Source organism: Oryctolagus cuniculus, chromosome 12, assembly GCF_964237555.1.
Source record: "Oryctolagus cuniculus chromosome 12, mOryCun1.1, whole genome shotgun sequence".
NCBI lineage: Eukaryota > Metazoa > Chordata > Mammalia > Lagomorpha > Leporidae > Oryctolagus > Oryctolagus cuniculus.
The window spans coordinates 2,530,458-2,669,066 of NC_091443.1; the positions used below are offsets into that span (position 1 = coordinate 2,530,458).

General features: G+C 58.0%; 2 long non-coding RNA genes across 5 annotated transcripts; one reads left to right on the forward strand and one right to left on the reverse strand.

The window, feature by feature from the left end:
- Positions 1 to 9,264: 9,264 nt before the first annotated feature.
- Positions 9,265 to 29,287, forward strand: LOC127487968 (uncharacterized). Of its 4 annotated transcripts, none has more exons than XR_011380402.1 (3): positions 9,265 to 9,339; positions 10,470 to 21,009; positions 26,565 to 27,191. It is a non-coding gene; the product is annotated as an uncharacterized lncRNA (long non-coding RNA). The 4 variants fall into 4 exon arrangements; XR_011380401.1 differs by lacking the exon at positions 9,265 to 9,339 and adding an exon at positions 27,663 to 29,287 and having other exon boundaries at positions 9,346 to 21,009; positions 26,565 to 26,799; XR_011380403.1 differs by lacking the exon at positions 9,265 to 9,339 and having other exon boundaries at positions 9,346 to 14,269; positions 15,055 to 21,009.
- A 6,325-nt stretch (positions 29,288 to 35,612) lies between these two features.
- Positions 35,613 to 43,776, reverse strand: LOC138844513 (uncharacterized). Its single transcript, XR_011380405.1, has 4 exons — positions 39,661 to 43,776; positions 38,035 to 38,664; positions 37,677 to 37,755; positions 35,613 to 36,913 (listed from the first exon to the last, which is right to left on the reverse strand). It is a non-coding gene; the product is annotated as an uncharacterized lncRNA (long non-coding RNA).
- Positions 43,777 to 138,609: the final 94,833 nt, after the last annotated feature.

Below are 138,609 nucleotides of genomic sequence, written 5' to 3' on the forward strand. Positions count from 1 at the left end.
TGGTCGCCACGGCAACAAACGTGGACTTTTCAGCTCCACCCCCATTGTTCTGGAGGGGGAGAGAGGATGGAGACCGAGTTAACAAGAAGCAAGCACGACCTCCAGGAAACCTGGCCTGGGAGACTGGGGGAGCTCTCAGGGTGCCTGCAGACCCTGCCAGTGGTGGGTGGGGCAGCACCCCCCGGTCACGGGGCAGAGGCTCCTGGGTCCACTCCCCCCAGTCACGGGGCAGAGGCTCCTGGGTCCACTCCCCCAGTCACGGGGACACAGGCTCCTGGGTCCACTCCCCCAGTCACGGGCACACCGGCTCCTGGGTCCACTCCCCCGGTCACGGGCACAGAGGCTCCTGGGTCCACTCCCCCGGTCACGGGCACACCGGCTCCTGGGTCCACTCCCCCGGTCACGGGCACACAGGCTCCTGGGTCCACTCCCCCGGTCACGGGGACAGAGGCTCTTGGGTCCACTCCCCCGGTCACGGGGACACAGGCTCCTGGGTCCACTCCCCCAGCCACGGGACAGAAGCTCCTGGGTCCACTCCCCCAGTCACGGGCACACAGGCTCCTGGGTCCACTCCCCCGGTCATGGGCACACAGGCTCCTGGGTCCACTCCCCCGGTCATGGGGACACAGGCTCCTGGGTCCACTCCCCCAGTCACGGGACACAGGCTCCTGGGTCCACTCCCCCGGTCACGGGGACACAGGCTCCTGGGTCCACTCCCCCAGTCACGGGGCACACAGGCTCCTGGGTCCACTCGCCCGGTCACGGGCACAGAGGCTCCTGGGTCCAGGACCCACCCAGACCTCACCCTCTGCACCTCTTGCTCCGGCTGCACACTTGTAGCCTCTGAAACACGCTTTGTAAGAAGTTGGTAATAACAAGGAAGCTGCCATCCTGTGTCCCAGGAGCTGCGCCAGCAAATTATCCAACCAGAGAAGGGGCTACGGGAACCTCTGGTTGGTGGCCTTGTGGGACAGAGGACGTGGTGACCTGGGGACCCACTACTCGAGGATGGTGTCTGAAGGGAGGAGGCCCGCAACCTGTGGGCTCTGCGCTGGCTCGGGTGAGTTAACTGAAGTGCATGACTCCCAGCCATACTGGAATATTGGCCAGTGTTGGGGGGGGGACAAAAAAAAAAAAAAAAGGCTGCACCTCTGTTCACAGAATCTATTTTTTCCTGTATCACAGTCGGGTTGTTTAAACATTTGAAAATCAATTAATATGATTTATTATAACTGAACAAAAAAGAAAACCTTGGAATTATTCCAATAGATATTGAACACCTACTTTATAAAATTCAAAATCTGTCCATGATTTTTAAAAGGTGAAAAAAAAAAAGTAGTTTGAATTAAACACTCTCTATGCCGAACCTGGTGAAGAGCATGCCATCTTTGAGTGGATGTGTGTGGATTGATCGGTGATCTGTGTTCAAAGGGTTAACCTTGACCCCCACCCGGGATCATACAGAAATCATTCTCCTGAGATGGAGCACAGACTGTGACCTAAACCGACACTTCAGACATCAGCAGAGAACATCTTCACGATATTGAGACAGGCACAGTCTTTTAAAACAGGGTACAAGACACACTCATCATAAAAAGAAAACATTGATGAGCTAGACCACATTAAAACGGATTAAAAGACATAATTAATGGAGTGTAACAGTGAGTCCTTAGAGAAGATATTTATGATACATAAGTCTGAGACAGGACCTAAGGTCAGAATATTTTTAAATTTTGACTTATTTATTTTTATGTACTTGAAATTTGAATTGATTTTTATTTCAACAGCCCACGTTCAACATGGACAGATCAACCTGACAGCAAATCAGCAAGGAAACAACAGAGTTAATTGACTCCACAGACCAAATGGATCTAACGGATTCTACAGAACATTTCATCCTACAATTGCAGAATACACATTCTTCTCACCAGGGCATGGGACTTTTCCTAGGATAGACCACACACGAGGCCATAAAGCAAGTCTCAGCATACTAAAAAAAAATCAAAATCATAGCATGCGTCTCCTCTGACCACAGTGGGATGAAGCTGGAAATAACAATTCAAGAATCTCTAGAACGCATGCAAACATATGCTCCTGAACGCACAGTGGGTCACTGAAGAAATCAAAAGAGAAATCAAAAATTTCTGGAAATGAATGAAAATGACAGCATAAAATCAAAACTTATGAGATACAGCAAAAGCAGTGTTAAGCGGAAAGCTTATAACAATTGGTGCCTACATCAAGAAATTGGAGAAGCAACAAATAAATGAGTTATCAATGCATCTCAAGGACCTAGAAATATCTACTGTTTACAGAAGAACTAACTCCAATTCTTCTCAAACTCTTCAGAACAATTGAAAGGGAGGAATCCTACTAAACTCCTTCTACGAAGCCAGTGTCACCTTAATTACTATACCTGAAAAAGACACACCAGAGATAGAGAACCAAAGACAAATTTCCATGTTGAACATGGACACAAAAATCCTCATCAAAATACTAGCCAATTGAATCCAAAAACACATCAGAAAAATCATTCACCTGGACCAAGTGGGATTTATCCCTGGTGTGCAGGGATCATTCAACATTCACAAATCAATCGATGTGATCCATCACATTAACAAACTGAAGAACAAAAAATATTATCTCAACAGATGCAGAGAAAGTATTGATAAAATTCAACACCCTTTCATGATGAAAACTCTAAGGAAATTGGGTATAGAAGGAATATTCCTCAACACAATCAAGGCAATTTATGACAAACCCACAGGCAGTGTCTTATTGAGTGAGGAAAAGTTGGAAGCATTCTCCCTGAGATCCGGAACCAGACAAGGATGCCAACTCTCACCATTGCTATTCAATATGGAAGTTTTAGCCATAGCCATTAGGCAAGAAAAAGAAATCAAAGGGATACAAATTGGGAAGGAGGAGGTCAAACTATCCCAATTTGCAGATGACATAGTTCTGTATATAGAGGATCCAAAAGACTCCACTACTCCACTAAAAGATTATTGGAACTCATAGAAGTGTTGGTAAAGTGGCAGGCTATAAGATCAACACGCAAAAATCAATTGCCTTTGTATACACAACCAATGCCACAGCTGAGAAAGAACTTCCAAGATAAATTACACTCAAATAATTAAAAAAAAAAAAACCAAATACCGTGGAATAAATTTAACCAAGGATGTCAAAGGTTTCTACAATGAGAATTACAAAACCTTAAAGAACAAAATAGAAGAAGACGCAAAAAAATGGAAAAATCTCCCATGTTCATGGATTGGAAGAACCAATATCATCAAAAATGTCCATACTACCAAAAGCAATTTATAGATTCAATGTGAAACCAATCAAAATACCAAAGACATTCTTCTCAGATCTAGAAAAAAAATGATGCTGAAATTCATATGGAAACCCAAGAGACCCCAAATATCTAAAGCAATCTTCTACGACAAAAACAAAGCTGGAGGCATCACAGTACTAGATTTCAAGACATACTTCAGGGCAGTTGTAATGAAAACAGCCCGGTACTAGCACAAAAACAAATGGATAGACTAATGAAACACAATAAACTCCAAAATCAACCCACACATCTACAACCAGCTTATCTTTGATAAAGAAGCTAAAATCGATCTTGGAGGAAGGATACTCTTTAACAAATGCTGCTGGGAAGACTGGACCTCCACAGGCAGAAGTATGAAGCAAGACCCCTACCTTACACCTTACACAAAAATTCACTCGAAATAAATTAAAGACCTAAATCTATGATCTGTTACCATCAAATTATTAGGGGAACCCTGCAGGACATTGGCATAGGCAAAGAGTTCTTGGAAAAGACCTCAGAGGCACAGGCAATCAAAGCCAAAATTGACAAACGGGATTACTTCACATTGAGAAACTTCTGCACTGCAAAAAATACACTCAGCAAAGTGAAGAGAAAACTGACAGAATGGGAGAAGTTATTTGCAAACTATGCAAATGATAAAGGATTAATAACCAAAATACATAAAGAGATTAGGAAACTCAACAACAACAAAACCAACAACCCAGTTAAGAACTTAAACAGGCATTTTTCAAAAGAGGAAATCCAAATGGCCAACAGACACAAGAAAAAATGCTCAGGATCACTAGTCATCAGGGAAATGCACATCAAAACCACAATGAGGTATCACCTCACTCCAGTTAGAATGGCTCTCACACAGAAATCAACAAACAACAAATGCTGGCAAGGATCTGGGGGGAAAGAGTACCCTAATCCACTGTAGGTGGGAATGTAAACTGGTAAAGCCACTATCGAAGACAGTATGGAGATACCTCAGAAATCTGAACATAGACCTACCATGTGACCCAGCCACCCCACTCCTGGGAATTCACCCAAGGGAGACGGAATCAGAATATGAAAGAGTTATCTATACCCCAGTGTTCATTGCAGCTTAATCCAGAATAGCTAAGATATGGAATAAGCCCAAATGTCTATCAACTGAGGACTGGATAAATTATGGGATATGTACTCTATGGAACTACACAACAGTAAAAAAAAATGTAATCCTGTCATTTGCAACAAAATGAATGAAACTGGAAAACATCATACTTAGTGAAATAAGCCAATCCCAGAAGAACAAATACCAAATTTTCTCCCTGATCTGTGATAACTAATAGAGCACCTAAAAGGCAATCTATAGACGTGAAATTGACACTTTGAGATGCAATGACTTTGAACAGCCCTTGTCTCAACTGTTGAGTAACAGATTTTTTTCATACTATTTTTTGAACTCTTTACTTAGTAGAGAGTTAGTGATATGTGTATAATGTTAATTGAAAAATAGATCTTAGTAAAAAAATAATAGTGGGAATAGGAGAAGGAGGAGGAAGAGGGGTGGGAGGGTGAACACAGTAGGAAGAATCACTATGTTCCTAAAGTTGTACAGAGGAAAGTTTCATGAAGCTGTGATGGAACAAGGGTGTAAGCCTCAGCCATCCTTCATTGCCCAGAGGAGGTAACACTGGACCGTATTCCTCGCCCTTGAAACTCAGTGGGTCTCACACCCCATTGCCTTCATACCACACCCTGAATTATTTTCCAGGTTCCCAAGCCTCGCCCAGTTCCTTGAATTCCCCTCCCTGCTGCCCCCATCCCACCCCTAGCCCTAGCCCTCCTTAAAAAGGCCGGGGCCCTGGGGGTCTGGGTCTCTGCCACATGCTCTATCGTGTACACGCAGGCAGCTGGTCACCCACCTCTGCGGATTTATTTTCTCTGAATAAATTTGGAATGCTGTAAATTTGTGCACTGCCTCCTCTCCATTCTGTGTCTCTCTTCCTAACATTTCGGTGCCCCGTGTGAGGAGGCATCAGTCTGCAACTCTTTTCCTAACAATTTGTATTTCTTAAATAAAAGGTTTCTGGGGAAAAAATGAACAGACCAGGTTTCTTCATAGTTGCCTCAAAATGGAAACAACTCAACTATCCATCAGAACTATAATGGAGAAATAAGTTGTGTTATGATTATACAATTATACGGTGCAATAAGAAAACCTACCGATACAGTGACATGGCTGAATCTCACAGACTCATGTCCAGTAAAACAAGTCAGAGACAGAGATCCTGTTACCAGAGAGGCAAAGGGTCCTTGTCTTTGTGCAAGAATTCAGGCATGAGACAGAGCAGTGAAAAGCAGGACAGCAAGGTTTATCAGGACAGGGACATCTGTAAGAACGGACAAGCACCTCTCCAGACAGGACCTGAGGGAGAGTGCGCAGTGCACATTTAGGCTGGGGTTTTTAAGGGGATGGGTCTTGTCTTCCTGCCTTTTCTCTCCCCCTCTCCTTCCTCTCCTCCCAAAGAACTTGTTGGGTGTAAATACAAAAAATTCCTTTCTGAGTTTTTCCCACTGAAGTTATCAGACAGGGGAAGCCTGGCTAGCGTCGCCCCAGCTTACAGGAAAGATGTTTATCAGGCCAGGTGGAAGGGGCAGGACCCCCTGGAAGGTCATCAGGGTCTGAGCAGCACTTTGAAGTGCAAGATGCTGGGCTTCTGGAGCTTCCGCAGTGGGTGCTGGTCTTCAGGCCTCACTCACACACACATGGGCTCGATTTCTGACTTCCTACCTAAAAATCCCAGAGTATGAGTCCACTGATGAATCTCAAATACAGCTAAAACTATGGTGATGGAGTCTGGCTTCATCATTGCCTTGGGATCAGGACAAGGAGTGGCGCAATGTGCAAGAGAGTTTCTACTTCCTTGACAGTGACATGAGTACACATTATGTTTCAAAATTCATCAAATTCTGCCTTTAGTATTTGTAACCTTTAGTGTACATTTTATCTGCAAACATTCCTGAAGCTCAATTTTGAAAATTATTTTCAAACAGACAGAGATTCGCCTTGATTAGCTGCACAGGGCTTAGCCCAGGGGCAGCTGTACCAGAGCACTGTGCATTCCCCCGTGTTCGGTGCCAGCAAAGCTGTGAGGAGGACAGAAATGCCTTATAGCTGGTTGCCCCTCGCTGTTACTTTTGTTGAAGCAACGAGGCAGTGACAGCAAGCTCTCAACGCAGGCGGTCTGGCTCTGGGAATTGTGGAGCCAGGCATGGCCCTAAGATGGTTTCCCAAACCACTAGGGCTACTACAGTGTATTATTTGCAATTGTTTGAATAATGATTGCTTTGGATCATTCCTGGTAAAAATGATGTAAAAATGATGATTTAGTACGATCACTTCTTTGAATTTGTTTGTTTCGGTTTTTTAGAAAATCATACGTTAATGGACTCGCTTCCTGTATTAGTAAAAATGGTGACTTTGAACTGTGAGTCCTGGTCTGATATTTGCAATTCTGCCACTGTTAGTGCAAGCAGACGTCTCTGGGTTATAAACTATTCAGGCTACACTGCTTCAGAAAAGTCTGTTTTCTCTGAAAAGCAGAATTCTCCCTCTCCACCCCCCCCCACTGCAATATATTCAAGAGTCTTCCCCTAAACTGAAAGCAGAAACAGCAAAAATCTCAACTTCCGAACAGTGTTTTCACGCTACTCCGCAACACCAAAGGCCCCATCCTGATGTGCTCAGGGCACCCTCCTTCTGACAGGGTCTCTCCTGCAGGAGGTTCTGGGTCGCTGGGACCCTGGGGACCTGGAGGGGCAGCTGCTCCACTGCTGCCGCCTTTCCTCTGCCCCCCCCCCCCGCCCCACGAAGGCGGTGCTCAGTGAGCTGCTCCAGTTTCCTGTTTTTAGGGATCTGCAGCTGTGCCGACTCAGGGATCCCCTCTTCCCGTGACCCTCCACACCGCCCTCTGAATGCTGGGGCTCGGCCATGGGGGCGAGGTTGAACGACCCACTCCATGTCTGCCTTAACCTTCTTCTCTCTGTAACATTCTGTGTAGGTGTTTCTTCTTCACTTTGAGGTCGGTGGACTGAGGCTGGGAGGCACTGATGGGCTTTCCTTGCACCACCGAGAAGCAGAGCCTGGCCTGTAACATGAGCATTTAGAACTGTCTGGGTGGGCAATTGGGAGAATTTGGCATAGACATAGACCAAGAAAAATCCATGCCTCTTATTTTTAATCATCTCAACTTCCCCAGTTTGATCACACTTCACAGCAGCGCTAAGTTAAGGCCCTTCTGTGTCTGTGTGTTTAGTACGCAGGATGTCCTCTGGTGTGGCTTCTTTTGATCCACCAGGCTTTCTCCCTTTGCATGCTTCTGCTTCGGACCCTCTCTGCTGTTTTGAGAAGCAGATGGGCTTTGCCAGTTGACTCACATCAGACCTTTGCGTTTTCCCCATGAGCAAAGCTATGCTCCAGTGATTTTCCTCTCTAGGCCAGGATAATAGACTTGCGTCTCCTCTCCTTGCTTGCAAATGATGTGTCAGACAGCTGCTTGAGCAGAAATGATACACAGAGAGCTAATTATTACATTACGACACACAAGACACAGGGTCCACTGAAGTTAGATCTGCCTCATGGTGACACTTTTTTCAAATTAAGAGGGTTAGCTGCTTTGTCCACGCTGCTTTTTCATTCACCTGATCATGTTTGGACAAGGTTGGGGAAATTGGATTTCTGGGTTGCTTGGGTTTTGGCCTGCAGCCAGCAGTTACTTCAGCAGCCATTTGATGGACATCTGCTCTGCCGGGTTCAGGAGGCAAAGTTAATGGCAGGCAGTTTTCCTATGGACTCAACAGGAGACGAGACTTGTGAATGGGTGCCTGAAGAAATATACTTGATTTAAAAATGTAGATGTGAATGGATAAGGTTTTATGAGATGTAAAAGACTTTAATTCTCCCCAGGGAAGACTTCCTGGTCTTCCCCAAGTCAGAGATGACAGGAAGACGTTGTGGGGGCTGGTGGCCTGTGTGAAAGTCAGCTGGAGTCATCCACATGGCCAAAGAAAGACAAGTCGTCAGGAAAGGAGGTGCCCAAGCAAAGATGGCTAAATCCTCGGTCAGCTGAGATCCTCTTCTCCAGGCCAAATGACCAATCTCTTGAGAACAGAAATACAGGAAGAGTCACCTATACTAAACAGTCATATTTTTATTTCACTAAGATCAAGTATTTAGTGGCTGGCTTCAGAGAATCCGGATCGTCCTTTGGGAAAAGGGCAAAGTGCCAACGGGGAAGAGAAGCAGGTGGGGGCGGCAGGGTCGGTGAGCTTGACCCCAGGTCAGCATCGCACACAACGCCCCCACAGCCGGTGGAGAGCCGCGGCCGGGTCGGTCCCGCCAGCCCGAGCTCCGGGGAAGCCTCCTCCACCTTCCTCCTGGGTGGGCAGGGCGGCGGCCACGCTGGCTGTCCGACACCGCCCGGCCAGGGCCCCTCGCAGCCGGGAGCCTGCGCGGCCCGCCCCAGCCCGGCTGCAGTGCTGGGCAGCCGCTGGCCTTGGCCCTGTGACAGCCGCTGTCCGCGGGCTCCAGCGGCGATGTCCGCGGGCTCCAGCGGCCCTGCCCCGGGCTCCAGCGGCTCTGGCCCGGGCTCTTCCGGGCTTGGCCCTTTGGTGCGCTGTGGCCACCCCGCCGAGCTGCCCATCGAGGAGCCGCATGGCGGGGGCGCCTCTGGCGGGAGGCGCTGCGGGGCCGCGTCGGGCTCTGCTCCGGTCCAGGCCGCACAGACGCCGATGACCACGACGACCACGGGGCTCCGTGTGCGGCGGCTTCACGCGCAGTCGCGATTCCGCTCCGTCCTTCCACACAAGTCGCACAGGGCACACGCTCGCGCAGGTCCGCGCCGTGAGGAGACCGAGGCGCGCATGCGCCTGGCTCTGCGTTCCCGCGCGAGGCAGCATCCGGGCACTGTGCGCGTGCGCAGATGAGACGGCGCGGACCGAGAGCCGCCCTGAGGGCCTGCGTCACCCGTGAGGTAAACTGCCGGCCCAGGCGACGCCGACCGCAGCCCTTCGGCTCCCTGGAAGGCGCCGGGAAGCCCGCGTGCAGCGGGACTCGGTCATGAGGGGGACGCCCGGCGGGAAGAGGGTTTTACCGGGTAGGAGGGCGCGGGCGGGTTTTACCGGGTAGGGGGGCGCGGGCGGGTTTTACCGGGTAGGGGTCATGGCGCTGCCCCTCGGCACACGACACTCAGGCCTGCTCCCAGTTCGGGTGCTGCACGGGCGCTGTCGTGTGTGCACATCGCACGCTCAAAATGGCGGTGTTGCTCTCTACCAAGGTCACAGGGGGATCGCGGTGGGCTGTTCTGGCCGCTCCTTGTTCCGGAGTGGCTGACGGGACTCAGGTCGCGGGGTTTGGTTTAGGAGCCCGCCTCTCTTGTCGCACAGGGAGGGGCGGGAGGAGCCGCAGGAAGCGAGCTGCCGCCTGGGGAGGGGGCGCGGAAGGGGCGGAGGGTGTGGCGGAACTGGGAGGAGACAGCAGGGCGTGGGTGGTGGCTCCGAGAGGGGGAAGCAAGTGGAAGGGCCAGGGGCTCCCTGGCACCTGGCTCCCATGCCAGCCTGGAAACACAGGCTGCGGTGAGGCCCTAACTGTTAGCCACAGCACTGCAGTCCGAGGGGCTCGTTTGATCTGAAAATTTGCTGGGCACTGAGGATTGGTTTCCCCGTGGGGGCACCTGTGCCCGGGGTGGGGGAGGGGATGCCACATGCTCACAGTGACAGGTGGTGCAGGTCACATCCTGAAGATGTTGCAGGGGAGGGGGTGGCGTGAGAGTACGGCTGGCCATGGTGGCGCCTGGGGCACCTCTGTGTCCAGTTCTATCCACAGCACTCTTACGGGAACGTCTTCTCTTTCTCCTCATGAGTGGTCAGCACCACGTGCCGTTTAACTCAAGATTTCAGAGCACTTTGCAAGTCTGCTTGCTCCCCGAGTCTCATTAAGCTGGGTGCCCTTCACCAACGTCCTTGTGACTCATGTGGCTGCTATTAGCGAACTTTGATGCCTATCTGTACTCCCATAAATATTTCTCATCCGCGCAGGATGACACACTCAATCATGCCCATTATTTATTTCAGTGTTCATAGTAACACTCATTCCCCTACCCAGATGAGGCTTGGAAGAATGGCGTGACTTCCTGCAGTCGGGTGCTGGTGAGAATGAGGGCCAGGGCGCTCCCTCAGTCAGTCTGGTGCCACCATCCACATGCTTTTGACTCTGCCACAGAAGACGCAGGGAAAGGTAGTATGGTCCTGCCCGTTCCTTGGGTCATTTCCCGGATTTCTTGGGGAAGAGCTGACGCTGTTTTACAAGGTCCAGGATGGTTTTGTTGCCATCAAAACAAGTGATAGACGCAAGGAGTGCTAACATTGGCAATTTGCTTGCTAAGTGTTAGATGTCCTCTTGAACCTCCTCACCGCCTGCGAGCTTTGGAAAGTTGTTCCCATCTTACAGGTACGGACTGAAGCCAAGGAGGCAAATTGTTTGCTAAAAGTCACGGGTAATGTGAGTTGGCTTCTGACTGTGAGCAGTGCACCCCAGAGCCTTGCCCGGTATGTAACCCTGTTCTTGCACCCTGAGGGTTGGGCTCAGGTAGAGCCAGCGGGAAGCCCAGGCCACTGCTCATTCAGGCAAATGCCTTTAGCTGGTTGTGTTTTCCAAAGACAGTGACAATCATATTTCACACCTGATGCAACTTTACGATTGGCCTTGGCATGTCTCCTGTGCTAGCCCCGTCCTGTGCGGGAGCCATACAGGCCTCAGAGTGGCCCTGGTCCTGGATGAGCTATCAGTCAATGGCAGGCATTTGCTGTCCAGCCACATGGGGGCACCTTCTGGACAGTGCATTTTACAGCTAAGGCTCCCCAGCCACCTGACAGCCATGTGTGGAGTAGAGACTGCTGCTCCTGCCCAGCCTGCTCAAACAGCAAGTCGTGAGAAGAGTGAATGGGTGCTGTTGTCTTCGGTCCTCACACGCTCACAGGATGTGTTTTGCAGCCACATCCTCTTCCTGTTACATTCGGTACCTGGTGGTGGCGGTAGTATTAGAAGGGATCCCACAAAGGGTTAACATTTGTGTGGCAGGCACCACACCACACTCTGCCTCACAACCTCTCTGGTCTGTTTCTCAAGTTAATTCTGTGGGGAAAGTTCTGTTATTCCAAGAAAGGCCAGAGAGGCTAGTGCCTCACTCATGGCTGCAGCAGGCGTGTGGTAGGACTGGCACTGAGCTAAAGTCCTCTCAGTGTACACAGTGTCATGTTACCAACATGTTCTTTTCTGTTGGATCCTGGGACCCTCAGAGATGGAAGCTAGAAGCAATGCACTGGAGGAGCCCGGGACTGGAGAGGCTGACGGCGAGCCTGAGCGTTCCTGCATGCGGAGAGCAGGGTGCTCCCCTGTGACAGCGTGGGTGATGATGATTGGTCATACAGACTGCGCAAATATTTAAGATGGAAATTGTAAATGTTTTTCAAAAAAGATGAGCCACATTGTGTGTCAGGCGTGTCACCCGTGTGATTTTATCAACCGCACTGTGCTACAAATGTGTTTTAGCCCATTTCTGGATGAGGACACTAAGACACAGGCCAGGTAATTTCCTGAAAGTCAATAGCATTAATTTAGCCTGACCATAAGGTCCTGGCTTGCAACTGTCTCAGTGACAGCGCTAAGGAGGATGCACCTACAACCCCAGAAACCACATGTGCGTTGATGGGAAGGACCAGCCCATCCGTGGTGAGATGTTGGGTGGGACACCAGCAAGGGCAGTGGGTGACTGCCCCCAGGGCATCTCAGAAGGCCACGAGCTGCACCGTGGAGCTGATGGGCATAGCTGTGACTCAGCGTTCCCACCTGCTGGGGCCCACGTATCATCAGAACTGCAGAGAGCCTCTCTTAGCTCTCTAACACATGGAAAAGCCTCTTCAGGCTTGCGTGGTCCTGAGAAGAGCACATGGCATGAAGAGGCATGTTTAGTTCTGCTTAGACGAGCACTCTTTGCTTCTGCTGGCTCTTACTAGAATGTCCCAAGATGCTTTGCTGTCAACCACGGGCATCTCTGTCCTGCCTGGAGACGCATTAAAAGGAGGTCAAGTGGCCTCAAAAGACTTCTCCACCCCAAAGGAAGTGACCAGCAAGTGGACAGCCTGAAGCCCAGAGCACTAGGACTGTCAGCCCTGCTGGGACTGGCCCCAAGGGATCCAGCGGGGATGGTTCCAGGATACCCAAACCCCTGATGCTCAACTCCTTTGTATAACTTGGTGTAGTGTTTACACATATACAGGTACAACTCCCACATAGTTTACATCATCTGCAGGTGCCCTGCAACGCCCCCTACAGTAAATTATGTAGTCGTTATACGGTGTTGGTTAGGCAATGATGACAAGAAAAGTCTGGATGTGCTCAGTTGGTACATTTTTTTCCTGAATATTTTTGAGCTGCATTTTCTTGAATCTGTGCAAGTGGAACCACTGATAGAGAAAGCCAGCCGCATTTCAGGATAAAATTGAAGGCAAGGGGAAGGCAGCCTGTGGAGAAAATTTCTCCTATCTTGATGGTACAAGACCATTTGTGAGGAAAGCATGTTTTAAAAATAGAGGCACCTGTTTCCACCGCTTATTCCAGTTCTGAAGTCAAGGGTATCTGCTTGGATTTTTAAAAAGGAGGGAACTGGAAAAACCTTTGGTTGCCATAGGAATGATGATGTCTCTTCCAATCAGAGCAGTATGAACTCAAGTGAAAAATTGGAATCTGGAGAAGATGAGGTATTCCAGAGGAAAAAACATCCATTGTCCTCCAAAAAAAAAAAAAAAAAATCTACAGCCAGTCAGGAGAAATAAATGCTCAAGGGTATGTGAAGGACAGACTTGTGAGTTTGTGCAGACGTCGTCACTTGAGTGTTAAATAAGCACTGGGGATTTTTGGCTGGTCTGGTTTAAAGGTTAACTTCCATATTAACTTGGAGACTGTATTAGAGTTGATTTCCATCCTTGCCACTCAGTTGCAGAGAAGACGGGGTCCTGACAGATCCTCAGGGCTTCAGGAATGATCCGTAGGTCTGGAGAGAATGTGGGGGTGCCCTCTGGGTTCCCTGTCCTTTGAAACAGTTGCTAACCAGGTGCTGAGGTTGCGATTTAGGCCAGACAAGCTCATGGTTGGTTCCTGGTCCCACACTTGGTGTGGGAATTAACCCCTGGGTCTGCTTTGGCTTCTCTGAGTACACAAGGACGTATCTGCTTCGCAGACTCAACTACCTCCAGTGTTCAAAGCTGAACACGATGCCCGGGCCACAGCTCCACAGGGGCTGTTGGAGTTCTCTGTCCTGGGTCCAACTGACTTCACTCCTCCGTTTTCCAGTTCAGTTCACACCGTGTGTTCAAGGATCCAGTCTCTGGATTCGGATGCATTGGGACAAGATCACTGGTGTGTGACAGACACCCGACACAATCATTTGAAACAAGATCAATTTTACATTTCCTCTTGTCTACACTAAGTCCAATGACACAGAGCACAGGTGGGTGCTGGCATCGGGGGCCTGGGCTTGTGCAGTGGGAGGACCTGCTGGGAATAGGCAGGGGGTGCCACAGGCGTCAAGTCCAGGCCTGAGCTGAGTTCTCTTGCTGCTTCCACCTTGGCCCTGTGGGTGGCACTCACATGAAGGGTCTCCTGGTGGAGGAAAGGGAGTGGCTCTCAGGTAGATCAGGCCAATGTGTATTCCAACAAAAAGGCATAGAATGTATGGCATTGCAGCAAATGCATTAAGTGCTGACGTGGACGACCCTATCTGTATTTAAGCAGTCAGCTCACCAGGGTTTCCTGTTCCTGTTTGCAGCTCTGCCTCTTCACAGAAGGGAGAGGGATGGGGGCTACTCCAGCAGGTTGTTTGAAGCAACAGCATCGTCTGCACCCAGGTAGCTAAGCAGCCCACAAAATGCCTCGGTAGCCCTCTGTCCTCTTGCCTGTTAGTCTGTGAGCTTGGTCACTCCACTTAGCAAGTCCTTGGGAAACATGCAGGAGCTAAAGATCACAGGAGGGGGCTCCCTCAGCCACCAGTCTCCCGAGTCTCTGTAGCAGACACGACAGGGCACCGGGGAGACACACTGAGTTCATAGGACTGGTGTGCACAGCAAGAACAGACGCCAGGTCTACCCGGTGAGCTGGCTGCTGTCAGCTGTCCCCACCTCCACGGGGAGGACATGAGGTCAGCATGTCCCATAAGGTCCCCGTAGTCACACCCTGGGAAGTGGGGGCATCACTATTTGCACCTCATTGTGTTTGCCCCCAGGCCTGTGCTGGCTACCTAAGCAATTGGTAAAGAAACAGTAAAACATGTTTATGGAATAAATTCAAAGAACAAGCACTAGGAAGAGGCAGAATATGGTATTTCATTTATAATCTAGACCAAACTTATGTGAAACATGCGGGAGGAAGGAAATAAAGAGGCGGTGGTCAGAATATTTACGCCACGGGATTCAGCAAAGATTAGAACCCAGGACCCCAGCACCATCCTGAAATGCTTCCCCCTGCACAGCAGTGCCTGCTTCTGCCTCCCGTGCTTTGGGGTGTTGTTTTTGTATCCATTCTTCCATATAACGGCTTGTATTAGCTTGTCACAAGTAAGAAAAGGCACAGAGAGTTAATGGGTGAAATGAAACCCAACAGATTAAAAATGAAACTAAACTATGTTTGCTTGCAGTAAACCTGTAGAGGGTTTGGATGCAGCCTTCCTTGCCCTTGGCACTGTGGTCTGAACGGCTGTGCCCCCACCAGATTTGTGCATTGGGATCTTTACCCATGAGGAGATGGCATTAGAAGGAGTGGTCTTTGGAACTGGAGCCCTTAGAAGGAGACCTGACAGCACTCCCACCCCCGGCTGCCCTTTCCAGCGAACAGGCACTCACGGGCCACCAAGTCTGCCAGGGCCTTGATCTTGGCCCTCCTAGCTCTCGGCCTGTGAGACATAGATGTTTGCTGTTGATCAGCCGCCCAGCCTGCGGTCTGATGCAGCAGCCCGACTGGCTCAGCCCTCAGAGCTGGCTGTGGGTTCACAAGGAGAGATGGAGCCTGTGTGTGCTCTCCTGGCCCAACCCTGAGCTGGTCTGTCTGCAGCTGGACCAAGCACAGCAGCTGTGCCTGCTGGGCCAAGTCCCACAGCACAGTTTCCCAGACAGGTCTTTTTGTAAGCTGCTTTCGCTTGGTCTCGGGGTGGTCTTTCAGAACTTTGTTTGGCTTGGGGTTTCTTTTTGCTTTGTTTCACTTGTTAATTCCAAGGAGGAACAATGCTTAATGGAATAGGGTCTGTAAGACAAGTCCACAACTCCTCAGGGTGCATGTGGAAGACACCCACAGACAAGAAGCCCAGCCCCTCTGCCTGCGCACCCAACAGGTATAAAAAGGCTTCCCTCCCCCAACCTGCACATCCCTGGCTGTGTGTGGCAGGCGTGTGGAAAGGCAGAGGCACCCAGTGAGTGCTCTACCCTCCCACAATTTCACCATCCCTACTGCTGTGTGCACCTGGCCAGCCTGGTGTGGGGAGGCCAGGCTGTAACAGGCCTCCCAGTGCCCTTTGCAGTAACACAGTGAGGGAGCCAGATAAAACCGGAGGCTTTCAGTCAAAGACCTGAGGGCACACAGAGAATTTTCAGCCTCTTGCTTGCTTGGACTGCTGATTCATAGCCCTGACTTCTGTTGTTGAAGAAGGGAGCTTGGATCAAATTATCCTGCACCCGAAGAGGCCAAACAGCCCACGTGTCCTGGCAGCCTTTCTCCTGTTGAGTCATTGAGATTAAAGATCGCAAAGACCTATTGTTTCCTCTGTCTATCGTCAGAGTCTTATTTCAATGCCTCTGTTTCTTCTTCCTTCTGACTCTAATTAAAATAGCTGAGAAAATATCTCCAGCCTAATTTGGAGTCAGCAGAGCGAAAGAATGATGGCTATGTCAAATCAAATCAACCGGTATTTATTGAGTAACTGCACTCTTCATTGAAATTCTCTTTTGTGGTCCTTTTCTTAACAGTGTTACTTCCTCAACTGGCTCTCTGAAGCCAGTGATTTGGGTCCATTAAAAATCATCTAAGTAATAATAGTTGGATGTTGCTTATTGATCACATGCTTTGTGTCTGGGCTTATGCTTTGTGTGCTGTATTTATCATTACCGCTGCCTGGAGGACAGGCCGTGTGCTCTCCTTTTATAAATGAATCAGAGACCATGAGAAGCTAGATAGCTTTGTAACTTCCACCAGGCCCCTTTGCCGGTCACTCATGGAAGAATCACCACAGCTGCACCGTCAGGGCCCTGTCGTGATGCCTTTCCACAGACACATCTTCCTCAAGATCTTGTTGACCTACCTCCTCCTCCAATATCAGTTTCCAGACTTACACGTTATGAGCATCGCTCGTTAGAGGGAGGAATGGAAAGACACATTCCCAGAGAAAGGAACAACTTGTGAAGCCGCCAGGCAGCTCACAGAGAAGCCCCTGGCCTGGGTGTCACAGCAGCCCCCGCACACTGAAAAGGTCCAGGAGCCTCAGCCGCCAGCCTTCTCCCTCTGTTAGAATGACAGCTCATGGTTCCGTCCATCTTCTCTGGGAGCCACCCCAACACTCTGCCTCTTCGTGTGCAGTTGCTCCTGTGATAGCGTAATGCTGAAGGCACAGCGCCGCTCAGGGAATGGAGAAATAAAATGCTTCGTTTGCATGCCTTGCAAACAAAACGCGTAGCAAGCATTAGCTTTGTTCTTCCCATTAAACACATATTTCACAGCAAATCTCCGTGTATCATGTCTTGCTCCAACACGCAGGTCAATAAGCACTGTCATCGAGGAACTCATCAGGGGCTGATTTGTGGAGCCATCGATCCAGCTCAGCAGCGTCCCCTGAACACTCTCCAGGTGCCGATGGACTCTGCTTGTTTGCTTGTAATTTCACTGTCAGGAGCAGCACAGACTCTACACATTGATTACGTTCTATCTGTGTGTCGAAGGTTAATCACATAGTGTGTTTGAGGGCTGCATCTCCCTTATTCCTTTAAGCTGTGTGAGTTATTGCATTGGCCTTGGAGGTTGAAATCAACATCTATCAGTTGAATTATGGCCTAGATTCCATTTGAGATTCTGATTATTTGGACTTTCCACAGGATCGATGACAAGTGTGACCTCCAGGAAAGACTGGTCAAGAGGCTTTTTAAAGTAAAACATCTTCAAATTTAAATTCTATAAATCAAGCACATACTGGGGAAACTCTCTTAGGCTCCAGCAGCCTTGCAATCTCCCATACGTCGCACTTTAATTTCTATGGATGATGTGTTGTTATACTCTGGTTTGGGGAAAGGAAGCTGGCAGGTTTTATGAGAGGCAGAGCAAGACTGAGGTAGGGATTGTCCTGCGTCTTTCTACCATTCCGTGCTGTGAGGCAAGGTAGGCAAACTGTGGTCCTGTTTTTATAAATGGTGTTTTAGTGGAATGCAGCCACATCCATTGGCTCATGGATTGTCTAGGGAAGCTTCGCAATGGAGTGACAAGTCCTGTAGCTGCAGCAAGGAACATGTACCCCACAGAGACTAAAATGCTTCCTTGCTGGCCCTTCATGGAAAAATACTGTCGATCTCTGCTGTGAATTATTGCCATATTTCCCCAGAATACACAGTGAGGAATGAGCATGGGTCCTACTTTTTAGTAACACAAATTCTAGTTGAAAAGATCAACAGCTCCGTAAGTCGCTCTGCAACTGGTGTGTTCTAGCTCAGCAGTTTGGGTTTTGAAATAAGGGACCATGATTTTTCAAGTAAATAACTTGAGCTGCATATGGCTTTGGCAAGAATGCCATTTTCCCACCCTAGGATTCCCCCTCCTTCCATGAGAACTGAGGGCCCCTTGGGCCCCCGCAGTCCACTCTGAGACACAGCTGCTCAGCTGGAAGCAAACTGGCTGCCTTGCAGGCTGCATGCTCCATGGCCAATGGCACTGTTCGCGTCTGTGATGTCACTGCTGAGACACAGTTGCCCTGTGCAGAATGTGAGGGGAGACAGTATTCCATGACCTGAGACATCCTATCCAGGCACCTCTCCTTGTCAGCTGAGAGCTGTTTTGAGTGAGCATCGTCCCTTGTGCTGGTCGTCTGGATTCTTGGGACTCCTGGAGGACATGAGAGCAGGACTGGCCTCAGGCCTGGGCATCGTCAGTGTGGGTGTCGTCTCCTCCCCACCCTGCACCTGTGAGGAGTGGCACGGCATCATTCTGGATTCCTCTGTGACAATGGATTGCTTTGAATACCTTGATTTCCATTTTTGAAGACTTTGACACAGAAGGTTAGCCCTGCTCTCTAGAATCTCAAGTCAATAAGCGGTTTCTGTGCATTCTTCGATCTAGTGTAACTCAAGGGCCTCCCAGCCAATTCATGATAGCGTGCCTGTGGTCCAGCCATTTGACGGGAGCAGTTTCCTGCTGCTCAGACACTGTGCCTGCTGGGAACGAAACGTGATGCTGGATGTGCTCTTGTTGCTCTCGCCTTTAGGTGCAGACACCACACTTGTGAGTTAACCTTGAAGAGAGCTGAGATGGTACCAACTGAGAAGCTTCTTCTATTTCCCTTCTTGTTTGGACTCAAAACTGGGAGAGCTCCCCCAAACCTCCAATTCCTCCCCACACCTCAGAGCAGAGATCCGTGGATGATGGCATCGCTTTTCAAACACGCAGAGCTTACCACGAGCGCAGGGGATACTGCTTCTGAGAGTGGGGATATTGCTTCTCACTGTCACATATATCGCACATGACTGTTTTTAGCCATGAGTGACGAGCAGTACACACTGACTTCAATTCTTCTTACACATTTTTCTGTGGCTGTAGTGCTCTTAGCAAAATATTCCCTGGCAGACCAGGTCATTGCAGGGAGTGGGGTATGATCCAGGACTGACTGGGGTGTGTCACCTGGCAGCAAACCCTGGAAGCCCTCCTGTGACCAGCACGGACACCAACAGGAAATCAACAGACTAAGAAACACTTACTTCAATGAGGCTGGCATCTTTGTTTTCCTTCTAGTCCTCAAGTCTCTGTTAAGATTTTTAAAAAAGATTTATTTATTCAAGAGGTAGAGTTACAGACAGAGGGAGAGACGAAGTGAAAGGTTGTCATCCACTGGTTCACTCCCCAAATGGCTGCAACAGCCATAGCTAGGCTGATCCAAAGCCAGGAGCCAGGAGCTTCTTCCACATCTCCCATGTGGGTGCAGGGGCCCAAGCACTTGGGCCATCCTCCACTGCTTCCCAGGCCACAGCAGAGAGCTGGACTGGAAGAGGAGCAGCTGAGACACGAGATCGAGATCACTGCAGGTGGCAGCTTCAGCCGCTGTGCCAGAGCGCTGGCCCTCAGTTGTATAACAATTCCCATGATGGAATCCATCAATACAGAAGAATAGCTGGGGTCCAAGCTCTTGGGCTAAAAGGCCAAGAGGAATTTCCACAGTAAACCAGAGGCTGGATGCTCTATGTCAATTTTTCTAGGAGTGCTGTGAGGACCAGTGTTAGGATGGAAGTGAATTCCTCACTCCTCAACACCAATCCAAATTTTGCACTCATTTGTGGCTCTTTCCCTTCTCAGGGGATCACTGCAGTAGGGGGTACCCTCTGGGCCCCGAGAGTACCTTCCTGGTGGAGGGCAGTGAGAGGCTGGAGGAGAGGGCTACTGCTCAGAGAGTTTGACATGGCAGAGAGTGAGTTTCAATCCCAAACTGATTGAGTAATCTTTACCCGTGGAAAGTCCATTTTGGACTGGGAGGGGCCATCAGCATCTCTGCATAGGAGGGCCAGAGAGATTGTGCTGCTGGGGAGGAGTCGGGAAATGGGAAACTCAACCTGCCTGGAGCTTGCAGTGTTGCCACTGAAGGGGCAAGGTGAGGACCTGCTGGACGTGCGTGTAAATGCAGCTCCAAAGCCGAGGCGGCGGGGCAAGCGTCACTAGAGCTTCCTTCTTGGGATACACATTCCTACAAACCTTCGAGTGTGCCATCCAGCCCACACCGGACAAGGACATTGAGCAGAAGTGTTGTCTGCTACTCCCTGGTGGGAGCACTTAGGGGCTGCACCCCAGCTCTCCCTGCCCCCTTCGGCTATGGTAAACCCTGAAGACTGGGAGAATATGGTGATGTCATAAGATGATGGCAGTTTCATCACCCCAGGGTTGTAGGCGGATCCATGTTGGACACACATCACAGCAGGAAACAAGACATTGTTATTTTAAGTCACTAGAATTTAGGTTTTGTTGTTACTATGGTTGGTATATTCTACTGGTAAAGGTGTTTAGTTACAGAAGACAGAACTCTGTCCTTGTACACCTAGTTTGATGTTTGTGAATTTTAAACCTGCTATACAACTATTTAACTTTGTTGAAGTCAACTGCACCTGCTCAGCAGGTGTGGCTGCTCAGGCCTGTTACTGTGGAAGAAGCACATGTCTCAGAGTGGGCTGCAAACCTGCTGTTCCTCCCTGGGCTGCACACCACGTGAGAGCCCTGCAGGCTTTGGAGAGGGAAGTCACCCTTTACGAGAAATCCCAGACACAAACAAGTGACTTCATCTGGAGTGCAACCGAAGAAACACAAGACGCTTTCCATGCTGAAGCGTGAAACAGGCCTCAGCCTGCTCTCGTGCCCTGGCAAGGTGAGCGAGTTTGTGGGTGGAGCCCCAAGTCTCACAGTCTGGTGGAAATGAGGGCCTTCCTGAATCTGCTATAGTGCAACCCACAGGCTCTCAGATCCGTGGCTCAAAGACAGGAAAAAGGGCTGCCAGGGTGGACGGAGGCTGACTTGAAGTAGAAGCCCCACTGGACAGGCCACCTGCACACTGGCCACCTGAGAGCCCATGATGCCTGACAGCCCCCAAGGGCCCAGAGTTGGGGTGCTAATCTCTCCTCTGCCCTGGTGCTTCCCTTTCTTGTGGGTGTTTCCAATAAAAACTGGGGGCTCAAGATTATGATAACTAAAGGGTTCTGGAGCAATGGAAGGTCCCACAAAACCCCTAAAATATTCACTGGACCCTGTGAGGGTTTAAAGTTCACTTTTCCATGGCCAGTGGGTCAGTGACGGGCAGAGGCCCCTGTTTTCTGTTTAGACTTGTTTCTAACTGACGTGATTAAAGCTGCGGCAGAGGCCTTCCCAAGGTCAGAAGAAGAAAAAGGGAGGCATCTGTCCTGGGAATGAAATGTGGCTGTTATCTGCCAGCCTGTGAGCGCTCCGACTGTAGCCCTTATCTGCCTGCCTGTGAGTGCTCCAACTGTAGTCCCCATCTGCGAATATGGAACCACATCAGGTTCTGCTTGCGAGTACAGAGCAAAGAGGTTAACCCTTGCCAGACCACGAGGGGTTCAGTATGTGTACGGAGAAGAAAAAACAACCACGTACCTATTCCTGTGGCCGTCAGGTGACATTAGAAAATCCAGGCCAGTGTGTGCAGGGAGCCATACATAAGGGAGACAAAGAGGCTGAAACCGTATATAAGGAAAAACCCTTCTTTGTTCAGGGCCAGGGTTTTGGATAAGAAATTCCACCTGGGTCTTTGCTGGCATAATGAAAGACCACTTCCTGTTGCAAGACCCTGGTTATCTCGGTGCACGAATCCTGCTACAGTGGTGGTCTTTGGGGCCATGGCCCTCTGTTTTATTGTGTTACCCAGCACCCTGCAGGTTTAGCTGAGGGCAGCACAAGTGATCTGTTCAACACGGGGATAATTCCAGAGCCCCTTTTCCCGGTAGTTCAGTAGAAGCACAGTTTTTCCAGGTCCTGTTAAACACAGTTCCACTGTCCAGGGAGAAGACAAGACACAGACAGCACACCCACACTGTGGGTACATTGAGTGTCCAGTCGGGGAGACTTTCTTACCGTTGGAGCTCAGAGCAAAGGTGCAGCTGCCCTGTCCTTACTGCCAGAACCAGTGTGTGCGGGACACCTCGCTTCATTCCCAGGCAGGACGCCCAAGATAGTTCATTTTAAAGCATATGATACAGTTGGGTATTCCAAGTGGGTCTGAGTTTAACCCATCTGGTTGGTTGGTTGCTTTTAATTCGACGGGGGAGCATTTGGGCAGTGGAAATCTAAGCTGACCCAGATGCTCAGCAGGTTCTACGGAGGCCCCTGAAGGGGCACCCAGACACTGCCCTGCTGAATGCGCGTCTATCCCCTGAGGCGCTCACTGTGCGTGTGCTGAGGAGAAAAGACTCTGGGGTGAGCAGGGGCCCTGCTGCTGGACGAGCTCCGGGCAGTGAGGCTTGCAGGGGCAGCGTGTGGCTCCCCTCACCGCTTGGCTGTGGTCTCTGTGCACAGGTCGCGGAGGGCTGAACCGTTTTAAAATTGGGAAATGAGCACCCAGCAATCAGACATCGTTGGCTGTTTCCTGGACGTAGGCACCTGGTTGCCTGTGTCATGTCTGTAAGATACTCAGTCTTGGCAATCAGATCACACACGTAGGGGGACAGATTGCAACCCGCGGCATCCTGCAGTGGGCAGGGCTCTAAGTGGTTCTTCTTAAAAGAGCCTGAAAGCCAAGGATGCTGTTGCCAGGGGAGCAGCGGTCAGCCCTGTGGGTCAAGTGTCCCTTATCAGGAGCCTGGGAGCTGCGTTTCCACAAAGGCGCAAAGATCCAAGACCAACTCTGGGAGGGGCTGCAGTCGAGAGTACTGGTGCCTCCGGGGCTGTGGACTGAGCGCTGGCTGGGAAACGGGAAAGTCCAGCTCCTCACAGATGGAGCAGGAGCCGGGCATCCCAGGCCTGAGCGGGATGGGGACAAGCAGCGGACTCGACAGCGAGTGGTTACCATCAGGACACTGTGGGGAGGTGGCTGGAGGCTGCTGGTCAGCCCCTGCCCAGCTCAGCCCAGTGCCGGTCTGGCCCCACCCGGGCTGCTCCAGAGGCTTCTGACGGCTGCTGAAGCACAACAGAGTGGTGTGGGTGAAATGGGCCGCGGTCCCCGACTCTCCTCTGGTGTGGCGCCTGTTGTCGGCCGGCTTGAAGACCAGGTGCGGTTCCAGGAACAGCCTGCTCAGTGGCAGCATTGCCGGAGTGACGGCTGATACTGCCAAAGGGACTAGCAGGGAAAAGGTCTCGTCTGGACACATAAGGCCCTAGTGGCTGTGCTCAAAAACCCTACTCACCACGACTTAGCGGGCGACATTTAGGAGTGGTTCACAGCTGGCTTTAGCTCTCCAGTTATGTAACAACCCGTGTGCCCTAGTTAATGGCGTGTTTGACTGCATTCGACTATCCCCAGGCGGTGGCTCGGGAAGCAGGCGAGAGAGGCTCCAAGAGGCCTGGGGAGGCCACGGGAGATGTGAGAGGACAGACACAGTCCACTGCTCCACAGAGCGGGTTGTACAGAGAGATCCGGGCTCCCTCGGTGACATTCCCCTGTTGATTGCACACTGCTTAACTAAAGGCACCTCTGATTCGGCGCACTCCCCCACAAAATGTCAGAGCACACCTTTTGTAGGACCACGTTAGTGCAGCCGTGTAGGGGAGGTGAAGAGAGCTGGTTCCCACCTCCAGTGAAGCCTCCATCCCTTCTGCCAGGTGGGGACATGGCGCTTGTCTGCTCTGGGGCACACAGCAGCAAGGTGCCCTGGTTGGGGGAGACAGTGGCCTTGTCAGACCCTGAGGCTGCCAGCACCTTGATCTTGGCCGCCCGGTCTCTCGGACCCCAAGCAATGCATGTCTGTCCTTGGTAAGTCCCTGGTGTCTGGAATCTGCCTTGGGGCACACAGGGACCAGGACATGACCTAACACTTCTGTAGGGACCACAGCTAAGACAGGGGCTTAGGGTGTGTTCCCAACAGGGTCTGACTCCTCTTGGTGCTTCCTGCCCTTCCAGTCTGCTGAGCCGCCCAGCACCCTCCCCACTGCCGCCCCTGCTGGCTGCCTTGGAGCCCCCCAGTCCCCCATGCTGTCCCGCGCTGGCTGCCTCGGAGTGCCCCCCTCCCTGCCCCATGCCCACCCCTTCTGGATGCCCCAGAGCCCCCCACCCCCCATGCCAGCCCCCACTGGCAGCCTCTGTGTTTCCAGCACTGCCTCATCACCACCAGGGCCCCCTCCCCAGTCTCCCCCAGTTTGCTGTCTGTGTTCATCTTCTGGAATTTGTAAGCTCACATGGAACAAGGGTGTGTGTGTCTCGTCCACAGCTCTGGCTTGTGAGAGACGTGAGGTCAGAGTCGTTTGCTCCCCAATCATTGAACACAAGCACACAGCAATGACAGGCTGCATGGTTGAGAGACGAGGGCTTAAGCTCTGATTCTGAAATCCCGTAATCCAGGGCTTATGTCTGTTGCCATCTAGGCTTCCCCCTCCCACAAATGCTCCTTCCTTCAGAAGCTGCTCATGGAGGAAATCTGTTTTAGGCACGGGCTGGGGGCGGCCGAGGGCCCTGGGGACGAGGGCTGGCTGCTCCACACTCGTGGTTTGTGGTGTAGCCCCAGCGCCTTCTCCCCTGGAGAGCTCCCCTACAGAGGAGCGTTCAGCTTTGCTCTTGGCCGGCCCTGTGCCTCGCTCGGGCTCCACCACGCAGCACAGTGGCCTGGAGGCCAGCTGGCGAGGCTCGATGTGGTGCCCGCATGGGGTGTCTGAGTGCAGGCGGTGGTTTTACCTGAAATGCTGGGCTGCGGGTGGGAGCTGGCCCTGCTGCGTGGTCTTCTGTGAGCTCTCATTGCGCAGTCTCGGGCGCGTGCTACAAACATTCAGCAAACACCGGTTGAACGGGTCCTTGTGGTGCTGCTGTTTCCTATCTGTCTTCCGGGGTGTTGAGCTGCCAGGAAGGGAGGTTCCCCTCTCAGGCCACACTGCACTGCCAAACAGCAGCAGAAAGAGCTGGGCAGGGCTCTCCGGCTCACAAGCATGGAGCGCATGGCTCCAGGCCTCCCACCCTGAACCAGGATCTGTGCAAATCTCCCCATGGCTCAGCATGGTGCGGCCATGCACCTGGTCAGCTTCTCACACCACTGGGCAGGGTGGCCCTGGAGCTCAGGGACTGCCAAGCAGAACAGGTGCAAGCCATACCCTCAGAGTCCAGTGCTGGGGGCCAACACGGACCATAAACATCAGCGGTCGTCAGGGGTGGCCAGCACCACGGGAGCCCCTTGTGGGGAAATTAGGCACACGTGGCAATTCAAAGATGGCGCCCAAAGGAAGTAAGGTGGGCGGTGCCCAAAGTCGTTTACCACCAAAGCTGATTGGCTGCACAGCATCAGGGGAAGTGACACTGATGATGAGTGTACAGACATATGACTGGTCCTGTAAAAAGTCACCAGGTAAAATGACCTTTTAAGTAATTGGTTGGTCCTTATGCCCTGCCCCAGTAATCCTATGGTCTTGTGCTTTAAAAGGTTTTGCTACACGTGCAATAAACCGATTTCTTGCTTGCTTGACTTGACTCCCCGCTGCGTCTGATTGTCCCCGGGAGCGGGAGGCTGGGGAACGGGCGAGCGGCGCACTTACCTTTCTTCGGACCCAGTCCATCCTTGTTCGGGTGGACTAAGACCCTGCACCCCTGAACCAGAGCAGAGGCCTGCGGTAACGGTGCCGGCAGCTCTGTGCCGTCCATCGTCAAAGTAAACGTGCCAGGTGCGTGACACTCCGCCCAGATCTAGGCTCTGAGCCACAAGTGCTGCTCCGGCCTCTGATGTCCCAGGAATACAGTAGCTCTCAGCACCAATGGGTTCCACACCCGTGGACTCAACCAACCCTGACGGAAAATACTTCTTACAGATGGCCTCTGCTCCGAACAGGATCAGCGTCTTTTCTTGCTATTGTCCTCTAAACAACGCAGCCCGACAGTGATCTGCAGAGCCCTCCCGGTGTGTGCGCTGCTGTCCAGAAATGGCCTACTGGACCTGGAGGGTGTGCGAAGGCTCCGTGCAAATCCATCTGTGGATTGTGGGACCCAGTGCCCCACGGACACCAAGGAATGACTGTGCCCTGTTTTGCTTGACTCCTGGTTGTCACACTGTGTTCTGGGTGCCGGTAGGGGAGCATGCGACCTCTGCATTGCTGGCAGTGTGTGTGCCAGCCAGTTGCCAGGGCCCTGGCCCAGCACCCCACACCCAGGAAAGGCTTGGTACGAATGATTGACAGAGGAGGTGTGAAATCCAGACTGTGCAGATGCCGAGTGATAGGATGTTTGAATATTCCCATGAGGACTTGAAATGAGTTTCCTGCTCTTACTCGCTTCTCCTGTAGGTCACTAAGAGAAGAATAAACCAGCGCACAGGTGGGGGATGCAGTCGCCCGCTGGGAGGCACAGAGGATGCGGCGACGAAGCTCAGTTTTGTTTCCGTTTCCTGCCCTCTACCAAGATTGCAGAATCTGATTCTGAGACCCGCGAGGGGCCGACGGGCAGAGAGACGGCCATTGACACACCAGTGCACCTCAGCGTGGACCGTGGAAGCAACGAGAACAGGACCGAGGCAGCCAGGTACGGGCAGAGGACAGGCGCGCTGGCTCTGCAGAATCCGTTCAGAGCGCGGTCAGACCCCTGGAGCGCTTCCAGGGTCGTGCAGGTCGTGCAATGCACAGGGCCAGCTGGCGTATCACAGGGACCAGGCCGGGCCGTGACAAGTCGCACAGCTCCGGTCCCATCTGAAAGAGGCCACTCGGAATCAGCTCTACCCGGGGTGGTCACGGTCACGCGGTCCAATGTGGTCACTTTCCGATTTTGCAGGAGTAGCTGGAGTCTAATGCGTGTGCCCAGGAGCCACTGGGCAGGCGGAGCACAAGCGGACCTCAGACAAGCAGGCAGCTCACCTTGTGACCCTGCAACGCTGGTCCTCTCCGTTCATAGGGTGATGTCCTCGGATGCCCTCGGGCCGGGACAGCGGACGTCCTCTGAGGAACCGCTCAAGCTCAGGGCAGGAAGCTCCTCCACCACCTCGGGGAGGCGCGGTGTGGGCCGGGTTCCGCTCTGAGGAGGTGACACTGTGCTGTGCTCCTGGGCGGTGTGAAGGCGCAGGCGGCCCACGGCGTCTCCTGGCGAAGCCGAGTGAGGCACTCTTCAGTCATGCTTATGCGACGCTGTTCCGGGTCTGCTCACCAAGCTGGTCCTACCTTTCGGCATGTATTCCGGATGTTTGGTATCCGAACTTGAACTCACCGAGGACCCCTTTGAGGAGCCTTATCCTGTACTTGATCCTCAAAGAGCTCGTCACCAGCTGAGACCCCGTCTCCTGGGCAGTGTTGAGCTGACGGCTGCAGCTCACGCTCACATCTCTGCCCAGTGTGCTGTTATTTCCTTCTGAACAAGGGCTCGGGAACACCTAGCCTCCGTGGTTACGCCCGCAGGTGCCTGGACTTCCGTGGGCACCGTCGCCCGAGGATCCCTGACTGCGTTCACCAGATTCTGAGCCCGTTGTAGTGCAGCCTTGCCATTCAGACGGTGGGGAGGCAGCAGTGGGGATGAGACCACCGTGCGGCGGGGAGATGGGGGCCCCGAGCAGAGCTGTCAGCCCCTCTGAGAGCTGCCCGGCCCAGGAGAGGGTTCCCGGGCTGGGGGGAGCCAGAGTGACGGGGAGAGGCGGAGGCGCGTGCAGGGTTGGCCGTGTGTGCTTTGCCTTTGACTGTGAACGCACGTTCCCCAGCCTGCACCTTGCTGGCCACAGCAGGTGCCCTGTGACAAAGGGCAGCGCTCCGTGCCCAGAACCCCCCCTTTCCTCCTCTGGGACCCAGGTTCAATGCCGACGTCACAGAGGTGAGCGGAGCTGCCCAGGCCGACGGCTTCAGGGCTTCTGCTCGCCTAAGAGCAGCTGAATCCTTCTGAGCCCTGAGCGTCCCGCTGGGTTTGACGGATCTGTTCATCCGCGGCACGGAAGCCGAGGACGTGAACCAGAGGAGCTGCAGGTGGTGTGGGCACTCGGTGGCCCCCGAGCTCCCGGTGGTGCAGACGGAACCAGCTGTGTATTCTGATGGCAGACGGAACCAGCTGTGCATTCTGATGGCTCCCAGCGGGGGACGCGGCCTCACGGGCCTGTGCGCTTGCGCTGTGGGGACCCGGAGCTGCCCCTCGGCTGCTTCTGAAGCGTGATGCTGGGCGAGGGCTGCTCGTGCGACGCTACGTCCTGCTCACAGGTGAGCAGTCGTGTCCCACGCGGCCGCGCCTGGCTCTGGCTCTGGCTCAGAGACCACTCTGCTGTCTGGGCTCAAACAGGTTGTTGAAGTAGCCCGGCCTCCATGTCTCAGCAACAAGGGCGCACAGTGGTGTTGCAGGGAGCCTCGCGCCCTGACGCCCGTGCCTGCCGCCTTCTCGAGAGCTCAGTGAGATGGAGCTGTGGCAGTCGCTCGGAGCCCAAAGCCGTGGTTCCCAGGCTCCTGCTCCGCGGTTGGCCCTGAGTGTGCAGAGATGGGTTAAACACCCACCTTGTGTCACTTGTCAAGCTCGGTAAACGAGTGCCTGTAAGAGAAATGTTGGTGAGTTTTTGGATTGATTGGCTTTAAGCGCAGGAAATATTCAATGACACAGCAATCGGTGCTGACCAAGCATGTTGGTTCGTTTCTCCGTTACTGTAGTGGGATACCTGGGGCTCGGAGCCGGGATGGAGGGCATGATTTTGGTGGTCCCAGGCGAGGGCCCAGGGCTCCAGGTGGCGAGGGACGGGGGCATGGGTGTGTCTCTGTCCTCGGCTTCTCCCGAAACCAGGATTCGGCCCTGGGGCTCCACCCTGCTGACCGCTTCCCAAAGGCCTGCCTCCTGCCCCGCCCTGAGAGGGGCCAGGCCCCGGTGTCCTCCGAGACCCAGAGCGAGTCCCCGGATGGCTGTGAGGGGGCATTCGGGGTCAGTGTGCCCGTGCCAGAGGGGCTGCAGGATCAGGTGGCAGATGAGAAACAGGCCGAGAGGCGGAGGACAGAGACGGGAAGGAGCTTCGCACCGCTTTTGCACACGAGCCCGCCCCCCGTCCTTGTGTACACGAGCCCACCCCCTGTCCTTTTGTACACGAGCCCACCCCCCGTCCTTGTGTACACGAGCCCACCCCCTGTCCTTTTGTACATGAGCCCACCCCCGTCCTTGTGTACACGAGCCCACCCCCTGTCCTTGTGTACACGAGCCCACCCCCGTCCTTTTGTACACAAGCCCACCCCCCTGTCCTTTTGTACACGAGCCCACCCCCTGTCCTTTTGTACACAGGCCACCCCCCGTCCTTTTACACACGAGCCCACCCCCTGTCCTTTTGCACACAAGCCCAGCCCCCGTCCTTTTGTACACAAGCCCACCCCCCGTCCTTTTACACATGAGCCCACCCCCCATCCTTTTGTACATGAGCCCACCCCCCGTCCTTTTGTACACGAGCCTACCCCCTGTCCTTTTGTACACGAGCCCGCCCCCTGTCCTTTTGCACACGAGCCCACCCCCCGTCCTTGTGTACACGAGCCCACCCCCCTGTCCTTTTGAACTTGGCCTTGCAGATTGTGGAGCCGGTGCTGATGCTCAGCCTTTGCACCTCACAAGCAGGCCCCAGAGCAATCCCTCTCTGTGCCTACAGCCCACAGGTGGGGGCTCAGGGGCGGGCCAGCCGAGTGGGGAAGGGCTCAGGGGCGGGCCAGCCGAGTGGGGAAGGGCTCAGGGGCGGGCCAGCCGAGTGGGGAAGGGCTCAGGGGCGGGCCAGCCGAGTGGGGAAGGGCTCAGGGACGGGCCAGCCGAGTGGGGAGCTCCAGCCACCCCAGGGAGGGCTCAGGGGCGGGCCAGCAGAGTGGGGAGCTGGCGTTTCACCCTTCAGGGGTGTCTTATAAATCAATCGGAAGCCCCCGGTGCGGGGAAGCCACCCAAGCCTGCAGTTACTTGCGGAACATCTGCCAGCAGCAGGAGGAGGCTGGGCATGATCACTACTGGCAAAATGCGCGGCTGAGTTAGACTTTCTAGAAATAACCACAGAGAAGCAACTTCCGCGTCTGGAGGAGGAGTCCGTATGCCCATCGCCTGCTCCTGTGGAGCAGGAGCCTCGGCCCAGCACCCGTGACATCGCCCTGCCCAGCCCCTCAGAGTGTGCTCCTTCTTCTCAGATCACGTGATGGATGTATTGTGCTGCCATGACCTGGCGTGTGCACGCACACACCCGCATACACATGCACACACACACACACACACACACGCACACGCACTGGAATGAAAATTACCCAGAGAAAGCACTTCCTAGCCTGCTGTGTGTGCTGCCTTCTGTGTGTTCCTGTTCCATTCAGTTCTACTGTATCATTTTATCAATTGCTGGTTGTAACTCATTAAATGTATTTCAGAACACACCAGCTGCAGCTTGCAAGGCCCAGGTTCCTGTCTACACTGAGAAAGAACTCAGGAACCAACATAGATCAGTGCGTGGGAGGGAAAGCAAGCTGGACTTAGAACGAGAGTGCTCGCTGCACACAGAAGCGGGGAACAGACCCTCCCAAGAAGGAGCAAGCAGGTGCCTGTGCCGGGTGGCCTGGGTGCTTGATTCTGAGAGACTTCACTTCTCTGGGCAGACGCGGCCGTGGCCCGGGCTCCGCTGGGGGAAGGGATGCTTCCCTCGTCCTAGGAAGGAGAGAGCTCAGCCACGATGTGTTGGCTTTGAGACACGGTCCCCTGATGAGGCGGGCCTGAGAGAAGAGGAAAATCCAGCTGGGACCTCCCGATTACTTCAGGAAATGAAGGCAAGTCAGAACACCAGAGAACCCGGCACAGATCCCGTTAACTGTCTGAAAGCGGTGTGTCTCCAATAGTGCCCCTAAAAAGAAGGATCTGTAAAAATTCTTGGGGGGCGAGTGCTTTCCTCCCACCAGCCAGTAACCAGAAGAAGCCTCCTTGCCAGCTCCAATCGAAGGCGGCACAGGTGTGTGTTTCAAGGCCGAACGATTTTGAACAAAACAGCACGGCACGCATTCCGCTGGTGGTGAGACGGGGTGATGCGATCTCTCCCCCAAATCCTGAACTCCGAGAGGTCGCAGGATGCCCTGTGAGCTGCACAACGCGGCACTCGCTGGCCTCTGGGCCCTGCCCCAGTGCCAGCTCTGCTCTGCCCAGCGGCGTTTGCCTGTCAGGGCCAACGTGAGCCGGCCTTTGGGGGTACCCTGAGTGGCATGGGGGCTGTAACGATGCGGCCGCCTCACGGGGACCGGGTTAAGGCCGTGGCCTTTCTGGGTGCCCTGCTTATTAGACCATTCAGTTTCATTTTACATTTCCAATTCTTCCCTTTAATTATTATTTTTTTTTTAAAAAAACTACCTCGATGTATTAATTTAGTTTTAGGATTTATGATGGATCTGGGCTTACTTTTCCACTTTAGCACAGGGGCTCAGGCAGTTCCTGGGTGCTGTCACCTGCCACCTTCCGCAGCGGCACAGGGCTGGGGAGCGGTGAGCGCAGTCCCCATGGGAGAGCACTCTGATGTCAGCAGGGGCGGCAAGGGGAGCCACACCCCCAGACACACGCAGACGCGCGAGGGCAGCCTGAAGCCTCCGAAGGGCTTGGGGTGCCAGGGTCGCAGAGCACACTGGGACACCTGCCGTTCCTGTGCTCGCCCAGCCCCCACACTCCGGTTTCTTATCCAGAGGGACAGCTCAGGTCCACGCAGGAATGAAGGACCCTGCGGCGTGGGGCTTGCTGTGCCACAGCTGGGGAAGCTCTGGGCGCCCCCACTCAGGTGGGAAGGAGCGGCCGTCGATGGCGTTAAAATGCCCCTGCCTGAGGAATGTGACTTGGGAGCTGGGCTTTGCGGGCAGGGCAGAGGCTCAGCCCTGGGGGTTTGGGTGCAGGGCAGCTGGCTGCGGCTGCGGGCGCCATCCTTGCTCTCTGCTGCCGCCCCAGGGTGCCGAGGCCAGGGGGCGTTTCCAGCGGCCAGGGGAGGTCAGTGAGCCCCCAAGACAGCTCCGGGAGTCCCCCCAGCCCACAGACCTGTGGTCATCCATCAGGCCATGGGGCCTGTCACCTCTGGGGCAGGGGAGAGCTCGCCCTGCAGTCTGGAGCTGAGAAGGCAGCGTCTGGAAGTTGGTGGGAGGCAGTGCCCCCTCCCCTGCTCACTCGCTCGCCCGTTCTGTGGGCGTCTCTTCTCCTGAGCCCCCTCTTCCCTCCCCGCTCGCCTCAAGGGTTCAGACCACGCCGCGTGTCCACAGCAGACCCATCTGGAACGCTGGGCTCTGGTCTTCCTCCGTCTCTCCCAGTCCTGCTTCTGAGACGCGCTCGGCCCACAGAGCCCGGCTGCCCTCGTGTCCTGGGGCCTCCCCTCCCCACGGGCTGTGTGTCCTGCAGTGAGTGGAATGAGGATCCACAGGCCTGGAGGGTTAGGGAGTGAGCAGGGCCAGCGTGCTGAGAGCCGTGCCTGGAAGCCGGTGGGTGCTGGCCGTGGTGCTCGGGGGATGCCAGCTGCGGCTTCTCCTTGGGCGCCGTGCGATGGACGTGCGCGGTGTCTCTCCAGCATCGGTGACTCCTCTGAGCTTCGGTTCCTGGTCCACCTCCGGGCTGGGCGTCGCCCGACGAGGGTTGGGTGACACAGGGCCCAGCCCTCCTCCCAGCGCCCTGCTAACCTACCCGCCGCGCACAGCACAGCACTGGCCACCCCCACCCACGCGTCCTTTTCTTCTTCACACCTCCAGGCCACAACTCAGCGGCTGGCATCAGGGGACACTCGATCCAGGGCACGTCTGAGAAGTGACAGCTCCTCTCTCTGCACCTGGCTCGTGGCTTCCGTCCCGTGGCCGCTGGGCCGGGCAGTGGCAGGGAGGGGACAATGTTGACGATTTGCTCCGTGCATCGGTGAGTGGGAAGATCATGAGAAGTGATGACGGAGGCCAAGTTCACCAGCAAAGTGAGGCCAAAGGAGGCCCCGTCTCTCAGCTGAGCTGCCTCTCTGCCTCCCCCAGGGAGCGTCTGTGCACGCGAGACAAGTGGAACCTGGTATTCTCAGCCAGGATCGTGGCTCCTCTGTGATTAGATTGCTCCCGGGCCTGGGTGTGCATCCAGGTACCGGTCCTTTCCTCCCGCGAGAGGCATAGGAGCCGAGGCCGAGGCAAGAAACGAGCAGAGGCGGGGCAGAGAGGGAGCAGGGAGCAGGGAGCAGGGAGCAGGGAGGGCCCTCCCGCATCGAGGGGCTCCCCGCACGTCTGTGCAGGTCGGCACTCCGCGGCCACGGCAGGCGTGCTCCGGGAATGCACGTGACGGGCGCCGCGTGTCTCTCATGAGCCGGGAAGCACTTTCAGAACGTGAAGGTTCATCAACCGGCGTTTGCTCCTCCCGAGCCTGTGGTCCCGGGGCCCCCGTCTCCGCCTCCGCCCCCGCCCGGCTGCCTTCCCTGTGGCGACTCAGCGCAGACGTGGGGCCCGGGCTGCTCCCGTTTATCCCAGCGCTGCTGTGGCATCCGAGCAGCCGCTGGGACAGAACGGGGTTCTGCTTCTGCGGCACCGACGGCGGTGTCGGATCTCCTCGCAGAGCCCGGGAATTCCAACGCCTCAGTCCGGGACGAGGGGGCCACGCTGGGAATTCCAGACGCAGTGTGTGAGGAGCCACGCGCAGTGGCTGTGGAGGCTTGGAGCTCGCGAACCCAGGTGGCTGGTTCTCACTTTCGCCCCCACTCTCCTCTGCTTTTCCATGTTGCCCTCATTCCTCATCCCTGTTTGCCAGTGGTGGCCTCTCGAGCCCGATTTAGCCAGGGTGGCTGTCCGAGTGTGCAGAGTTTAACAGGGAAGGAAATAGCCTATTACACACGTTATCAGCGGAAGCCAGGAAGGGCCCGGGGACCGGACGCATCCCAGGGCAGAACCCGCGGGGAGCAGCCACCGGCTGGCGTCAAGATCTCACTACTCAGGAAATCTTCCAGCGACAGCACCCAGCATCCCTGCTGCCGCCTCGCCGTCCTGGGGTCCCTCCCTCCGGGTGCTGCCAGCGCTGTCCTGGGCCATGGCTGCACTCTCACGCTGGGCTGCAGCCGCTTTCCCTGGGGGTGGACACTGGGCCTCGCTCACTGGCCTATGCCAGCCCCTCGCTTGTGGGGAGGCTGTGCCCAGGCATGTGCCCGTGTGCGTCAACAATGAGAACCTTTCTGGGGTGCAGCCTTGGGCTCGCAGCACGCGATACATTCAGTGGAGATGGGGGTGGGCCTCCCTTGGGCAGGGAGAGTTTCCACTCTTCAGAGCAGGAATAGACTTGCCCAGGGGAGCTGTGGCTGCTCCTCCCGGGCTGTGGGTCCTGGATGAAGCGTGTTTGCATGTGCCGTCCTCATACCAACAGGGACGCTCGGTCTTCGTGGGGCCCTGCGCTCAACACCTGTGCCGATCGTCGGGCATCGGGAAGCTGCCTTGCTGCCACGGGCATCCTCCCTGGCAACGACCCTGGACATCCAGATGCCCCCCACCCCCAGCCACGGCTCGTTTCTCCAGTGGGGCGTGGTGCTTGCTCCCGGAGCGCTGGCGGCCCTTGGTGTACAGGGGTGAGGTGCAGAACCGGGGCTGACAGCACGGGAGCAGGCTCAGAGGGCGGGGCCTTCTGGGGCCCACCTGCCCATGGCTAGGACAAGGACACCTGCTCCGGTGACACAGAAGTCCCACGGGAAGCCTTCCTGCCTCAGCCGGCTTCAGAGCCAGCTGTCACCTGTGTGTCTTCCCTCAAGAGTGACAGGGTAACTCCGTGACTCCCAGGCTGGGTGTGGGCATGCAGGACCACTGTGTGCTGTCCGTATAAGGCCTGGAGCTCTCTGGGTACAAGAAGACGCCAGCGTGAGGTGGGGTTGTGGGCCTGCGCGTACTCTGGAAGCCTGGAATCCGCATATTGCACTTGTCCTGGGAGCTCGATCTGTTACGGGGGTACAGGCGTTAGTGGGGCTTACTCGGCAGCGATGGCCAGACGAGACTGGCAGATGGTCGTGGCCTGGGCACGGAGGAAGCACACACCACACAGGGCCACATGGGGACCCCCCCCCCGCCAGGAACAGAGTGAACGGGGCTGTGGGATCGGCTGGGTGGTGGCCAGCGGCTGGGTGGCCCTGGGCCCTGGAGCAGGGGTTCTGAGGGGGGGGGGCAGGGAGCTGAAGCTGCCCAGGAGGAGGCAGGTGCTGTGCCAGGCGCCCTGGTGAGATGGGGTCTTCTAGCACCTTCTCCCTGGGGACACGGGTGGGCGGGGGCTCGGCACTGGGCTGCCTGATGCCTCCCCGTGTTTCCAGACACCAAGGCGGCAGCGATCCCAGGCCTCAGCCAGGCCACCACGCGCTCCAGCTCCCGCGTTCTCACCGTGTTCTCACCGCGTTCCGAGGGACAGAGCCCGAGTCCTCCGGCCGCAAGGGGCTGCTACTATGGCGTTTGCCGCTGGGATTCACCCATGACTGGACGTTCAGTGTCGGTGGCTTGGCCAGGGAGCCTCTCGGAGAGCAAGTTCCTGGGCCGGGATCTGGCAGGGAGCCCGCCCCGGGATCTCACGCCCGGGGACTTCTCGCGGGGCCTCAGGACAGCTGCTCCCAAGCCAGGCCGGAGAGAGGAGGAGAGCAAAGGCCAGACAGTTCCCCTCTCCCCTCGCTGGCCCAGGTGCCCCAGGTCAGCCTGTTCCTCCGCATGAAGCCATCATCCACGGGAGGGAGTGAGGGCGGACGAAACGCTGTTCCAGTGAAGTGACGGGAAGAACAGTGAGAGTGGTTTTCAGGGAAAACCATGTGTTCATTAAAAACTAACAAACCAACCAAACACACTCAGCCCAAACCGATGCCACGAGACTCGGTGCAGAGAGACGTCAATTCAGTAAGGTTAGGGCAGGCTTGTCGGAAGCCGGGCAAGTGGAGGGCATTGCACCTGCTGCCGGGGTGGGTGGGTGGGCTGGGAGGTGGCCCTGTGGCTTCCTAGTGGCACAGGTGCAGCAGGAGGGAGGCGGGGACACTCACGGGGCTTTCGGGGCTGAGCCGGGTGATTTAAGGGCAGACCTGCCAGACGGTGACCCGGGCTGGGCCTGGGCGTGGTCTGTGGCCTCGCGGGCACAGCGCAGTGACCTGGAGTGGTGCTGAAGCTGAGTTGTGAGGCTCCGTGAGCGGCTCACTTACAGTTCAGACCACCAACTTCTGTTAAAAAATGAAGCCTTAACGGCCGCACGTCTCTGAAATCTGCCGTCCGAGGAGCAGGAAGGAGCGGAGGCTCAGTCTCCACGCGGGATGTTTTCCCACCGGCTTCAGCCTCAGCATCCCGAGGTTCGCGTTCCCTGGGTGCACAGACTGGCAGCTCCGGCTTCCTTTCGCTCCGTGCGGTCTCCCAGCCGAATGGAAACAGTCACGGAGTATTTCCTCCGCGCCCAACCCGAGAACATGTCTGTCTCCTGGGGTCTTAGAGGAACACAGGCTCCACCCAAATCTGTGCTGGCTTAATCCTCCCAGAAACAAGCGACTTCCCCTTCAGCGCTGACTTTTCAAAGTTGAATTTGCAATACTTCAGATGCTTCACTTCGACAGGATGTGCTTCCCAGAGCTTTGCCGCAGCCATAGGTCGGGCGGGGACGTGGCAGCAGCTTGGGAATCGCTGTTCTCTGACCGCAGCGTTTCGGGCTGGGCTCCACTGCTGACGGCACCGACGCGGCTGCTGCTGCACTGTTCACAGGCACACAGATCCTGGAGGGACGGGAAGAACGCAGGCAGATCACCTTCACACGTGTGTAGAGAGTGTGTGTGCGGTTGTGGTGTGCGCATGTGTGCACATGTTTGTGTGTGCATTCCTGTGTGCATGTGTGTGCATGAGTGTGTGTGCAGGTGTGTGTGTGCGGTTGTGGTGTGCGCATGTGTGCACATGTTTGTGTGTGCATTCCTGTGTGTGCATGTGTGTGCAAGAGTGTGTGCAGGTGTGTGTGTGCGGTTGTGGTTTGCGCATGTGTGCACATGTTTGTGTGTGTACACATTTGTGAGTGTGTGCATCCCTGTGGGTGCATGAGTGTGTGCAGGTGTGTGTGTGGTTGTGGTGTGTGCATGTATGCACATGTTTGTGTGTGTGCATGTATGTGTGTGCATGAGTGTGTGTGCAGGTATGTGTGTGCATTCCTGTGTGTGCGTGTGTGTGCAGGTATGTGTGTGTGGTTGTGGTGTGTGCATGTGTGCACATTTGTGTGTGTGCATGAGTGTGTGCATGTGTGTGGATGCATCATGGATGCATCATGGATGTAGCACAGATGTATCACAATGTATTTTGTTGCCTGCGCTTCCCACCCTTTCCCGAGACTGAGGCGTGGATCGGGTCCCACTGATGTTCAGACCTGAACCTCGCAGGCTCACGACCCCCACCTCTTCGCAGGTCTCAGCCTGAGTCAGTCTAGTGGGACCCGCGTGCCCCGCGGTTTTGTCGCCGGTAAATCAGCCCTGCTGTGCGCCACCCTTTCTGTACCTGGGAACAGCTCAGGCGACATTCCTGTTTCCTGGGCAGCCAGGGCCCCTGGTGCTTTGCCTGCTTCCTGGGGTCATCCCTGCAAGGTGGGGGTGAGGCAGGGCAGTCACCCACCGTCCACGGCCCCCCGAGATGCACTGGCAGCAAGCGGGACCATGGGGAGCAGCCGCGTCCCCCAGGCGCTCTGATCCGGGACGCAAGCAGCACCCGCCCCAAGTGGACAGCACACGGTTCATTTCAGGATTTTGCTCATGTACTTCTTGTATACAAAATCCCATCTTCACGTGTGTCTGTAAATGCATACATTAGATAGATATGTATAAAGTATCATTTCAGAGCTAAGAACAAAATCACTCACCTTATTTAAGAGTCGAGCCCCCGACAAGGATCGGAGCCCGCTGGGACCGAGGGGCGGGGCTCAGGTTCCGGGCCGCCCTGTGCACGGCGTAGGGCTCCGGGGAAGCTGAGGGCACAGGCAGTCCTGTCCCCGTGGAGAGCTTTTCTAGATCTGTTTTCCAGTCACTGTTTCCTGAAACAGTGGAGCAGCCGCTTGTGCGTCATCCGTAAGCGCCCTGTGTGCAAGGTGCCAGAGGAGTCGCGAATCTTTGCCTCTTTCCTGTTAGCAGGGCAGCTGTGACCCCAGGCAACAGGTTAAATGCAGTGCATCACCGATAATGCAGAACTGCTTTTCACTAAAACACACACATGAGCATCCGGAGATGGTTTACGTCAGAAAGTGAATACAGAGGTACATAAAAATAAAGCCTGTTCACCCATATCTATAGGAGAAATAAAAATGGCAGGTGCTGCGACCATCGTGGGCTTCAGCTTTCCATCTCACTTTCTGGGTGAGCTGTAACCAAAACACAGCCCCGGGGCTGGCGCCATGGTGTCCTGGGTAAAGCCGCCACCTGCAGTGCCGGCATCCCATGTGGGCGCTGGTTTGGGTCCCGGCTTCTCCACTTCCAATCCATTTCTCTCCTGTGGCCTGGGAAAGCAGTAGAAGATGGCCCAGGTTGGGGCCGGTGCCCTGGCTCACTTGGTTAATCCTCCGCCTGTAGCGCCGGCATCCCATATGGGCACCGGGTTCTAGTCCAGCTCTCTGCTATGGCCCTGGAGGGCAGTGGAGGATGGCCCAAGTGCTTGGGCCCTGCACCTGCATGTGAGACCAGGAGGAAGCACCTGGCTCCTGGCTTTGGATCAGCACAGCGCTGGCCATGGTGGCCATTTGGGGAGTGAACCAACAGAAGGAAGACCTTTCTCTCTGTCTTTCTCTCTTACTGTCTATAACTCTACCTGTCAAAAAAAAAAAAAAAAAAAAACAAAAAACAACAGATGGCCCAGGTCCTTGGGCCCCTGCATCCATGTGGGAGACCTGGAAGAAGCTCCTGGCTTCTGGCTTTGGATCAGCCCAGCTCCGGCCATTGTGGCCATTTGGGGAGTGAACAGTGGATGGAAGACCCCTGTCTCTCTCTCTCTCTCCCTCTCTCTCTCTCTCCCTGCCTCTCTGTGACTCTGCCTTTCAAATAAATAAATAAATCCTAAAAAAAAAAAAAAAAAAAAAAAGAAATGCAGTCCCCGAGAATTCCCTGCAAGGTCGTTGGTGTGGCTGAGGGAGCTGGGTGATGCCGACAGGTGCGCCCATCAGGAGAGATGGATGACCTGCTTTCCCTTGGTGGTGAGCAGCTGTAAACACTCACAGGACAGTGACACCACGTTGACGGGGAATGACACACAGGTGGGCGGGTGTGTGGATTCACCTGCCCGCCAGCTGCAGACCTGGAGGAAGAACCACCCACACGGAGGGGCTGCTGTTGGGCGTAATTTAAGTTAAATAAACAAAGTTAACAGAGCGACAGGTGGAGGAGGCGGCAGCGGAGGTGCCCCGCTCTCCCTCCCCGTGCCACCGTCTCTGCAGTCGGTGCCTCCCCCGCTGGATGCCGTGGCCCAGCCCAGCCGCCCACTTCTCCCCATGACATCACACCTGTTCATCCTGTCCAGCAGCTCCACACCCAGGGCCACACGGCAGCCACCAGCAGGCAGTCACGGTCAAGGCCGAAGGAGCAGGGTCTGGGTTCAAGTCTGGGGACTGGCCCTCCAGTCGCTGGAACAAACCCAGCCACCGTGGGGCTGTGTCCTGTCTGCCACCACTCCAGGGTCACACTGCTCAGGGACTGGCCCCAATCTCGGTCAGTCACAGAAGGACAGTGCTGCAGGAGGAGAGGGGCAGGGCGAGGCCCCACCCCGGGCTCAGGTCAGCTTTGCCTCACTCCCAGCCAGCTGCAGGGACCCGGAAGACAGCGCTGCCTCCTGCAGTCAGACTCATGCTCGCTCCGTGGGACAGGAGCAGTGGCAGGGACGGCCAGGTCCACGCTGTCTGCAGGAATGAGCATCCGGACGGCAGACGTGCCCTGAACGTGGAAGAGAAAACGGCACAGAAATGGCTTCCTGAAATCTCTCAACAGCGACCGTCCACATCCGGCGGCTGAGGGGTGCTGCTTCCGTCTCGGGGTCGTCCAGGCGGCTGGGGTTCCTGTCCGGTGGCTTATCTGTGACCCATGGTGGACGCTCAGCACGTGGCCTCCCTTGCTGGCTGAAAGATGGCTACTCCACTTCTCCCGACACCTGGACCACCCCTGCCCTCTGCCAGTGGAGACCCGCAAGAGCTCACGGACGAGAAGCGACTTGAGGAGAAAAGATGCAAAGTCAAAGCCACGTGCACCTGCTCTGCTTTGTCCCGGGCACCAAAACCTCGCCAGGAGGCCACGACCTCCAGGCACAGAAGCCGAGGAAGGGTAGCGGGGACTCCCAGGACTGGGAGGGCGTGTTTAATACACTATCGTGGGAGGCGGGGGAAGTTTGCAGCAAACATTGACAAGGGCAGAAAAAGAGAAGCAACTTTCAACCAGGAGAAAACAGGTGGACGGAGGAAAATTTCCCAGCCGCCTGGGCGGTTCAGGACGGGCAGAGAAGAGCGGCACGGAAGCGTGGGACAGCTGAGGTTCACCGGCTAAGGCAGCAGGAATCGACCCAAATGCAACAGTAATGGCGACTGGCAGGGCTACGGCAAAGCCTCCGTCAAAGAGAAAGACCGGCACGCTGGGGACAAACGGCATAGTCCAGTTGAGAGCTGTTTAGGGGAAACAGACCTTGATGGTAAAGTGAGGAGTAACGCCCGAGGGACCCCTGGCAAACAGCGGCTGACTCAGCCGTGGCCGGGCCGCCTGTGGGGACCTTGGGGCCAGCAGTACTCACAGGAATCAACTGACCACTGCGGGGCATCCAAGGCTGAGGTCACTGGCAGGACATTGAGGAGTGAAACTTCGAGAACTGGCATTTGTTTTTAAAATACATAGAAAAGCAAGTGTTGAGGAAACCACTGAAGAGCTGTGAGAGCCACCGTGGTCTGGGGAATCTGGCCACTCCCACGGGGGTTGCGAGATCAAGGAATCAGAAATCGGGGAGGACCCGGAAGTTTCCAGCAACACAACCCCCATGCTCAATCAGCGTCACGAGCAAGTGAAAAAGCCAAGCAGATCATCGCACGCACAGCCGCAGGGGCTGGGGCCTGCAAAACCAGCAGCCGTCCCTAGAAGCCCGCCCAATGTGACAAGCGCATGAAGCAAACAAATTGAAACCAGAATTTTAACTTGGGGTTGAATCCACTTATTTCCTGCCATGAAAGCGGGGTCGTTTGCAATGGTGCTTTCTCTCCAGTCCTTTTTCACGACGTTTGCAAACTTTCCGGCTCAGCACGTGTGCTAGACAGACAGACCCTCCCTCCCGTGCTCAGCACCAGCTTCACCCAGCTTTGAGAAAACAGAGCCGCCGAATGCCCTACGGTGGTCTCTGGGTGGCTGGAGCTCGTGTGAGGTCGTCCAAGTGGCCACCAAGTTGTCGCCCCCCGTCCCTGCCCCCAGGACTGCCTTCCGGTCCGTATGCCAGGAAAACGAGGGAAGCCGCATCTTCAGAGAACACAATGTACGCGGAGATTTGGGTGAGATCCGCTGACCTAGCACAGGCCTCCGTCGGGTTCCATGGCTGTATCCGGCTGTGTGAGGCCGCGTCGTTTGTAAAGGCGCTTATTTAGCACGGGGTCTGGAGGCCGGAGGGCCACCATCAGGAGCGAGCACCTGCGGTGAGGGCCCGGTGCTGCCTCCTAACCCAGGGAAGACGGGCGGCATGTAGAGACCAAGCACGAGGGGCAGCCCCGGGAGACAGGCGTCAGCCCCTCCAGTCACCTCCAGCAGACCCCTCCGCGCAACCCCACACTGTGGCAATCAGGGGCGACAAACCGTGTTCAAGTCCCAGCATCGTGAGCGACAGGCGCAGAAGCACAGGGTTCACCATTTACGAGCTCCAGCTGCACAGGGCTGTGGACCTACCGGGAGGCGGCAGCAGCCACGTGGTCCCTGAGCCCACGGGAATCCTGCTGGTCCAGTCCACCTACCAGGAAGATCGCTCTGCATGCATGTTCACAAGGAACACGTGCACGTCGCTTTTTGCGTGCTCTGCCTGGGCACCACGTGTTGCAGAAGCCTCTATCGTGAGCAGGCCCAGCCTCTGGGTGTCGCTTTAGAAATCAGATTCTCCTGCTTGAAATGGAGTCTTTGCCAGAAAACCTCAGACGGAGGGCCGGTTCCTACCTCACCGGAACCACAGGCCGGGAAGGTGTGCTGTGCGTTAGACAGAGCCGGCCGGGGAGAGGGCCAGGTGGTGCACAGAGGGGCGGCACAGAGGCCCCTCAGCCCACAGCCGGACGCTGCGAGAGCAGGCAGCCAGGGAAAGGCAAACCAGACAGAACGTGGGCTGCCGGGCGCACAGCGAGCGGAGGCGGCGGGAGAGACGCTGGCTGCCGCCCGTCCCGCCCCGCAGGTGCCTGCGGCCTTCCGCCCCCGGAGCCCACTTCTGGGAATGTTTTCTCCAAACAAACCCGCGCGCACAGTGTGGTTTATTCTCTGCCCACGTTTGTCACGGCAGAGAATTAGAAAGAGACCGAGTCTCACCCACGACGTCGAAGGGGGTTCTGCTCTCTGTTCCTCGTGTCGGGATTTTCCATTCGGATGCCGCGCTGTTTCCACTGAACCCAAGATCCCAGTGCCCGGGCGGACGGCAGGGCTGGGGCTCCCGCAGCGGCTTTTGGCGTGTTTGCTGTCACGCACGAATGACACGAGGTTTCCGCTGTCCTGACAGCAGGTCTGCTAACGGCTCTTCTTTCCACGCGTGGAGCCGGGTCTCGGCGGTGGCCGAACGGTCGGTTTTATGAGGATGCTCCGGGCCAGGAGGCAGGGGCTGCTCCTTGTCAAGGCCTGCACTGCCGACTGCGCTGCCGACGGCTCCGTTCTGCGTGGCCCCCCGCTGGCCTGGGTCAGCCTGGACTTCTGTTTGCTCCTTATCGCGACAGCACCGTTCTGCCTGGCTGGCTCCGAGGTTCACTGATTTTGTAACCGGAGCTCCGAGGGCAACTGTATTTGTCTTTCTCTGTCAACTGCGCTGTGCCCTTCGGCCCTCAGATTCCGTCCGTCTCACACCTGGCGGCTGCACTCACTTCCTTGCTTTGCTGCCATCAGAAATGTTTCTTTCCCATTTCTGCTCTTCATTCTCCCCTCCCAACTTCTTGTTAGGAAAATGCTCACAGCTGGGGAAAGCCGTCCATCCACTCCCTGGATGCCACAGTGAGCGTCTTCTAGGCCTGCTCTACTACATCTCCGTCTGTCCTTCCGTGCTTCTGTCCGTCAGGAGGATTCATGGTATTGACATATTTCAAAGTAAGACACCAGTACATTTCCGATAAATACTCCACATGCATTTCACCAACTAGAATCCAGTATTTTAATTGCCTTTTTTCTTTTGCAACAAAATTAACACACAGCAAAATAATTGTGCGATTCTGATAAACGCTTTTCTCCCAGGCAACCTACTCCCTACCAAGACAGCAAATGCTGACCTGGACTTCTCTCAGTCCTGACCCTGCCAGCCCTGCTCACCGGGGGCCACCACATTCGTAACCACAGATGGGCTGCTGGAGGACTCCATGGAAAAGCAGCCACAGAGCGCGTGTTGTGTGGCTTCTTCCACTCAGCCTGATGCTGTGGTCACCCGTGGTCCTCACCACTGCGGCTCTGCAGACGTCACAGGTGGACGCCTGAATCCCGACACTGGTTCTTCACGTACTTGCTGTGCCCGTGGTCACCGCGGCTCTGGTCGTCTTTGCTTTCTCTCTGAGTGACAGTGTGGAGATCCTGCTGCTGTCTTGTGGAATTTTTCAGAAGCACTTGCTGTTTTTGACAGTAGTGTAATGATGCTCATAAAACGTCATTTCCAAATGTGTGCTGTTAGTCACTAGAGACGACTGGATTTGGCGTATTAACCTGCTCTCCTGAAACCTTGATAAATTATTATTTCTGAAATCTTTCATTCAGGTAAACAACGCATCAGTCTTTTTCTGGATGGTGTATGTGGCTCAGACATTGCTTATAAAGCATGGAGTTATCCCAAGATTGGGAGTAAACATTCGTATTCTGTGACTATATTTGTAAGTTTTACATTAAGGTTTTCCTGCTGCCTGGTAGTTACGTGTGGCAAGGGCAGGACACAGTCTTACGGGAATCCAGAGCTGCGTGGGTAACCGTCCGGACACCGTTTCTGTCTTGGACTCGAGTTTGCTTTGCCGTCCTTATCTTACACGAATCTTCAGTGTAGACACAGGTGTGCTGATTTTTCTGCCTCTGACTTTGCTGATAGTTAGGGTGGCACTGTCAGCCACGGAAGTGAGTCTTCGAGAATGTCTACACTGATTCTGCTCACCGACTACTTCAGGTAAGACACAGGATAACAAGTTGTACAAAATATCCCACCAGGATTTTTATTGGAATTGTGCTTAAATTACAGATTAACTTCAGATAACCAATACTTTTTAAAAAAAATTTATTTCCTATTATTTGAAAGGCAGAGTTACAGGGAGGCAGAGAGAAAGAGAGAGAGAGAGAGAGAGAGAGAGAGAGAGAGAGAGAGAAAGAGAAAGAGAAAGTTTTGCATCCGCTGGTTCACTCCCAGATGGTCGCAAGGGCCGGAGCTGAGCTGTTCTGAAGCCAGGAGCCAGGAGCTTCTTCCAGGTCTCCCATGCAGGTGCAGGGGCCCAAGGACTTGGCCATCTTCTATTGCTTTCCCAGGCCACAGCAGAGAGCTGGATTAGAGGTGGAGCAGCGGGAACTCAAACCGGTTTCCAAATGGGATGCCGGCACTGTTACTCCACAGCGCCAGCCCGGTAACCAATACTTCTGAACACTGAGTATTTCCTCTCCAAACATCTTTGCGCATCCTTTTAAGGGATGTTTTATGACCCCAGTAGGACTTCCTAGTGTTCTTTGTGTGGCCTGGGCTGTTTCCAAGCTTCCGCCAGTGTGCTACAGCTGGCGTCGTGTTTCCATCTTTTCCCACTGCACCTCTGGGAGCCATTGAGAAGCAGTCGATGTCACAGTTTTCTCTCTGTTGAGTTCACAATGCCACTGAACGTAATTGAATTCCAATCAAGGAACTGCCGTGGAATTCTTGACTGGGCTGCCGGGTAATTGCCACTTTCAGAGAAGGTGGAGAGGCTGTGAGATCACGCCAGGCTTCCTCGGCCTGGAGAAGCCTTCTCCACGGAGCAGGGCGAGGCCCCGCCCACATGTCTGTTGCGATGCGAAACCTCAAGTCCAGGGTGCCCCGACAGCGGCCGGTCTCCCCAGCTAACTACTTTTCTCTTACCAAAGGGAGAGGCATGCAAGGATGAACCACACCATCATTCCGCGTTGCCTGGTGCACGCTCGTCTTTAGTTGAGTTTTTGAGGATCTGGCCTGGGGATTGTGAACTGAGTCACTGTAAACCCCCCCCCCCCATTTCTAGAAAGTAGCGATTTCGTGTGAAGAAGCGAGAACATAAGCGTTTAGGAAAATCTCAATACAGTGTTCATCGGAGGCCCTCCCAGGCGCGAAGCAGCGATGCTGATTTTCAGCTCACAGAGTCGCTGAATTTCTCCACTCCAACGTTTAAGCCAAATCCATTTTTCTGGTGTTATGGAAAGGATGAATAGACAGGAAAATGTCCCCACCTGGGCGCTTTTTAAAAATTAACACTAGAATTCAGAAAATGTCACCCAGTTTTGTAAATTGTCTCGCCGGCAGCCTTTATCCGCATGAAACTCAGCATGATGAGGTGGGGGCAGTGCCGGTGTCGGGGAGCTCCCGTTCTCACCGCCAGCAAGCACCTGGGCCGGGGCCGCTGCACACCTGTCCCCGCGTCCCCGCGCCCACCGCCCCGCCGGGAGGAAGCTCTTGGTCCCGGCCGCCCAACACTGTGCACGTTGAAAGCCCGTGAACAGAGAACGCGGTTCGCGACAACCACGATTCTTTACTTTCCCTGCTCTGGGAGTGAAGGCTGCCCGGGGATGAGATTTTGTGATCAGAATCAGAGACCCAAGATCTCTCTTGATTCAATGTCTCGTAAGCAGTCTACACTGGATCTTCCAGGCTGTCTCTCTAGTTCATTCGGGGTTTATCCAAGGCACCCTGAATGACGATCAGTTATTACCAACATTGTCTTGGGCTCCGGGATTCTTTTAAAGCTTGTAACTGAATTTTCAGTGCACTTCCTCCCATTTCCTTTCACTAAGGAGGCACCAGGTGGGTCCTGGTAGCGGGGACCTGCACTGCCTGTGGCCCTGGGTGTGTGTCCTGTTGACTTCCTGTCTGTGTTTACCTGGCACTCTCTCGGGTCAGTTCCACGCGTGCAGCTGCATGCCCCAGGCGCCGTCCAGCCCAGGGTGTGATCAGTCGAAGAGTGGGTTTCAATCCAGTAAGCCGCGTGCTAAAGTGCAGGGTGGCTTTGTGAAGAAACAGACTAAGTTTCAGCCTGGAGGAATTCGGCAGCCGTGGCCTGGCACCTCTGCAGGTGGCAGCGAAGGCTCCGGACCAGGCAGTAGCTGGGCTCCAGACGTGGAAATCCGATCTGCATCGGGCAGTGCCTGGGAGCTGAGGGGCCTGGGGATTTTGGCCTGGGGACTAAGGGACGGTCCGGAGAGGTTTTCAGCAGAGGACCAGCCTGGAGCGCCAGGTCCCCTGGGACCACCCACAGCACAGATCAGCCGGGCTGGGTAGGAAGCGGTACTGCCCTCCCGGTGGGAGCCGGCGACTAGATGGGGAGACAGACGGTTGATGGAGGCCAGCAGGTGGTTGGGGAGGAGGGACAGGCAAACTGGCAGGGAGTGTTGGCCATGGGACAGGCTAGCGGGTTGATAGATGGCCTGTGGGCTCCTGAGCCTCGCTTGGTGGTGATGTTTAAGAGCACGAGGCGGACTTGTCGTGAGGAAAGCGTTGTCTCCGGTGAACCCCAGCGGCCTAGCTCAGCCACGGGTCAGTCGGCGGGCGCGGCCTCCAGTGGTTCCGCTGCTTCCTTCCCACTGTGCCCACCCTGCCTCCCTTGTCCACTCGCAGCCGTCTCTGGATGACGGATGATTGCAGGGCAGGCAAAGGAGGCCGCTTCTCCGCTGGATGAGAGGAGGCTAATCTGTCCCTGAGCAAGGCCTGTTCCAGGCTCGAGGAAGGCAGAGCCTCCGTCATGGCCTTCATCTTCAACTTCCTCTGCCTGGCCATAATGCCGAGTCGGGGCAGTGGGGGCAGGGAGGGCAGGGGCCCCGCAGCCTCCCGAGGGCCCCTGCCGGGGACGCTGGCCCAGCTGGCTTGTGCTTGCGCAGGGCTCGGACTGACCATGACTGCTGCGAGTGGGTGAGGACCGAGAGCGCCCCAGGGCAGCGGGAGGCCACTCTGCAGCTGACCCCTGGGGGGCGGGGGAGGGGGCGTTGCCATGGTAATGCTCCACGTTCTGAAGCGATGCTATCAGAGAGCAGAGGGAGGTGGGCTCAGCACGTGTGAGCAGTTCAGCGCTCCATGTTGGCCTTTTCCTCTCTTTGTCCACGTTGGGCCTGAATATCAAGAAATGAAGAAGAGAGGGGTGGGAAAGAGAAGGCAGGAAAGAGGCGCAGGCGCATGGGACGCCCCCACCCCATGGGAACCCCGGCTGGAGCCCCAGCTCCCCACTCCCCTCCAGCTCTGGCTACTGTGCACCTGGGAGGCGGCAGGTGATGGGTCAAGTACTGGGCCCTGCCACCCACAGGGGACACTGGGATTGAGCCCTGGGTGTTGGGAGCATTTGGGAAATGAACCAGTGGATGGAAGATCTCCGTCTCCGTCTCTCTCTGTAGGCCTCCCCACTTTCCAAGTAGACAAAATCTTTAATGAAAATAAATAAATAAAATCTTTATAAAAGAGAGAAAGGGGGATGGGGAGGGAGGGAGAGAAGGAAGGAGGGAGACTCCGCTGTCCGTGTCCAGGGGAGATTTCCCAGGGAACAAGAACGAGCGGCCTGTGGCTGAGGCTGAGGGAAGGAGGCGTTGACCTTGACGCTCCATGAAGCTGGTGGACAAGTTCGCTCAGCTCCTCTGGCTGGCCACCCTGTGTCAGCGCGCGCCGTGCCCCGCGTCATGAGACAGCCGTCCCCCGAGACAGTCAGGCTCTTATCAGCTGAACACAGACTCCGCCGTTCTTGGCGGTGACGTGCTGTGGCTGGCATCAGGAAGCACCGGGGCTGGGATGGCACCACCACGCAGCCGCTGTCACGGCACCACCACGCAGCCGCTGTCATGGCACCACCGCGCATCTTTGAATGCTGTTCTCACAGGTTTCAATTCCAGTCTGTCCAATTCTGCTGGTTCTAACGCACTCCCCATCCCCTGCACCCCTCCCCCCGCCACTGCACCGGGGGCCTGTGCTGAGCTCCCATGTCTTGGAGGGTCCCCCCACTCATGGTCTTACGATGTCACGGCTGCTTGACATAGTGGCCGAGGACTTTTTCTTTTTTCTTTCTTTCTTTCTTTCTTTTTTTATTTTTTTTGACAGGCAGAGTGGACAGTGAGAGAGAGAGACAGAGAGAAAGGTCTTCCTTTTTGCTGTTGGTTCACCCTCCAATGGTCACTGCGGCCAGCGCACCGCGCTGATCTGAAGCCAGGAGCCAGGTGCCTCCTCCTGGTCTCCCATGGGGTGCAGGGCCCAGCACTTGGGCCATCCTCCACTGCACTCCCAGGCTACAGCAGAGAGCTGGCCTGGAAGAGGGGCAACCGGGACAGAATCCGGCGCCCTGACCAGGACTAGAACCCGGGGTGCCGGCACTGCAGGCAGAGGATTTGCCTAGTGAGCCGCGGTGCCGGCCCTGAGGACTTTTTCAAAACTGGAGTCGGATCGTGCGGTTCCCTCTGCTCAAGGCATTTTAGTGGCATCTGGAAGTCTTGCCTGGGATAAGAACCCAAACGCCAAATTCTAATCCTGTCCCGCGAGGCCCCGTGTGGCCTGGCTCCTGTCTGCCTGGGCCTCACTCTCTCCAGGCGCACGCACTAGCCTCACCACACTTAGGGGCCACAACGACCCAGGCTGACATATTCCCAGAGCCCTTCTTGCTGAGATTGCCACGTGGTTTCTGCCTTCATTTTGCAAAGGGTTCGTTCACACGCCTCTACCTAAGAGAGACTTTATCCGGCCACCCTACGTCTATTAACCCAACTGTGCTTTAGCCTGCTTTGCACGCCTCCGCTGCAGTAACTTGCGTTGTGCCCTGAGACTGTCTGTGGTTCTCCGTCTCATCTCCACCAGAAAGCGATACCCACTGCACTCCGTGTTTCCTTCGCCCGCTGCTGTATTCCTGGAATGATGTCTTCCACCTAGTGGGCCCGTATTAAGTATTTGTCACGTGCACTAATGAATCAAAGTGTCAGACATTATGCCAGTACCCTCCCTCCCTGGCATCTCTGACTCCAGCCCCACCGTGGAGGGCCAAGGTCCAGCCTCACACAGCGTCAGAGACGTGAGGACCAGGGCACTGGTGGCCAAGTGCTCGTGCGTCTCTGGGCACCTGCTGGTGACGCTGGCATTTCTTCCGGAGCTCCTCACCTGCTTCCTGGGCCCCGCAGGTCCCGGTCACAGACTCAGCACTGACAGTGCCCTCCCTTTAGGACAGTCCATCCTGGTGAGCGACGGCACCCAGCACACAATGCCCACCTCCTTCCCTTCTGCCGGAGGATTGGCCCCCACGGGAGAAGCCGCCACCTCCTCGCCACTGAAGAAACTCCCACCCCCGCCAAGAAAACCCACTCCCTGGCGCTCGGGAGGCGAAGGGGCCAATTCTGGATGCTGGCTGGGACTCTGGAAGAGAGCGTAGAGAGGATCAGGATCAGAGGCTGTGGCCAGAGCTCGCGCAGAGGCCAGGGTTTTCAGAAATTCACCCTGGGGACACGAGGGTGGTTCTGGGGCTGTCACGTAACCACTAACAGACACCAGGACCCCGAGGACCTACGTCTGAAACAATGGACCTTGCGTGAGATCACATTATCTCGTTCAGCACTCAAAGCTGGGAACGCTTCCAACAGCAATCATCTCCACGGCTCCAGGGAGTTCAAGAGATGGCGCTGAAGTGCAAAGCGAGGCATCACCCGGTTTTTTCAGGGCCAGCACACGCATCTACGGCTTCCTCGTAGTTTGCAGCAGAAGTCATCAGAGAAACCGCTATGCAGCCTGTCTCCCCAGGAGAACTCTCTATCACCGGCTCCTCCAAGGCCAGGAGGAGCAGAACCATCCCAGCTCTTGGGAAAAACTGCAATGGGACCGTGAACAATTCACTGTGATCACAGCTGGGGCTGGAAGACAAAGCTGAGTGGTGGCTGTTTGGTCCCGTGCCCACCCTAATACGAACCAAGCATAGCTTCAATTTATCCTATTTTGAGTAAAAACACACGGAGTTAAGACAGACAAAGATGTTGAAGTCAGAAAGACATTGATTTAAATCATGGCCCCTGCATTTGTTATTGTATCTTCTTGCGTAAGGTCCTCACCCCCCGCCCCCAGCTCTGCCACCTCGTCTTAAATGCAGTGCCAGACCCCTCACCTGCCGGATGTTATCAGGATCAGGTTAAAGGGCCGTGGTCAACGTGCTGACCGCAGAGTCTGCCGCATAGCCCACACTCCAGGTGAGCTACACCTGCTGTCCACTGCTACCACAGTGACGCGGCGACACGGGCCACCCTGGAACTCACCGGCCGGCCACAGTCTCCTGTAGGCTCTGGGTTACAAGTCTGCAGAATGCTTGTCGCGGTGAGTCTGAGCGGACACCTCTGCTCCAGCTGGTGGGTTGGATGAGATTGGCTCCAGGCCCCTACTCCAGGGCCAAGAGCCACCTGGGCCTGCTTTTCAGGGCAGTAGGCAACCCCGAAGACACATGCACATTCCAGGCTGCTGTTTGCACGATGCTGGTCACATGGCAGCCCCACACCCCTGCGGTGGGGTGAACTCCACCGTCTGGGACAGGGAGAGAGTCATCTCCAACATTACACTGTAGCCTTGTCTGTTATGATAACGAGTGGTAGGTAAAACAGTGCTCATCGGCTCCTTCCGCTGATTCCGTTTGATTGCCAAGTCCGTGTGGGGGACTGTCTTCGTCATTCGCCCAGGGAATGCTAAGCTTCCCTCAGCCGTGCTTGACTTTGATGTGTGGCTTCCGAGGTGGTGACTTCAGTGGCTGCAAACCCGTTGCATCAGCTCAGGAAAACCCAAATCAGAAACCGGATGAGTGGGCAAGGCAGCCCCCTCCCTTGCTGGGGTGACGACCCCGGTCGCGGTGCCGGGCCTCCCTGCACGGCTCAGCTTCGGTTTCCTGACCTGGGCAGGGGGCTGCTCGCTCACTTCCTCCTGCTTCACTACGTATTTTCCATATGGAAAGGATGTTTGCTTTACACCACGCGGCGTCGTGCGTTTTACGTTAAGCGGAAAGGCATCTACTCAATGCAGTCCATTGCTATTTAACTTGATGGGAGTCCGGGATCAAATGCCAAGTTCAGTTCAGCCATGGAACAGCTGAGGGACGGTGGAAGCAACCCACGGAATGTGTTTCCCTGGCCCTTACTCCCATGGGACGGGCCACGTCAATGGACTGCTCCACATAAAACCTGGTGCCCGTCTAAGTATTTCCTCCTCTGATGGTAAAAGTGGAGCACGTACGTAGGGCGGAGCTGGGTCTGAGCTACGAAGGGTAGAAGAAGCTATTTGTCAGGTGTGATCCGGAAATGCAACCTTCCTGCTGCCTGCCCCTCATTTTGAAGGCTGAGGGAGGCAAGGGGAGGACCATGAGCCACCCCGGAGGGCAGTGATCACGACCACACAAGCGTCAAACAAAGACACATCTTCCCGCATTTGAGCATCTGACGTCCACCTGCCGGTACAGTCACACGTAACCCGCAAGGTGTGTGCTGAAGCAACGACATGAAACCCTATGTGGGGCAGGCAGGGAAGGGTCCCCCGCTGGAGGCTGGTGATGTCAGTAAAGATCCCGGGGTCGGGGGGCAGCTCGTTCCTCCGCGTCTCTTAGTGGGGAGGGGTGATGGAGGGAGAGCGATGATGACATTCGTGGCTGGCAAGGAGCGTGCATTCCACTGACATCAAGAGGATGCAGCCGGGGAGGTGGGCATAGCCCCAGGTATTCCGCAGCTGATCCGGGATGGTTAGGGTTAAACACGACAGCATCCAAGACAGTGCTACCAGGAACAGCAGAATCGGCTCCGAGCCTCGCTGGCGATTTTCCCACAATTCTGTTCTGTTTTTAGATATGCACACCGATTTGGAAAGTTTTATTGGTTCTAGGTCAAAGCAGGGAGATGCGCTGAACTGATATTCCCCAAGTCCCTTCCAGGCCCCAGTCTGCGCGTCTGAGATACGCCGCCGTTATCCTCCCCGCAAACCCAGCCCAGCTGCCCTGCCCCCCTCGTCTTCAGCCACAGCCCTCGACGGCCCCGCGTGGCCACCGTGCGAGGCGCCACTGCCAAGCATTTCTTTTCTGTTCCAGTCCGGGGACGGGACGCCGAGGAAGGGATTAGCGGGCTTTTGGCCGAGGCACGTGAACTGTCTGTAATTGTGGAGTACATTTTTGTACCAATAAATGGCTGAGAGGAGTCCTGTGATAGAAACTTTCAGGAGGTAATTGAATGTGTCAGCTGGATCAAAAAATTATGTACTTGCTGTACTTGGGCAAGCGGTGATAAATCGTCTATTGTCCGGGGAGTCTGCCTGGCATTTTCTTTTGCATTGTAGAATTATGATGGTCCTCGGTGCTGAGTTAACAACTGAAAGAAACCCTTTGGACGAAAATTTATCATTTTGATGCCAAGCCCTGTGCATGGTTACCTGGCAAACAACAGATTTTAATAATTCAGAGCTTTAATTCAGACAAAAGAAATGTGTTTTTTTTTTTTTAACCAAATACATTTGACTATAACCAAGGCGTGTCTTCTGCCCGAATAGCAGTTGGCATTTCTCTATCTGAACAATGAAGTGAGGGAAGAAGCCTTGTTCCTCCTTACTGATGTTTCCGATCGTGTCTTTGCGAAACTGTCTGGGGAGAGAACCTTGCTGCCACGGACAGTCAATTGCAGCTGTAGGATTTCCAAGCGAAGGAACAAAACAAAATAGAAATGGTGAGTCCTGCTAGCCCTCAGCTGTCCGTAATGTGACCTCATTAGGAAGAACTGCGCTTGTCTAAGGAAAATCATGCACATGCTAAGAGAACGTGGAAATAGTGATCACGCCTAGACACAGAAATTGAGAAGCTCCGTGGGAGTGGGAGAGTTAACAAAGGCGAGTTTCAGTGGGTTCCTCAATCCCAGTTCTAATTTCTCTCAAAATTGACAGGCAGACCAGCCAGGGGTGATGGATGCTTCAAGCGGACAAAGGGTGGCGTCCTAATGGAACAGGCATGAATCTCTGGAGGAGTAAGCGGGGCAGGAGCAAAGACAATGGAGGGAGAAGGACCTCAGGGCTGATGAGCTGCCACCCTTCCAGCCTCACTCATTAGCAAGGACACCGGAGCAATGGACCTGCCAGGAGTCAGGGGTCCGGGGTGGGGGTTGCACGCAGGGGTGCAGCCGCTCAGCGCAGCTGGGGAGCTCCAGGGTGGCTCAGCACGAGGGAAGGGAGGGCAGCGCACAGCTGAGGAGCTGGGCAAATGCCCCCCACCCTGCTCTTGGGGTCAACCAACGGACGCGGGCTGACGCGAAGACTTCTGCCTGAGACACTCATGCAGTGCTGTCTATGTTATTAATACTTGGAAACAGGGGCCGGTGCTGTGGTGTAGCGGGTAATGCCTCCACCTGTGGCACCGGCATCCCCTATGGACGCCAGTTCACATCCCGGCTGCTCCACTTCTGATCCAGCTCTCTGCTATGTCCTGGGAAGGCAGTGGAGGATGGCCCAGGTGCTTGGGCCCTGCACCCACATGGGAGACCAGGAAGAAGCACCTGCTCCTGGCTTCGGATCAGCCCAGCTCTGGCCAGTGTGGTCATTTGGGGAGTGAACCAGTGGGTGGAAGACCTCTCTCTCTGTCTCTCCCTCTCTCTGTCTATAACTCTGCCTCCCAAATAAATAAATACAATCTTTAAAAATTTAGAAATAAGTAAATATTTTGAAATAAACCAAGTTCACCAGTATCAGGTGATATTAACAAGACAACGAAAAGCGCAGCCACTCAAATACCTGGAAAAGGTTCCGAATAGTACCATGAATGCGCACATTTCAGTGTTAAATATACAGTATAAGAGGTATAAAGAGAAAAGAAACAAATGGTATAAAACAGCTATAAAAGGGGACCAGCGTGGGTCACAGTGAACTGATAAGAGTGCTTTTGATACTGGCTAGCCTTATTAATAGGTTTCAATATTAATGATCTTGGGTTCTTGCTGTCTGTCAGAGAATAGTTCTGAATATCAGCTTAAAATCACCCAGGCGACATGGTACGTTGTTTTAACGTCTGTTCATGAGGGAAGCGCACAGGAGAGAGGGCTGCCTTTAGGGGAGAAGGAGTCCAGACACACAGGCTGGGTCCACAGCGGGTGGAGAGCAGGCCGGAGCCCGGGAGCAAAGCGTAGGATTGGGAGCAGCCACAGGCGGCTCGGCTGGGGCGGGAACGCAGAGGCCGAGAGGAGGCAGAAATGCCGAGCGCCCCAGGCACTGGGCAGCAAGGGAGGGGCCCCCATTTGCCACCTTTCCTGTAAAGGGGCGTGGTCACGGAGACTGATTGGCAGGTGGGCGTGGTCACACAGGGGCGTGGTCTTTAACCCTGCCTGCCTGTATCGCTTCCGCGTGGTTTGTTGGGTGATGGCGTCTAATCTCCGGTGGGGACACTGGGCCCGTGCAGGGCTTGAGTTGAGATTCAGAAAGCCTGAACTGCTGGACCAGTGCCCACCTTGGGCTTAACATAAAGATGGATTTTAATTATTTTGTTTTTTAAGCCGAGGAAAAGAAGGAAACAATATTACCTATTACACGTCAAACAGATTAAAAGGGGGCCATATGTGACAGGTTGATAAATAGAAATTAATATGCATCACAGAGAAGTTATTGAATTATTTACTGTGCCTCTGTCATCTCTGAACAGTAATTCCCAGGTCAGTCAACTGTTGTTATACGAACCATACGTTAAAACCATGGAATCAGGCCAGCGCCGCGGCTCACTAGGCTAATCCTCCGCCTGCGGCGCCAGCACCCCGGGTTCTAGTCCTGGTCGGGGCACTGGAGTCTGTCCCGGCTGCTCCTCTTCCAGTCCAGCTCTCTGCTGTGGCCTGGGAGTGCAGTGGAGGATGGCCCAAGTGCTTGGGCCCTGCACCCCATGGGAGACCAGGAGAAGCACCTGGCTCCTGGCTTCGGATCGGTGCAGCGCACCGGCCATAGCAGCCATTTGGGGAGTGAACCAACGGAAGGAAGACCTTTCTCTCTCTCACTAACTCTGCCTGTCAAAAATAAAATAAAATAAAATAAACAAATCATGGAATCGAAGGAAAACATTCTCAACTGAAAAACTCCTGCAGTGAGAGAGAGCAGGGGTGGGATGCAGGCTCCTTCCGTCTCGCGCTGGCCAGCTGTGCCCGTCGGCAGGAGTAGAGTGAGCTGCCGTCTGTCCCTCGGCTCTGCTGGGCCCCGTGTCCTTAGACACCACGTCTGCGTCCGGGGTTTCTGGAGGCCCAGCCCGCTGGGACGGGAGCCCTGTGCTGGGCTGGCCCTGAGCGGGAGACGGGAGGACACTGCTGGCCATAGCTTCCTGTTCTCCTAACGCCTCCTCACATTGGAGGAGTCTGCGCTCCAAGTTCCACCTGTCTCCACGGCCCTTAGACTGACGGCTGAGCATTCCAGAAGCCCCGCCCCCTCCTGGCCTCCATGTCGCCTGGAAGGGAGCCAGGGCTCTGCCCCATCTCTAGGTCCCTACTGGGGGAACCCAGTGGGAAGACGCCCTTAGCTCTGGCTCCTGCAGCCAGCGCTGTGTCTGTGAGATCTGCCCAGCTCCTCTCGGAAAAGCCAACAGGGAGCTCAGCCGTGGCGTTAAGGAAGATAAACCCCAGGAGCTGCGGGGACTTGCTCAGGAGCACCGCCCATCAAGGGCCGAGCCAGCGCCTGCACCCCCGTCCCCGGTCTGGCTCTCTCGGCCCCGTGGCCTCCGCACCCCCAGACAAGGGAGCTTGGTCGGAGCCGGGCTGCTTCATGCCCTACCCCTCCAACACCTGCCACATGCTGTCTGGGACGCCCTTGGCTCCCTTGTGCAATGGCACCTTGTCATCAGCGCCTCACAGCCAGCGGCCGTGCGCGAGGAGAAAGGGAGGTTGTGCGGGCAGCGTCGCGGACGGCTCTTGTCACCCGCTGACACTCAGCGAGGCGCAGCGGGAGCTGGCACCGAGCGGCGAGCCTCATATGGAAGAAGCTCCCAGCCAACGAGCCGGTTCTGACACGTCGGGCAGGATGCTGTCACGGCAGCTGCTCCCAGAGGGCTGGACAAGGTTCGCCGACCTCGATCCTGCGTGCATGTCCAGCGCCTGCCTGCGTTACGCGGCTGACCTGCGTGGCCCCCGTACTGCGAGTGTCACCGGCATGCTTGGGGCTGCTGCCAGCTCCTGTCACCGGCCTCGCCAAGGTCCCTCAGAGCCCTGCTTGCTGTCGGCTTTGCAGAAAGGGAGGGAAACGTCAGACTTGGAAGCTCACCGCGCCTGTGTGTTGACGTGCATACGGCGCGGGGGGGTTCGCAGCAAGGTGTGGGACAGCGCCGCTTCGCTCAGGCGGAACGCGGAAGCCACGCAGCCGCCGGCCGGCTCAGCGCCCCACGTTCATCTCAGCTGTTTGTGCCCAAAGCTGTCTGGGGTTACTTATTTTTCAGCGTGCGCTCACTGTGAAGTTCCATCTTCTAAACGGTAACTCACTGAGCCGTAAAACGATGAGACAGGAGCACGGCCAGTGGCAGCAGCGGCCTCCGGTCGCAGGCTGTCTGCCCGCCTCCAGCTGTCGGGATGTTGGGATGAATTTCTAGATATGGTGGCGTCGTTGTCTTTACTAGATAACAGCTATGACATAAATTATTGAGCACATTGTGTGTGTCAGACTCTACGCTAGCTACTGTCTCAGTTTCATTTCATCTTAAGAAGAAATCCCCCCCAAAAAAATAAATAAAAAATAAAAAAATCCCCAAAAGCAGGGTTATCATCATCACTTCATGGAGAAGGAGACCAAGAATCTGAAAGGTTAACCAATGGTCTCGGGGCCGGTGCTGTGGCCTAGTGGGTAAAGCCACTGCCTGCACAGCCAGCTTCCCATGTGGGCACCAGTTCAAGTCCTGGCTGCTCCACTTCCCATCCAACTCCCTGCTAATGTGCCTGGGAAAGCAGTGGAAGATGGCCCAAGTGCTTGAGCCCCTGCACCCACATGGGAGACCCAGAAGAAACTCCTGGCTCCTGGCTTTGGACCTGCCCAACGCCAGCCTTTGCAGCCATTTGGGGATTGAACCAGCAGATGGAAGATTTCCTTCTGTCTCTCTCTCTCTGTCTCTCTCTGTAACTCTGGCTTTCAAATAAGTAAATCAGTCTCTAAAAACAAAACCGTCTGAGGTCAAGCATCGCATCCTAGGTTGAGGTCTCGCTGGCTGATTTCAGAGCCGGCACTCCTCTGTTCTATCGTTAGCAGCAGGGAGGAGAGAGCGTTGGTAAAAGACGGACCCAGGAGAGAACGTGGATTCTGACCTTACTAATGTGTGGGCCACGGCAGTGGGCACTGTCGCCTCCCGGAGGCCGCAGGACTCACTGTTGGAGACGGTTCCTGAAAGGCGAGCCTGAGACCCCCTGCCCACAGCAAGGTCCCCTTGTGGCACGGACGGCTTCAGGGATGGCGCCTGCCAGGGGACACTGCAGACTGCCCAGGGGATGGCGCCTGCCAGGGGACACTGCAGACTGCCCAGGGGATGGCGCCTGCCAGGGGACACCGCAGACTGCCCGGGGTACGGTAGAGAAGGCAGTGCAGGCACCACTGTGCTCTTTCTCCACGTTTGCCCACTTTGCTAATCCGGTTGGAAGGGTCAGCGAGGGCCAGCGGGGGTCCCATTCAAAAGCCAGCATCACTGGCTAGACAGGTGAGTGAACCGGCGGACGACTCCGAGCCCAGCCTCTGAGCTGCCCCAGCCAGGCCAGGGGAGGCGAGACGACCCGACCCCACCAAGCAGATCTGTGAGCCTGTCTCTAGAAGTGGTTTCTGTTTTAGGAAATCAGAATGGGACCACTTCCTGCCCAAAACCCAACAGTGGTGCCCCAGTGCCGTGTGTAAAGAAACCCCGGCATCCTGCCCTCAGTCCCTACAACTGTGCATCACTCATTCCGGCCCCCGGCTGTCCCTCCCACGGCTCCTGGCCCCCACGGCCCTCCGCGGTCTCCACCGAAGCCCTGAGCTTGCTCCAACCTCGCGGCTTCTGAGCTTGCTGCTCCCCCCTGGATCCTGGCAAAGCCAAATTCTTCCCAGCCTTCAGTTCTAGTCCAAGCGTCAGCCCCTTCTCTGGCCACCAGGACTCTGAGCCCCTTTCGGACGCAGGGTCTCAGGCAGAAGGCGGGATGAGCCCCCAGCCTTGTTCAGCGACGGGAAGCAGGCACAGACTAGGGGCAGTACCAGAGCCCTGTCAGGTCAGCTATGGGGGAATGAAGAGGGACACTGACCGCTCCTCCCTGTGCCCACATCCAGACGTTTCTGGTACCTCGTCTGCCTGCCTGTCTCAGCAGTATTCTGCCTGTTAGGTCGTGGGAGCGGCCCCTCAGACGCTTGGTGTATACAGGAACCCAGGCTCATGGCTCACTCCCACCACGCTCCCCCTGGTGGGCTGCTGCTCTTCTCCACATGTCCGTCCTGGGACCAGGCTGATGGAGCGGCCGCTGTCAGGTGCACGGCTCAGGGAAGAGGGAAAGGGACAATGGAAAGATGACAGGATGGCTTCTCCTGGGGGTGCCCCTGCCCCGACGTTGGCCAGAGCAGCCACAGCGTCAAGTGAGGAGTGGACAGTTGGCCATGACCTTCTTCCACAGCGGGGACCCTGGGTAGGGACGTGCCTGGTGTTGGGCGGGAAACGGTGCCATCAGAGAATGAATCCCGATAGGCTAACCTAGTACATCTTGCTCCAGTGCAGATTCTTGACCCCCCCCTTTTTTTTATTTGAAAGTCAGAGTTACACACAGAGAGAAGGAGAGGCAGATAGACAGAAAGAGAGGTCTTCCATCCGCTGGTTCACTCCCCAATTGGCTACAATGGCCAGAGCTATGCCGATCCGAAGCCAGGAGCCAGGTGCTTCTTCCGGGTCTCCCATTCAGGTGCAGGGGCCCAAGGACTTGAGCCATGTTCTACTGCTTTCCCAGGCCATAGCAGAGAGCTGGATCGGAAGTAGAGCAGCCGGGACATGAACCGATGCCGATACAAGATGCCGGCACTGCATGTGGCTGTTTTACCCACCATGCCACAGCGCCAGGTCCTCTTCTACCCATTTGAAGGCATGTAGCATCAGTAATCTCTATGGACCAACCCTAACCTGACACCAAGGCTATGCTAGTGCTGAGATGGTCGCCATCTTCAAGACAAGTTCAGCAGGTTCTCGTCGTTATTTGACAGCTCACTTCTGCTCAACGGGAGAGAGAGAGAGAGAGAGAGAGAGAGAGAGAATCTCAGCACACATTCTCCTGAGCTCTCTCTACTCAACTTCAATTCCTTATTCTTCAAAGCATCTCTATTGGTGTCTACTCTCATCATGGAGGCTATCGAGGGTGGGAAGGGATGCATTAGGGATGCATCTCCCGCATTTAGAGATGGGAGAGCAGGTGCAGCCCGCCAGGTGAGGAGCGAGGAGATTACAAAGGACATGGGAGAACGTTGGCTGGCATCGGGAGACGTCGTCTCAGCACATGCGTGGAGAGGAGCAGTCGGCCAACTGGAGCGGGGAGGGATGGCGTAAGGTGGGGCCCAGCAGGAGCTGGGAGACGAGGAAGCCCCTGGAGCCCTCGGGAGGGGTGCTCGGGGGTGAGGGGAGGGTGACCACAGCCTGGGGAGAGGACAGGAGGAGTGGGAGTGGACAGGGAACCTAAGATGCTGGTGTGCGCGGGAGGACAAGGGGAGGCCAGGACGGGGGTGCTGCCAGGGAGGAGACTGAGAGGGAGGAGTGAGCAGCGAGGAACTGGAAGTCAGGGAGCAGGTGGGGTGGGGATGCAGGGGGCGGGAGAGGTGGGGTCACCGTACCCAGAGGCCCCCTGCGGCCATGGGCACCGGGACAGGACGCGAGTGTGTTGGTTGGTGGTGAAAGTGGAAGTGATACTGCAGGTTTGAGAAGAAAGCGAGTCAAGCAGGAGGGTGGACGAGTAATCGGAGACGCCGAGGATAGAGGCAATGCTCACAGCCGCGTCGGCCCCGGTCGAGAGAGCAGAGTCCTGCCAGCCAGACAGAGACTAGGGGTGAGCTGCATTCATGGCGGGGGTGGGTGTGGGGTGGTGAACTTCGTGGGGTGCTGTGCAATGAACTGTGTGCCCCCCCAAAACTCGTGTGTTGAAGCCCCAAGCCCCAGTATCACTGTACTTGGAGACAAGGATTTTAGGTGGGAAATAGAACGGATGAGGTTAATTAGGTCATTAAGGTCAAAAGGCAGGGTCCTCGTTCTAACCCTGTTGATTAGCAGCCCAACAAGAAGAGAGCGCTTTGGAGAAGGCTGCCACGGGCAAGCCAGGGACGGAGCCCTCACCAGAGGCTGGCCAGCTGGCCCTGGACCTTGGACGTCCCAGGCCCTGGAGCTGGGAGACATGTGGACGCGGCTTCAGCCACGTGGTCTGCAGGATTCTGTACGCAGCCCAGGCTGGTGAGGGAAGGCCTGGCTGAATGTAACCAAGACATGGGCCCAGGGGCTGAGGGTGCGAGAGAACGGTCAAGACCTCAGCTCACGGGAGCCAGCTTGGGCGAGGAGGGAAGTGGTGACCGGATGCGGGGTGGGGTGCAGCTGTGACGTATGACAGAACCGATGAATTCTAGTTCTAAGTGGATTGGACGGCCAGAGAGCCTGGTACCCTGGGGACCGAGTGGGGGGGGGCACTGCTCAGAAACCAGCCGTGTGCTCCTGAAGTCCCGGGCAGTGCAGCACCTGGGGGGACAAAGCTTAGGCCGTGATGCGGGTAGGGGAGGCCGGGTTGTTCATGCAGCACACGGGGAGGACTGTCCTTGTGGATGTGGAAGGTCCCAGGGTTCCAGTAACTGCTGGTGTCACAGCGGCGGCTGGAGCGAGCGGCCGCAAGCCCAGTGCTCGCATCTCCAAAGGAGCAGGGGGAGAAGCAGAGCAGGGGGTCCCGAGATCCCAGCAAGGCACGGCGGGCGTGGAGGCCGAAGGCTTGGGCTTCACGGAGACAGCGGGAACAACCACCAGGACCGAGGAGGATCCCACACCCGGTCCACAGAGAAGCAGCCCCCGGCCGGAGCAGAGAGGGCAGCACGCTGGGGGAGGGCTAACATGGAGACGACTTGCCCCGCCACTGCCCTGAGTTTGAGAGACACAGAGCAGGGGCTCGGGAGCTGGGCGCAGCAGTGGCGTCTGACCGGGACAGGAGCAGAGCTCCGTGAGGCCAGAGGCCGGGTCAGCGGGGACGTGCTGGCGCTTGCACGTAGAGCAACGGAGCACCGTGGAATTGCTCACGACGCACAGCACCCAGACCCGGCCCCTGCCCTCCCTGGGCCCGAGGGAGCCCCCGCCCTGTGTACAGCACTTGGCTGCTGTTCCCCACTCCTGCGGGGGCCGGCAGAGGAGGGAGGGGCAGCATTTCCCCAGCTCCCTCCTTGCCGCTCGGCAGGTCTGGCAATGGCTGATGTCCATCGCCGTGGGCTGCCAGTCACGCTGGCCAAGACTGGGCGTCCCTCAGGCCATGCTAGCCCCGGCCATCTTGACCTCTTGTTCCTTTGCACACCCCTGGGCTCCCCTGCACTGCTCACGGGGTTACCCCATGTGAGCGTGGGCCCAGGGCAGCTCTGGCTCACCGGACTGGCCCCAGTGTCATCACCAGTGGCTCCCGTGACACTCAGAATATTCTAGCTTTGATAACTTAGAACGTCGTCCTAGCCCTGGCCGCCTGGCTCCCCTTGCCGAGCTCCGAGGGCTCCTGAGTCTGGGCTCCGGGTGCCCCATCCTGGGCTGGCATCCTGCTCTCTCGGGGTCTTTCCTGGGAAGCGGGAGGCTGCCTGTGTGGAGTCACCAGCCCAGGGAAGTGGGCGGGGGGGGGGGGGAGACCAGCCTGGTCGGCGGCGTCATCTCCCAACGCGCTCGGCAAGAAGCCTTGGCGTGTGACTGCCACTTCCACGCTTCATCACAGACAGCGAGGGGCCCCTTCCCCAGGGCCACGGCTCACCCGCGTCTTCTCTCCTCTTTCAGATCCGAGGACGTCGGCTCTCAGAGCAGCACAGGCGGCCGGAGGTGCTGGGGCCCAGCAGCCTCGGGCAAGGGCAGCCCAGTTCACACGGCCTTGCTGCCCTGACTTGTAAATGGGAGCATCGCTGGATTAGGACTCGGCGAGGTCATCTACGCAGACGGCACCTAGGACCTGCCACATGCTCAGCCCTGCGCAGTGGTAACCGCCACACACCCACACACGCACACACAGCGTGACGGGAGAGCGCAGCTCTGCTTCTCCAAGGGGAGCACGCCCGGGGCTCTGGGGTGACGCGTGTCCCGCGCTCTGGCGCTGGTGAGGCAGAGGGCTCTTCGCGTCTCCTGGAACACAGGGGAGGAGGGCTGTGTTTGTCTGGAATCCGGAGTCTGCAGAGCACCCAGCCCTGCACCCCAGGCCTGTCACTGGGTACGGAGCAGCAGCCACGGGCGGCCGCGCACGTGTGCAGTTCCTGTTCCCGTCGACAAAGGCACCGGCACTGAATCTGATGAGCCAAGGCTGGTGGGCAGGCAGGCACAGGGGTCAGGGCCCTGCCTGGGGGTGGGGGTGTGAGACCTGCTGCCTGTGGGGTCTGCCTCAGGAGGGCAGGGAGCAAACCCCAGGGCACCGGCGAGCCCGGCTGCAGAGGGCAGCCCAGATGGGCAGGGGGTGTCCAGAGGCTGCTGGGGTGCGAGACTGGAGCCCACAGGCCCAGAGCTGGTGGGGAGGACCCTGGATCAGGCCTGTGCTTGGGCCGGTGCAGGCCTAGGAGGTGGGCTCCTCCCTGGCGCTGTCTATCAGGGGAACGTCCCCCGTTCCTGGCACCTGTTCCTTCTGCAGCATTGTACTCCCCGCCACACTGACCGAGAACTCCGCTCAGCTGCGCCCGGTCAGCCCACACACATCGCTGGGGAGCAGTGGCTAAGGCCGCATGGCACATGGGAGTGCCTGGGTGTGAGTGATGGCTCCCCGGCCAGTCCCAGCTTCTTGCCGGTGTGCGCCCTGGGAGGCAGCAGGGGATGGCCCAAGGGATTGGATTCTGCCACCCACGTGGGAGACTTGCACTGAGCTCCAAGCTTGCTGAGCTGGCATTTGGGGACCAAAGCAACGGATTGGAGAATTCTGTGTGTGTGTGTCTCTGTGTCTCTGTCTCTGCCTCTCAAAAATAAAATAAATATTTTCATAGTAAAATACACTAAAAAATGCTTCCTGTGTCTGCAGTCTCATGGGAGTCGCGTGAGCTTCTGCAGGAGCCGGACAAGCGTTGCACTGAAGCAGGCGCTGGCCTGCCTGCCTCGTGTGGCCGTGCGGCCCTCGCCCTCGGGCTGGCGTGCGTGTGTTCTCTCCATCCGGCACCTGTGTCGTCGCAGGACAAAAGTCATCCCCGGCATGGAAGGGCACTCTCAGGCAGCATTTCCCCGAGAGACCTCCATTTCCTGTCTCATTACCAGGGGGCGCTTCGGATAATCTTCGGATGGCCGTGGGTAAATCCGCCTCGTGAGACTGCTCCCCTGGGATACGGCTCGCCGCGGTGTCTCTGGCCCCCAGGCTGACTGCTGGACCATGGCGGTCACGCACGGGAACGCAGGCATGGGCAGGGGGCGTGGCTTCTGGTTGCCTTAGCAACTCTCTCCCAGGAACACCACATTTATTCCACATTTATTCCAGGTCAGGATTCTGAACAAAAAAAAAGCCTTCAATGGAGATTTTATGCACCTCAATTTTAACTGCTCCAGAGAGATGTGTTTTGCGGATTTCTCATTAGTGTGCGGATTTCTCATTAGAACAGCGACGTCCATTCGGGGAGAAGTGTTGGCACTGGGGGCTGGGGGAGGGGCAGAGGCCTGAGCTGGCGATTGGACAGCCTTCGTAACTGGGGTTCCCAGGAGGAAGCCCAGAGGGGACCTGGTGCAGAACCGAGACAGCCCCTTCCAAGGCACGCCTCCTCACCACTCTGTCCGGGAGGAGATGACTCGGCACCATCTCCTGCCCCTGAGTTTCTCAGGTTTGGCCCCTTGGTGTATCAGACAGGGTCACTGTCTCGTGGGGGGCTCCTTCTAGCACCGTCTCTGCCCTCTACGTGTGAGATGCCAGCAGCACCCCCCATCTCCATGGGGGGCAACCCTGTGGCTCCAGGCACTGCCCGGTGGCTTCGCTCAGTTCTGCTGAGACAGAGTGTCACGTGGCTCCCGGAGTGAGCCAAGGTCCTTCTTGCTTTCTCAGTCCTCACCGTCAGCTTACAGGTGACCGTGCTCAGGATGCCCGTGAGAGCCGAACGGCCTCACAGGGAATGTTTGGGGCACAGTAGGGTGAGCACCCGCGCCCTGGCAGCCACGTGAAACCTGCTCTGATCTCTCCCAGCTCCACCCATCCACCCTCCGTCAGGCCTCCTGCGAGGGTGCTGGGTAAGGTTCCTGGGAAGTGGATTAAAGGATAAACTTATCAGGGCTGGCACTGTGGCATAGCGGGTAAAGCTGCTGTCTGCAGTGCTGGCATCCCATATGGGCGCTGGTTCTAGTCCTGGCTGCCCCACTTCCCACCCAGCTCTCCACTATGGCCTGGGAAAGCAGTGGAAGATGGCCCAAGTCCTTGGGCCCCTGCACATGCATGGGGGACACAGAAGATCCTGGCTCCTGGCTTTGCATTGGCCAAGCACTGACCATTGCGGCCAGCTGGGGAGTGAACCAGTGGATGGAGGATCTCTCTCTCTCTCTCTCTCTCTTTGCCTCTGCCTCTCTGTAACTCTGCCTTTAAATAAATATTTTAAATAAGATAAACTTATCTTGTTGCAATTTTTTAAATCTGTGCAAATAAGGAGTCTTCAAAAAGTTCATGGAAAAGGGGTGTTATGAAAAAATTATCTGTGGATTTCAATTGTTTTTGCACCAAAATAAGCTTGCATTTCAGTCCTATTTTCCACAGCCTTTTGAAGCACCTGAGTTTGAAAGAGCAGGCGCAACAGGCGGACGGTGCTAACATCCGCTGTCCCCCAGACACGAAAACCAAAGGACGAAGCGAGAACACGCAAGAAGGAGCTATGCAGAGCTCCCTTGGCGTCTCGCTTTGCAGAGCGCTGGTTCTACCCGCCACAATTACCCGCAAGAGTGCACACATCCCGAGAAACACTTCGGAGCCCTAGGAAACAGCAAGCGGGTTTTCCAACAGGCTCCAGTCCGCCGCACATTCTGATCAACAAAGAACGCGTGTCGCCCGCACGCTGCCTGCGGGGTTGCGCCGGGACGGTGCAAGCGCTGGTGCATCTAACAGAGGAGCAGGCGGCTCCGCCCGGGGATGTCCTGTGTGGGGAGCCTGCCTCGGCGCTGGCCACGCCCCGGGGTCTGCCCAGGGCCTTCTCTGTGATTAGCACAGCCACGCAAGGTCACGCCCATCTCAGAAGTTTGTAAACAATGTCTGTCTTGTTGGGTCAGACCCGGAGCCTGGGGGGGGGGGGGGGGGGCGGGGAATTCCCAGCCATACCCCAGCCTCACGGATTCCAGGACTGGGGAATCCCGGCCCCGGAGGTGACACTGCGCATTCTCGGCCCAGCCAGGTCCATGGCTGCGCTCGTCTTGCAAACTCACCAAACGGTGCACTTTCCTACACGTGTGTGCTGTTACGCTTCCAGAACAGCCCACCAAAAATCCAATAGCTCCCGGGAAATTCCCACACACAAGCATACTTGTGAGCCACTGGTTCACGGCCTCTCCAAGCCACAGAACTGAAAACGGTTTTTCTTCGCCAGCGAAGTCTCTGCTGGACAGACACACTCGGCAGCCGGGACGGCCAAGGTCTCAGACTGCAGGGGCGGATCTCGGGGATGCGCGGGGAGCTCCTGGCCCAGGGCTTTCCTTACAGCCCGGGAGCCTGGGACCCAAGAGAGGGAAGCGGTGCCCTTCGCGCCCCGGGAGGAGCTGGCAGAGCCGACAGCTGCCCTGATGCCCATGCCGGCGCCGCCATGAAACCCCGTCACCTGATGCCCTGTGGCCACAGCAGGGACGCGGCCCTGGTCTGGGTCTCCCTGGTGATGGAGGCGAAGGAACGCTCGGCCTCTCGGCACCTGTGCCTCGGCCCGCACCTTTCAAGGAGTAAGAAGCCTCAGCTTCGGTGCTGGCCTTTGAGGGAACCGCCGTTCGGAAGCCACCGTAACTCCCCTCCCTGGCTCGGCCCCGACTCAGCCGAGAGCCGGTGAGAGTGAGCAACTGTGCATGCGCGCTTGATCAGCCTGGTGTTCGCTGGTCATGTCACTAACGAGACGAGCGGGTTAAGGCTGCCTCAGAAACATGGACGTGTCTACTCACAGGTGTCCCGAGGCGGCCGCGGGAGCTGGGGCGGTGACTGACAGAGTCCCACACCTGCAGCTTTCTCTAGGATTTCAGCTCCGGGAGAACAGGGCAGGCTGGGCTCGGACACGGTGCGGCTTTGCTCCCCGTGGTGAGGAACACCAATGGCGAGGGAGACACACGCTACCGGAGTCCGTTCCACCAGCTGAGATGTGGGGCCTCTTCCACACCTGGAGACCGTGGCCGATGGCCCCAGGCCTTGGGCTCCTGCCTCCCACGCTGGGGCTCTGGGTGGCGTTCCCTGCCCCTGGCTTCAGCCTGGCCCAGCCCATGTTGCCGCGGTATCCGGGGAGGAGACAGTGGGCGAACATGTGGACAGCCTTTCTGTCTCACAAACCTTTTAAAAACACAACATGGCAGTGTGAGTTTAAGACAGAAAAAAGGCCGGCGCCGCGGCTCACTAGGCTAATCCTCCACCTGTGGCGCCAGCACACCGGGTTCTAGTCCTGGTCGGGGCGCCGGATTCTGTCCTGGTTGCCCCTTTTCCAGGCCAGCTCTCTGCTGGGAGTGCAGTGGAGGATGGCCCAGGTGCTTGGGCCCTGCACCCCATGGGAGACCAGGATAAGTACCTGGCTCCTGCCTTCAGATCAGCACGGTGCGCCTGCCGCAGCGGCCATTGGAGGGTGAACCAATGGCAAAAGGAAGACCTTTCTCTCCGTCTTTCTCTCTCACTGTCCACTCTGCCTGTCAAACAACAACAACAAAAAAGATTCAGACAAATGCAAAAGGAAAAATCACTGAAAATCCCGGGCTCTGGGTTACTGGACCACACGGGCCGCCCTGGCTGCCCTGCCTCCTTCCCCTTCCCCTCTGCGCTCTGTGCCCCTGACAGCAGCCTCCCAGGGCCCCCTTCTCCCATGTGTGAGAACACAGGTGTGCTTCCCTCAGCGCCAGGTCCCCGCCACGCAGCAGAGCCGGGAACGGGGACCCGTCCGGGCCCTTCCTGCTGCCCCAGCTCCTGTCCCCTTGCTGCTTCCTCCTCTTCCTGTCACACCGTGGTCCTGTCCTGACGCCCCCGGGTGGAGATGCAGGAGGAGTGTCTGAGGCCTCTTTCTGTCCTTAGCGCCCAGTTTGTCCCTAGCGCATGGCAGGCGGTTACCAGAGATACAGACGGAACACGGGCGTGAGCGAATTCAGACACTGGAAGGCATTCCCGGGGCTGTGACGGTGTGAGGGGCACCCCTGGGTCCGGCGGCCGAGCTCGACCTGACCTCCAGGAGGGACGCTGGCGCGCTGAGGACTGCGCACCTGCTCTGGTATTTGTAGGTTGTTAAATCCACTCGAGGTTGTGGCCAACACCATGGGCTCGAAGGAGAGCAGAGCAATGAACGAAACTCACACGTGGGAAGGAGACCCAACCTTGTGTACGCGGAGACAGAGGAGAACACTGCTACAAATGTGGGGCACCAGATGGCGTCAATACATTGCACTTTCTATTCACATACCCAGTTACAATTCAAATAAAACTAATCAGGGAATTCATCTCGCGGAGTTTAGAAGCACCGCAGCGTCCGAGCTACCCACCATTCCCACACCGGAGAGCGGCTGGACAAGCTGGAGTGACCACAGGGCGTCCTGGGGGGACCCCGGGGGCTAGCACGGGTGCAGCTCAGCGCCGACTTCTGCCTGCAGGGGTGGTTCCAGATGAAATACGAGATGCCAGGCAGCTCTGAATTCCACATAAAGAAAGAATGAGTTTCTTGGTGCAAAGACGCCCCCGAGTTTGCTCGAGACGCAGCGAAAACAGAGCCCCGGAGTCCCCAGGCTCTCCCAGGCCTCCCTCCCCACGTCCTAACAGATCCACGAGCTGGGCCTCAGGTCCAGTGCGTGCAGGGACACCCTCCCCACCCCCACCCCGAAAATACGGTGCCCAGAAAAGTGTGCCCAGTAGTGTGGAAGCCGGCACTATGGTCAGCCTGGAGGCTCTGTGATCAGCCTGGAGGTCAGCTCTGTGGTCAGTGTGGGGGCTCTGTGATCAGCGTGGGGGCTCTGTGGCCAGTGTAGGGGCTCTGTAGTCAGCATGGAGGCTCTGCGGTCAGTGTGGGGGCTCTGTGGTCAGTGTGGGGGCTCTGTGGTCAGCATGGAGGCTCTGTGGTCAGCGTGGGGGCTCTGCGGTCAGTGTAACAGCTCTGTGGTCAGTGTGGGGGCTCTGTGGTCAGTGTAGAGGTTCCACAGTCAGTGTGGGGGCTCTGTGGTCAGTATGGGGGCTCTGTGGTCAGTGTAGCAGCTCTGTGGTCAGTGTAGGGGCTCTGTGGTCAGCATGGAGGCTCTGTGGTCAGTGTAGGGGCTCTGTGGTCAGTGTGGGGGCTCTGTGGTCAGCATGGAGGCTCTGTGGTCAGCATGGAGGCTCTGTGGTCAGTGTGGGGGCTCTGTGGTCAGTGTAGAGGTTCCACAGTCAGTGTGGGGGCTCTGTGGTCAGCATGGGGGCTCTGTGGTAGGGTCAGAAGGCAGAGATGCAACCTTGCCCAGGGTGGGGGCAGATGCCCCAAGAGCCACAGAGGGCACAGGCCAAGGACATGGGTCGGTGACGGAGCGCAGCGTCTCATTCAAGGGACCACAGGATCAACAGTGGCAAGGGCCCCCCGGTGCAGCAGCCCTGGTTCACGTCTTGGCCCCACATTCAGCATCCGTGTGTCCTTCAGTGGCTGGGCCCTGCTTGGCAAAGCCGGGGTACAGCATCCTCCTTGGGGTGTGCTGACCTCTCCCAGGTGCACTGCTCTGAGGACGTCCGCGGCGCAGTCTGAGGGATGCCGCCCAAAACTCACCCGACTTCTCTGAGTGCTTCGATCCCAACGGCCCTGGGATCTGTGGGGTCTGCGGGGTCTGCATCGGCAGTGCGCCCGAATCCGCTGTCCTCGGGAGAAGCGCAGGGGCTATGCTGCCTCCCTCATCCTCCTCCCGACAGCTCAGCCCCGCGCATTCACCTGGCCCGTGCTGCGTTTCACGGAGCAGGAGTGATCTGGCCATGGTTTATGGTGCAGGGGGTGGAGGGTGGGGGTGCTTCACCCCCACATAAACGCTGAGTCACCTCACAGAGGGGGCTGGAGCCTCCGCGGACCTGGTGTCCCAGCTCTCTGAAACCGGTCCCCCGTGCACAGGGACAGTATACTGTGCTCATGACGGCGTGTGAGGGGAGCACCCCCGGGAGTGGGCTGAGAAGGACGTGGCATGGTGAGCCACGCCTGGCACCCCCAAACCCGCTTTCCTCTGGGAGCCTCCCAGCAGACCCCTCAGGGGCAAGGGAGCCAGGCCCCCTCCTGGCCCTCCCCGCCTCGCCCGGTCGCTTGTCGGTCTCATCAGATGGCGAGAGCGAAGCCGGCTGTGAGGGGTAGAGATGCTCATCTCACTTGCGCAACTCTTCAGTTTGTAACAATATTACATTTTTACAAAATGGTTTGTGGGAAGTGGCGCAGGGCGGGAGATGGGACGATGGCTAAGACGCCGCTGAGCTCGCTCGCCCCCGTCCCATTTCAGAGCGCCTGCGGCGGCCCCGGCTCTGCTCTGCCCGCAGCTGCCTGCTCCCGGGTGCCCAGAGAGGCGGCAGGTGGTGGCTCAAGAAGTTGAGCTCCTGCCCCCGACGCGGGAGACCTGGGGCGTCTCCTGGCTTCAGCCTGGCCCAGCCGTGGCTGCTGTAGGCATCGGCATGTGAACCAGCAGCCGCAGCTCTCTGTCTGCCTCTGTCTCTGCCTTCCTGATAAATCACTAAAAACAAAAAGCAGCACAGGGCACCCCGCAGTGCAGGCAGTGGCAGGGCTGCAGCAAGGCTGTTCCGATGAATTCCCACTGGGCAGGAGGCGGCACCACCAGCTGAGGCCCCCCCCCCCCCCCCGAGGACGTGAGCGCTGGGTGCCTGTGTCTGACACACATGTGGAGAACGTGAAATATGGCCTGAAGATACACACGTGACCAGTTTAAGTGAAATGTGTGTCTCCTGGCCTCAGAATCACCCCGATGCCAATGCCGGTAAACTAATCTAACCCCCAACGTGTTTCATTCCTTAATCAGCTCTTCGGTGATAAAAATGACAAAGCTCCCTCGGCGAGCGCACTTGCAATGTGCTGTTCGCACCGCCTGCGCGCCCGCCTTGCATCGGTCTCCATTTCGCAGATGCTGTCCCGTGGCCCCCACGCCGCACGCGTCCCCTCCTCGTCGTCCTGCACGGCTCTCACCAGGGGTGGGGTCTGCCCTGTCGCCCCAGCACTCCTGGGGTGAAGAATCCCAGGTTGAGCTTCTAGAAGGCACACGGCAGATGATCAATTTCAAATATACAGAAGTGATGTGTCAATCAAAGAAAACTTTAATTACAGAACCCGGGCAGGCGTCAGGTGCAGGGGCTCAGACACCACTCGGGAGGCCCGCGTCGTCTTGCCGAGAGCCTGGGGTGAGTCTTGGCTCTGCTTCCTGTCCAGCTTCCTGCTGATGCCCACCCTGGGAGGCAGCAGTGACGACTCAGGTACCTGGGCCCCTGCCGCCCAAGTGGGAGACCCAGGTGGAGTTCTGGGCTCCTGGCTTTTGCCTGACCCACCCCTGGCTGTGTGTGCATTGAGGAGTGAACCAGTGGATGGAAGATCTCTGTCGCCATCTCTCTCTACCTGTCAAATAAAATGAAAATAAATAAGCTTTAAAAAATCACAAAACCTAAAAACATAAAAAAAACTCTCACATAAAGGGACCAGGATTCTCCTGAGAAATGTTTCAATAGGATGGGGGCAAACGTAATAGACAACGAGACTCCTGTTGGAAGGACGTGGAAGGTAAGTTGAAGGGGTTTCCACTAATCAGGAAGCAATTTGAACAACACGGTGACTAAGCACAGCAGCCCACAACAAAATAAAAACCCGTGAGTCCTCGCTAGGTGAGAGTGCAAAAGAAAAAACTGAAGTGGCAGACATAAAGCTCTTTCCAGACTTCCACGGGCGTGTAGGAGAAGTAGTGGGGCCGGAGCACAGGGTGAGGGCAGCCCTCCAGTGGTGTTGTTTCAGATAAGACTCAGGGTTGCTGGGGCCAGGGCTGGCACCGAGGCGCAGTGAGTTAAGTGGCCGCCTTGATGCTGGCATCCCACATGGGCACTGGTTTGAGTCCCGGCTGCTCCACTTCTGATCCAGCTCCCTGCTGACGTGCCTGGGAAAGCATTGGAAGGTGGCCCGAGTGCTTGGGCCCCTACAGCCACATAGGAGGCCTGGATGGAGCTCTTGGCTTTGGCCTGGCTCAGCCCTGCCTGCCGCAGCCATCTGGGGAGTGAACAAGTAGATGGAAGATTCTCTCTCTGTGTCTCTCTCTGAACCTTTGATTGCCAAGTAGAGAAATAGGTTTTTGAGAAAAACAATGCTGAAGCTAGTGAGCATACAGACAGCCCAGGAGGCTCCTGGCAGATTATCCGACGGCTGGAGGGGGAAGCCCGGCCTGCAGAGGGGAGTCAGTGCCCTCGGCCGTGTCCGGGGGGCTAGGCGGGCTGGTGGGCAGCGGGAGCTGGTTCCCCTCGTGCTGGGGGCTGCAAAGCGAACTCCAAGGGGCCCACACACCCACACACCGGGGGCCTGGGGACAGCTTCCTGCTTCACAGACACCGCGGGACTCTCCAGGGATGCACATCCCACCCCCTGCCCCGTGCTCCGTCCTCCCAGCCTGGTCACCTCCCAAAGGCCCCCATACCAGCACCTTCTCACTGGGGCTTTGTGGGGTCCCAGGCACTCCGCCCACAGCAGCGGTGATGAGGGAAATCCTCAGGTGAGGAGATGCACCCCAAGGAACCTGGCTGAAAGGCCCAGCAGGACCCAAGCACAGGAAAAGCCAAGGGACCGTCCACAAAGGCATCCTCCCCTGCGGGCTTCAGAGCTGCCGTCACGAGGGCATCGGGGCCCGGGGCAGTGTGCGCTGAGGGCCAAGGGGACGTCGCAGAGAAACGCAGTGTGGGCTCCTGGACTGGACACTTCCCTCCCGCTGCTCAGCCCAGGAGGGGGACGAGTGATGAGCCACGAGGTCTGGGGATCAGGTGGGGTCACTGTAGCAAGGCACAGTCCCTGCTTCTGAGCCCTGTGTTGTGGGGACGACAGGGAATGGCCCTGCGTGCTCAGAGGTGTGGGAGCACCGTTCTCTCCTTAAGTCAGGAGAAAGCAGCCGGGAAGGTAGGTGGGCAGACGGACAGACGAGGCACAGGCGGAGAGGCAGGCAGACAGGTGACAGGAGCTGAGACGCACACACACACCTGGGGAGGGGAGAGAACAGAGCAGACACGCTTGATGCTGTGAGGAAACACGGGGAAGGCTGCACAGAAATCCTGAGTTCCCGGGGCCGGTGCTGTGGCTCAGCAGGTTAAACCACCACCGGTGATGCCAGCATCCCACATGGCGCTGGTTCGAGACCTGGCTGCTCCACTTCCCATCCAGCTCCCTGCTAATTTGCCTGGGAAAGCAGCCGAGGATGGCCGGAGTGCTTAGGTCCCTGCACCACCTGGAGGAAGCTCCTGGCTCTGGACTTGGGTCTGGCCCAGCCCGAGCTGTTGAGCTGTTGCGGCCATCTGGGGAGTGAACCAGAGGATGGACGATTCTCTCTCTTAGTCTCTCTCTGTAACTCTGCTTTTAATAAATCATTTTATAAAAAGAAATTCTAAGTTCTATTTTTGCAACTGTTCTCTAGATCTGAAATTATTGCCAAAATTTGATATATGGATAAAGGAGCTTTTACATTAAAAGCATCTATTTTTATATTTCTAAATGAGCCAGTCTTCAAAGATTTCTTTAAAGATTTATCTCAAGTGTGTTAAGATTATCCAAATTTCTAATTTTTTGTCCCCAAAATTGTTAAAATTTTTTTAAAACTTTTTTTCTTATGGTTTTTGAGACCTGGAAATTTTACACACACACACACACACACACACCCTTTGCACTTCTGAGCACTGGTTCCCTGTGATGCATGACCACACGCAAACTCCAGGGTTCCAGGTCGAGGTGGGACACTGCACATTCTCACCCACAGGATGTCACCGCCCACAGCCCTGCTGGCCGGGTCCCCCCGGGTGTGTGCAGGCCGCTCAGGGCCAGGCTTGGTGCACCGTGGCATTGCACAGACCACACCCCCGCCACTGAGGACGGGAACGCGGGTTTTCACGTTGTCTCCTAAGAGCTTCCCATAGCGTCTAAAACACGGAATGCTAAAGAGATGTGATTATGACTTCGCATTTCTAGGCTTCTACAGAAGTGCAGCCCCTTAAATGTCCTCACGCTATTGGGTGCATGCCGGCCCCGCCTCTGACACAGGGACTGGGGTGTCCACGCGGCAGCTGAGAGAAGTGGGTCCCTGGCGTGGTCAACAGGTGACAGAGCTGGAGTTCGACCCGAGACCCCTCGGATGCCAAAGTCCGCGTATTTTCCTTCTTCCGTCCTCTGCTGCCGGGCCAGTCGGCTGTGCCGGTTCCCACCATGAGCGAGCGCCTCTGTCGAACAGGAGCCGCCACCGCGGCACCACTTCCTCTGCTCCCGCACACGCGGGAGGCGTGGGAAAGCGGAACCTGGAAGTGGACAAGCAAACTGAAAACCACGTCCACAGCCACTCGGAACGGGGAAGGCAGTGCCTAGTCCCTTGTGACGTGTGCCCGGGGAGTGACTTCTAAGGGCGCGTGTGCTCTGGGGAAGTGAGGGGGACACTCTGAGCCGGGCTGGGAGGCACCTGGACCCAGATCCACGCGCGGTGTCCGTCGGCACAGCAGCTTTTGCCCCCTTGTCGGTGCTGAAGGAGGAGGAGGCTGGGCCACCGGGACCGGCGTCCCCCAGAACTGCCTGCCAGAATGGGGGGCCCAGCCCACCCAGGCATGGCCACGACCGGAGAGAGCAAACAGCGAGGGTGCAGTCACCCATCGGCCAGGCAGAGCGGAGCATGGTATCCGGCGACAGTGCGTCCTAGCCAGCGGGGGGCCAACCTGGGAGAGGTGGGGCTTGTCGCTCCCCCTCTTCGTGGAGGAACGACACAGGACCCTGCACTGTTCTTTTGTCTGCTCGGCCCTCCCCGGGTTTGCTGCTGGTCCTTCCCGGGTTGGCTGCCGACCCCTCCACCTCCGTGGAGGGGCGGCTCCCCCTGCCACTTTCCCCACTTCTGCGGGGGAGCGGCACACCGCCGGCCGGCTCTCTCGGGGGCTGCTCAGATGTTATCCGGTTGTTCCTGGTGCATGTTGTCTCTCTCCTCCTTTATAGTCCTCTTCCGCCAATCCCAACTCTGCTACCCACACGCCAAGTATGCTGCTCTCCTCCAATCAGGAGCAGGATCAGCTCCTGCAGCTTATCAGTCAAGTTGGCGAGAGGCAGCTGCGTAGAAGTTGTTTACTCCCTTTCAGCGCCATATTGTGGGAGAGCAGATGCATAGAATAAGTCTTAATTCCAGTAACTTAGTCTAGTCCAAGTTGCTCCCCACAAGGCTGACGATGGGAAAACGCCCCAGGACCCCTGCTGTCCCACGGCCACGCGTCACCCAGGTAGCCTGGGACAGGGACTCTGCACCTGACCTGCTCACCTTGGGGGCTACGCTCCGAGGTGACTGGGGCAGTGGCCGGAAGGGTGGGGAGGGGGACGCAGCCTCCACCTGCCAGGTGACAGCCACGGCGGCCAGACCCTGCCCGGATCCACAGCGCCCAGAGCAGCTGCTGGGCTGAGTGTCTGTGTTAGGGGGTCACTGGTTGCACCATGGACAGCCAGGGCACACTGAGTGTCAGAACCCATCCACGGGAGGCCAGGCTTGTGCTGTGGGCACCCGGCGCCCTTCGGAGTCCAGGACAAATAGCGCTTTGCCGTGTGCTCTCGCCCCGCTCGTCCCAGCCGGGTAGGGCAGTGCTGGGGGCGCTTGTGCAGTTCTGGGGTGCAGCTTGGGGCAGGCAGGGCGGCACCGTGGAGCCGGGCCTCTGCACACCGCACAGGCGTCACCCTGGCTCACGGAGCCCTTCCATTCCCGCTCTGCTGCGGGGAGTAAGACCAGGAGGCCGGGTCCCGCTCGCACGAGGAAACCACGGTGCCGCGAGAGTGCGAGGTCCCCGCAGCGCACAGGCCGCGTCCTCAGACAGAGCCCGGAGCAGCTGCCGGAAACGTGGGCTCTGCCGCCCCGCCCTGCTGCCTGTGCCCCACCTGGGCGGAGCGCTCCGTGCTCCGCGTGCCTTCGCTGGCCCTAAAGCTGCGTCGTCTGTCGTGAGTCTTGGTGTCCTGCCGCCGCTCTCTCCGTGGGAGTGGGCTAGCAAACCCAGAAATCCGTGCTGCAGGATGGAGCGCGATGGAGATCGGCGCCGCGAATTCTCTGCGCGGGAGCCCAGCGCAAACAGGCGCGCATCGGAACGAAGGAGCAGACACAGCTGGGAAAGTCAAGTGAAAAGTAAGCTACAGAATAAATAAGTCGATCAATACAAATAAAGTAAACTTTAAAAGACAACAAAGAACATATAGTATAAAATTAATTTTGAAATAAAGTATAGAATATAAAATAAAATAAAAGGAAAAGCAAAAATGAAATATCAGACCCATTCCCATGAAAATCTGGGAAAATACCGCATGACAGAGGACAGCAGCCAGCTCGTGGGTCTCCCAGAGACACCTGTGGGTAATGTGTAATTATTGCCTTGCAATCTGCATAAATTATTTCTGTGTATAAACTGTCGAGAGGAAATGGCTTAAAGCCTAATGAACTTAATTGTTGTCTGTAAGCATGCAGGAAATATTAGACGTTACATCTTCATTGGTTCTATTTCATTGAAAGAAATCATGAAGGACTAATTGACAAAAAAATCTGCATGTGGGCGAAATGAACATTCTCCCATTAAAGCATTGCTTATAGCTGTTGTCCATACTCCCACCAAACTACGGCCTTTTTGCTTTTGTACCTGTTAAGTTTCTTATTTGGGAAGTATTGGGTCTTTTACTGTAATGTAAATTGAAAATACGTTATCTCAAAAACTACAAGAAAGACAGAAATAAGGGTAGAAGGAAGGAGAGAGGGAAGGGGATACCATTATGTTCTTAGACTTGTATTGACAAATCATATTAAATCTGTGAAAATTAGTTAAAATAATTAAAATGAAAATTAAAGCAGTCACCCAGAGGGGCCGGCACTGGGGCGGGCGGTGGAGCAGCTGCCTGCGGAGCCCGAGTCCCACCCAGGCTGCTCCCCTTCCCATCCAGCTCCCGCGAGGGAGACCCCGGCACGCCGGTGTGGCCATCTGGGGAGTGAACCAGCGGGTGGAAGACCTGTCTCTCTGCGCGTCTCTCCCTCTCTCTCTGAAACTGCTCAGTGGGAAAGTCCTGGAGGCAGGTGCACCTGGGGGCCTCAACCCCATCACTGGCCGCCCAGCACACACCCCTGCAGGCACAGACAGCAGCCACCTGGAACCTGAGACACTGGCCCAGGGAGCCAGCCTGCTGGGCTGCGCCGTGGTCCCCCCGTGCAGCCGTGTGACTGTGGGAAAGCTACTCAGCCTCTCTGAATTTGAGTTTCTCGGTCTGTAAGATGGAAATAATGAGACCGACGGCCTTGCTGTTCATCAGGTTTCCTGAGGTGTAAGCAGGCAAAACGCTTAGCACTGGTCTGACTTGTGGAGTGCCACGAAAACGCTAGCTCAGACAGGGGGCGCAGGCGTGCCCAGGGCTGTGTCCCGGGGCTCAGGGACCTGGCAGGCCCAGGCCCCGGGCTGCATCACAACGCGGCCACGTGCAGGAGGTGCGAGTGGGGCTTCTGCAGGGCCGTGGATCCTGAGACAGCGCCCGTCCACCTGCGAGTGTGGTGCCCATGGCCCAGTGGTGCCCGTGGTCCAGTCAGCTCCTACTAACCCTACCCTCCAAGGTCACCACACCGGGGACCCGGGTTCTGGCACACACACGTTGTGGGGGACGCAGACCAGGTGGACCCAAGCTTCACGCCTGTGTCCTAGTAGCCCCTGCCTCTGACGTCTTGGGAAATAGAAACCAGAACCCGAGGACCTCTGCGGGTTCGGAGCCCCTGGCCGGGCTACAAGGACGACTCTCTCTCTCTCTCTCTCTCTCTCTCTCTGCCCGTCCTGCACTGGTAGGCGTGGCTGACCGGACTCGGGGGCCTGCCCACAGCCTATTTCCACTAGCACTGCTTCTGCCCCAGGGATTGGGAAAGAAAACCAAAACGTCAGTTGAGGATAGCGAATCCTTCACCATAGAAAAGAGCACCAATGACACGATGCCACACAGCTGACCACGAGTTTCTGGCCACGGCCACTGATGGCGGCCCACTCGGGACGTGCTCGGGCCCTCCCCACCGGGCACGGCCCCTCCTGTGTTCCCTGCTGATGCGCCCAGTGCGAATCCTCAGCCCACTCGGTCGTTCTGTGTGGGGCTGGGCCGGGCTGGGTTGCTCCTCCGAGCAGAGAGGATTCGGTCGTCAGAAAACATTCCACCATTACCCTAAATCCAGTAACTGAGCATGGCCACTGTATCTGCAACCCTAGGACCTCTCTGTGTCGGGTCGCCCAAAACCGCAGAGTGAGGAGCCGCTGGGGCCCGTTGCCTGTGAAGTGCACAAGCATCCTGAGGTCACCGCACAGCACCAGGGCAGGCTGGGCAGGCTCGGCCAGTGGTCACGTCCCTGGAGGCCCCCAAAGTGGGTAAGCCTGGGTGGGCAGCTTTACCCACTGCGCCACAGCACCAGCTTCTCCCCCTGGCATTTAAATGAAGTGGCTAAAGCCGCCGTCTGCAGAGCCGCCGTCCCACATGGGCACCAGTTCCAGTCTGGCTCCAGTCCGGCTCCATGCGTCGATCGTGGGTGCAGGAGTAGCTCTCGGTGTGCTACAGCGCAACTGCAAACCCGACGGCCTGAGACAGCCACCCCACCTCGGCCGCGGCCGGCGCAGAGGGGCAAGGCCGGGAGGGTTCAGGGGTGGGCGGAGACTCAGATGCTGGGTCCTGGACTTGTCATCAGCTGGAGGCCAGCACGTGTCCTGTGGTTGGCGCCAGCCGGGGCTGCTGGCCGCAGCAGGGACACGCACTTGGGAGAGGCTCCGGGGAGAGTCCGCCCTCACCTGTTTCTCCCCTGTGAGTCTCGCCAGCCCCTGGTGGGGATGAGCATCGGCTCAGGGCCGCGGGAACCGAGAATGGAAGGAACATGCTGTCCCCGCAGTCTAGGGAGGCGGCCCCTCGGCTCCTCCGCTCCTGATTGGTGACGCCGTCTCCAGATGATATCTGGCCCAGAGATCTGCTTCCCTTTCAGGAAGACGTTCTAACTGTGAAAGTGATGAGAGTCTAGAAGAGACAGCACTCAGGGGTTCCACGAGGCAAACAACCACATCCAGTTTGTGAGCCGAGTAACTAGTCCTTCCAATGATACTCTGAGTCACTCGCGAGCACAGCCCCGCCCGTTCCACCGCGGGCTCGGGGGCTGCTGTGTGGGGAGCAACTCGGACTAGACTGTTACTGGAATTAAGACTTATTCTATGCATCTGCTATCCCACAATATGGCGCTGGGAGAGGAGTAAACAGCTTCTACGCAGCTGCCTCCAGTTCAACCAATAAACTGTAGGACCTGCTCCTGATTGGAGGAGAGCAGCGTACTCGGCGTGTGGGTAGCAGAGTTGGGATTGGCGGAAGAGGACTATAAAGGAGGAGAGAGACAACATGCACCAGGAACATCTATCTGAAGGAGCACCTGAGCAGCCCCCGAGAGAGCCGGCCGGCGGTGTGTCGCTCCTCCGTGGAAGTGGGGAAAGTGGCAGGGGGAACCGCCCTTCCACGGAGGTGGAAGGGTCGGTAGCCAACCCGGGAAGAACCAGCAGCAAACCCGGGGAGGGCCGAGCAGACAAAAGAACAGCGCAGGGTCCAGTGTCGTTCCTCCATGAAGACGGGGGAGCGACACTGCTGGAGCCGAGGCGCCGCGGTCGCCCCGTCCTTCACTCATTCTCCGCGTGTGGTTCAGGGAAGAAGTCGGCCTGGAATCCAACACTGGCATAAACTCTTTAGATACGCCCTGGCCGAACTGTCTGCAGTGTCTACACGGTCATGGGATCAAACGCTGTCTTTTCCTTGTTTCTAATTTATTTATTTTCATTTGACCCCCGAACTTGGCTGGAAGGAGCCTGGAGGGGGAAAGGCGGCCCCTCCGCGCTGGGCCGTCGCCTCCTGGGCATCCGAGGACGGACTCTTCAGCAGCGGGAAACCGACCGGAACGCACGGCAGACGCACGAGTCGTGAGTACAGTGCTTCCGTTGTCGGAATTTTCAAAGAATAAAAAGATAAACATTTCAAAAAATGGGTAAATAAAGGCGAAAGAAGAAAAAAATTAGACAAAAGTACAAAAATAGTGCAAATAAAATAATACATAAATACGGATGCATCCTTGAAAGTCCTAATAGCAGATTTACTGGTGATAAATCTAATAATGGAAACACAGAAGTAACAAATGAAGGTTAAACAGCCACCGTGAACAAGGTATGACCGCTAACAAGGCTCGCAGATTCTGGAAACCTTGGTAAATCACCTGTTCTTTTCAAACACAAATGCAGATATTCACGGACAAAGCCAACAACCTCAGCAGAGCCACGGCTGAGAGCGGGCGTGGGTGCAGTGGTTAAGACCCGGCACCCTGCGCTGCAGGGCCTGGGTTCAAATCCTGCTTCCTACAGATGGGCGCCCTGGGAGGCAGCGGTGGTGGCTCAAGTCCCTGGGTGCCTGCCGCCCACGTGGGGGGCCAGGAGGGGCTTCTGAGCGACTTCCTGGCTGGGCCTGGCCCAGCCCTGGCTGTTGCAGGCGTTTGAGGAGTGACCCAGAAGATGGACGATCTCTGTCTCTCTCTGCCTTTTAAATAAAAATAAATAAAGGTTTTAAAAAATTTTAATGACGTTTATGGTTTAGCAGTTTAGAAAAAAATCAGGATGTCACTTTTAAATGGCTTCAGACGTTCAACCAAGACATAATCCCTGTGCTGTAACGGCCGACAGGGGTTTGATGATAGAATTCTTACAAGGCTCCTTCCCCTGGTCCCGAAATGTGGGAAAAATAACACAAGACTCCCCGTGTGAGGCCGCAGACAGACACTGAAGCATCACCCACGCGAGGGAGCCGAGGTTGTGTGCACACCACGACCGGATCACCGGAGGAAGAGAAAACCACATTACAGAAAACCAGCCCTGGGAGAGCAGCGCTGGCCGGCACGCGGAGCATCCATCCCGGGCCTGGGCCGGCGATGCTGCTGCTGCTGCTTGCGGTCCCCCGCCGCCTCCACGAATCCATCTGGGGTGGACAGGCAGTCTGTGTCCCCCTCTGCAAGACAGGCAGCGAGCAGGCTGAACGCTGCGTAACACCAATCTCGCGATGCTGTGTGCTCATCTGAGCCTCTGGGGTGCCGGGCCGGGCTTGGCGGTTAACACGTCCTGCTGGCCCTGGACCCAGAAGGCCAGCACGCTCTGCTGTGGGCTCCTCGCTGCCTGCCCCTGTTGTCTGTCGGTGAAGCTGCGAGCAGAGCTGGGTAGCTTGGGTGGTTGGCGGGAGAGTGTGTTTGAACCACGGGGGCTGCACTGGTAAAGTGACGCTCGGCGTTTGGAGCTGGCAACCTGGGCTGGGCAGAGCCCCGGGCCAGCGACAGGGCGGGCTGTTGGAGCGGCTCTGAGCTGTGAGCCGAGGGGACGGGGGTGAGGAGCTGAGTGGCCGTCTTCGTGCGGATGGCGAGGCCAGCAGGAAGCGAGGTGAGCGCTCTGTCAGAGCGGCCGTGCCGGGGGAGGCCGAGCTGCCGCGGCTGCCCTCCGGGAGGTGCAGAAGTGCCCGGTGCTCGCCAGTCCCAAGGACAGCAAGGCTGCAGCGTGGGCAAGAGCTCCGGCGCCCTGAGGTTCCTGTCCTGGCTGCATCGGTGGCCTCGGGTCTTTGTGACTCAGATGGTCTACAGAAAACCACAGCAGAAAGGGAGCTGGCTGTGCAACGAAGAGAACTGGGGCTGGGGCTGGGGCATCGTGTGTAAAGCTGCTGCCTGCCGCCCCGGCACCCATATGGGCGCCAGTTCGAGTCCCGGCTGCTCCACTTCCCATCCAGCTCCCTGCTAATGCACCTGGGAAAGCAGCAGAAGACAGCCCAAGTGCTTGGGTCCCTGCACCCACGTGGGAGATCCAGACGGAGCGCCTGGCTCCTGGGTTCAGCCTGGCCCAGTGCTGGCCGCTGTGGCCATCTGGGGAGTGAACAAGAAGATGGAAGATTCTCTCTCCCTCCCACCTTCCCTCTCCCCCCCCCCCTTCCCTCTCTCTAGCTCTAACTTTCAAATAAATACATAAATCTAAAAAAAGAAGAACCTGAAAAAAGAAGTCCCTGGGTGAAAGACTGGCCATTTCAAGTTCATTCAACGTGCAGAATCCTTTCATCTCATACATTTTAAATTGAGACGTACACAGCATGGAAGCATTTTCATTAAATCTGATGAAGCAAACAAGGGATTAATATTTGAAGCCCATTAAGAGTTCGTTCAACTTTATAAAGTAATAGGGAAACATCACAGATAAATAAGCGAGGGCAGATAAAAGCAGGAAATGTTTGCTAAGTGCTTCCCTTCAGCTGGGCCTGTCCCAGGCCAGCTCACGAACACTGCCCACAGCTCTGTGAGGCCAGGGCTCCCGGTAGCTTCCACCCAGCCCTGCAGACACACGGCGGAGCCGGGACTGGAACCTGGGCCTTACGCTGTAGCCACTGTGCTGGCTCCTTCTTCCAGATATTCCAAATCGTTGCATTAAACAGCACGAATGGTCAAAAATGTCCCACAATTGGTCGACCGATATTCATTGAGTACCTACTGTACACTAAGCCAGTGCACCTGACATTCAAGAGCTATCAAGACATTGTCCCGACACCCAGCTGGGGAGAAAGATGAGTAAAATAACCAAGACTGGGGGCTCGCACATGAAAACGGTCTCACGGGCACGATTTCTAGGGCCAAGCGGAGTTAACTGTCATAACGGCGAAGGCTTTACTGAATCCGTGCGATGCTTTCAAGGCCGACAGACAAGCGCACGCTAGCAGCTTCAGAACGCCCGTTCCCTTCGACCGCTTGGAAGTTCATCCCAAAGAAATACCTCAGAAGCAAACAAGAGAACCGTTCGTGAATCACTGCCTCAACTATTTATTCTATTACCTGTCAGATTCCGCGCTAGGCTCGGGAGATAAGGGTGAACAGGACACTCATTCCACAGCAGCCTTTGTTTTGACCCTCATGGTAGCAGTGGAACTGAGAAATCTTCCTGTTCCATTAAGGCGGAGTTAATTTATATCACCTGGATCATGGCCTGGCCGTGATATACGAAGCACTAAAAGTGCACTTGAAAACCGTCAGACAGAGGGCGTTTTATGCTCCAGTGGGAACTCAGGCAACGCTCTGTGGTTAGTCTGCTTCTGCAGTAAGTACAGATTGATAAGGAAAGGCCAGGAGAGGACACTCCCAACTGTGAGCGGGATGCCCGGGCTGGACGATAGGGGATTTTCTTTCCCCAAATCAGCGGTGCTGCTGTATTGCTTTTATGATGAAAGAGGAAGGAGGAGGAGCCCACCAGCAGGCAGTTAATGAGGACAAAGGGGTGTGCAGACCTGAGGTTCTGTGCTCAGCAGGGCAGGGCTGGCAGTGCGTGAGGGCAAGGGTCCCCCTGCCCAGTGCGCACAGCTGGACCAGGCCCCTCGAGGCATGCAGAGGCGCTGGGAGCGGGACGAAGGGGCGCCGGCACCACGTCCCACATACACCGCAGTCACCAATCCCGCCAACAACACAGACCCCGCTCAGTGCCATCAGTCAGGGTTTTACTGAGTCCCCTGGCTCGGGCACTCAACATTAAACGTGTTTTCACACACCTTACAGCTATGGTAAAGCATCCCATAATTCCGGGTCCCTTTGAGTCTTTCTCCAGTTATGGAGCCCAGTTGTGTACTCTTTATTTACAAAGGTTTATTTTGAAAGTCAAGGTTGCAGAGAGAGAGAGAGAGAGACAGAGACAGAATCTTCCATCCATCGGTTCACTCCCCGGATAGCCACAATAGCCAGTGCTAGGCCAGGCCGGGGCCAGGAGCCAGGAGCTCCAGTCGGGTCTCCCATGTGGGTGCAGGGGCCCGAACACCTGGGCCATCTCCTGCTGCTTTCCCAGGCCATAGCAGGAGCTGCATCAGAAGTGGAGCAGGCTGGCGCCGCAGCTCAATAGGCTAATCCTCCGCCTTGTGGCACCAGCACACCGGGTTCTAGTCCCGGTCAGGATGCCGGATTCTGTCCCGGTTGCTCCTCTTCCAGGCCAGCTTTCTGCTGTGGCCCAGGAGTGCCGTGGAGGATGGCCCAAGTGCTTGGGCCCTGCACCCCATGGGAGACCAGGAGAAGCACCTGGCTCCTGCCATCGGATCAGCATGGTGCGCCGGCCGCGGCGGCCATTGGAGGGTGAACCAACGGCAAAGGAAGACCTTTCTCTCTGTCTCTCTCTAAGTGGAGCAGCCGGGAGCCACACTAGCACCCGCTAGGAATGCCGGCGTCACGGGCTGCAGCTTTACCTGCTGCACCACAGCGCCGGCCCCTCAGCTACGTGCCCAGCCTAGAGAGCAGGAGTCCTGGTCCCTGGCTGCGTTTTTTCCCTTGGGCCACGCATCCCTCGGCTGCCTCTGCCTCCTGGGCCTTCAACGTCCTCCAGCCTGAGCTGTCTGCCAGCAGCAGCAGTCGCCGCTAGCAAATGGCCCCCAGCTCAGGGTTTGCAGCAACTTCTTGCAAAACACAAAGTGGATTCCCCTTGTGAGCAGGGAAAATAAAAAAATCTTGTCCCAGCACGACAGGCTAGTGTCTGGCCAGAGGCTGGGGCTCCGTGACCACACTGGCAAAATTCAGTCACATCCCCCACGAGAGGCAGCTGCCGCCGGCCCGGTGTGCGCTCTGCATTGATCCTGCGGCAGAGACACTGGGCGCGGTTCCGTGAGCCTCCCTCCCGCGTGTGTGTGCACCAGTTCTGCTGGCCCTCACTGGTTCCCTCTTGGGCCATAGCTGATTGGCCACAGACACCTCCCCTGTCCAGGACGGGGTCTGGTGGACCCTCCCAGTCCCAGGCAGCACCGCTGGGCTTCAGCACCGCTCTGTCCGCTGTCCCTGGCCGGACACTTGGCCCACTGGGAAGTCAGCCACCCAGGCTGCTGTCCTTAGGCTTCTGTGCGATTTCATTGTGTATTCCCCACCTTAGTCTCCACCTTGTTCTGCAGTCAACCCAGCTGGGGTCGGAGAAGACTTGAGAGGACCAGCACTCAGCCGGCAGCCAAAGGCTGCAATGTTCCCAGGGTCCCCTGGGAGTCCTGTGACAGGGCAGCACTGGACTCAGTGCGGACACAGGGTGTGAGCAAAGACGTCTCCAAACTGCTTCTCAGGACTTTCTCCCAGGGGCTCAGATGAGGACTACGGCTTCCATGTGCCCCACCAGACACATCTTTGCATTTAAGGTGGAAACGAGGTGCAGTGAACCAAGGGGGGTTGAGGTGAGGGAGAAGGCTCTAGAAGGCGGAGGGGGTAGCATCTGCCAACTTCTGTGGCACGCACGCTCCCACCATGGCCAGCTTTAAGCTACGACGTGAGGTCCAGCAGCTTGCCAGGCTTCCGGGGCCCTCACGGGCAGCTGTGCAGCCTCGTAGGCAGACCAGCGTGGCCACCTGTGTCTGCCCCCAGAGACAGGGCTGTGAGGGCCATGAGTGTCATGATTTCTGCTGCTGCCTTGCGATTCTTTGTGCTTGTCCATAATCACTCTCCCCAGCCCCCACTGTGGTGTGGGTGTGAATCCTGGATGATGGAAGACGAAGTCTGGCGGCCACACCTCAGGCTCTCTCCGCCACCTCCAGGTGGAAGGTGTCGGCTTCCTGGCAGAGCTGGGGAATGCGGTTGCCGGTGTCTGTGGCAGCTGCTCTCCGCCTGAGCCCTGGAAGGCCCTGACTCCCCCAGCCCACGAGCTGCTGCATCACTTCAGGATATAAAAGAAACTCAGGACACCATGGCGACTGAGACAGAGGAGCGGACGCAGCCTGGGGGCCATGGTGACCGCCACCGTGAGCCCATGGGCTTCGTGGCCGTCCGGTCTCGGAAGCTCCTGCGCACACATCCGTCTGGCTCTGCATCCTGCGTCAAAGAGGACATTCACTGCACAGAAAAGCCCAGGCACAGCGCGGGGTTCTGGGCCACAGTGCGCCGTGCACTCTCCCAGCAGCCTTAGCTGTTAGCTGTTACTTGATCCTCACAGCGCTCCTCCGGCTTCAGGGGTGTGTGACAGCACACTTGGCAGTGAGGACCATGGAGTTGGTGAGCGGAGAGCCGGCTTGCTGATCCCAGAGCCCCAGGTGCTCTCCAGGGCAGGATAACCAGCAATGGAGTGTTCAAGGTCCTCAAACGCCTTCCAGGTGGGTTAAGGAGTTACCTGTAGGGACGGCCCCAGAGGGAGCCGTGGGACCAGGGGGTAAACACGCAGAGGCTGACCTGCGGGCAGGGTGGTTCGTCCGTCTCCGAGTGTAGAAGGGGCTGCCCCGGGAGATCACTACTTTTTCATCCACGTGAGACCCAGACGAAGACAGGATTATCGTTTTGGATGCTTCTGGAAAGCGAGTGCAGGCTACGAGGTGCAGTCTGGGTTAAGTAACTTCCCGGCGTGGCCCAGTGCACGCACCACTCTCCACGGGAGGCTGCGTGACCTGAAGTGAACAGAATTGGAAACGTAGCTGCTCACGCGTCAGCCACGTTCACGGAGCTCAGTGTCCAGCAGGGGCCGTCGGCTACCGCGCTAGGCACGTGGACATGTGAGACACTCCCGGTGCCACGGGGTTCCTGCCGGCAGTGCTGTGTCACAGTGAGCGCTGCCTGTAGACCCCTCTCCACCCATGCGAGAAGCAGAGATTCATTCTGAGGTCATAAGCAGGGGGCTTTGTCCCCGCCTCTCGGGACCTCAGTGCCCCCTGCGGCCAACACACGCTTGCTCCCCGGCTGCCACGGGTCATTTGGTGGCTGCAGCGCCTGGGCTGCGCCCCAGGAGTCTCCGGGACCACCTCTCTGTGGCCGCAGGAGGGCCTGGCACGGCGCTCCCTGGGGCGGAGCTGAGCATCAGTGTTTCCTGGCTTCCCTTTCATTTGCTCCCAGAGCCTTTTCTGGGATCTTTGAAAGCTTCTGGGCCCCGATGCTGGGTGGGCAAGCAGAGGAATTACAGTGATTGCGGGGAAGATAAACTGGCTGCAGCCTGATTACAGAGTCGGCTACCGCCCAGAGACAAATCCGTTGAGAGACCGCCTGGCACAGCGCCCTCTGTTGACTGCCACGGGTGTGGCAACGGAAGCTGGGGGCGGAAGGCTGGGGCAGCAGGCGCTGGTGCAGGGCCCCAGTCCAGCACAGCTGACCTGTTCACCTCGACCCCCAGGGAACCGACTTAAAGAGAACAGGCTCAGGGTCAGGGCTCAGGCCCAGGGCTCAGGGCTCAGGGCTCAGGGCTCAGGCCCAGGGCTCAGGCCCAGGGCTCAGGCCCAGGGCTCAGGGCTCAGGGCTCAGGGCTCAGGGCTCAGGGCTCAGGCCCAGGGCGTGCTACGCCTCCTGGCTGCTCGGCAATGCACGCAGATCCGGCGCTGAGTGGTCCACTTTCTGATGCACTTTTAGTGCACACACAAGCCGCGAGTCAGAAACACGCTGGGGGTGTGCAGGCCTACACTGACCGATGTCCTGTCCTTGAAAAAGTCCAACATGAGGGACTGTCCCAGAGCACATGGCAGGAAGTCGTGGGTTCCAGATAAACCGACCCAGGAGCTCATGGAGGGTGGTGAGCCCGCATCGGGGCCGCGCTGCGCCGGGCTCACCGCAGGACGGCGACAGTGAGTGACTTAGGTTTCAGGACACAGACAATTGGAGCAGCGCCGGGAGCCTGCGGCAGTCACCCCAGGGCAAGGGTGGAGAGGGACCTGCTTCACGAGGCAGCCGGGGACGGTGCCCATTCAGCACTGGCACCCCAGTTCCTGAATCCGGGGAGGTCTTCCTCCAGCAGGGTGTCATGTCAGCCGGCAGCAGAAATCCCACCGTGGCTGGGGAGCGTCCTGACGCTCAGGCAGAGGTCACGGAGCTCTGAGAACACAACGAGGGCTCCCTGAGACGGGCAGGGCGCCCCCGTGGACACGCACACCCCTGCAGCCTCGCCCCCTCTGCCTGCTTCCCGGCTCCAGGCTGCACGGCCCAGAACATGGCCTGCCAGCCGGACTCTGTCACCTGCCGCCCACCGACTTGAGGGAAGTCACTTCCCGGTCATAACCCCTTGGCCCAGGTCATAACCACACCCGACTCGGTGTGTGGCCCAAGCCAGGTACATCTGGCTCAGCCTCTGGGGAGCCCGGGGAAGCCTCCAGGAGTCCCCTTGTGGCGGTGCCAAGTGTCTGGGGTGCAGCCCAGGGCAGCTGGTGGAACCTGCAGCTGGCCAGAGGCACCACAGAGCTGGACCTCAGGGACGAGAGCTTTTTTTTTTAATGATTCACTTTACTCAAAAGGCAAAGAGAGAAAGAAACAGAGAGAAAGCGCTTCCATCCACTGGCTCACTCCCCAGGGGCTGCAATGGCCAGGGCCCAGCCAGGCTGAAGCCAGGAACCCAGGAACGCCATTTGAGCCTCCTTTGTGGGTGCAGGGGTCCAAGCGCTCGGGCCATCTTCTGCTGCCTCCCCAGGCCATTAGCAGGGAGCTGGGTCGGGGGCAGGGCAGCCAGGATTGGAACAGGCGCTCAGAGGTGGCGGCTAACCCCCGGCAGAGATGCTGATGGCACAGCTGGGCTCTGCCTGTGCCAGAGTGAGGGGGTCCCCGCCCTTGTCAGTCACTGACACACTACTGGACGGCGGTCCTGAGACACGGGATTGCCCGGCAAATATGTCCTTTAGTTCACTAACTGAGCATCCGTTGGTCACCCCTGTACAGACCCAGAGGGGAGGTCTTGCTTTCTCAGGACGCTCCAATGCAACTGACCACACGGAATGACTGGCCACATGGAATGACTGACCACACGGAATGACTGGCCACATGGAATGACTGACCACATGAATGACCACACAAAATGATTGACCACACGGAATGACTGACCACACAGAATGACCACATGACCGACCACACGGATTGACTGACCACAGGAATGACCAACCACATGACTGACCACATGGAATGACCGACCACACAGAATGACTGACTGCAGGAATGACCACACAGAATGACTGTTCTGGGTTTGTCCCGGAGGAGACCCAGCCTACAAGCAAGGCAGCGGGGCTGACAGCCTCATCCGCCCTCCGGCTGAATCCCCTGCCGTGCTGGTGAGCCCCGGTGGGCCTGCGCCTCACGTGGTCTCAGGGCTGTGAAATCCCAGCCCACGCAGTCTGACTCGCCTTCAGTGCTAGAATGTGCCCAGCCGGCCATGCTAACTTTGGCCTGGCTGTGCCTGCAACTTGTTTACCTGGAGTCAATCATTTGCAAATGCTAATGCTTCAGCCCAGTGTGTAACACAGAGCTTGGAGCCACCGACCTTGACCTTGCTCGTGCACTTGAGCACCACGCGGCGCAGCCAACACAGACGTCCAGGCTCCTCTGCGACCTGCTGCCCGCTCTCGGGAGGTGGCCTTGTCCCAGCAAACCCCCCACCCGGCGGACGGCTGGCCACGCCGAGCCCCAGGAACACGTGTTGAATGAATCGACACACACAGCCTCGCTCTGGCTCTGCCAAGGCAGCCAGGGCCCTGGTTCTCACCCAGACTCCACTCGTCACTGCCACTGCCTGGGAGACTCAGCTCAGCAAATCCAGTGCCTGACCACTGTCCAGAACTGCGTAGGGGTCGGTGTGTGGCCCAGCAGGGAAGACGCTGGCTAAGCCATCCACGTCTCTTATCGGAGTGCTGGCTTCGAGTCCCGTCTCCAGCTCCTGATTCCAGCTTCCTGCTAATGTGAGCCCTGGGGAGGCAGCTCCTCCTGCCGTTCACAGGGGAGAGCCGATGGAGTTCCCAGCCCCTGCCAGAGGCTGTGTGGGCATGTGGGGGTGAACCAGGGGTCGGAGCACTCTCTCTCTCTCTCTCTCTCCCCTGCACACCCTCCCTCTCTCAAGTTCACTGATTAAAACTTAAAATCTCACAGCTTAGATGACAAATGTTGGAACTCTACTCTGGAATCCTGGGGAGCACCTGTCGCCGGCCTCGAGCCGCAAGGGTCAGCATCCTGCTGCTGTCCTACAGCGACGCTTGTCCACCTGCTGCCTGGTCTCCACAGCCGTTCCAGGCCACTCTTCGTCAGCTGCCCTAGGCCAGACCAGCTGTGGGAGAGGACGGTCCCACAGTCTGAGGAGCGAAAGTCCCGCTCCCTGCTGCTGCCCCCACTCAGGAAGCTGGTGGCATCTCAGCTGCCTTTGTGATGACGCAGGGGGAGGAGCACGAGGGGGCTGTAGGGGCCCCGCCCCTTCCCTGGTCCTCACTCCAGGAAGTGGGTCGCTGGAGCGGGGTAAGGCTATAAGCTTCCCGCAGGGCCGCAGCCCCCCCCCCCCACCTCTTCCTCTGGCCTTGCTCAGGGGGCTACAGAGGATGCCTCTGGTTACCTCGAGGCCCCACCTCCACAGCGTGGGCTGGGGCTTGAGCGTCTGGGTTTCTAACCCCCCAGGTGTGGCTGACGCCGCTGGTCTTGGAGATTCACGATGGCTGTAGTCGGACCCACGGAATGGGGGTTAGAAACTTCGGTGGCGCAGCGATGCCACGCTGTCACGGCCGGTGACATGCAAATCTCCCTTGTCTGCAGTGAGCCCGGTGTGCGACCTGCTGTGCTCTGGGCCCTGTAGAAGCAGGGCACACACGATTCTGTAAACACGGCTGGGTAACGGTAACAAGCGCATGTGTTAGCGGTTTATATGGACACTCGAGCAGCCCCACAGGTCCCCGCAGGTGCACCCCGTCGTGTGTGCACCACGACGCACACCTCCCACCGACCCACTTCTCTAGCCTGCGCCTGTCCTCAGGTGGCTCCTGGCTGCTCTCTCTTCCGGTGGGACTCCTGCTGCTTGCAACCAGGAGGGTGTCTGAGAGAAGAGGAGCTCAGCGGAGCTCTCGCAGCCGTGACGGCATCGTCCCGAATGCCACCTGCCACCCCTGCACTTCCTGCTGAAGCCCAGTCCCGGAGCTGCTGTTTTTCCCATTGGTGCATCTTCCTGAAGTGGAAAAGTGGCTTTCAACTTGCTTTCGAAAGCCCCGGGCTCTTTCTCTGCATGGACTTCCTGAGGGGGCTGGCAGCCGGGCATGGGCACAGCACACACAGCTCAGAGACAGAGCACAGTCTGTCCTCTCTCCACTGGGTGCCTTCAGCCCTCAACACCCCTCCTGGCAGGGGAGGGAGTGGCCGTTGCCCCTGGTTCCTCGGCCCCTCGTGGCTGCCCTCCATGCTCAGCCACGCTGCACCGAGCCCCAGGAGGCGAGGAGGAGACCCCTTCCTCTGGGGCTCCTGAGTGGGTGGGGCCGAGAGGGAGCACTGCTGGAGAAGGAATGGGAGAGAGAAGGGACCTCCCCAGCGCGCTCGCTGCTTCCCTGGCCGAAGGTGTGAGCTCTGTGGAGCAGCCCTCACCGCTACCCCCCCTCACTGGCCTCTCCACGTGTGGGGAGGGCCAGGGATCAGCCACCACCTGCCCCAGCGTCCCGCGCCCGCGAAAGCCTCCCTGCCCAGAGCCCACATTCCCTTCAGCTCACACAGTTTGGTGCACTTCTCTTTCTTGCTGGACCCTGACGGACACAGAGGCTGGGCTCAGCATGACCATCAGCCCCTTACAGGCTCCTTGACCCCAGGCCGACTCCTGACCCTTGTCCCCTGAGCGTCTGGGGTGTCAGGCAGGGTTGGCTGGATTTTTCAACCTCCACTCCCACCCACACGCCGGGCTGCCCGCTTGCTGTCACTCCTGTCCCCAGCAATGCCCACTGGGTCTCCCCCTGGGAATCCACGGGGGAGGAGGGGCTTTCAGAGACCTCAGGCCCAGGCTGCCCAGAGATTGATTGGATCAGAACCCCTGAGGGTGGGGTGCAGGAGCAGAAACCGTGTGTGTTCAGATGCGGAGACAGAGCAACGGAAAATCCACGTATTCCTGGAGACGACAGGGGCAGAGAACAAGGCCCGGCTTCCTGATTCTGCTCCGGGACCCTGGCCGGCGCCAGCACCAACGTCTCCCGGTTCACGCCGGCCCCGTCTTGTCTCCGCAGTCCCAGGATCTCTCCGGCTCTGGAGCCACCTCCTCCGCTTTGATTCACCCGCTACAGGGCCAAGGCCCCAGGAGGCGTCTAGTAAAATAGCCTGACTTACTGGGTATATGCCCTACGTGAGACTCACAGGAAAATAAAAATTTCCTCTGTCGGTATGCCATGGGAGCAACCGAAAACCATTTCCCTCACACAGTAGTACAGGGTAGTCTAGAAAACGCTAGCTCAAGTTGGCGTTGATAAAATCAATTTTCAAAATGTCATTCTCTGTGTTTGTCCAAAATTGTCGTGCAAATGAAAATCTTATCTCTGAGTGCCCACATGAGATTCTTCTGACATAAATCCACACGCTATTCGTGTAGACAAAATTGGACATGTCTCACTTCACAAACTTCCTCATTAGAATTTCAAACAATTCCAGTGTCTGCATACAAAATGCGTAAGAAATAACCAGTAAAGCAGAGAGCAGAGCAAGCGTGTTTAGGGCCAAGTCTTCATTTCGTCACCTCCCATCAAACCTCAGCTTCCACAGCTCAGACATCATGGTTGTACGCCTGGACGCCTGGAGCAGCCTCACCTGGGCAACCCGCCCTCTCTCTCGCACCTGTGCTCAGCCAGAGCAATCTTTTCTACAACCATCATCGTCTCCACCCCGCTGAGGCTGAGAGGCGCCAGGTGGCTCTCCCACTGCAAACAACCAGACAGCTGGAAAGAACAGGAGAACTCGTTCTGTTCAGACGTCGAGCGACAGGAATGCAGAATCTTGATCTGCGCAGGAAGAAACGTCGGAGTGAGTCTCACCATCGCCGGGTCTCTGCCTGGACGTAGTTTCTGTGCTGAGACTCGGGAAGAGGGGCCCCCAGCAGATCTCGGTGGTCTCGGTAGCGAGGGGTTGAGATCAGGATTCAGAGCTGGGGTGGGGTGGGGTTCTGGGATCTGCTGGGCACGGTGCCCACGGGAAGGCAGGTGTGCAGAGAAAGCTCCAAGAACGGCAGGGCCCCGAGCCTCCAGCCCAACCACGAACTGTGCATTCTCAGAGGGAGACTCCAGGGGACAAGGCAGGGACCGAGGAGCTAAGGTGACAGCGATGACCGTGGCCTGGAGCCACATGGGCACGGGAGACACCGAAGTCCCCAGGAGCCACCGTGAACATCTGCATTGAGAAGAAAGCCCGGCAAACACCGATTACCAGCAATGTACCCCACTTAATATCTGGCACAAAATATAAACTACCTGGCTGTGGAGAAACAGGCAAAGGTCACCCATAGCTGAGAGAAGAGCCAATCCATGGGACAGACTCCTGGGCCTGGCAGAGCTAGGTGTTGGGATGCACATTGCACTCGCTCTAGGGTTTGAAGGAAAGCATGCACACCGTGAGCAAAGGGACAAGTGGAGAATTTCAATAGAGGAGAGGAAGCCATTAAAAAAAGAAAATCAAATTGTGAGCACATGGCCAGCACTGTGGCTCACTTGGCTAATCCTCTGCCTGCAGCACCGGCACACCGGGTTCTAGTCCCAGTCAGGGCGCTGGATTCCAACCTGGTTGCCCCTCTTCCAGGCCAGCTCTCTGCTGTGGCCCAGGAGTGCAGTGGAGAATGGGCCCAAGTGCTTGGGCCTTGCACGCCATGGGAGACCAGGAGACCAGGAGAAGCACCTGGCTCCTGGCTTCGGATCAGCGCAGTGCGCCGGCCGCAGAGGCCATTGGAGGGGGAACCAACGGTAAAGGAAGACCTTTCTCTCTGTCTCTCTCTCTCACTGTCTACTCTGCCTGTCAAAAAAAAAAAAAAATGTGAGCACAAAAAGATAACACTTGCCATGCAACGGTGGGACCCAACAGGAAATTAAAGATTACAGCAAAACAAACAAACAAACAAAACCAGCTGGCGAGTTTTCAGACACAGCAGAAAGTGTCAAACAGAAGCCCAGAGAGATACAAACAGGCCAGGGCCTCTGGAGCCTGCAGGGCGGGATCTCACGTTAATCCCCCACGTGCTTGGGAAGAGAAAGACAATGGCGTGGCGGGGGGGTGAAACCATGGTTGACGTTCTTCACATCTGATGTTTTTAACAACCCAAGAAGCTCAACAAACCCCAAACAAGGTAATAACAAACAAAATCACACCGACTGTGACCGCCTCGTGGTCAAACTGCTGACCACTAGTGACAGAGAAGCTGAAAGCAGAGTGCACATGGCCCCGAGGGGACCACACAGGAAAACTGCAGACTTGTCTTGGAAATGATGCAGACTAGAAAACAATGGAACATCCTTAGGAGCCCAGAAAAAGTCAACCCAGACCAGCCCACAGCCAGCAAAAGTCCCCTTCACAAACGGAAGTGCAATACAGATGTTTTCAGAGAAATAACGAGGGAGCCACAGTTCACCGCCGGTGGAATGGCACTGAGAGGGGCGTGAGAGGAAGCGACGCTGGCGGGGAGCAGGGAGCCCAGGAGACGCAGACCTGGAACGAAGGAACAGCAGACGTGAGTGTGGGTGGAAAAATCAAGCACCTTTCATTTTTAATTTATTTGCAAGGTAATCGACTATATAATGCACTGTGGTTCCATAATAGAAGTAGTGGCGTTGCCTGGGATGCTTTCCCGCACCGCGTGACATCAGACGTCCCTCCCCCGGCTCTGGAAGCTGACAGCTCACTCTGAGGACGAGGTTGATAATCGCGATGCAGCAAACAGGTCAGGCCAGATGCGGCAAGTGCCGGGAGAGGACGGAGGCAAAGTCCCCCGCTGGCCCATGAGGCGGGGGTCAGGAAGGGCCTCACGGAGGAGGCCCTGGGGGTGAGTCAGGGCCCACAGAGCACGAAGTCACCTGCTCAGCCAGCGTCGACTGGGTCTCTCCCTTGGTCCAATCACTGGGCGGCTCTCTCATGGGACCGAGACAAGTATGAAAATAGTCCTCTGCTTGCTTCCAAGTGCGGACAGCCTGGGAAGATGCTTTTAGGTAGAAAGTAACGGTGCTTGTTCGAGGAAAAACCGGCGTGGAGAACGGTTGCAGAATCAGGACAAAGCTGTGACCGGTCTGGGACGTCAGCCTGGCAGCACAGGCATGCACAGGGCACCAGGTCTGTGCGAAACAGAAACAGGAGGCAGGACACGGCCCGCCAGTCTCACCCAGCACCACACGTGCGGGGGCTGCGCAGTGCCGGGCTCTTCCGTGCAGTGTCCCGTGGAAGACTTAGGAAATCACTAAAACCATTTCCAACAGGAGAAGCTGAGCTTTAAACAGGCCAGGAGCTTCCCCAAAGTTTGAAGGCGGATAAACACAGAGAACAAAAAGACAAGTCCCAGACTGGGCTCCAGCGGCCTGAGACCCACAGGTGCAAAGGCACTGCGGCTGCAGGAGGGGTGGCCAGGGGTCTGGGCAGAGCCAGGCCCCCTCAGTAGGACACCAAAGCTCACGGGCAATACTGTTACGTCATGAGCGCAGTGCGCAGCACAGGTGAATAACTCAAAAGCCCACTCGCAGCCAAGATGGAGCCACAAGTGATCGTGATATGATAGGAACCCATGGAACAACGAACATACATGCGCCTGCCATGGTGCTCATGGCCATATGGACCAAGAGGCAGAGCAAGGAATCCCCACGTCGGGGATACGAATGAGCCAGGGGCCATCACCAGCCCCGCCCGTCCACCTGCTCACCACGGAGCTGTTTGATCCCTGCGTTCACTGAGAGCGGAGCTCTCGGCGGCTTGTGGCTGAGCAGCGATTTCCTGACTCACAGCCGTGTTCCTTCAGGCACCAGGAGACCCGGTGAGGGCTGCCTGGGAGAAGCCAAAGAACAAAGAGCCGAGAAGACACTGGCGCTCGGCGCGTGGGCAGGCGTCTGGTGACTGCGTGGCTTGGGCAGAGAAGGCAGTGAGTGCTGTGCCACCGTTTCTCCCTGGAGGATGCTCCTCGGCGTGAGAGGCCGAGAGGAGGGACCGCAGTGCCACCTCCGTGCCATCACCAAGTGCCTTGTCCCGTGTAACAGTGGGAAAGCCCCACTGGGCAGAAGCAAACCCTGTGCCTCGGTATACCCGGCTGAACGCTCGCTTCTGCACCCCCAGGGCTTGGGGACACGGAAGGTCGGTTTGGTGGTAGTGTGGGCTCCCCCGCCTGGCTGCTCCCACACGAAGAGCGCCGGCTCCTGCTCTCGGCTCTCCATGGATGGCAGCTGGGACCTGCCACATCTGGAGCCTGAGTGGGTGGCGTTTGTGACCTGCATGTCCTGCTCTGAGAATGGCAGCCGGGATCTGCTGCGTCTGGAGCCTGGGTGGGTGGGTTTGTGACCCGCGTGTCCTGCTCCATGGATGGCAGCCGGGACCTGCCACATCTGGAGCCTGCATGGATGGCATTTGTGACCTGCGTGTGCTGTTGTCCTGGTCTACAGCACCTGACCCACAGCAAAGACGAGGAGGAAACTGCCTGGTGCTGCCCACACCCACCTGCTGCGGCTCTGCCCTGAGTGGCACAGGCCCGAGGCCACTCCGCTGGTCGTGTTTTGGCCGGGACCTCCCTTCCAGCGTCCTCGCTTCCTTCTCCACACCGGACTCACCGCCACCTGGCGTGTTCCATGCTGTCCTCGTTCAAGTTCTGCCGCCTTGCTTCCTGCACTGCACGTGAGGTTTCCGGCGGCACTGGGCCTGCGCGGCTCCCACTGCTGCGGGACGGTGGGCAGTGGCATGCAGTGTGCGCTCATCCAACACCCAGAGCGCTGGCACCTGGCAGACTGGCCGCGGTTCCCCCCCCTCCTTCACCTACTGCTATCCATCCCCAGTGGTGCCGACTCCGCACCTGCACAGACAGCTCAGGAAACATCGCCCACGGGCATCGCGTCACCGCAGCTGTTGGCCTGGAACCCACCGAGCACCGGGCAGTGCCGGTGCCGAAGTCACACCCCGTGTGTCATTCTCCAAACAACCCCTCAGCTTCTGCCCCGTTTGTCCATGAGCAGGAGGCTCGCGGGTCTCCTCTGATGCATCCTTGCTTGCTCAGCTCATCCCTGGCGCACCTGGGACTTGAACTTGGGACCGTCCGGCTCCACAGCCAGGGTCTCACGCCGCGCCACCTTCGTCGGAAGACAAAGCCAGCACTGGTCCAGGCGCCTCTGTAGCATCGATTTCCCCTCCTCTGTGGGCACAGTGCGGTGTTTGTGGGCCAGGCTCAGAGAGGCTTTCCCGGGACCCCGCCCTGCCTGGATCCCTCGCTCAGTCCACCGCTGGGTGGGAGTAAAGTCTCAAACGCTGCTTTAAAAGAAGAAAAGCATTCGTGGAAAATAAAATTACTTTGGCAAAAATGTGCTTTTAAAAAGCGGTGTCCAGTGGACAGTCTCGGGTCCTGTTTCCTTAATGTAATGCAACGCTCCCACGCCGAGGCAGCCGTCCTGGGGGGCCCTGCGCGCTGGCCCCGCCCCGCCCCCAGACGCCTTCCCCCTCCGGAGGCACTGAGGCCCTGCTCTGCTCTGGGACTCCTGGGGTGTGGCGGGACTTCCCCCAGGAGCCCTGGCCCCCCTGTCCTCGCTGGCGGGTCCCCTCCGGGCACGCAGACGCCCTGCACTCACCTCGCAGGGAGAGGACCCCGCCCCGGTCCGCCTCCGCGCAGGGCAGCCCTGGGCCTGGTGTCCAGCGCGTGGGTGCCAGAGCCGCGCTGAAACTGCAGGTGCGAAAACCACGCACGTCACGCGCGAGAGTCAGGAGGTCCGGCGGCCTCGGGGTCGCTGCCCGCCCGGCCTCTGGCACTCCTCCAAGCGCTCGGGCAGCCTGGGGGTCCGTAATCTCTGAGCATGCGCGGCGGCTGTGCCCGCGAGGCGCATCACCCAGGCCAGGGGAGGCAGGAGACCAGGTCCCAGAGCTACTGGGTCCTGTGGGGAACAGGGAACGGGCCCGCGGGAAGCCGCCTGCTGGTTCCCTGGCCTGCGGCTCTGGCAGGCCGGGGTCGGGGTGGGGGTGGGGCCGCAGACAGCAGCTCAAGTCGGGGCGTCCCTGCCACGCTTGTGGGAGACCCAGGTGGAGTTCTGGCTCCTGGCTTTGGCCTGGCCCAGCTCTGGCTTGCAGGCATTTGGGGAGTGAACTAAAGGATGCGATCTCTCTCTCTCTCCCTCCCTCTCTCTCCCTCCCTCTCTCTCTCTCAAGTTAAAGAAATAACTACATGTGAAGCGAGCCTCCCCCCAGGAAAGACTGCAAACTGGATGCTTTAAGGATTCCAGGTCCAGGCTGCAGAAGGCCTGCCCAGGAGCTCAGACCTGCCACATCGCCCGCTCAGCCAAGACGCACGCCGGCTGGCGCAGCAGGAGGCCTCTGTCCCAGCACTGCTGGGGAGACCCAGCCGCAGCAGGCCGTGCCTGCCAAGGGGCAGAAAGGCCTGGCTTCCGCAGCTTCCCGGCATCCCCCTGGCAACTGTGTCTGTGAAGACGGCGCGGGAGCCCCGTGTAGTGCTCAGAGCTCGGCGGTCTGCTCCCTCAAGGGGCAGGCAGCGTGTTCATCAGGGAGAAACACCTGGCCCAGGAACCCTGCAGGACAGCCGGCCGCCGGCCGCCTTCTTTGGGAAAATCCTTGTGATGGAAGGAACTTCGAGGGACAGACGGGCTCACCCCTTCCTGGGTTTCCATCTACACTCTGCCGTAAGCCCCCCGACCCCCTCACCATCGCCCTCTGTGCTCGGCACAGGGACGGCTCTTTCTCCTGGGCTGGGACCAGAATGCAACTGGGCAATGCTGGGTCAACCACGCCGAGCGGGCTTCTGTGTGCTGCAGCCTCCCAGCGTCTGCAGAGCCGTGACGGGGTGAGGCACGCAGTATTTCCCAGGAACACCGGGCCGTGGGGTCACTGCTGCTGTTTCGGGAGGGTCTGCGTGGAGCTAGCGGGCCACAGGGGCACATGGCGGGAGACTCGGGAATCGGAGCTGAGGCTGCGCAGAGCGAGCTTGGGCCTCATCACCTGTGCAGCCACAGTCACGTGGCCTTGTTCAGGGCGGAAACGCGATCCTCCTCCCCCAGCACAGGGCGCCTGGCTGCAGAGCGGGAGCCTAGCGCGCCCTGCGCACCGCCAGGGAGAGACAAAGGAATATACGGCTCCCTCGCCTCATGCGCTCGCTGGGCTGCCCTGCCCAAGTCCACGGCCCGGCTGGCTCCACAGCGGAGCTGACTGTCTGCTCTTTCTGGAAGCCGACATCCAGCGGCTGGGCCTGAGGGCTGTGGTGTGGCATCCCCCACGCCTCTCTCCTCGGCTCCCAGATGGCCATCTTCCCCGCGTCCCCCTCCATCGCTTCCCTTCTCTGGACAGATCTCCCCTGCTTTCACTGAGACGGCTTAGGGACCCCCATGACCTCGTTGAAATAATGACGGCGCCAACAACCCTGTTTCCAAGTGAACTCACCTGCCGAGGGGCCGGGGCTTAGGGTGCCACTAAGGAATGCTGACCGGGCACAGCTCGACGCCCCCAGAGCCCAGTCTCCCCGCCCGGTTCCTGAGAGACCAGGGAGAACGTGACTCCTACTGGGAGAGCAGAGAACTATGCTGAGGACTCCTTAGCGGTGTGGTCGATGCTGTCGTCACCCTGATATGCAAGGCAGGTCAGCGGCGGCCGTCACTGGGCCACCGCCAGGTCTGGGGAAGGCTGGAGAATGAGGCGGCACCTCCCTCCGCGAAGTCCTGGGCTGACGGGCACGCCCCCAGCCAACCACGCCGGCTCGGTTAGCTGCTCTTCTGCATTGACTGTGACAGTGGGTTTTGAAGCCTTGTGTTCACTGTGGAATGAATGAGCGGGACCTCACAGAGCTACCGTTTCTGGGGAGAACCCAAACCACACTTTCTTAGCCACTTGTGAGAACTCCGAGTGTTGTCACTAAGCAGTCGCCGCGAGGTGAGCTGCTCCCGGAACCGAAGTCCCAGACCCCCAGACTCGCCCCTCCCCCACCCCGGCCCAGGAACTCCTTTTGCCCTGCCAACTCCTCCTCACCCTTCCTTCCCTTTGCTCCAGTCTCTGTGCTGCTCAATAGCGCCCCCAGCGTCTGTCTCAGGAACTGCACGCACTTGTTCTCAGGACAGCAGGCTTCCAGGAAAACTCTTACTACAGAGATTGCTACGCATGTTTGTCCGGAGGCAGCAGAACTCCAAGAACCAGAAGCCCCAGCTGCCCATGGCTGCTCTGCCGGGCACCTGCGACACGGCTTCTTCCCCGGGCCTTGCTGCAGTCAGATGCCTCTTACACACTTCCCTGCGGTTCCGTGGGTAAGCAGAGCCTTCCAGTCAGTGCCGCCCAGCACACCGGGGGTCCTCCCTGAGTCAGCCTGTACACCCGGCAGCCTCCTGCCCCGTGGGACTCAGATTTGCCAAGTGCCTGGAGCTTCAGCCCCCGTGACGAGCGTCAGCCCCGTCGCCCCTGCAGGTGCCAGGTTGGGACAGACGCCGACGCCCGCAGAGCCTGCCCTTCCCACGTGTGCTGCACGCATGTGGGATTTAGCGGTCTTCTCCCCCCAGCCCTCGCCCTCTTCCCTTTCCTAACTCCTGCTGGGTGGGTGTTCTACTTGTGGAATAGAACATTATACAGAAACCAGGAGCGCAGTAGAGGAGCGGCACCGCTGAGCTCACAGAGGTGCAGAGGGCGTCAGGTGAAGTGAACCAATCCCCAGGAAGACGCAGCTACTGAAATGGGCTCAGAAATAAGGGCGGCATTGGAGCAGAACTGCGACGAGAGTCGAATCAGCAGCGAAAATCACCCACAAAGAACAGCCCAAGGCCGACGTCCCTGCCAGTGAGTTCCACCCCAACTCACCAGTTCTTCCGGAAAACAGACGGGAGGGAGCCCTGTCCAGCTGGCTGCACAAGGCCGCTGTGCCCCTGGCAGCGTGACCGGGGCGTGGACGTGAGGATCCCCACACAACCCTAGTCCTCAGGACCAGCAGCGCATGGAGAGGGTGAAGCCCGTGCAGCTCAGGCAGCTTAAAGTCTGAAACGCACCCACGTGACACACGGGGTCCAGAGCAGAAAGACCCACGCCACGGCAGAGAAGCGTCTGCAAGGCGCAGCAGCGCCTTTCGTCTGACAAGCGCGCGCTGAACCGGGACGGAGGACGGGTCCCCACCCTGCTCCCCGCAGCTACGGCACCACCGTCCTCACCTCCCGCAAATGCAGGAAGCGGGACCACGCCCCCCAGCCCCACCGCCACCGAAATCAGGAGCAAGACAAGAATGTCTGCTCGCGGCTCTGAATCCCTCATCACGCAGAGGTTCCAGCCAGGGTGATGAAGCAAGAAAATCAGACAAAGTTCACAGAGGCCGGGAGAGACGCTAAGCTATCTTTATTTGCCAATGACATAATCCATATGTGGGAACTTCTAAGGAATCCAGTTAGAACTAATAAACGTGACGTTAGTACATTAGCTGGCTATGAAAGGCTGACATACAAAAACCACGTGTACTTCCTTACTTTTTCTTTTCTTTTTTTTTTTTTATAGATTTTTTTTTTGACAGGCAGAGTGGACAGTGAGAGAGAGAGACAGAGAGAAAGGTCTTCCTTTTGCCGTTGGTTCACCCCTCAAAGGCCGCTGTGGCCGGCATATCCCGCTGATCCGAAACCAGGAGCCAGGTGCTTCTCCTGGTCTCCCATGGGGTGCAGGACCCAAGCACCTGGGCCATCCTCCACTGCACTCCCTGGCCACAGCAGAGAGCTGGCCTGGAAGAGGGGCAACCGGGACAGAATCCGGCGTCCCAACCGGGACTAGAACCTGGTGTGCCGGCGCCACAGGCAGAGGATTAGCCTAGTGAGCCGTGGCACCAGCCTCCTTAGTTTTTCAAAAAAACAACAGGGAAATAAAATTTAAAAAGCAGTTCCATTCATTACAGCATCTGGAACACTTAGGCGTGTGTTCAGCAAGATGGGGTATGGCTCTCACTGAACACTGCAAATGTTGCCGGAAACATAAAGACCCAGAGAAACGTTCACGCTTCAAGTACTCATTGCTAAAGACGCAACACTGACTAACACCGTCTACAGATCCCGTGAGATGCCTAGCACAGTTCTCCCTGCGTGTCTAGGAAGTTGGATGATGTTATGATCCAAGTACCACGGGAATCGAAGGGAACTGGAATATCCAGAATAACTGTGAAAAAGAAGAATGAAGCTGACGGATTGCAGGACAGCAGTCATGAGAGCAGGGCGGAGCCAGGGAGAGGAGAGAACACAGAAATCCGTACCCCCGAACTGAGTGGTCCGGCACATCCTTAGGCGTCTTCTCCAGCAACGTGCGGCATGGGCACCAAGAAGGTCCATGGGCAGTGGGGTGGCGGGAAGGACAACATTTTCAAAAATTGGTTCTGGGACAACTCCACATCCAAGCTAAAGAATGGAGTGAGTTAGGGGCCGGCGCTGTGGCGTAGCGGGTAAAGCTGCCACCTGCAGTGCCAGCGTCCCATACAGGCTGCAGTTAGTGTTCCAGCTGCTCCACTTCCATTCCAGCTCCCTGCTGTGGTCTGGGAAAGCAGCAGAGAATGGCCCGGGTGCTTGGGCCCCTGCACCCACAGGGGAGACCTGGAAGAAGCTCCTGGCTCCTGGCTTCAGATCGGCCCAGCTCTGGCTGTTGTGGCCAACTGGGGAGTGAACCAGCAGATGGAAGACCTCTCTCTCTCTGCCTCTCCTTCTCTCTGTAACTATGCCTCTCAAGTAAATAAATAAAATGTTAAAAAATAAAAAAGAATGGAGTCAGATCTCTGCCCACTGCACAAAAAAATTAACTCATAAAGGATCAAAAGCCCAAACATAAAAGCTGAAAATTATAAAACTCTTAGAAGGAAACATAGGCATAAATATTCATGACCTTAAGTTAACAATGTTTTCTTAGAGATGACACCGAAATACAAATAGCAAAGAGAAAACACAGGTAAGTTAGACTTCATACAAATGTTTTTTTTTCTTCCTTCAAACAAGGACATTAAGCAAGTGCAATGACAATTCTCAGAACCGGAGGAAATATTTGTGAACCGTGGATCTGCTCAGGGACTCCGATCAGTCACATACTCCGTACTCGGAGTCACACATACACCCAAGGACGCTTGAATGGGGGTGGGAAAGAGCAATTGAAAGACACATTTAATAAGCATGTGAGGCCGGCGCCGTGGCTCACTAGGCTAATCCTCCGCCTTGCGGCGCCAGCACACTGGGTTCTAGTCCCGGTTGGGGCGCCGGATTCTGTCCCGGTTGCCCCTCTTCCAGGCCAGCTCTCTGCTGTGGCCCAGGAGTGCAGTGGAGGATGGCCCAGGTGCTTGGGCCCTGCACCCCATGGGAGACCAGGAGAAGCACCTGGCTCCTGGCTTTAGATCAGCGCGGTGCGCCGGCCATGGCGGCCATTGGAGGGTGAACCCACGGCAAAGGAAGACCTTTCTCTCTGTCTCTCTCACTGTCCACTCTGCCTGTCAAAAATTAATTAATTAATTAATTAAATAAGCATATGAAAGACACATAACACATTTTGCAAATGAAGCAGGCACTGGAAGAGACATTTCACCAAAGAGCACGTACAGATGGGCTGTGGCCCAGGCGCGCTCGGCCGGTGCTGCTGGGGACACAGGGCAGTGGGTGCACCGCAGAGCAACTTCCTGGTGTCAGACTTGCATCCGCGTCTGCCCAGACGTTCCCCGGAGTCTGCTCGCCAGAGACGAAGATCTCCCACGGCGCTCATGGCAGCCTGACTCACGGTGTTCAAAAGTGGAAATACCCCAACCACCCCGCAGCTGATGAACGGGCGGAGCAAAGCTGCTGTCTCCGTGGTGGAGCAGAGCGAATGAGAGGCACCACGTGCCTCTGGTGTGGATGATCCCGAAAGGACAGGACCCCAAAGCCGCACAGCTAGAGCCTTCAGGATGGGCAAAGCGCTGGAGACGGAGCCAGGGGCTGGTTCCCACGGAGGGAGCAAGGTGAGGGCTCGCGGCCCTGAGCAGGACGTCTCTTTGGAGGTGATGAGAATGTTCTAAACTCAGATCGGGCTGATGGTCGCATCGTTGTATAAGTGTATTGAGAAAGCACAGAGTTATGCGCTCCGCGTGCTGTGGAACTTGACGGTGTGTAAATCAAACGTCGACAAAGCTGTGAAGCTTTTTGGGGGGAAAACAAAACTGATCCGCGAAGATTGTTTTCCTCCCTGCAGTCGGGGGAGGGGTCCTTGCTTCCCCTTCACGCTTCTACCTCCTGGTGCGTCCCTGCCTGCTGAACCCAGCCCTGGCCCTCATTCTACTCTTGCGCACCGGGAGCCCATGTACACAGCTATGGAGAGCACTGAAGAGCAGGAAGCGACAGCTGTGGTCTCCTCTCCTCCCTGCACACGGTCCCGGCCCCTGCTGCACGGCCGTCACGTCTCGCACAGAGCCCGTCGGCAAGCATCCACAGGTTCCCGCAGGTTCCCCGCCCACGTCTGTAGGGCGCCTGCATCTCCACACAGGTGGGACGCACGCCACTCTGCGGCGAGGCTGTCTCGTTGAGTGTGGGTTTCAGCGGTCAGCCACTGTTGACTGGGACCCTGTCACTCATGCATGTGCCCCTGCCTTACTGGCCCTGCCCGGCCTGGAGGAGAGCCAGGGACGCGGCAGGCACAGGCTGGTGTGTCGGTCCCACGGGAGACTCGTGGTCTGTGTGCGTGAGGGGTGGGGCGTGGAGGAGAGCGCGAGGGGAAAAGGCGGTTTCTGAGTTTGCGGAGCAGGTGGAAGGGCGCTCTGAGCCCCGTGGCTGAGCTGCAGATCCTGGGGCCACTCAGGGTGGGGGAGTGGCTGCAGCCGCCATGGGGCTCTTGCTGCGGCAACATAGTCTTCAAGTTTGTCTCGATAAGAAATTGTATACACTTAGTTACCGGTGGGGAACATGGTTTACAAACCTCGACATGGTGGTGGGCACGGAGCTGATGCTGCTTCCTGATGTGACCTTGCTGTGAGCGAGTTCAGAAGTCCTGAGCTGGCTGGGCCCTCGGGAAGCAGGTGCCAGCCTTGGCAGTCACGGTCACGCGTGTGGGCGTGGGTGACTGTACAAGCACCGCTCAGTCATAGGCTTTTAAAAAATAAACACTTTATTTCAGAATGGTCTTAAATTTACACAAGTTGTGGCAGGCGCCGCAGCTCACTAGGCTAATCCTCCGCCTTGCGGCGCCGGCACACCAGGTTCTAGTCTCGGTAGGGGCACCGGATTCTGTCCTGGTTGCCCCTCTTCTAGGCCAGCTCTCTGCTGTGGCCCAGGAGTGCAGTGGAGGATGGCCCAAGTGCTTGGGCCCTGCACCCCATGGGAGACCAGGAGAAGCACCTGGCTCCTGCCATCGGATCAGCGCAGTGTGCCAGCCGTGGTGGCCATTGGAGGGTGAACCAACGGCAAAGGAAGACCTTTCTCTCTGTCTCTCTCTCTCTTTCCCTGTCCACTCTGCCTGTCAAAAAAAAAAAATTTACACAAGTTGTGGAGTAGTGCAGAGTCCCAAACGCCCCACACCCAGTTCCCCTGTTACGTGACTGCATGTGACAGCCTGGTGTGATGTCACAGGGGCTGGACCCCCCCAGTCCATGCAAACTCCCCTAATCCCCTCAGCCCCAGCTTCTGACAACCACCATTGCCCACCATGGGGGTGAGGGTCTTATTTTTTTTAATAATAAACCGAATTTTGCTCTTAAAAACTAAAGTAGAAAAGCATTGTAAAAATAATGACTTTGATCTTGGTCTTAATCTGCTCATGGTTCCACCGGAAAAATTACAGTTGAAGTGTTGGGGGGAGTAACTCAGTGTCTGATGGGGCCCCCCACGCAGGAGAGGGGATGGAATCGGGGTCCCCCACACGGGGAGAGGGGATGCAGCCGCCTGCCAGGGTCGCGGATTCGCGTCTCCATGGTAACTGGTTCTAATCCCAGCACCGTTGCCCTGGAAACCGTCAGCCAAGATTTCGGGGCAGATGGCGGCGAAGCTGCGCGGCCCACAGGAGCCCGCCATGGGAGCCTCACTCCGGGTTGGTCTCCTCCCCACGTTCCGGTCACGGACACGGCTGACACGGCCCGGAGACACCAGGTGCTCAGCTCTCGGGAAACATGGGGAAGGGGGCTCCTCTTCAGGCCTCGCGCCAATGCTCGGCAAAGCTCCAGGAGGGTGCCCCCTCCTGCCGGGGCCCAGGCCCCTGGGTGCCCGCGGGGCAGGTGCGGCTCCCACAGGCCAGCCCAGCACCTAAGGCACCTGCACTCCCTTGTGTTGGGTCAGCCACGTCCCTCCCAGGGGGGCGGAGGCCCTGGGCGGGGGCCTTCAGGAAGACCTGCTGCGAGTGTGGGGTCATAAGCAGCCTCTCTGGGAAGTGACCACGGAAAGCAGCAGCGTTTTGCCGAGTCTGCAGGCACATTGCCAGAACCTTCCCCGGACAGAGGGGTCAAGCCTGATGTCCATGCCCCAGGCTGCCCCAAGGCAGGGCAGACCCCAGCGCACATTGCCTGGAGGGTCTGGGCCGTGCACACACTTCCCAGAGGAAGAGGCTGGGCTCCCCCTGGGGCTTCCTGCTGGTGGTGGGGTCCCCGCTCCCCAGGTTCCAGCCGGCCGCGCTGAGGGCAGCAGAGTTCCTGCCCTGGCTCTCAGGGAGCTGGGCCCTGCAGGTCACTTCCACGCAAGTCCTTTGTGGGCTCCACGCGTGCCCAGGGGCGGCGTGAAGGACAGGAAACTGGAAGCTGCCACCCGTCTGCTCACACTCGTGTTCCGAGCGGTTTCTCTCTCAACAGCTGCAGAGGGGCCGGCGCCAACTTCTAGAACCTTCTGAAGCACAGTGCGCCTTCTGGGAAAGGTGTGTGTTTGGGGCAGACAAGGCTGTCCTTTTCAGGGACAGGAGGTAGGATTCCATTCTTGCGTGCGTCCGTTGCATTTCTGGCGTGGCTCTGTGTCGCTCGCTGTGAGCCCATCGTGGAAGAACCCCGTGGCATAACCTCCTAGCGTATTTGATGTTGTGGGGTTGACACAGGTGACTCCATCTTGGTCCTGGCAATTCTCCCATTCCTTCACGCCACAGTGGCCAACAGTGTCACTGCCACAGCCAAGAGAGCTCTGAGTTGGAAGGTCACGGTTGCCAGGGAGAAAACCGTCCCTGGGGGACCCGTGCCAGGTGTCCGTCTTCAGATGCTTGCAATGTGGATCCTGGCAGACTCCGAATCCGCTGACACCCTGCTCCACATCCCTGAAACCCACCGCCTCCCAGACGCCCGGTGTCAGACTCCGAATCCGCTGACACCCTGCTCCACATCCCTGAAACCCACCGCCTCCCAGACGCCCGGTGTCAGGAGGTGGTTTGTCGCCCACAGACCGTCAGTGCAGCCACGCACCTCACGTTCTCGGGGCTCCGGGACCTTCCTCGTTCCCCCCACTTCTCTGCTGGCGGCAGTGCCTGGCGTCGTCACGGAGACGGCACAGGTGCCTGCAGCCTCCGCTGTCAACCCCACTTGGAGGCAAAGGCGATTAGTTGTTCCAATGCTTCCTTTCCAAGCTCATTCCAGGAGCGTTCAGAATTCTTTCATCTTCCCCAAAGAAGCTGTTAAAACCCTTGTCATATTCCTGGAACCCCTCTCCCCCTGGGCTCAGCCTGCCACTGAAATCCTGTTTTTTTCTTAAGCCTGAAGGTGCCACCTCGGGGTCTGGATGGAGTCCAGAGCCAGGCACTCGAAAGTTGGTCAGACGAATTCAGCTGAGAGACTTTTCCTTTGCGCCTCACTGTGCGAAAGCCCTTGTCACTCAGAAGGGTGACACACGTGTCACACGGCGTCGTGGAAAACCAGAACCAGACGGCTCAGCTTCCGCCCTGCCCTCCGCCCCAGCTGTCAGGTGTTGAGCTGGACAGGTGCCAGCCCCGCTGGGGACCGGAGGCGGGGACTGGGAGCACTCCACACCCCGCGCTGCCCCACCCCAGGGCAGAGCGCAGGGGGAGAGGCGCCCCCTGGAGCTGAGCGACTGGGGGACCCGCCGCCCCGGGGCCTCCCTGCTGCGGCTGTGCTACCCGGCACAGCGTCCAGTCCTCCTGCCTCAGCTGCGGAGCGCCCGGCCCCGACTGGACTCCCTCGGGCCTATCCGTGACTTCACCTGAAAGGCTCACTCCCGACCCCGTGACTGGGAAACGCCGGGGGCAGGGATGTGAGTCTGCGTGGGAGCTCCGACCCTCAGGAGGCTTTGCCCCGCCCCGCCCCGCCCCCCACTCCCAGCTGTTGAGGGCCCAGGGAATTTCGAGGCACCTGACTGGGGTGGGCAGTCAGCCTGGGCTTCTGGGACGCACGCACTGTTAGTGTTCACGTTTCTCGTGGTCACATGACACTGATCCCCGCAGGCGTGGAGCACGATGAGACGCCTAAGCAAAGGGAGTCCCGTGGGCCTTGTTCCTACTTCTTGAAATTGTGTCTCCTGACGAATCCCACGCGCCTCATGGGCACAGGTGATTTTTTTTTCTTTAAAGATTCCATTCATTTACTTGAGAGGCAGAGGAGAGAGGGGGAGGGGGAGAGAGGGAGAGAGGGAGAGAGGGAGAGAGGGAGAGAGGGAGAGAGGGAGAGAGGGAGAGAGGGAGAGAGGGAGAGAGGGAGAGAGGGAGAGAGGGAGAGAGGGAGAGAGGGAGAGAGGGAGAGAGGGAGAGGGAGAGAGGGAGAGGGAGAGAGGGAGAGAGGGAGGGGGAGGAAGGTTTTCCATCCGCTGGTTCGCTCCCCAGATGGCCGAAATGACAGCCAGAGTGGGGGAACAGGCAGAGGTGGGGGACAGCCAGAGTGGGGGGACAGGCAGAGGCAGGGGACAGCCAGAGTGGGGGGACAGCCAGAGTGGGGGGACAGGCAAAGGCGGGGGACAGCCAGAGTGGGGGGACAGGCAGAGGCGGGGGACAGCCAGAGTGGGGGGACAGCCAGAGTGGGGGGACAGCAAGAGTGGGGGGGAAGCCAGAGCGGGGAGGAGGGAGGACAGCCAGAGCGGAGTGGGGGGACAGCCAGAGTGGGGGACAGCCAGAACCAGGGGTATAGCCAGAGCCGGGGGGACAGCCAGAGTGGGGGGGACAGCCAGAGCCGGGCAGCGATGGGGGAGAGGGAGCGAAGTCGTGCCCAGCTTGCTGCTGCCAGCGCCGGCTCAGGGTCACAGCGGAAGAGCAGGAATTTCAAGCCGATGCCCACATCCTTCCTTGTGCAGGGAGGAGATCCGTTCCTCTGAGGAAGCTCGGACGGCACCTGTGAACCCAGCAGGCTCCGCAGGGAGCCGGGACTTAGAGCTGAGAGCCTGGGCTGCGGAGCTTCTGACCGGCCTATGGCGCGGGAACCGCGGAGATGGAAGAGGAGGCCGGCCCCGGGCAGAGCGGAGTCCCGGCCAGCGCGGGCGGCCTGGACGGCCTGGGCCAGCGCCCTGCTGTGCAGACCTCCCACGTGGGCTTGGCCCTCGGACCCCGGGCACATGGCCTTGGATATGCAAAGTTCCCTTCGGTGGTTGCTGCATTTCTGATTTTCCACGAAGCGTCCGCCTGGGCATTTCACGCCAGACTGTGTCTCCTGGAAGGGTGGAATAGGACAGAATTTGGAATGTGTGGAATGCCTCAGGCCTCTCAGAAGAACGTTTCACTGGTGGAAAGCGGAGACGCAGATGTGTTAGCATCACAGGAGGAGGCCCGGGTTTGATGGACGCACGGGTTTGATGGGCCACCGGCATCTGTCTCAGAACACCTGGCTCGTTCCCAGCTGCTCCGCTCTGACCCAGCCCCTCTGAGAGGTCAGATACAGGTGAAATGACCAAGGCCAGGTGACCTTAGCCAAAATGTATAGTAGGAGCTCAGGTAGGAGGTGCTGACCCGGTGGGGGCTAAGGCTGGAGCAGGAGGCGGCGGTGTGCACCCCGCCCCCCCACCGTGCACTGCGCCCTGTACCAAATGGGCCATCGCTTCATTGCCGTGCACTTGCCCTTCCTCGTGTGTGAAATTAAAAATTACACTGCTCTCGGCACCCCACGGGGCTGTCCTGAGGGTCAGATGAGATACCCTCCTGCAGCGAGCCCGCTGGGCGCCGCCAAGCAGGGCCAGTGTCGGAGGTCCTGACTGTGGCCGCGTGGTGAGGGCCACCCTTGTTAAATCTGCAGACTCCAGCACAGGCCACCCCCAGGGCCCCTGGAGACGCCCGTGACTCCTGCTGAACGGAGCCCTGACTGCCCAGGGAGGTCTCCTGACAACTTTTTCTTTCATTTTGTAGAGAAATTCTCCTCTACCATATGCTTTTTCTTCCATGAATTCTTTTTTGTTTCTTTCTAAAAATATTTTATTTAGATGGCAGAGTTACATAGAGAGGGGGAGACACACAGAGACACACACACACAGAGGTCTTCCATCTGCTGGTTCACTCCCCAAATGGATGCAGCGGCCAGAGCTGCACCGATCCGAAACCAGGAGCCAGGAGCTTCTTCCAGGTCTCCCACGTGGGTGCAGGGGCCCAAGGACCTGGGCCATCCTCCATTGCTTTCTCAGGCACATTAGCAGGGAGCTGGATTGAAAGTGGAGCTTTCAAGACGGCGCCCATATGGGATGCTGGCATGGCGGCCACGGCTTACCCTGCTGCGCCATGGCGCTGGCCCCACCCGTGAATTCTGAAGGCCGCCTGCCTTTGTCTCCCGGGCACCCCAGACTTCCATGTTTTGGGGTGGCTCCATACACAGCCCGCACCCCTCCCTTGTAACGCCCACCCCTGCAGGTCTGACAGGTCTGTGGGTGCCTCTGCCTGAACCCCTCCCACCGGAGTCCCAGGAAGCCTGCAGTCCCGCCTCCTGGGGCCGCCCAGAAGGGGCTTTGAACTTCAGATCCACTTCCGCACCCTTGCGCCCTCTCCTGCCTCCCTTTCCCAAGCCGGCACAGCCCTCGCCTCACTGCCCTGCACTGCTTGTTCTCGCCCTTTTGTTCAGATCAGCTCTGCACCCTGCACCCTCCCGTCCTGTGGTCTCTGCTGGGTAAACCCATCACCAGGACGCAGCTCACCCGGAGTCACTCTGCGCAGACTTAATGGCAGGCTGCACGCTGACCGCTCCTCCTGGGTTAGAGCCGTGTTGCTGCCTTGACACTGGACGGCCATGGAATGTTTGGTCTCTGAGAACTTCTACAAGGGCGATGCCGCCATCCAGCTGCGACAGTGAGTGCTCCTGGGCGACGTGCTGGTGTCACAATCCAGCCTCAAAGGAGTTCCCTGACCCTGCGGCCTGGGGCGCATTGCAATTCCGAGGACAGGAGTGGCTGCTGCTCCACATCGGGACTCCACACTTCCTCCGGCTTTGCTCAGCGCCGCACCCTTGCTCCAGGCACTGAGGGTAACGGAAAACCAAAGGACACCCAGAGATGAGGACCCGGAGAGGGAGGGAGAGGGAGAGAGAAGGAGGGAGGAGGGAGAGGGAGAGAGGAGAGAGGGAGGGAGGAGGGAGGGAGGAGGGAGGGAGGAGGGAGGGAGGAGGGAGGGAGACGGAGGAGAGAGGGAGGGAGAGAGACGGAGGAGAGAGGAGGGAGAGAGACGGAGGAGAGAGGGAGGGAGAGAGACGGAGGAGAGAGGGAGGGAGAGAGACGGAGGAGAGAGGGAGGGAGGAGGGAGGGAGGAGGGAGGGAGGAGGGAGGGAGGAGGGAGGGAGGAGGGAGAGACAGGGAGGAGAGAGGGAGGGAGGAGGGAGGGAGAGGGAGAGAGGGAGGAGGGAGGAGGGAGGGAGAGGGAGGAGAGAGGGAGGGAGGAGGGAGGGAGGAGGGAGGGAGGAGGGAGAGAGAGGGAGGAGAGAGGGAGGGAGGAGGGAGGGAGACGGAGGAGAGAGGGAGGGGGAGGGAGGAGGGAGAGAGGGAGGAGAGAGGGAGGGAGGAGGGAGGGAGGAGGGAGGGAGGAGGGAGAGAGAGGGAGGAGAGAGGGAGGGAGGGAGGGAGAGAGACGGAGGAGAGAGGGAGGGAGGAGGGAGGGAGGAGGGAGAGAGGGAGGAGGGAGGGAGGGAGGAGGGAGGGAGGAGGGAGAGGGAGGGAGGAGGGAAGAGGGAGGGAGGGAGGAGGGAGAGGGAGGGAGGAGGGAGATGGAGGGAGCAGAGAGGGAAGAGTGAGAGGGAGGGAGGAGGGAGAGAGAGGGAGGAGGGAGAGAGAGGGAGGAGAGGAGAGGGAGGGAGGAGAGAGGGAGGGAGGGGCGCTGGTTGGAGTCCCAGCTGCTCCACTCTGATCCAGCTCCCTGCTAATGCTCCTGGGAAAGCAGCAGAGGGTGGCCCAAGCCCTTGAGCCCCTGCACCCGTGTGGGAGCCCTGGAAGAAGCTCCTGGCTCCTGGCTTCCACCTGGCCCAGCCCCAGCCATGTGGTCACTTGGTGAGTGACCCAGCAGATGGAAGATCCCTCTCTCCTCCTCTCTATGTAACTCTTCCTAACAAATAAATACAATCTTTTGTAAGGCTTCATTTTTTATATTCAGAGTGGAGTCGATGAAGGAAAATGTGAATGAACCAATAAATAACTGAGACCAAGCCACGACCTACCTTCCCACTGCCTTAAATGACCACTAGATTGTGCAGGGTTTGATCAGAATAGGAGAACCATGGCGAATGAGAGACTCGGCTACAGCCCAGCTGTGAACGCTGGTTAAGCCATTCTGGTGAAGCTGGGCTCCTACAGCGGGGTCTGCACCGGGGCCGGTGGTGCAGTTCCCGGGAGGAAGCCATGGGCATGGGGGGGTGGACAGGGGGGGACACAGGTCGGCTGGAGCCGTTGGGTGCTGGGACTCAGCTCTGCTCAGCCTCGCGGACACGAGTCTCGCTGAGCTTCCACACGCGGCTGTGTGCACGCCTTGGCCCCGATTCCCAGCCGTGGTCCAGGCTGTCTGAAGGAGCTGGAGGAGCTGCCGGCTCAGCTGCTACCCCTCCCCCGCCCCAGCAAGATCCTGAGCGGCGTGGCCCTGCCGACCCCACAGCAGGACTCACGGAGCGTGGGAGGCGGCTCTGGGAATGCGGCTCAGGCTCAGCTGCGTCCACACTGCCCACAGCCGCCACGAGGAGCGGCTGCCCTGTGTGCCCAGGCCCCGTGCGCGGTCTGGCCCATTCCATGAGGAGGAGGCAGGCAGAAGCAGCTGAGAGTGAAATCGCAGGGTTGGTGGCCCTGTTGGCCCCACGCAGCACCTGCAGCAGCGTCCACACGGCCGTGGGCACGTGGTGCGGGCGCCTCATGCTCCCCTGAGCCTTGACCTTGGGCATGGCTGTGACACTCCTGCTTTCAAGCGGTTTGTTACACAATGGTGCATGGATGCAACTACGCCCTCCAGGACAGAGGCCAGGACAGAAGGGACTGGTCCACCGGTGGGGGGAGCAACTCGGACTAGACTAAGTTACTGGAATTAAGACTTATTCTATGCATCTGCTCTCCCACAATATGGCGCTGGGAGAGAAGAAAACAGCTTCTACACAGCTGCCTCCAGTTCAGCCAATAAACAGCAGGACCTGCTCCTGATTGGAGGAGAGCAGCGTACTCGGCGTGTGGGCAGCCGAGTTGGGATTGGCGGAGGAGGACTATAAAGGAGGAGAGAGAGAACATGCACCAGGAACATCTAAGGGGAACATCTAAGGGGAACACCTGTGCAGCCCCCGAGAGAGCCGGCCGGCGGTGTGCCGCTCCCCTGCGGAAGTGGGGAAAGTGGCAGGGGGAACCGCCCTTCCACGGAGGTGGAAGGGACAGTAGCCAACCCGGGAAGAACCAGCAGCAAACCCGGGAAGGGCCGAGCAGACGAAAGAACAGTGCAGGGTCCTGTGTCGTTCCTCCACGAAGAGGGGGAGCGACACACCGGCCCCTGCCACCTCCAGAGATGGCGCCCCAGCCCCTTCCTGTTGTGTCTTAGGCACCAGAGTCCCCACCACCTGGAACAGTCTCTGTTCACACCGAGTGCCCACCGCCTGGAACAGTCTCTCTGCTCCCCTTGCTGGCTCCTACCCCTTCGGCACAGGCCACCACGAGCGTCCCATCTCCTGCACGGATTCCCAGCCCCTGACCCACTCTTGGGCAGAACCAGGCCTTGTGTGGGCGCCGTCTGGGCTGGGTCACAGCCTCCTCCATTAAACAAGGACCCCGGGCAGGCAGAGCCGGCATCTCCCTCACCTCTCATCGTCTGCCTTTAGCCCAGGAGCCGGGCCCTCTCGCGAGAGGGGAGCAGTGGACGGCAGCCGTTGAGAGTCAGTTGCTGAGATACTTTCCAAGTGGACAAAGCACTCTGTCTCTGCAGCTGCCTTTGTCATGGGAAAAGATGGCTGCCAGGTGTTGTTACAGCCCAGGAGGGACCAAGAGGGGGGCTCTTCAGTTCTCCTTGGGAGGGGTCTGCTAAGAGAGCGCCTGCAGCCTAATCCATGCCCACGAGAGGCAGAGGGACTGGACGCCTGTCCACCGCAAGCCCGCGTCACGGAACGCGTAACCTCGCCACGGCGCTCCCTGGCTGTCCCAGCCTCCTCTCTCGAGTGTCCTGTTTCCCACCTTTCAGGAATCCCATCACGCCTCCCAAACACAGCTCCATGGCCGCCCCACCCTGGAGCAGGCAGAGGCAAGGCCTTGTCCTCCTTAAGCTGCCCTTAGAGGGGCTGACACAATGTCATGGTGGCAGCCACAAAGCCTACTCTCCGGCTCATACTGGGTGTGTGGCCGGTGCTGCCAGCATTGGTCCCAGGCCCCCGCCCGCATTCCGGCCTGATCACCCCCCACCCACTCCCCAGGGCGGCTCACACTGTTTCCAGGGTGCAGTCCCCGGGGCTCCCTCCAGGCCCATCTCCACTTGGTATCCAGGGGGGCACTGCCAGTAGGGGGCGCTGGAGGGACGAGGCCCCTCCCTCAGACAACAGTGGGATCTGTTTTTTTCAAATCCTTGAGGAAGCAGCAATGGCTGTCCCCAGCCCCCAAAGACCCCAGCTGCAGCCCAGCGCTGACCCCTGGGAGGCTCCAAGGTCAGAATGTACCACCTGCCCCCTTTGCTCCTCCAACCCGGCCATGCCTCAAAACCGCAGACTTGCTCTGAGTTCTCGACAAGACCACTTCCTGTCCAGACGACAGCCCCTGGGCTCAAATCCTCCTGCCTCCCGCGTGGACCCTGATGGACTCAGACCGGAGGCTGAAATCATGTCCGCCGCCCGCTGCCTGCTGCCCGCACTGTGGACGTCAGGGGGTGCAGAGGCCCCTCGTAGGCCCTGGCAGGCACCACGCTCACTCTGGGACGGTCCTGCTTCTGCTGCAGGACGTGGCTTCTGGTGAGGGCTCCCTTCCCGATGTAGACGCCGTCTGCTCGCTGTGCACTCCGGCGGGGAGAGGGAGGCAGCATCACCTGCAGGGCCAGTCCCACCTGGGGCTGTGCCTCCTGTCCCCGGGGACCCCCGATCGCCTCCCATGGGCTCCATTTCCCAAGCCACCACCTTTGGGGTTAGGGCCTCAGTGTGTGAGTTGTGGGGCACAGTTCAGTCCCTCATGCTTGGTCACCACTCCTGCCCCGGCTCTGGCCGTGGAGGCCCCAGGCCCAGTGCCGCAGCCACCCTGAAACCACAGTTCACAGCCCGGACATCTGCCTGCCTTCACCCCCTCGTTCTAACAAGGGATTCTCAGGGGAGGCGGGAGGCCAGGTCCCGTTCTGCGACTTCTGCCCATTTCTGTGGGGCCTCGACAGCTCCCCCTGTGGCCGATCTCACAGACTGCACAATAGGGCAGAGGCCCTGGGCAGCTGCCAGTGAGCACCGTGGTCATCCGTTTAGACATCAGCTACAGAGGTAGCTCAACAGCTGGATCCGGGAAATGTCATAAAATAACAAAAATGGGATGAGTCCTGCATACCTGTTTCTTGGTTTTTAGGATAATTCATTTAATTTTCTTAAAGTTTGGGTGCAGGAGGCAGAGCAGGAGCAGGAGCAGGTGGACTTCCGCGTCCAGGACCGACCGCACCCGCTGGCCCTCCCTCGTCCCCCCCCCCCCACGCCTCCGCAGCAGGACGGTGCCTCCGTGTTCCTTGAGGCTGAGGATTTGGGAAATAAACACTGAGCAGGTCCTTCGTCCTGGTTTCCGCCTGCCCTCCCCGAGTCACCCACAGCCAGGACCCTGTGCTGAAGAAAACACCGCGCTGATGTTTCTGACGTCCTCTGCGGTTCTCAGGTGGGACACATTACCTGATAGCATTGCTGGCGGAATCCACTTCAATTCCTGCCGCGCACGGCGGCCCCGGCCCCGATTCCTCACTGGTCAGGTTGTTCCCGAAGTCCATAATTGTATTGATTCTGTCTCTGAGTTAGAAAAAAACACACAGCAGCTTGAGCAAAATCATAAAGTGGGAAAACTTGGACCAGAGCCAGCACTGGAATAAGACGTCGGGTCGTGGCCTTCAGTTCATCCCAGGAGCACACCAGCTGCTGCCACGGCGAGCTAGTCCAGGTCTATTAATAACCAGAGTTGGCACACGCCTGCACCTGCCGACGACACACAGAGCGAAGTGCTGCTGCACACCCATCTTCCAGAGACGCACACGGAGGCACCTGACCTGCCTCGGGTCACACGGGAGCTACGAGACACAGGCACTGGGGGTCACACGTGAGCTACGAGACACAGGCGCTGGAGGTCACACGGGAGCTACGAGACACAGGCACTGGGGGTCACACGGGAGCTACGGAGACAGGCGCTGGGGGTCACACGGGAGCTACGAGACACAGGCACTGGGGGTCACACGGGAGCTACGAGACACAGGCACTGGGGGTTACACATGAGCTTAGGAGACACAGGCACTGGGGGTCACACGTGAGCTATGAGACACAGGCACTGGGGGTCACACGTGAGCTATGTGACACAGGCACTGGGGGTCACACGTGAGCTATGTGACACAGGCACTGGGGGTCACACGTGAGCTATGAGACACAGGCGCTGGAGGTCACATGTGAGCTATGAGACACAGGCACTGGGGGTCACACGGGAGCTACGAGACACAGGCACTGGGGGTCACACGGGAGCTACGAGACACAGGCGCTGGAGGTCACATGTGAGCTATGAGACACAGGCGCTGGAGGTCACACGGGAGCTACGAGACACAGGCGCTGGAGGTCACATGTGAGCTATGAGACACAGGCGCTGGAGGTCACACGGGAGCTACGAGACACAGGCACTGGGGGTCACACGGGAGCTACGAGACACAGGCACTGGGGGTCACACGGGAGCTACGAGACACAGGCGCTGGGGGTCACATGTGAGCTACGAGACACAGGCGCTGGGGGTCACACGGGAGCTACGAGACACAGGCGCTGGGGGTCACACGGGAGCTACGAGACACAGGCGCTGGAGGTCACACGGGAGCTACGAGACACAGGCACTGGGGGTTACACATGAGCTTAGGAGACACAGGCACTGGGGGTCACACGTGAGCTATGAGACACAGGCACTGGGGGTCACACGTGAGCTATGTGACACAGGCACTGGGGGTCACACGTGAGCTATGAGACACAGGCACTGGAGGTCACACGGGAGCTACGAGACACAGGCACTGGGGGTCACACGGGAGCTACGAGACACAGGCGCTGGGGGTCACATGTGAGCTATGAGACACAGGCGCTGGAGGTCACACGGGAGCTACGAGACACAGGCGCTGGGGGTCACACGGGAGCTACGAGACACAGGCACTGGGGGTCACACGTGAGCTACGAGACACAGAAGCTGGGGGTCACACGTGAGCTATGTGACACAGGCACTGGGGGTCACACGGGAGCTACGAGACACAGGCGCTGGGGGTCACACGGGAGCTACGAGACACAGGCGCTGGGGGTCACACGGGAGCTACGAGACACAGGCGCTGAGGGTCACACGGGAGCTACGAGACACAGGCACTGGGGGTCACACGGGAGCTACGAGACACAGGCGCTGGGGGTCACACGGGAGCTACGAGACACAGGCACTGGGGGTCACACGGGAGCTACGAGACACAGGCGCTGGGGGTCACATGTGAGCTATGAGACACAGGCGCTGGGGTCACACGGGAGCTACGAGACACAGGCGCTGGGGGTCACACGGGAGCTACGAGACACAGGCACTGGGGGTCACACGGGAGCTACGAGACACAGGCACTGGGGGTCACACGGGAGCTACGAGACACAGGCACTGGGGGTCACACGTGAGCTACGAGACACAGAAGCTGGAGGTCACACGTGAGCTATGTGACACAGGCACTGGGGGTCACACGGGAGCTACGAGACACAGGCGCTGGAGGTCACACGGGAGCTACGAGACACAGGCACTGGGGGTCACACGGGAGCTACGAGACACAGGCGCTGGGGGTCACACGGGAGCTACGAGACACAGGCGCTGGGGGTCACACGGGAGCTACGAGACACAGGTGCTGGGGGTCACACGGGAGCTACGAGACCCAGGCGCTGGAGGTCACACGGGAGCTACGAGACACAGGCGCTGGGGGGTCACACGGGAGCTACGAGACACAGGCGCTGGGGGTCACACGGGAGCTACGAGACACAGGCGCTGAGGGTTACACGGGAGCTACGAGACACAGGCACTGGGGGTCACACGGGAGCTACGAGACACAGGCACTGGGGGTCACACGGGAGCTACGAGACACAGGCGCTGGGGGTCACACGGGAGCTAAGAGACACAGGCGCTGGGGGTCACACGGGAGCTATGAGACACAGGCACTGGGGGTCACACGGGAGCTACGAGACACAGGCGCTGGGGGTCACACGGGAGCTACGAGACACAGGCGCTGAGGGTTACACGGGAGCTACGAGACACAGGCGCTGGGGGTCACACGGGAGCTACGAGACACAGGCACTGGGGGTCACACGGGAGCTACGAGACACAGGCGCTGGGGGTCACATGTGAGCTATGAGACACAGGCGCTGGGGTCACACGGGAGCTACGAGACACAGGCGCTGGGGTCACACGGGAGCTACGAGACACAGGCGCTGGGGGTCACACGGGAGCTACGAGACACAGGCGCTGGGCGTCACACGGGAGCTACGAGACACAGAAGCTGGAGGTCACACGTGAGCTATGTGACACAGGCACTGGGGGTCACACGTGAGCTACGAGACACAGGTGCTGGGGGTCACACGGGAGCTATGAGACACAGGCGCTGGAGGTTACACATGAGCTTAGGAGACACAGGCACTGGGGGTCACAGGTGAGCTATGAGACATAGGCACTGGGGGTCACATGGGAGCTACGAGACACAGGCGCTGGACCCTCCCAGTCTGTCCACGGCCTCTTCTCTTAGCAGCTGTGCAATGCAGACCTGTTGAGACTGAGCCACCCACCTACCCCTCGCCGCTAGGAAGGTTCTGGAAGTGGGAGCCTCAAGGGTCTCCCTGCCACCCTGCTCCACTTGTCTTTTCAGGTCTGACTGCTGGCCCCTGAGCTGGAAGGCGCCGTCTTTAGTCAGCAAACGGAACGTGCCGTCAGCTGCTGCCAATCTTGCCCGACCTGTGCTTCCCTGGACGGCGTCTCCACCGGAGCCTTGGGCTGCCCCAGGGTGCCCCCAGGGGCCACGTCCCACAGGCCAGTGCCGAACTCCCCACACAGCATGGTCGGCCCCCGTGCTGCTCACATGCCCCCCGCCACTCCCACGGCTCCTCTGAGTAGCAGCTTTCATTTCTGTCTTGTTCACCAATGGGGAAACTGAGGCTCGGGGATGGTGACAGGCCCTGAGGACATCTCAAAGGGCTGAGCGAGACTTGGACCCCCGCACTCTGCCCTGTGCCCTGGAGCCAGGACAGGAAGGTACCCCACACCCTGGAGCCAGGACAGGGAGGGGACCCCACACTCTGCCCTGTGCCAGGACAGGGAGGTACCCCACACCCTGGAGCCAGGACAGGGAGGGGACCCCACACTCTGCCCCACACCCTGGAGCCAGGACAGGGAGGGACCCTGCGCTCTGCCCTGTGCCCTGGAGCCAGGACAGGAAGGTACCCCACACCCTGGAGCCAGGACAGGGAGGGGACCCCACACTCTGCCCCACACCCTGGAGCCAGGACAGGGAGGAGAACCACATGCTCTGCCCTGTGCCCTGGAGCCAGGACAGGGAGGGGACCCCACACCCTGGAACCAGGACAGGGAGGGGACCCCACACTCTGCCCTGTGCCAGGACAGGGAGGTACCCCACACCCTGGAGCCAGGACAGGGAGGGGACCCCACACTCTGCCCCACACCCTGGAGCCAGGACAGGGAGGGACCCTGCGCTCTGCCCTGTGCCCTGGAGCCAGGACAGGAAGGTACCCCACACCCTGGAGCCAGGACAGGGAGGGGACCCCACACTCTGCCCCACACCCTGGAGCCAGGACAGGGAGGAGAACCCCATGCTCTGCCCTGTGCCCTGGAGCCAGGACAGGGAGGGGACCCCACACCCTGGAACCAGGACAGGGAGGGGACCCCACACTCTGCCCTGTGCCCTGGAGCCAGGACAGGGAGGGACCCCGCACTCTGCCCCGCACCCTGGAGCCAGGACAGGGCGTGTCCGGCACAGGCTCATTCTTACCTCCTGCACAGCCCCACCACTTTGTCGCCACCTCCTTGGCGCTCGCAGACCACAAGGGGGGGTGGCGCACCTCCTGATCCCTAACTTCTGCCTCTTCCGAGCCCCAGGCAGAGGCCCCCATGAGAGTCCTCGGCCGCCATCAGCTCTTCTCTGGGCCCGTGGTGCCGGCGAGCGTTAATTAGCTTCCCCGCCCTTCGGCTCACCTGCCTAGTCTTGATTACAGAGAGCCTGGGAACAGCTGGGCCGCCGGGGAGGCTCCGTGCCGCCAGACACCGACGTCGGGGCTTTAATTAAGGGAGTAACGGCGGCAGCGCTAACACATTTCACATCAGAGGCCTGCTCTGGACCCGGCGCTCTGCCACATGCTTTGCTTTGACCTGGGGGAGGCGCCTGTTTCTCCCTCCACCTGCACCAGGAGAGGCCCAAGGCGAAGGTCCAGGTGCCGGAGAAAGAGCGGAGAGGGGCAGGCAGGTGCGGGGCCCGAGGTACTGGGGAAGACTGGTGGAGCGTGTCACACGTGCTTGGCACAGCGTTCACTCCGTGGGCCGTGTCGGATCCACACTGCCACCGTGTACTTACTCCAACGGACATTTGCAGCTGCCGGCCCCGGGCCCTGAGCTTCCAAGCATGGCCTAGAAACGAGACGGATCCTGCAGAGGCCAGGGGGCCACCAGACCGTGAGAGTGCGGGTGCTGTGTGCCTGGGCGAGAGCCACAGAGGAGCCCACACACGGGTGAACTGTGTCGGTCCTTCATGGCCGGCGTGGAGAGCGGCCTCGGGCCCTAAGGGACTCCCCACCACGAAGCCCAAAGCAACAGGGTTTGTAAAGGCAAAACCACAGGATGGGAGGGGAATGCATGGTTACTAGGATCGGGGGAATCCATGGTTAGTGGGGTCAAGCTGACCTAAGGCCTATGTGAGATTGATATCAATTATAATCCTGACTGTACCAGTTACAATCTTTACAATATCAGTTATAATCTTGACATTAATCCACATGTTGGTTTTAATCCTATGTAGGACATAGACGAATCACGTTTTCATCGTAACCCAGGTGCAGCCTCTCAAGCCGGGGCGATCACGCTCGGCGGTCTCTGTGCTCTGCCAAGTGGGATGCAGGGACTGCTGCTGTCCGGGAGGGAGTTTTAGATCACAGTTTCAGACCAGAGTCTCACCGTGGGGGGGGGGGCTCCCCAGAATGGAGTCTCGGGTGCTCCGAAATGGAGTCCCTGCTCTCAAGGTGCTACTTCAGGGCCACGTGCTGTGAGTGCAGCCGTGTGAGCTTGGAGCTGTCAGGATGGACAGCCCAGGCCCCGGGGCTGCCCGTGGACGAAGCCCGCCGTGTGACAGACCCCAGAGCTGGTGCCTTAAACGCACACCTGGTTTCATTCAGTGCTCACAAGACCTCCCCCAGGAGAGGCGGGAAGGGAGCGAGGAGCCGGGAAGCACACCCGCTGGTCCCCCGGTCTCTGCTGTTTCCCAGCCCCCGCTGGTCCCCCAGTCTCTGCTGTTTCCCAGCCCCGTGACACGGTCACCCCCAGAGAGACCACCTCCTTACTTCTACCGGATCTGAGAGCCACACTGAAAAGGAGATCTCCCACCGGGCGGGATATCCAGAAGGAACGCCTGGCTCTGCCCACTTACTCACGGCCCAGAGAGCGAGCGAGCGAGCAGAAGGAGCAGGAGGATCTGGGGCGGGGGGGGGGGGGTCTGCAGACCCTTCCCAGCCAGCGGGGGAAGAGACATGTGAAGCGGCACAAACTCCAAGGGACGTCCGATGACCGAGAATATCGATGGCAGCGCCAACAGGAATAGCTCCAAAGACGGGATGCGCTTCTCCTTGTGCATAAAATCACAAAAGGGACTGAGATCTTTCTTTCTTTTCTTTTTTTTTTTTTTTTTTTGACAGGCAGAGTGGACAGTGAGAGAGAGAGAGAGAGACAGAGAGAAAGGTCTTCCTTTGCCGTTGGTTCACCCTCCAGTGGCCACTGTGGCCGGCGCACCACGCTGATCGGATGGCAGGAGCCAGGTGCTTCTCCTGGTCTCCCATGGGGTGCAGGGCCCAAGCACCTGGGCCATCCTCCACTGCACTCCCGGGCCACAGCAGAGAGCTGGCCTGGAAGAGGGGCAACCGGGACAGAATCCGGTGCCCCGACCGGGACTAGAACCTGGTGTGCCGGTGCCGCAAGGCGGAGGATTAGCCTAGTGAGCCGCGGCGCCGGCCCTGAGAGATTTCGAGAGGGCTGCGTTAGTCCCTCTCCTTGACCTCGTGTAAGAGGAACAGAGCCGAGGCCGCGCCCTTGGAGCGAGGCTGTTGCCGTCTCTGCCACTTTTGCAAACGACCGCTTTTAGCTAAGAAAGGACGGGGGTTTCACAGCCAGAAACAGCGAAGTGGCCTTGGAGCAGGAAGGGGCTACCATGGCCCAGCCCCCGTGCTCTGGGTCCTGACGGAGAAGTCCCTGGGCAGCAGTAACAGGTGCGGAGTACCGTGTCTTCCGGGAGCTCATCAGGGTACGGCACGGCCAGTTTGGCAGGGATTATGCCCAGCACGGCCGAGGAAGGTGTCCTCGGGTGCAGCGCCTGGACGCCCGGGCCAGGCCCCTCTGCCCTCTCTCTGGGCCGCCCTCCTGCTAGAACCCGTATCGATGAGAAGAGCACATGTGGCCACATCTTACACAAACCTGAGTGCACCTTGTGCTCCCCAGTGCACAGCTAAACCACCGCACGGAGAGGTGAGAAACCAGATCTCCCGCTCCGACCCACGGCCAGACCTGCGTGCTCCCCACTCCCGGGGTTTACATCATGAGCAGGCAGGAATCGATGTTGACGGTTCCGCTGCTGCTTCGGAGCCCAGGCAGGAGCTGAACGCTGTGAAATCATTTAATCCCCCTACCGCCACCCGGGTCTTCAAAGAGGCTTCCAAGCCTAGCTCAGAATTCAGGGAAAAGATACAAATCTGTCCAACTTTCGCAAATTTATTTGGGAGACAGACAGAGCTCCCACTTGCTGGCTTACTCCCCGAAAGCCCATAATGACTGGGGCTGGGATGGCCAAAGCCAGACACTTGGAGCCCAGCCCAGGTCTCCCAGGGGGTGGCAGGAAGCCCACCACGCCCGTCCCCCCATCACCCCCCGGGTCTACTTTAGCAGGAAGCTGAAGGCAGGAGCTGGGCTGGGAACTGAACCCAGGCACTGCCGCTGTGGGATGTGGTGTCCTAACCACCAGGCTACACACCTGCTCCTGTCCAGTTTATCTGGACAAGGGGGGTGCTTTGAAGAAAGGGCTCCTTTGCTACCCACGCATCACTGGCTCGTTGGACAAGTGGTCTCCGAGACAGTGCCAGGAGCTCCAAGCACGGTTTTCCAGTGTCGCCCTCCTAGGGTTGTCCTGGCTCGCCTGTCTGGGATGTCTGTCATACTGGACTTTCCCAACGTGCACACTTCCACAGAGGAACGAAGAGGTGTGTCCACAGAGGGACGAAGAGGTGTGGCGAGCACCAGGTCTGACAGTGTTTAGTCAGCTGAGACACAGACCAGAGGCGTCTTGCTCCCACACGGCAGCCAACCAGTTCTCTGGTGGATGTGGCGTGGTGGGGAGAGGGTCCCACAAGCCAAGCAAGCGATTCCGCAGGTAACACCAGCTGAGGGGTCCCCTAATTCATCTCCGTCCTGATGCGGTGTGGCTGGAGACAGCACTGCACGCCGGAGCTCGCGGGCTCCGTGCCCTGTGTCAGACGCAAGTGCAGTCCGGGACCTGTGCTTCCGAATCAGGAGCCCACGGCCTCCACCTGGGCGTCCGTTCGTGGAATCGGGGCGCCCCACCATGTGACCCGGGTACTGTAAAGCGTATTAAAGGTGGGCATTTGGTGCAGTGTCAATACACCTGCAGCCCACGTCGGAGCACCGGGATTTGGTTCCTGGCTCTGCCTCAGTTTCCTGCCGGTGCTCACGTAGCTGGGTCCTGCCGCCCTCATGAGAGTTCTGGATGGAGTCCCAGCTCCGGCGCCTGCATAGAGGGAGCCTGAATCACTTGCAATGGACACATCTTACTACTGCGAATCGCCCAGACACCGCCGGTACCTGGACACGTCTTACTACTGCGAATCACCCAGACACCACCGGTACCTGGACGCGACCCACTGCGATTCGCCCAGACACCGCCGGTACCTGGACGCGACCCACCGCGAATCGCCCAGACACCGCCGGTACCTGGACGCGACCCACAGCGAATCGCCCAGACACCGCCGGTACCTGGAAGCGACCCACCGCGAATCGCCCAGACACCGCCGGTATCTGGACGTGTCACCAGGTCTCCTTCCATGACCACGAGAGGCAGAGGCCCTGAAACCCAGCTTTGTTAGCTTCTTTAAATAAAAGATATTTATTCATTTATTTGAAAGTCAGAGTTTGCAGAGAGAGGAGGAGAGACACACGAGAAGTCTTCCATACACTGTTTCACTTCCCAGATGGACGCAATGGCCAGAGCTGGGCCAGGCTGAAGCCAGGAGCCAGGAGCTTCTTCCAGGTCGCTCACATGGGTTCAGGGACCCAAGCACTTGGACCGTCCTCTGCTGCTTCCCCGGGACATTAGCAGGGAGCCAGATGGGAAATGGAGTCCATAAGGGATGCCAGCGGTGGCTAGACCTGCTTTGTCCCGACGCTGGCCCTGTGTTGGCTTCCTGGCAATCCCACCATGGCTGGGCGGTGCCATCCTTGCCGGAGAAGGCAGAGGTGCGAGGATGCTTCCCGTGCCCTGCTACCTTATCTTCCCCCTGCTCAGCAGAGCTCCCCGTGTGCCCTGGTGTTCTCCTTGCAGAGACGGCAGCAAGAGGTGGGGGCTTTGACCCCCGTGAGACACGTCCACACCATCCTGCCGGAGCCACAGCTGCAGTAGAGTCGCCTGGCGCGGAGCAGGGTCTCAGAGGGGCAGGGGTGGGGCTCACCACCTGCGAGGCTGGGATCCCAGAATGTGGGGGATTGGAGAGAGGGAGGCTGCATCGTCTCAGCGCAGCCAGGAATGACGGCTCTGCATTCGCCATTCCGCCCTCCCGCTGTAGCAGACACAAGGATCTCCAGGTCCAGTGCCGGCCGGCCAGGAGGAAGAACACAGAGCCCCAGGCTCCGTGTGCGTGGGTCATTCTACAGCTGAAACACACAGGGGAACGCCCCCCCCCCCGTGGCTGCGGCCGGGGACCCTGCGTCCAGCTCAGCGCTGTCACTGCTCCCTCCTGACCAGCGTGGAGGGCTGAGCGTGCCTGCTGTTGACACGGCCCGTCCCCAGGACCGGCCAGACCGCGGGGCTCGGCCGCTGTCCCTGAGACACTGGCTGGGGTGGAGTGGACGTGGGACGTGAGGAACTCAGATAACTCAGGCCCAAGGGTCCAGCAGAACACGAGGCCAGAGGGATTTCCCAGCCCTGCGCTGGACAGAGGCCGGGTCCTCTCCCTGGTGACAAAGGCCCACTCTCACTGGGGCAAGGGAGACGACCTTGTGCCTTCCAGGGCTTTCCAGGCAGGCCAGGGCTGCACTGAAGGGCCCACGTGCACCTGCGCTTGCTCTGGGTGCCGAACGCTGGGAAAACGCCTCGTGGCCGCTGCCACGTGCCTGCCTGGCTCCCGGTGTGCAGCCTCGCCCTGCAGGAGCCAGCCGCCTCCCTGGAAGAGGTGGCCTGGCCTGGCGACCGTCAGGGCCTTGTGGGGGCCCTGCGCAGTATCATGAAGCATCACGCTGAGCCTGGCTGAGCTGCCGCCTGCTCCCTGACAGGCGGGGGATGGGACCCGGGGCCAGCAGCTCTCGCAGGCAGCGTGGGGCACGTGACACCTCCTGAGGGCCGTGCCCTGGGAGCGAGGAGACGGACAGCTCTCCCTCACAGGGCTGACATCCTTGCAGGGAAGAGGGACCAGAAATCCACCCATCACGGTCTATAGCTCTACCTGTCAAATAAATAAATAAATAAATAATCTTTAAAAATACAATGCACTTAGGACCCCAAAGAGCAAGGAGGGGAATGAACAAGCCCATTAATCACTAATTAAAGCCACGGCCGATTCATCACGTGGCAATAAAAATGCCGCACGGTGTCGGGACAGGGCTGTGGTCCTAGAAGTAGAATGGACATTCACTTAGAAGGACAACATCTTTACATTTTAAAAAATCTCTCTCAAATGGATTTCTGCTCTCAACTTGCGACAGCATGTCAGTCTGGAGTATCTGCAGTAAACCTGACATCACCGTTCCGTAGCTGGAAAATGAAGACGTTGCAGAAGCCCCCGCAGCAACCACGGGCATTCTTCCCTCTGCACCCGAACCCAACAGGCGGCAGCCCCGCGACCAAAGTAAAGCACCGGAGACGCTGCCACGGACCTGTTCTCACGCGGCTGTGTTCAAGTCCAGCGGCTTTTTGTTCTTTGCATGGGTATTACCTTTCGTAATACCGTGCACCGGTCGTTTGGAAAATAGTAACTTATTGAGTTATGCAGATCTTTGAAGTGTCATATTTCACATAATGTCAAAAACAAGCATTTGTAAAGATTGCCGCGAATCTCATCAAAAAAAAAAAAAAAGCATTTAATGATCGGGAAGCTGCCAAGTTCACAGTGGCAAACATAAATTTTCCAAAAGTCAGATTTTCTCCTAAAGTCTTGATTTTTATCCTTGGCAACAAAAATTGTCGGTTGTTCTATTTAAAGTGGTAGTCTCACTTCACGTGTTTTTGAGAAAATGTCTTCCGAGTATGCAAGCCCGGGTCACCAGAGCTGGTCTCCCCGTCGTTATCCGGGGTAAGGACGCTCCTTGTCTTTAAAGACACAGCTCCAGCTGTTGCCATACTCTCCAGGCTGCGTTGAGTGGCCAAAGCCGGGGGCTGGGGTTGGACAACCCGGCAATCCCAGTCCCACTCTGGAGTTCACCCTTAGCCCTTTTCATCTCGAAGCAAAAAGCCACAGTCCCCAGCACCCCTGTCTCCCAGACAACGTGTGCCAGTCCGCGCCCACCCGGCTGGCTGCGTGTCAGCTCTGACGCCGTGACCACTATAAGCGCGCCTCCGAGTCCACCCAGGGCACGGAGAATACAGGTGCCACGTAGAAAGAAAATGCAGCGATTCAAATTCCAGGCCTCTGGCTGGGGGGTGGGACCGTCGCTCCCCTGTCACTCAAAAGCACACAGAACAGGGAGCAGAAGCAGCCAGCAACCTGCAAGGCTGGGGCTGGGGCAGGTGTGCGGTGGGGACAGATGCTGGCCAGCAGAGGGAGCACCCGAGAGCAGGGTCCGGAAGGAGGCTCCGAGGTGGCCCTGAGACGGGAGCGTGTCCTTGCCACCGGGAGTCCCCCAGACTCACCTCCTGGGTGGAGCAATCTGGCCTTGCGGTCAGCGAGGACGGAGGCACTTCTGGGCAGAGCCGCCTCCTGCAGCAGAGGGCACACCTGCTGCTCACGCCCTGCCCGGGGGACACACCCAGCAGGCACACATCCGGGCACAGACTTCCCACCTCTCATCATAGGAATTTTCCACCTGCTCTGGATGTCCCGTCACTTAAAAGGAAATCTCCCAGGGAATCGGCAGCAGGAGGGGGGTGAGGACCACACGCTCGAGGCCGTGGCGCCGAGGGGTCTCTCTGTGTCTACTCCACCAGGTGCGGGGCAGCTCACGGGCACTCCGGCCCCTCGGAGCCTCTGTCTTGTCTCCTGGGAGATGAGGACGAAGCAGCGCTCACCTCCACGCAGAGGGCACGCACGTGCACTGCAGACAGCAACAGTGACGTTGGCGGCGGCCACGGCAGCAGCAGGCGGTGGCTGTGGCAGTGCCGGTTGGAGCCGTGGTGGAGGTGGCGGTGACCGTGGTGGTGGTGGTATCAGAGGGGGCGACAGCAGTAGCCGAGGTGGGCGGTGGGGACGCAGCTGGTGGCAGAGCTGTTCATGGTGGAGGCGGTGGTGGTGTGCTAGCCGTGGTCTCGGTGACGTGGTGGAGGCGGCAGTGGCCGTGGGACAGGGTGTTGCTCAGGGATGTGAGGTGGTGGAGGACGCAGTGGCTTTGGTGGCAGCACTGACGGTGACGGTGGTGGTGGCAACGCTGGAGTGAAGGTGACAGGGACACTGGGAGGAGGGAGGCGGTGGTGGCCGTGACCGTGGCGGTGATGGTGGGGGTGGCACACAGTGCTTAACCGTTAAACCCAGGTGCTCGCTGTGGGGGTGCAGTCCTGCCCATCGCGGCCGGTCCAGCAGAGCAGGTCGTGCCCAAGGCACCCACGAGGAGTGAAAACCGGCTTCACGCAGGAGGCCGCGTGCGCAGCTCTGCCCTCCCGCTGTGCGCCCAGCTCAGGACGCCGGCGCGGCTCACCCAGTCCCCGCAGAGCGGCCAGGGCAGCTCCGGCCGGCACCTGCAGGCAGAATGAGCGCGACCCGAGAGGAGGCGGCAGACTCAGCCCCGCCCTTTCTCCCCTTTCCTTCCAGCTCCACTTTTCTTCCCATTCTGGGGGAATCTCTGGCCGCACCTGCCGGGTTACTCGTCCTCATGAATGATCCTTTCACTCTGGCACCAGGTCGCTGCGTTCAATCTGCTAACTGCACGCCTGCAGAGAAGCGCGGCATGAAAACCGGCGAGTCCTCGCCCAGCTCCGGGTGGCTCAGCCGGAAGCTTGGCCTTCGCCATCCTGGGGGTGCTGTGAGAGAATGTTCCAGAGAGACAAGGAGGGCGCCCTCTGGACCACGGCAGCTGTCCTCTGGCACGGGGCCCCCGGGTGCAGGTGGAGGGGACAAGTTCGCTGCGGTTGCTCTCACGAACACTTCAGAAAGGTCCTTGTGGGCCCGCACACACACACACACACATGCACCCCTACACACATGCACACACATGTGCACGCCCACTCACACAGATGCACACTCACACATGTATGTGCTCACGCATGTTCACATCTACACTGGCAGATTCACGCACAAATGCACAGATATAGCTATTCACATGTGCATACTTACACTCATGTGCACCCCTACACACATGCACACTGCACACACATGTGCACACCCACTCACACAGATGCACACTCACACACGTGTGTGTAGTGCATGCACACATGTGCACATCTACACAGGCAGATTATGCATAAGTGCACAGGTATAGCTACTGACATGTGCATACTTACACTCATGCACACCGGCACACACGCCTGTACACACCTACACAGATACACCTGCTCCCCCCGCGCACACAGGGCTGGGAGAGCAGCGTTGTCAGCACCCGCCTGGGCCACGGCCTCCCTGGGGTGCTGCTTCTCCCCAGGAAGAAGTCCTTCCCCAGGCCCACGTCCGGCCTCGGAGGAACACGGCGCTCGCTCCCCGGGACCAGCAGGGCTGCAGCGGCCAGAGCTGCCCTTCTGGAGCTGTCCTGGTGCAGGTAACAGAAGGGGGCGCGTGCTGCAGGCCTGGGAGGTCCCTCGAGCCCCCTCACTTGATTTACAGAGAGGCAGACAAGGGCAGGTGCACAGACCCCGAGAAGCCACGCCAGCCGTAGTCCAAGGCAGTGATGGAGAGGGCGTATCTGGGAAGTGAGAGAGCAGTTTCATTTGCCACAGGTCCCAGCATGGGATCAGTACACGCGTCGCGCTGAGCCGGGTGCACGCCCCAGCACGGGATCAGTACACGCGTCGCGCTGAGCTGGGTGCACGCCCCAGCACGGGATCAGTACACGCGTCACGCTGAGCCGGGTGCACGCCCCAGCACGGGATCAGTACACGCGTCACGCTGAGCCGGGTGCACGTCCCAGCACGGGATCAGTACACGCGTCGCGCTGAGCCGGGTGCACGCCCCAGCACGGGATCAGTACACGCGTCGCGCTGAGCCGGGTGCACGCCCCAGCACGGGATCAGTTCACACGTCGCGCTGAGCCGGGTGCACGCACTCACACGGGCACCTCAGGCACCCACGTTGCGGGCTGCAATTGACTGGGAAGTCAAAAGAGGAAGGAAACTAAACAGCCCTTTATGACATCACTCGGGAAACAGGACCCTAAGCAGGGCCAGGAAGTGGGGCTGTGGGGGTCAGTGAGTGACGGCTGCCATGCGCGTGGGCGTGGAAGCCGGCAACTTGCGCTCCCCGCAGGGTGCCTCTGCCGTAGCTCCTCGGGACTCGAAGAGACATAAACAGGGAACTAGGGATAAACCCGATGGCGGAAAACCTTCCAGTCTTCAGTATGTGCCACCATTTCAGATCTGGGACAATCCGGGAAAGAAGGCAGAGAGGGGCTCGCCCAGGACCGTGGCAGCCCAGGGAGGCAGTGCTGGCTTTCGGCCCAGGGCTCCAGCATTCAGGCCTGGACCCCTCCCCGCCCTGCCCTGTCCTGCTCCCTCCCTGGGGCGGTTGGAACAAAGTGAGGACAGGGACTGGGGCTGCTCCAGGGAAAACGGGACCGGTGCGGGATGTCAGCTTTATGTTACGAAGGTCTGGGCAGCTCCACGGACACTGTTGTGTGCTGGTTTGGGGTCTGACATTCTAGAGAACAATCTAGATTCCTCACATGCAGAAGCAGCTTCCCCTTTCAAACGAATCACTGGGCCACAGAGGGGCAGGGAGCCAGCTCTGCACAGCGCCTGGTCGTGTGTCTGCTCCTCTGGCTGTAAATCGCTGTTGGAAACAGGTCGGTCACCACGCCCTTCTGTCCAGCGAGCATCCCCGAGCACGCGCTGTGGGCTAGGCGTGAGGGACCCAGGCTCCAGTGGGACCCACGGAGGCAGACGGCGCTCGTCAGTGAACTGCCCTCTGTGTGACCACAGGCCCTGTTCTCCTCCTCCTCCTCCTTGCGGCCAGAAGGGCTTCCCCACACGGCAGAGAGGGTGAGGAAATTGGGGAGGGACCGGAATTCGCAGAGGAACGCCTGCTGGCGACGGGCTCTCAAGGGGAAATGAACAGGCGACTGGACAAAGGGAACAGAAAATGCAAACACTCAGAGGCCGTAACCATGTGATGGAGCTGGGGTAGCACAGGTGGTTCTGCGCACCCCAGTGCAGTGTGGGAGAGCAAACGCATCACGACTGGTGTTCCCAGGGCTCGTGCTGCGACCCAGCTGCCTGTTGCGCCGGCATCATATAAGGGTGCTGGTCTGATTCCCTGCTGTTCCACTTTCTTCTCCTTTTTTCAAAAATTTATTTGACAGAGTTACAGACAGTGAGAGAGAGAGACAGAGAGAAAGGTCTTCCTTTTGCCATTGGTTCACTCCCCAATGACTGCTGTGGCCAGCGCACCGCGCTGATCCGAAGCCAGGAGCCAGGTGCTTCTCCTGGTCTCCCATGGGGTGCAGGGCCCAAGCACCTGGGCCATCCTCCACTGCACTCCCGGGCCACAGCAGAGAGCTGGCCTGGAAGAGGAGCAGCCGGGACTAGAGCCCGGCGCCCATATGGGATGCCGGCGCTGCAGGCGGAGGATTAACCAAGTGAGCCACGGCGCCAGCCCCTTGCTCCACTTTCGATGGCAGCTCCCTGCTAATGTGCCTGGGAAAGCAGCAGAGGACGGCCCAGTGCTTGGGCCCCCGCTACCCATATCGGGGTGACGTAACGCCTTGGCAGTGGGGACTCCACTTTAGAGCACGGAGATTCCGTCTGGAGAAACCCCACCTTGAGCCCCCACCGTGAGGCTCTGGCCTGAAGCTGTGATCTGGCCATCCCCTTCACACACACACACACACACACACACACACACCCCGGCAGAGACAGGAACTCCCCAGCGTGACCGCTCACGCTGAGACAGACGGGCTGCACCGGGGTCAATGATAAGACTGCAATTAGTCTATTGTCAGGGTTGTAATTGATATTGCTTTCCCACAGGCCTCAGGTCAGCCTGACCCTAGTAACCACGTAACCCTAGGAACCCCCTCCCGCCCCATCCTAGCAACCGTGCATTCCCCCTCCCCTCCTGCCGGTTTTGCCTTTACAAACCCTGTTGCTTTGAGCTTCGGGGTCGAGCGTTCTTGGGGCACCAGCCCGCTCTCCACCAGCAGCACTAAAGACGTCACGTTTCATCCATGTGTGGGCTCCTCTGTGTGCACTCGCTCAGAAATTCCAGGCTCCCGGCTTCAGCCTGGCCCAGCCCCGTCTGTCTCTCCTTCTCTCTCTGTAACTCTGCCTTTCAAATAAAGAAATATAATCTTTTTACTTAAAGATTGTGTTTATTTATTTATTTATTTATTTGAGATGTAGAGCCACAGAGAGAGAGAGAGAGAGAGAGAGAGAGAGGTCTTCCATCCACTGGTTCACTCCCCAGATGGCCACAATGGCCGGAGCTGGGCCAATCTGGAGCCAGGGGCCGGGAGCCAGGTCTCCCACATGGAGGCCAAGCCTACACCTCGCACTGCCACGGCTGGGCTTCCAGGACCAACTGCAGAACAAATGTGGGATGCGGTGATTATTCGTGGCCATATGGCCGGTCGCGCCGACCACACAGGGGTTTCCTGGGAGACTGGCCCGCTCCGTCTTGTGTGGCTGGTGAGGAGGACGGTGTCTACCACACCGAGAGCTTGCAGCTAAGGTGCCGAGGTTGGCAAACCGCAACCCTGGCACGAATGAAGTCCCCAGCAGTTGAGCGGACACCAGGCCGGTGCCTTTGTTCACAGGCACCTCCGGGGCCTTCGTGCTGCACTGGCGGAGATGACAGGCTGCGACTAAGATCATTCAGCTGCTGAAATTGAGCCACTGGGCCTCCACGGGAGAAGGGGGCTGACTCCGCCCGGGGCGGTGTCCTGGCTCCTCGGCCGGGCGAGGTTAGGGCAGGGCTGACGCACGGCCAGTGAGAACTCACGGGCCCCAGCGCTGCCACGCATCCCTGCAAGCCTGAAGGAGCCTCGTTTTGCACGGGAATGCCCGTGACACAGCCTTGGCCACGCGTGAGCAAGCGCAGGGCCTGTGGAGTGAGTCCCCAGCACCCGCAGGTTGGCGGCAGAGGCTGAGCAGGGCAGTGTTGTGCCGTCCGCCTCAGCTGCCTGCCACAGGCGAGCGCCCCCTTGGAGTCTGTCCCATCTCTCCGTTCCCGGGGGACCCCAGGCTGGTGCTGAAGAGCTGTCAGGTGTTTCCTCGGGCAGAGCAGTGGTGGAGGACCCGCGTGCGAGGTTAGCTTCCCTCAGACACGAGCTACGGCACGGTCAGCGCACCCTCCCCGTGAACCAGCCAGCAGCGTGCGTCCGTAAGATGCCGTTAAACAGACTCCCGAGCAACCCGGTCCTGTGCTGACCGACACAGGGAAAGGGGCACTCGACCCCGTGTTTCCCTGGGAGCCGCGGTTCAGGACTTGCTAAGGCAAGACAGAATTGTAGAGAATAACGAGAATTGACTGTGCAGGGAGCAAAGGGCCCACAGAGGCCCAAGCTGAGTGGCCATGCAGGCAGCGCAGGGTGACATGACCCACGGCTTCCTGGTGTGGTGGCAGGGAGCACGTGGCCACGCAGGGTGACGTGACCCACGGCTTCCTGGTGTGGTGGCAGGGAGCACGTGGCCACGCAGGGTGACGTGACCCACGGCTTCCTGGTGTGGTGGCAGGGGAGGCGCGTGGCCACGCAGGGTGACGTGACCACGGCTTCCTGGTGTGGTGGCAGGGGAGGCGCGTGGCCACGCAGGCAGCGCAGCAGCCCGGGGCCTAGAGCCGCAGCAGAAGCTCCGGGTGCCCCTCCTGACGGGCCTGGGAAGAGCTCTCGCTCTCTCCACTTCCGACTCCATGAGGACAGGAAGTGGTCCCCAGGGGCTTGGCCACAGGAAGCCCAGTAAAATACAGCCTCCTGGGAACTGACTGCAGCTGGGCTCACCGTACGTGCGCACTCCTTTCCAGAAATCTGCCTCTGGAAAGACTCCCAGGGGCTTGAACTCCACGTCCCGCCTGCTCCCGGGTCTCCGGAGCAGGTTCTGGGCAGCAATCCCAGCCGGCCTGCCGGGCCTCCGGGTGTCTTGTCTTCCACTAGGGTGCCAAGGCGCCACCTGGCCACTCCTGGGTCTGCGTGGCAGGGAAACCCCTGTGGTTTCGTGCCGTGCTGGGTAGGAGTAACTTCCGTTCTGCACGTAGAGGGCTGGGGTGGGCCACATGCCTGCATCCCCCGGGGGAGCTGGGGGCAGCCCCGTCACCGGTCGCTGGCTCCGGCTCTGCCAGCTTCCCTGGCTGCCTCGTCTTCCCATTCCTTCCTGGACCCTCACCTCTCGCTGGCCTCCGCCGGTTTCCTTCTCCGTGTTTCGCCATCCTGAGCACCCCCCGCCATGGACGCTCGTCAGTATCGCGCCTTTGCCAGCCGTGGCATGGAATTCAGTGGCGGTGCCTTGGGCTTGATCCCCTCTTTGCAGTCATTAACAAACAGCACGGTGAGGCGGTGCCGTGACACAGCGGCTAAAGCCGCCACCTGCAGTGCCGGCATCCCACATGGGCACAGTTCAAGTCCCGGCTGCTCCACTTCCGATCCAGCTCTCTGCAGTGGCCTGGGAAAGCAGTGGAAGATGGCCCAAGTGCTTGGGCCCCTGCACCCGCGTGGGACACCCGGAAGAAGCTCCTGGCCCTTGGCTTTGGATTCGCCCAGCTCTGTGTGTTGCAGCCATATAGGGAGTGAATCAGCAGATGGAAGACCTCTCTCTCTCTTTCCCTCTGTCTGCAACTCTGCCTCCCAAATAAATAGATAAAATCTTAGAAAAACCGGAAGTGTGGCCAGCTCGTTCCTCACATGCTGGCTGAGTGTCCACAGGTGCCAGGCGCCGCGCTGGGCGCTGGGACTAGAGCAGCCAAGGAGCGGAATTGTCGCTCCCACGAGGCTGAGCCTCCAGCAGGCGCGTGGAGCTCATGCAGGTTAGGAAAGGACGGTGCGGAGCAGGGCGGGCGCCGTGAGCCCTGGGCAGGACCCCGCGTCAGCCTCCACCAGATGTGGACACCGGCGACGCCACTGGCTCTCTCTCCCAGGGAGGATGAAAGGAGACAGAGGGCCTGGAGGGCAAATAAATCATAACTCATGTGACAGGGGTCTGCCGTTCGTAGGGGGGTCTTGCCTGCACCTCCTCGATTTTAAATCAGCTCCTCGTTTGGAGAGGAGCAGGGTGTGGGATGAAGCCGGGCTTGCTGAGTGCCACAGGTCGACTCTCACCTGGCACCTCCCTTCTCCCCTCAGGCGGGCGCGGAAGCCAAGAGCCGGGCTCAGAAGCCACGTGCAGGCAGGCAGCCCTCGGTGACCATGGGACACAGACCCCTGGGTGCTCACGACCCTTCTGTCCCAGGTGCTAGAAATCCTCCCTGGAGTCCTCGCCCCGCCCCACAGCTGGCTACCCTCGTGGTCGTTACACTGTATCGTTTGAACAGCCAGCAAGGTCTGCACACGCCCTGCCATGGCTTGCTCGCACAGATGCAATTTCTCCCCTGAGGTCTTCCATCTGCGGTGGGCTGCATCCACTGACACAGAGCCCATGGGTGCTGCCTGAGGTGGGCCACAGAGCTTGGCTGAGGCCTCTCCTCCCCCTGCCAGGGCCTTGTCCCAAGGCATCCATGGCGTGGACGCTGCTGGCCCTGAAATTCCTGCAGTGTGACAGGGCGGTGAAGCTGGGGCTCAGGCTGCCTGCACCTCGGGGCGCAGAGGAAGACAAAAGCGTGGAGGTTTCTCTGCACATCCAGGCGTGCTGCTGGCAATGGACGAGGGTGGGGCACAGCTGGAGGGGCTACGTCTGACAGCCAACTGGGGACCCGAGGGGAGCAGCCCAGGCTCCACCGGGAGTGGGGGACTCAGGGAGGAGGGGGTGTGGCCACCGCTGCAGCCGCTCGCTGTGCACACGGGCAGTGGACAGCCTGGTCCATCCCAGGGACGCCACGAGGAACACGCGGTTTCCACTTTGTGCCGCTGGTTTTCCAGAGACAAAGTGATTCAGTCTCTCAGGCCCTCCCGGTGTTTGGGGGCTTTTAACTCATGTCTGATCCCCGCCGGTTTATGAATAAAGATCGGCTGATTTACATATTTATTAGCTACATTTTGAGGAAAATCGCAGCCGCACGGCCGCCCCGGCTCACAGTCGGCTCTGACGGGCAAGGACGTTTATAATCAACCCCTGTCACAGGTTCCTGTCTCACATGGGTCACAGGGACAGCTGTGCATGGAATTCTAACAGGCGGCGCTGAGTGTCGCGTCCACCGCGTGCGGCAGGGTCACCGTGGCCTCCCCGAGGCCCCGCAGCCTGGCTGCCTCTCAGATCGCAGCCGCCGTTCTCGCCTGCAAGGTGCAGGAAGTCCTGGTACCTGGAGGGGACCTGGTGTGGAGCGCCTGGGCTGGGACCCCGTGGACCCCGTGGACGTGAACACCCTACTGAGCTCCAGTTGGCCCCCAGGGCCCGCGCTCCCTCAGCTGCGCACGCCTGTGCAGAACCTGCTGGCCCAGAGCGGAACATGGTGCGGAGAGACAGTTTCAACACCAGCTCTCGCCACAGACGGCGGCACCTGCCGAGCGGCAGCCGTACAGCACGGAGCTGCCGTGGGCCAGCTTCAGGAGGGCTTGTGAGCACAGTGCGGGGAGTCTTTGGAGCAGAGATGGTCACCGGCCAGGGTGGGGGGCCCACGGGGGAGACAGGAGAAGAAAATCCTGAACGAACCCCGACTTTTATTTTCTTTGTGTTTAGGGTCCTCGTCCAGGCTCTGACGTCACTGAGTGGCGGCAGGTGTCTGTGAGTGGCACTGGTCACAGCGAGTGGCGCTGCCCGCAGTGCAGCCACCGCCACGGGTTGCAGCATTGTCCCTTGCAGACAGTGGCGGGGGGAGTTGGTCTCCCTGCTGGAAGGAGGGCCAGCGTCTTGTTCTCCTTGGGCCCTGGGGGCTGCGTGAGGCCCACCACCCTGGGGGTGGTCTGCTTACCCGATCTGCAATACCCACCGTCAAACGGCCACAGAAACATGCAGAATAAACACCTGGGCTCCCCGTGGCTTAGTCAGGTTGGCACATAAGAGCCACCACCCCTGCTTAGCATGCCGTACAAGCACTGGTGGGCAATGCAGTCCACACGGCGGGCTCGCCCCAGGAGCCTGGGTCATGGCAACAGCAAAGGTTATTCTGCCCCGACGTGAATGCGCGGTGTTGAACATCGAGAAGCACAGCTGGGGCTTGGAGGCCCGGATTGCATTTGCTTAGCCCTGAAGGCCTTGGGGCTCCCCAGCCTAGCATGACGTCCCCAGAGGTGGTCAGATGGGACCCCACATATGTGACGTGCGACTGACCAGGAGCTCCGAGCACTCTGACGAGGAGAGGGGGACTCTCCGGCCCTGGCTGCGCTAAGTGCTCGGGCAGCAGGACCAAGCGTTACAAAGCGAGGCGCCCGCCGAGCAAAGGGGAAAAGCTGCAGCCGCGGCCCTCAGCGGCCGAGGCCCCCGGCCCGTCTGCTCCTGGCCCGTCTGCTCCCGGCCCGTCTGCTCCCGGCCCGTCTGCTCCCGGCCTGGGGAGCTCTCTCTTGGCTGCTTACAGTTTTTGCTCTGCACATCGATCACATTAATCGGTTAATTGTGAGTTTTCCACGGAGCTGCCTGCTGTTTAAACCCCCGGGAGCCGCACTTCAGGAAGGAAGGGAGGTTCCCGCGCAGACACAGCCGCGCACAGCGCCCCCTGCAGGCGCTCCCCGGAAGCTTCCACCTGCTGGTTCCCTTTCCCGCCGCCCTCCTGCCTAAGGACACAGGGGTGCTCGGGGCTCTCCTCCTCCTCATGTTCCCCGGTGGGACCTCGGGTCTGGACGCCCAGGAGCTTGACCCACTCTGAGCGGGATCAGCGGCCCCCTGCCATCCTGGGTCCATGCAGCCTGGCACAGGGCTCACGCGGGTCTGGAGATGCTCACTGCTCACTGAGGCCAGGAACTCCAGGCCACGGTCAGCGCCACTCCACAGGAAGCGCCGCCAGAGATGCAGCAGCGCGGCTTCCAGTTTGTGCACACGTGTAAATGTGCGGGTGTTTGTGTGCGCACACGTGTGAATCTGTGGGTGTTTGTGTGTGCACATGTGTGAATGTGTGGGTGTTTGTGTGTGTACACGTGTGAGCCTGTGTGGGTGTTTGTGTGTGCACACGTGTGAATGTGCGGGTGTTTGTGTGTGCACACATGTGAATGTGCGGGTGTTTGTGCACATGTGTGAATGTGTGGGTGTTTTGTGTGCACACACATTTGAGCCTGTGTGGGTGTTTGTGTGTGCACATGTGTGAATGTGTGGG